Source organism: Bufo bufo, chromosome 11 (genome assembly GCF_905171765.1).
Source record: "Bufo bufo chromosome 11, aBufBuf1.1, whole genome shotgun sequence".
Taxonomy (NCBI): Eukaryota; Metazoa; Chordata; class Amphibia; order Anura; family Bufonidae; genus Bufo; species Bufo bufo.
In genome coordinates this window covers 25818215-25962393 of record NC_053399.1, presented here as the reverse complement: position 1 = coordinate 25962393, position 144179 = coordinate 25818215, and the positions used below count along the sequence as shown (strand labels likewise).

General features: G+C 43.5%; 1 protein-coding gene, 1 long non-coding RNA gene and 1 pseudogene across 3 annotated transcripts; 2 read left to right on the top strand and 1 right to left on the bottom strand.

Moving 5' to 3' along the window:
• Positions 1-210: 210 nt before the first annotated feature.
• LOC120982621 lies at positions 211-370 on the bottom strand (annotated as a pseudogene).
• Positions 371-27864: 27494 nt separating this feature from the next.
• Positions 27865-99319, top strand: JAG2 (jagged canonical Notch ligand 2). 2 transcript variants are annotated; one of them, XM_040411235.1, is made up of 26 exons: positions 27865-28125; positions 28904-29230; positions 55163-55217; positions 61160-61414; positions 62282-62342; positions 70911-71041; positions 71743-71862; positions 72514-72627; positions 73287-73400; positions 74830-74943; positions 76271-76317; positions 77055-77228; positions 85254-85404; positions 85643-85807; positions 85942-86055; positions 86337-86450; positions 86606-86719; positions 88055-88171; positions 90419-90446; positions 91062-91147; positions 92029-92142; positions 92239-92354; positions 93643-93885; positions 94878-95009; positions 96885-97041; positions 97435-99319. In XM_040411235.1, exons 1-26 carry the CDS (start codon positions 27961-27963, stop codon positions 97872-97874), a joined length of 3768 nt encoding a protein of 1255 aa, XP_040267169.1. In that variant the 5' UTR covers positions 27865-27960; the 3' UTR covers positions 97875-99319. The 2 variants fall into 2 exon arrangements, with proteins under 2 accessions (XP_040267169.1, XP_040267170.1); XM_040411236.1 differs by lacking the exon at positions 74830-74943.
• Positions 99320-103367: 4048 nt separating this feature from the next.
• Positions 103368-110057, top strand: LOC120981649. The gene is made up of 3 exons (XR_005774727.1): positions 103368-103520; positions 107372-107381; positions 110046-110057. It is a non-coding gene; the product is annotated as an uncharacterized LOC120981649 (long non-coding RNA).
• The last annotated feature ends 34122 nt before the right edge of the window (positions 110058-144179 follow it).

The following is a 144179-nucleotide window of genomic DNA, read 5'->3' as shown; positions in this document are numbered from 1 at the left end:
AAGCCGAGCAAATAGAGGTGTGTGCGCTAAAAATGTGAGAAAGAAAAGTGCCTGTGCAAATGTGCCATCACTTTGTGGGCCAAGGACAAACCCAGTGAGTTCAGGCACCCCAGAGTCACCACCCCCGGGGCACTGTGCACTTTGGGCTTTCAATACAACCCAGTCTCCTGGCTTCGATCCGTGGTTCTCTGTCCCACTCAACATCCATTGGTTGGGTAACCACTCCTCCCCATAGATGAAGTACAGTGCAGCTGCACTGAAGGACAGGTACTAAACAGTGGTTCTCTGCTCTACATCCCGGGAGTAAACTCTACCGGATGGATAAGAACAGATACTACACTTGATCTTAGCCAAGAGGCCGGGAAACGACAGGCTGTTACTACTCGAGAACATTATGAATTCTGCAACAGGACACACCTCTGCTACATCCATAATATAGTGAAAGCTTCTCAGGCAGGGTGCTGAATCTCCTTAAAGAGTCACGTATGGGGACTTACAGAAAGTACTCCATGGTGTGGAGACTTATTGGAAATGCTCCATAGGAAACAAATATGCAAAGAAGTATCTCCCAAAAAATAAAGAAAATCTCGCTATAAGATCCGAATTTCCAACAAGCCTTGGGATTTGACAAGAGTATATAACCAAGCCAGATATCTATCTGTAGACAGCTGTTTCGGGGTGATTGCCCTTCATCAGTACGAAATAGGACTCTAGCTGGCTCACTGTGATGCCTTGGAAGCAGCTTAGGCAGGGTGCTGAATCTGCTTAAAGAGACCAGTCCTGTATGGAGAGGGGCAAGCACCCCGAAACAGCTGCCTACGCATGGATATCTGTCTTGGGTATATTCCCTGGTCAAAACCCCAAAGCTTGTTGTAAAGTCAGATCTTGACTCATAGGGAGCCACTTCCAATCAGTGGCGTTGCTGAGAAAGTTTTATTTCTTGGAAGATGCCTCTTTGCATATGGTGAGAGCTTCAAATTCAAAGGTAATTATTTTTTAAAACTTTCCCAATTTCGTGTAGCACCAGGACTTCTCTTGTGCTGCACCTTTTCTCAGGAATTCTCTCGGCTATCCAGAGTCCCAATGATACAATCATGAAACTTGATTTTATGAACTTCTATACCTAATGTAGGTCTAAACCTCATCACAGCCCAACTAACTTTTATCACCCTGATATAATGTAATTACCCTCATTCCCTATTCTATGTTTTACACTAAAATGGTGGTTTGGGGTTTGGTTATATCATGGCCCTGAGCATTCTTGTTTTTCTGAACTATTTAGGAACGTAGTGTAATAAGACTGATCTTGGTGCTTGACCCAGATATTCTTCTTTTCTACTTAATCTCATCTAGGACAAGACATACGGTGAGGATGACCTGAGCACATGACAGCAACGAAATATATCAGAAGTATATTCTACAGGGTCTCTCACAGATTAAAGTCACGTGTCTGCACCTCTTGTCTGATATTTTTTCTTGATACGATTTTTAGGATATTTCCAAGGTCTGGATTATGTCCAACCTTGCAACAAATCGGTGTGTGAATTATTAATGTCCATAGCACTGCCTGCAGATCCATTTGACATCCGGCATATGCAGCTTTTAATAATGCAATTTAAATTTACATTTGCTTTTGATATTAATATTATAGGCATGCTGCTTATGGGGGATTCTCCAAATTCTAGAGGTGCACTGAGCACTTTTTATCTCTTTGGTCAAATACATTAGATAATCCTCCCATCATGATGAGAATCCCTGAAAATCTAATGTGTATGAATGCAAACTTGATCCTTTAGGGCAGTGGTCTCCGACCTGTGGCTTATCAGCTGTTGCAAACTACAACTCCAAAAATTCCCTGACAGCCAGAGCCAGGGCATGCTGGGAGTAGTAATTTTGCAATAGTTGGTGAGCTACACTTTCGGGACCTCTGCTCTAGGTGTCTGGCAGCAATTTATTGTGCACATGACTGCCAGATATCTAGAATGTATGTCCAGATTATGCAGGGGCATTGATATAGGGGGTGCAGAGGTGGCAGTTGCACCTGGGCTCTAGTACCAGAATGTGCCTAAAGGCCCCTCTACCACATAAAAACACGCCATTGTAGATGGAGTGACCCATTTTTGTATTTAGCATTGGGTCCCCCAGTTCTTCAAGTTACGTCTATGCAGGCTCGGACTGGCCCACAGGGATACAGAGAAATCCCCCGGTGGGCCCCTGAGCAAGGTGGGCCCCTAGTCTCCCACCCCCTGCACAAGTGGCACATAACACAGTAGATTTAATTACACTGCGTGCAGAATTATTAGGCAAATGAGTATTTTGACCACATCATCCTCTTTATGCATGTTGTCTTACTCCAAGCTGTATAGGCTCGAAATCCTACTACCAATTAAGCATATTAGGTGATGTGCATCTCTGTAATGAGAAGGGGTGTGGTCTAATGACATCAACACCCTATATCAGGTGTGCATAATTATTAGGCAACTTCCTTTCCTTTGGCAAAATGGGTCAAAAGAAGGACTTGACAGGCTCAGAAAAGTCAAAAATAGTGAGATATCTTGCAGAGGGATGCAGCACTCTTAAAATTGCAAAGCTTCTGAAGCGTGATCATCGAACAATCAAGCCTTTCATTCAAAATAGTCAACAGGGTCGCAAGAAGCGTGTGGAAAAACCAAGGCGCAAAATAACTGCCCATGAACTGAGAAAAGTCAAGCGTGCAGCTGCCAAGATGCCACTTGCCACCAGTTTGGCCATATTTCAGAGCTGCAACATCACTGGAGTGCCCAAAAGCACAAGGTGTGCAATACTCAGAGACATGGCAAGGTAAGAAAGGCTGAAAGACGACCACCACTGAACAAGACACACAAGCTGAAATGTCAAGACTGATTTTTCTAAGGTTTTATGGACTGATGAAATGAGAGTGAGTCTTGATGGGCCAGATGGATGGGCCCGTGGCTGGATTGGTAAAGGGCAGAGAGCTCCAGTCCGACTCAGACGCCAGCAAGGTGGAGGTGGAGTACTGGTTTGGGCTGGTATCATCAAAGATGAGCTTGTGGGGCCTTTTCGGGTTGAGGATGGAGTCAAGCTCAACTCCCAGTCCTACTGCCAGTTTCTGGAAGACACCTTCTTCAAGCAGTGGTACAGGAAGAAGTCTGCATCCTTCAAGAAAAACATGATTTTCATGCAGGACAATGCTCCATCACACGCATCCAAGTATTCCACAGCGTGGCTGGCAAGAAAGGGTATAAAAGAAGAAAATCTAATGACATGGCCTCCTTGTTCACCTGATCTGAACCCCATTGAGAACCTGTGGTCCATCATCAAATGTGAGATTTACAAGGAGGGAAAACAGTACACCTCTCTGAACAGTGTCTGGGAGGCTGTGGTTGCTGCTGCACGCAATGTTGATGGTGAACAGATCAAAACACTGACAGAATCCATGGATGGCAGGCTTTTGAGTGTCCTTGCAAAGGAAGGTGGCTATATTGGTCACTGATTTGTTTTTGTTTTGTTTTTGAATGTCAGAAATGTATATTTGTGAATGTTGAGATGTTATATTGGTTTCACTGGTAAAAATAAATAATTGAAATGGGTATATATTTGTTTTTTGTTAAGTTGCCTAATAATTATGCACAGTAATAGTCACCTGCACACACAGATATCCCCCTAAAATAGCTAAAACTAAAAACAAACTAAAAACTACTTCCAAAAATATTCAGCTTTGATATTAATGAGTTTTTTGGGTTCATTGAGAACATGGTTGTTGTTCAATAATAAAATTAATCCTCAAAAATACAACTTGCCTAATAATTCTGCACTCCCTGTATATTTGAATGTATCTGTACAGTGGGACCCCAAAATAAATTTTACTGGTGGGTCCCAGGTACCCCAGTCCGACACTGCGCCTATGTATCTATTTAGTCCCAAAGATCTGGTCTTAGGGCCACTGCTATATGAACCAAGTTGTTGTTTTACGTCCAGGGATCGTCCATTGAATATATCTACGCAGACAAAACTCTATGTGGGAGGTTTATCAAAACCAATGTTTTCATCACTGGTCTTGATATCCCACTTCGCTGTTGGAGGATGGGCATAATTTATGACAAGGTGTTCACCTCGTCAAAAATTAAGCGCGTCCTCTAGCAGTCTGTGTGCCTAGAATAAAATCTACTCCAGCTCATGGCTGGCGTAGTCATCATTTACACCAGGAAACTGACATAAATGATGAGAAATCTTCTGGGGCCGATGCCAAACCTCCCAAAAAGTGCAGTGTAAAAATGGTATTTGCACAAAATATTTTGTGCAAATAGCATTTAAAAAGTACACAAACTTTGGTGTATGGAGTTCATAAATCCCCTCTACATTTATACATACTTTGTCTAGGGCCTGCTTGCTGCGGTAATTGCTTACAGTCCCGGCAATGCTGGGGCTTGTAGTTTTGCAACAGCTGGTGATCCACAGGTTGGAGACCATTGGTGTAAGTGTATTACCAGCAGTGTAACATGGAGCTTCTGGGCCCCAGTGCAAAATCTGTACGCTATCACAGGTAATTACTGGTGTCTCTTAATGTGCACAGTGACCTTTAGCTCCGCTCAGGACCTGTGTAAGACTGCTGCCTCTTCGCCCCCATAGCCAGGCCCCTGTGCATTACTTTCCTTGCCTTGTAAAGGAAACTGTCCGAATGTCTGAGACGGCGGATCATTTACCTGCTGGACATTTAAACAGACATAAATAATAAAACCGCTGTGTGGGCCAAGTCTATCTCAATGACCCCCTTCATACATTTATCTTACCGTTTCCTGCACAGCTCCAGATTTCAGCATATTGCTAGTGAGAGATTTACCTAAATTGTCGGACCATAAATCACCTTTACTTCTACGGCCCTGTAAATGATTGCATATAAACACTGGCTCCCGGTTGCCATATTAGGCTGAACGCTGCTTGTTTTTCTTGTCAAATGACTGCTGTCCAGTCCACTTCATAGGTCTCTACAATTCTGCATAACACATTCCTTTTCATTTGTATTGTAGTTGTTTCAATGTATTTGGGTAATGATCAAACAAGTACATAAACGTATAATCGTTTGATGGTGGTTAAAGTAGAAATCCAGGCTGCAGGTATGCCATAGATACAAGCACAGACTGAAACTGGGCTCCATAAAGGGCTTAAAGGAAATATTGTTGAATATTCAGCCAGAGCTGCAGGCAGCATGTTATAGAGCAGGAGGAGCTGAGCAGATTGATATATTGGTTTGTGGGGAAAGAGTAACACCTGGAATGTATTCATTTTAGTTTCTGCCTGTTTTGGGCATTGGAGTCCAGTGGGAGGTCCTATCCTGTGATCAGTGAGTAAGACCGCCCACTGGACTCCAAAGCCCAGAATGAGCAGAACTTTAAATGAACAGATTACAGGTTAAACTGAATGTTTCCCCACAAAACTGTATATCAATCTGCTCAGCTCTTCCTGCTCTACAACATGCTGCCTGCGGCAAAGACCAAATGTTCAATGCATTAGGTTCCCTTTAAGTGGTTGTAGAGAGGTAAAAAAAAAAAAAAAGCTGCTTTCTTCCAAAGACAGTGTCACTTCTATCCATGGTTTATAATAGGGGGATGTGTACTAGGATAGTACACACAGTGTGATACCTCTAGGCGCAAAGACACGACCTCGATAGATGTATATAAAATCTTTTTTTAATTCATTAACAAGCGACAACGTGTTTCGGAGTCAATGTACTCCTTTCTCAAGTCTAAAAAAACACAATATTTAAAAAATAACATAAAATAAAAAATATAAAATATAAAGTACAACAATAGGGGATAAATGTAAAAAACTATATAGAAGAGTATTTCAATATAATAAAAAATAAAAAACTTTTTTTTGATGGATTAAAAAGTGCTGTCGATAAAGCAAAACGTACAATGAACAATACAAATATGGGGTTCATACGGTGCCTATTGGGTTCACATATGCAAACTGTTGTAATTACTGCACCGTTCACCTGATTTGGATGTAAATCAGTCAGCAGTTAAAGCACATCTAGTTCGTTTCATTTCAAATCCATTGTGGTGGTGTATAGAGCCAAAAATGTTAGAATTGTGTCGATGTCCCAATATTTATGGACCTGACTGTATATTTGCATTGGAGCTGTGCAAACAAAACAATATTTTAAATTAATTATTATATTATTATTAATCAATTCTATTGTATTGCAACTTCCATTCGTATTTTAGATGCATTGGCACATTTATCACTATTGTTATTGTTTATTTATTTATTATGATAACATATTTTAATAATAATTATTATAATAAAATATTTAATCAATTCTATTATATTCTATTAGTATTTTAGATGCAATGGCACATCTATTATTATTATTTATAATTTTAATTGATTTATTATAATTAAATATTTTAATCAATTCTATTGCAAAGTGACTTCTATTTGTATTTCAGATACAGTGGCACATTTATTATTATTATTATTATTATTATTATTATTATTTACCGGTATTTAAAAATGGTAGCAAGGGTGAACATAAGCTTTAAGGAAGTTGGTCAGTAACCCTTTCATTATTTTTTCTTAATCAGAGCCTAATTAAATATAATGAAACTCAGCTACTAAATCCGCTGTACCTCAGGTGACTGTTCCTCTGCTTCCCTGTTTAGACTGGACTCCCTTAACTGGAATGTAAGCTCTTGTCAAATTACCCTCATAACCCATTGCGCGAGAGGAATGCGTACGTATTTTATATGGTGTATTACAGCATAAATAATCAATAGCGCGCAGGGTAGTGCGGTGAATCCCTCACCTCCTGCCGTGTGTTCATAACATGATATCCACATACTTTTAAAGGTTATTTATCAGATCATAAAGAATGGGGCTTGTCTACCATACAGGTATTTAGGGAAAGTATATGCTGGTACCTTCATTCATAATAAGACCAGATGAATCAATGAAAAACAGTAACACGGCATCAGTCAGTGTGGTCTGCTTGTGGGGTCCGAGTCTATCTAAGAAGACACAGAAAGGGTCTACACTGTAGATATAGAAGTATCACACATGGCTGCTGGAGGGCCTTTGGAGAGAGGTTGGATGGTCCCATCCTTGTTGCAACAAGTGACAAGACCCTGTACAGGACTCCCATGAGGGACGGACTGGCCATAGACCCTACAGGCAAATTTCCCGCTGGGTCGATCCCTAGGAGGCCGCCCAAGCCCTCCTCTCTGCCGCTGACCGGGTACATAATGAGCTCTCAGTGGTAATTAATGCTGATTGAGGTACTCATGTACCCAGCCAGTGCACATGATCTCCTGAATTCAACTGTTGTGGCCTTTATCTCGCCCCCTTCTCCATATCTTAATCAGAGACAACTGGAGAAGGAGGAAGGAAAATGGAAGCTATTGATGGGCACCACAGAGGGACGGCATTTGGGGCAATATATGATGCTGCACTGTGGTATATGGTTCTAAAAGGAAGGTATTTTGCACTATAGTATTGCGGCGAATCAATGGATGTCGTATATCTGGACTTCTCCAAAGCATTTGACACTGTACCACATAAAAGGTTAGTATATAAAATGAGAATGCTCGGACTGGGAGAAAACGTCTGTATGTGGGTAAGTAACTGGCTCAATGATAGAAAACAGAGGGTGGTTATTAGTGGTACACACTCAGATTGGGTCACTGTCACTAGTGGAGTACCTCAGGTATCAGTATTGGGCCCTATTCTCTTCAATATATTTACAGGGAGTGCAGAATTATTAGGCAAGTTGTATTTTTGAGGATTAATTTTATTATTGAACAACAACCATGTTCTCAATGAACCCAAAAAACTCATTAATATCAAAGCTGAATATTTTTGGAAGTAGTTTTTAGTTTGTTTTTAGTTTTAGCTATTTTAGGGGGATGTGTGTGTGTGCAGGTGACTATTACTGTGCATAATTATTAGGCAACTTAACAAGAAACAAATATATACCCATTTCAATTATTTATTTTTACCAGTGAAACCAATATAACATCTCAACATTCACAAATATACATTTCTGACATTCAAAAACAAAACAAAAACAAATCAGTGACCAATATAGCCACCTTTCTTTGCAAGGACACTCAAAAGCCTGCCATCCATGGATTCTGTCAGTGTTTTGATCTGTTCACCAGCAACATTGCGTGCAGCAGCAACCACAGCCTCCCAGACACTGTTCAGAGAGGTGTACTGTTTTCCCTCCTTGTAAATCTCACATTTGATGATGGACCACAGGTTCTCAATGGGGTTCAGATCAGGTGAACAAGGAGGCCATGTCATTAGATTTTCTTCTTTTATACCCTTTCTTGCCAGCCACGCTGTGGAGTACTTGGACGCGTGTGATGGAGCATTGTCCTGCATGAAAATCATGTTTTTCTTGAAGGATGCAGACTTCTTCCTGTACCACTGCTTGAAGAAGGTGTCTTCCAGAAACTGGCAGTAGGACTGGGAGTTGAGCTTGACTCCATCCTCAACCCGAAAAGGCCCCACAAGCTCATCTTTGATGATACCAGCCCAAACCAGTACTCCACCTCCACCTTGCTGGCGTCTGAGTCGGACTGGAGCTCTCTGCCCTTTACCAATCCAGCCACGGGCCCATCCATCTGGCCCATCAAGACTCACTCTCATTTCATCAGTCCATAAAACCTTAGAAAAATCAGTCTTGAGATATTTCTTGGCCCAGTCTTGACGTTTCAGCTTGTGTGTCTTGTTCAGTGGTGGTCGTCTTTCAGCCTTTCTTACCTTGGCCATGTCTCTGTGGCCTGACTCCAGTGATGTTGCAGCTCTGAAATATGGCCAAAATGGTGGCAAGTGGCATCTTGGCAGCTGCACGCTTGACTTTTCTCAGTTCATGGGCAGTTATTTTGCGCCTTGGTTTTTCCACACGCTTCTTGCGACCCTGTTGACTATTTTGAATGAAACGCTTGATTGTTCGATGATCACGCTTCAGAAGCTTTGCAATTTTAAGAGTGCTGCATCCCTCTGCAAGATATCTCACTATTTTTGACTTTTCTGAGCCTGTCAAGTCCTTCTTTTGACCCATTTTGCCAGAGGAAAGGAAGTTGCCTAATAATTATGCACACCTGATATAGGGTGTTGATGTCATTAGACCACACCCCTTCTCATTACAGAGATGCACATCACCTAATATGCTTAATTGGTAGTAGGCTTTCGAGCCTATACAGCTTGGAGTAAGACAACATGCATAAAGAGGATGATGTGGTCAAAATACTCATTTGCCTAATAATTCTGCACTCCCTGTATTAATGATCTTGTAGAAGGCTTGCATAGTAAAATATCAATTTTCGCAGATGACACTAAACTGTGTAAAGTAATTTACACTGAAGAGGACAGTATACTGCTACAGAGGGATCTGGATAGACTGGAGGCTTGGGCAGATAAGTGGCAGATGAGGTTTAACACTGACAAATGTAAAGTTATGCACATGGGAAGGAATAATGCAAGTCACCCGCAGACACTAAATGGTAAAACACTCGGTAACACTGACATGGAAAAGGAGTTAGGAATTTTAATAAACAGCAAACTAAGCTGCAAAAACCAGTGTCAGGCATCTGCTGCCAAGGCCAATAAGATAATGGGTTGCATCAGAAGGGGCATAGATGCCCGTGATGAGAACATAGTCCTACCACTTTACAAATCATTAGTCAGACCACACATGGAGTACTGTGTACAGTTCTGGGCTCCTGTAAACAAGGCAGACATAGCAGAGCTGGAGAGGTTCCAGAGGAGGGCAACTAAAGTAATAACTGGAATGGGGCAACTACAGTACCCTGAAAGATTATCAAAATTAGGGTTATTCACTTTAGAAAAAAGACGACTGAGGGGAGATCTAATTACTATGTATAAATATATCAGGGGTCAGTACAGAGATCTCTCCCATCATCTATTTATCCCCAGGACTGTGACTGTGACGAGGGGACATCCTCTGCGTCTGGAGGAAAGAAGGTTTGTACACAAACATAGAAGAGGATTCTTTACGGTAAGAGCAGTGAGACTATGGAACTCTCTGCCTGAGGAGGTGGTGATGGTGAGTACAATAAAGGAATTCAAGAGGGGCCTGGATGTATTTCTGGAGTGTAATAATATTACAGGTTATAGCTACAAGAGAGGGGTTGTTAATCTTTAGTTGAGTCTGATTGCCTGATTGGAGTCGGGAAGGAATTTTTTATTCCTCTAAAGTGGGGAAAATTGGCTTCTACCTCACAGGGTTTTTTGCCTTCCTCTGGATCAACTTGCAGGATGACAGGCCGAACTGGATGGACAAATGTCTTTTTTCGGCCTTATGTACTATGTTACTATGACCTGGCCTACTCTTGCTGTACATCCCTTTCCCCACAACATGGGGCCACTTGTAGGTTTTTTTTCACGCCCACTTTAATTTCCCAGTCCGCCCCTGACTCCCATCTCTCCATGTTAAAGGGAACCTGTCAGCACCAAAATGGCCCCTAGTACCCGTAGTACATTACAGCTGATGGTTTCTAATGATGCTCCGATGGGCATGATCGCTGTAAAACAACTTTTATTCTGCCGCAGGTTACATGCAAATGAAGATCTTGAAGTCACAGGGCAGTGGATTTCACTCTTGAAGTCAAGCTTCCCATTTGATTGATGGGCTTTTAAGTTTTTTCTTCATGCGCGATTCCTCCACCAGAGAGCATTATCATAGTGCGAATATGACGCATGCCCAAGATCTCAAGGAGGAATCGCACATGAAAGAAGGAAAAATCCCAATCAATCAGGGGCAAGAAGGGGACTTCAAGATCCTCAATTGCATACAGCCTGTGGCGGAATAAAAGTTATTTTACAGCGATCATGCCCATCAGACAAATTATTAGAAACCAGATGGCATCAGCTGTAAGGTACTGCAGGTGGTTTAAGGGCCATGTTGGAGCTGACAGGTTCCCTTTAAACACTTCCTTATGCCTTATTATGGTCACATACATGTATAGTAGGCAGGGGAAAACCGCAGGACAGGAAAACCACATAAAACCACAATAAAATCTCGAATCCTGAGGCACACCGCTGTCTATTATGCTAAAACCACATCTATTTTTTATTGTGGTAGTGGTGGGTTTTTGGAGGAGGGAAAGAGAGAGATGATGATGTTTAGCTCGGCTGCGTCTGTATGTTACATATGATGCATGAGCTCACATAATGGAAACCCACTTGTGATGTCACAGCAGCTTTCTTGTCTGAAACAGACTAAAAACTGTGCAGCGCAGTAGCTGACCCCAGGGGTGCACCTAGCCTTTCTGCTGCCTGAGGCGAAAACTGAAACGGAGCCCCCCCAATGCCAATTTCTTAACCTAACCTCCTTTGCCACAATGAAAGCGCTCATTGCCCATGGCCCTTCCGCCCCCCCCCCCCCCTTGCCCCTTCCTGGTGCTGCCTGAGGCGATCGCCTCACCTGGCCTCATTGGTGGTGCCCCCCTGGCTGACCAAGAGGAAAAAAAAACTATCCACTTTGAGCAAACAATATATGGGCTCCTTGATTTTCAGTTGCTAATTGATGATAGTGGAGTGCTAGTCAAAGAACACCTTATCCACAACTCTCTAAAAATACCTCACCAACACCTCCACAAGTACCAATCCTCCAGTAATTGTGAGACAGGGATGGAGAAAATGAACCCACATGTAGCTGCACAGGTTGCAAATATAATGTCCTTAGATAGATAGATAGATAGATAGATAGATAGATAGATAGATAGATAGATAGATAGATAGACAGGGACTTTTTGGGCCTTGTTCTATATCCATTAGGGCTCATGCACACGACAGTATTTTGCGTTCAGTATACTGGCCGGTTTTTTTGTAGTTGAGTATGCGGTACATATATTGAACCATTCATTTCAATGGTTCAGCAAAAAAAAACCTGAAGTGTCTCCATGTGCATTCCGTTTCAGTATTTCCGTATTTCCGTACCGTGAAAAGATAGAACATGTCCTATTCTTGTCCGCAAATCACGGTGCTTGGCTCCATTCAAGTCAATGGGTCCGCAAAAAAAACGGAACACATACGGAAATGCATCCGTATGTCTTCCGTATCCGTTCCGTTTTTGCTGAACCATCTATTGAAAATGTTATGCCCAGCCCAATTTTTTCTATGTAATTACTGCAGCCTGTATATGGCATATGGAAAAACGGAACGGAAAAACGTAAAGGAAACACAACGGAAACCAAAAAGGGAACAACGGATCCGTAAAAAACTGACCGCAAAACACTGAAAAAGCCCTTATGCTTGCACCTCTTTTTTTTATCTTCTTACATTTATGTGTCTGGTGCTGCCATTTTTGTAGATAGATAGATATGAGATAGATAGATAGATAGATAGATAGATAGATAGATAGATAGATAGGAGATAGATACATAGATAGATATGTAACACCCCAGAGTGGTGTTACCACTCCTGCACCCTGCTACTGTCTTTATTGGGCTAACACAACATCATCTTATGTATTTTGTTCAGGTCCTCCACAATGTGCATTCATAATCTTGTTATGTAACTGTTTATTACATGTAATGTGCCTAGTTCACCAGCAGGTGGCAGCGTAAATGGCAGAGCTATTCTTAGAGAGAATGGAACTTACCATTCCATTCTCCACCCTTTGGGCAGAAGTGGTCCAGTCCTGCTTGCTACCAGGAGATGTGGGGCAGTTCTGGTTTGTGCTGGTTGAGACTCCATGTTGGAGCTGCCAGGATTCTAACCTACTTTTTGGCTGAACAAAAGTCAGAGTACAAGAGTGAAGTGCAGCATAAAGAGGAAACAAAGACACCAAGTAAGCCTGTCAGTACAGCAGAGTGAGAGAAAGATATAGCAAAGTTGATTTTGCCTGCCAGTTTAATGCTAAAGCCTGCTGGAACCAAGACAAAGCCTGAAACTGTTTGGAGAAACGATTATTCAAGTAAAGCTGCCATTGAACTTCATCTCAAGGTCTGGACTCAAGTTATTTCTTCAAATCACTCAATTATTCCCCCTATTTATTGCTTCGGAGCCAAAGCCTGGGGTCCAGCCGTATCCACATAAAGAGACATTTAGTCCGCACCACACAACTCGGCATTCCTACTAAACCTGGGGGGAGGCACCTGTTGCAGATAGATAATAGATAGATAGATAGATAGATAGATAGATACATATATATTAGATGGATGGATGGATAGCTAGATATTAGATAGATAGATATTTCCAAAAAATAAGGCAGCACTCCAAATCAGGGTGAAAGGTGATGACCCATTTATTCCCAGGCAACGTTTCAGCCCACTCAATAAGGCCTTTGTCAAGCCTTTTTTTGTTTTTTAGATAGATATTAGATAGACGGATGAGATGGATACATACAGTATATATTAGGTAGATATGAGATTGATGGATACATATACTGTATATTAGATATAAATGGATGGACGTGGGATAGATACATAAATAGATAGATAGATAGATAGATATGAGCCCATATATATGATAGATTCCACTATTCTTGAAATTTATAGACAACAGGCAAGCGTGTCTTGAATCCACTCAATCTTTATAACAATATGTTTGCAATATGATAGAACTCTTAATAGTTTTAACTAAATCAGTGAATGAGTCCTTCAAGAAATTCCTCAGAAAGAACCTGCAGATGCACTAGTTCACCCCGTGTTGGCTCTTATACAGAAAATACCAGTAAACAATCTTAAAGGGGTTGTCTCCTTTGGGCAATCAAGATTTGCAATCAGCTTATAATCAGGGGTGATAATAACTCGATCACGGGGCATCTCCCTGCCGAACCCCCAATAGTCAACTTGTAAAATCGACAGCTGGTGTTCAGTTACCTTGCAGCGCCACCACAGGGGAAATTAAGCATTACACAATACCCTTTGAAATCTGTGGGCCATCTGTGTAAAGTATGGACTGCCAAGGGCCAAGTCCTCCAGAGTGACAGACTCTTCACTAAGGCTAATTGATGATGGCCATAAACTAGGGATCCCTTTACCTAGATGTCCTAATAAAGTATTTAAAAATGGGTCTTTTAAAACCAGACAACCGGTGGCATCGCTGCTACATTTTATAACATCAATAGTATTTTATAAGTCTAATTAAATTACTGAATAAGCAAATGTAGCAATATGCAGTTAATATATAACTAATCAGTATATACTAATCAGTAGCACAATATAAAAAATGGCAGCATTATAATAACTACAGGGAGTGCAGAATTATTAGGCAAGTTGTATTTTTGAGGATTAATTTTATTATTGAACAACAACCATGTTCTCAATGAACCCAAAAAACTCATTAATATCAAAGCTGAATATTTTTGGAAGTAGTTTTTAGTTTGTTTTTAGTTTTAGCTATTTTAGGGGGATATCTGTGTGTGCAGGTGACTATTACTGTGCATAATTATTAGGCAACTTAACAAAAAACAAATATATACCCATTTCAATTATTTATTTTTACCAGTGAAACCAATATAACATCTCAACATTCACAAATATACATTTCTGACATTCAAAAACAAAACAAAAACAAATCAGTGACCAATATAGCCACCTTTCTTTGCAAGGACACTCAAAAGCCTGCCATCCATGGATTCTGTCAGTGTTTTGATCTGTTCACCATGAACATTGCGTGCAGCAGCAACCACAGCCTCCCAGACACTGTTCAGAGAGGTGTACTGTTTTCCCTCCTTGTAAATCTCACATTTGATGATGGACCACAGGTTCTCAATGGGGTTCAGATCAGGTGAACAAGGAGGCCATGTCATTAGATTTTCTTCTTTTATACCCTTTCTTGCCAGCCACGCTGTGGAGTACTTGGACGCGTGTGATGGAGCATTGTCCTGCATGAAAATCATGTTTTTCTTGAAGGATGCAGACTTCTTCCTGTACCACTGCTTGAAGAAGGTGTCTTCCAGAAACTGGCAGTAGGACTGGGAGTTGAGCTTGACTCCATCCTCAACCCGAAAAGGCCCCACAAGCTCATCTTTGATGATACCAGCCCAAACCAGTACTCCACCTCCACATTGCTGGCGTCTGAGTCGGACTGGAGCTCTCTGCCCTTTACCAATCCAGCCACGGGCCCATCCATCTGGCCCATCAAGACTCACTCTCATTTCATCAGTCCATAAAACCTTAGAAAAATCAGTCTTGAGATATTTCTTGGCCCAGTCTTGACGTTTCAGCTTGTGTGTCTTGTTCAGTGGTGGTCGTCTTTCAGCCTTTCTTACCTTGGCCATGTCTCTGAGTATTGCACACCTTGTGCTTTTGGGCACTCCAGTGATGTTGCAGCTCTGAAATATGGCCAAACTGGTGGCAAGTGGCATCTTGGCAGCTGCACGCTTGACTTTTCTCAGTTCATGGGCAGTTATTTTGCGCCTTGGTTTTTCCACACGCTTCTTGCTACCCTGTTGACTATTTTGAATGAAACGCTTGATTGTTCGATGATCACACTTCAGAAGCTTTGCAATTTTAAGAGTGCTGCATCCCTCTGCAAGATATCTCACTATTTTTGACTTTTCTGAGCCTGTCAAGTCCTTCTTTTGACCCATTTTGCCAAAGGAAAGGAAGTTGCCTAATAATTATGCACACCTAATATAGGGTGTTGATGTGATTAGACCACACCCCTTCTCATTACAGAGATGCACATCACCTAATATGCTTAATTGGTAGTAGGCTTTCGAGCCTATACAGCTTGGAGTAAGACAACATGCATAAAGAGGATGATGTGGTCAAAATACTTATTTGCCTAATAATTCTGCACGCAGTGTATATACAATATATGCTCGGTCCTTATAATGGCCACCTGTTTATTTTCCTCCATCTTAGGTAATTTGGTATGACATCTCATATAACTGCATAGTACTACCTGCAAGTTACACAGAACTGTGTGAGAATACACACTGCGATTATATTAATGAATACGATTAGAATATTGCATACAAAGTGCGCGAATATGCCTAGCAGTGCACAGCTGGCATTGTAACATGCCTAGAGCCTAAAGCTCAATTATGTATTCATTATCAAACCCTTCTTCATAAATTTGCATAGAAGATATTTTTAATACAATTCACTCATCTTCATTTACATAACCCAAGTTATTATCTGAGGCCACAGACGATGAGTAGAACACAGCCTCCTCCATTAGGACTGCACGGTTTGGTGCGTATTTCCTGCAAAGAAGATGAAACTATACAATTACAAGGGTTTTTCAGGACCATATAGTGCTGTCCGGGATCAGCTGTAATCTGTGGGTGAACCTGTCAGCAGGTGTTAAGTGTTGCAGCGCCTCCACAGGGGAAATGAAGTATTAAACAGTTTTCACTGAAATCAGAGATGTGCTGGGTCCTCCAGCATGGGAAACCTGGGCCAGGGACTCCCATCTATTAACTCTAGTCAATTCCCTAAGAATGTATCATAAAATGGGCACCCCAGTAAAATACACTTTCCATCTCAATGCAATCACCCTTTACTATGGGTTCTGCAGCGGGATATATGTTGAGGCAGGGTCACATTAATATTGGGTGGCATCTCCCCAATGTCACTCTGGCATACAGATGCTGGATATCCTCCTGTGATATATTTTATTCCAAGTTCTTTCAACCTGGACCCGAGGTGGTTGTTGGCTGCTTTACATGGGAGATCCGTTGCCCAAGCTAGTCCCAGACATTCTTATTGGGGAGATATCTGGCGATTGAGCTGGCCATGAGACCCTGAAGAGCACGTTGATTAGCCTGGACAGTGTGCGGATGGGGCATTATCTTGTTAGAACAGCACATCACATGAGTCAAAAAATGCAGTAGGACTGGTTCCATAGAGGGAACATTCTGAAGGCTAGTCAATGTTCCCTCTATGAATATCAGACAGGAATGCCTATGGTAGCTAATGGCACCTCACACCATGACACCTAATGTCGGTCCTGTGTGTCTCCATACTACCCATGTTGGCAGTAGGTGCTCTGAAGCCCTGCTGCTCATTCTGATGCAGCCATCATTCTTACCAAGGCAGAACCTGCTTTCTTCACTGAACACAATTTTTTGCCACTGATGGCCATTTTTAATGTGACCATGCCTCAATATATACCCTGCTGCTGAACATAAAATAAAGGGTGCATCACCTTGGTTATGTCATAGCACAAATGAGAATAGACAGCCCCAAGGATCTGACTACTAAGTATATTCTACAAACATAGAAGGTGGTCACACTGCTAAATCTAAATGGTGCTTCCCGATGGTCCAAGCCACTACACTATCTCATCCCAAGACAGAAGAATTCCATGCCTATTTGACACTTCCCTATAGGCTGCTGGATAGGGAGAATTCTTAATAGCATGATCTTCTGAAGTATAAAATGTTATCAATGCATGTTATTGATAGTCATTGAAAGCCTAAAGTAGAAGATATTCTTCACTCCACTCTTCAGATGCAGATACAGGATCATGTTTGTCTACATGAAATGTTTACCTTCACTTAGAAGATATGGCTATGGGAACATGGTTCCAGCTTGGAGGTCCACAGAAATGCATTTTGTTGATAATTTGACCTAAAGCAAAGTCTACCATGGTTAATCCTGTAATATCAGTAGGTAGAGATGGACACGGACAGTGAGCCCTAACGAAAACCCCGCCCGCAAGCTCTAAGTAGCAAGTCTGCAACTGGTCGACGTTCCCTAAGGTGCGAGACAAACAACACCAAGGAACAAAAACAAGACACAGAGACAGAGTCATACTAAAATGGGTCAGAACCAGGAGGACAACAAAGTACCAAATCTAGAGACAGAGAGTAGTCAAATAGCAAAGCCAAGATCAGAACCAGATGGGAAACTCAGTACCAATATGTTAGACAGTGGTCAAAAGGACAAGCCGAGGTCAAAATACTAGTAATCCAAAATACGCAACCACTAGGCTAGTGTTCCTAGTAGGCCAGGAAGGGGTTTAAATGGAGCACCGAGTACCAGGATCAGAACCTGATAGGTCCATGACTCAGCGCTCCATTATTCAGAACAGTAGCACACAGTAATAGAGCAGCTGAGCAATAGTCCCAGTGCTAGTTTCCTCCAGCAAACACCCGCTGTAGATAGAGGGGGCGGCTTAGCAGCGAGTCTCTCCTGGCACAGTTGTGCTGAAACTGGAGATCTCGCCACTGGAGCCCGGACAGGTGAGTTTGTGACAATCCATTGTATTTGTATATCCTTGAGAAAAGAAGATAAGAGGCATGATGGAAACCTTTACATATCATAACAGTGCTTATTTTTTTTTTTTTATGAACTTATATATTTTTCTACTATATTCGGCAGCGCTTTACAGACATTAGCATCAAGCTGTCCCCAATGGGGCTCACAATCTAAGGTCCCTATCAGTATGTCTTTGGAGTGTGGGAGGAAACCCATGGGGAGAACATGCTAACTCCATGCAGATGTTGTCTATGGTCGGATTCAAACCTGGGACTCCAGCGCTTCAGGGCACCAGTGCTAACCACTGAGCCACCATGCTGCCTGCACTTTTATATCCGGCAGAGCATCTCAAAACCTGAATCAAACTGATCTGGTGCATTTAATACATCCGGATGGATCCGTTTCAGCGGATCCGGTTGTATTAAATAAAAACGCAACAACCTGGTAACGAAAAAAACGGATCCAGCACCATTGAATTACATTGATTTGCATGCCGAATCCAGTTTGTTGCGTTTTTCAAACTGGACACAAAAATGCTGCTTGCAGTGGTTTTCTGTCCAGCTCCAAAATGCAACTGAACTGATGCATCCAGATCGTTTTTTTTCCCCAATTGACAATGAATGGGGACAAAGCTGATCCGTCTCATTCAGGTTTTGAGATCCTCTGCCGGATCTCAAAATTAAAAAACGTGGATGTGAAAGTAGCCTTCAATAAGGTTCAGGAAAGAAGAGTTCTTGATAAGAAACTAAATAAAAGAAAGGGGCACAATCAGGAATTAGAAGGAAGGAAGCGATGTCTTAAAATATTTTTTTTCTGAAAGGGTAGTAGATACTTGGAAGAAAATTGATGTCAGTGGAAAAAGAGTCTGGGATAATATATATCTATCTTAAGAGGAAAATAAAAAGAAGATAAGGGCAGACCAGATGGACCATGCTGTCTCTTTCTCCTATCAGTCTTCTGGGTTGTGCAAGGACAGTTTTTCACACTCTTGGTATTCTCTCCAGCAGATTCATGAGTGAGATACTTGGGATGCTTTTCTAGAACTGTCTTGAAGGAGTCCTCCTATATGCTGATCATGTTTCCTTCACTCCCCTCACCAGCTCATCCAAAACTATCTTTATTGGGATTAGGTTAGGTGCAGATCAGGTAGGAGTGATCTGGGCCATTGAAGGTCATGGACTCCTTATCTTGAGTTAAAGCCAAAACTTGGTAACTGCCAGTAAGAGACTTCTGAGAGAAATGGCAGAGCGCAATGTTTTTCTGAATACCCACACCCCTTTTTATAGGCCACACCGTTTTGCACCGATGCAGCACCACACTCCATACGTGTTGGACATTCGCTGGGGTTGAGTGTGATGAGCAACCATCCTGGGGAGATGCGGAGTAATTGTACATTAGTCGATGCTTTTCAGGAGGCTTCTGCGGTACCAGGAAGGTTTGGCAAGTTTTTCTGGAGTCTGGGCTGTCTACTCTTTTTCTGGCCGACATTCTGGGAGAGTTAAAGGGACTGTTATGTTTCAATAATCCACTTTGCTCTGGACCTGTCCTGTCCTACTTTATAAAGACAACCTACTGATATGACTGAGCAGTGTTTAATGCTTAGTTTTATCTGCGGTGGCGCCGCAAGGAAATTAAACACTTCCTTGACAGGTTTCCTGAAGTATAATCACTGTGGTCCCAGCAGGAGGACACTGCGATTAGCTGATTGTCAAGGGATGCTACTGGAAAGAAGAGAACATGTTCAATAACATGTATTTGAGGAACACTTATCGTATGCATTTCTTTCTTCAGGGGCATAGGTTAGGGGGGGCATGGACAGCATATATCCCAGGTGCCGACAACGAGCCACTTGTTCTTGGCCACGGTATTTAGGTACAGGACTAGGACAGTAAACTGAATCTTTGCCTTGGGTTATGAAAATCCCAGCTACGGCTAGCTAAAAAGTTCTCTATCTGTCCAAGAAGTGGTGGGATCCCACTGACCATAAGCCCTTAGGCACTGCCTTAATGGATAGTTCACTCCAGACATCAGGACATGCTGATCTTACAAGCTTCCTGCAGAGAGTGACAATTTTATGGAAGACTGCAGCCAGACATATTAGTTGTCAGGGAATACAGGCTGCTGTAGACTGTCGGTGGTTATAGCCGTAGAATTGTGAATCCCTGCAACCGCTAATAACACCGACGTGGCTCACATAAACTATATTCCAAAAAGACCCTGGGCAGTCAGAGTCTCTTCTATCTGTCTTCTACTTCTTAATAACATACATTCAGTTAGTTAGCGAGGAGTAGAGGACATGACAGATAGAAGGTGGCATGACTGCAGGGTCAGACGACGCAGAACTTGTTTGTAGTCTGTAACCATTGTGACACAGTGAGAGGTTTGGTCTGGGAAAACAGGTATTTTCCTCCCAGCATGTGCTGCTGGGCTGATTTACAGCCAGGTGAGGTCAAATACCGGACCGGATTTTAAACGCCGGTCCGAATTTTGGCAGCACCTGGCTGTCCTTAAATAGGCAGCTGGGCTCAGAAGCCATCACTCTGTGTTTGGATCTGGGAGCCTTGTGTCTGGATGAAGGCTTGCTACCTGTTTGGCGTGAAAACAGGTTGGTGCTGCCATCAGCAAGGACTCTTTGAGGCAGAATTGCCGCATGGTGTGAATTACCACCAACACCGCAAGGTGACTTTTTGTTTGATTATGACTGCTTGTTTTGTCGCTTGCCTAAAGTGTGAATAAAACACTGAACTGTTTGATCCAAAGAACTTGTTGTTGCCTCTATACTGCGTCCGCTAATCCTGTCTACCAGAGAGAGTCCCCACACCATGGAGACACACAGGTCAGCCTAGGAGCTGTAGACACAAAATGCAAAGTTGCTTCAGTTTTATTTTAGGTGTGTTTGAGTATTAGAATAGGATATCTTTTCTCTGTCTATAGAATGTAATAAGTGTTAAATTATGAAAAATTAATTGAGCATAAGCTCTTATGGACAGCTCCCTCCCTGCTTTTGCCTTATTTTTGGACGATCCTTTGCTTTTATTATGTAGTCCTAATTAGTCCTAATTTATTATGTAGTCCTAATTTATTATGTAGTCCTAATTGCTTTGCTCTGCTCACATCACATTTTAGGTCCTGATGGAAGCCTCTGACGTATGTCGATCTACAGGTATATGGTAACCCATCCTTCATGGGCACTCGTTATAAAGTATTAAACCACACAGTGTATGTTTTTTAGTGGGATGCCACTATATAGGAAAGTTCTACATCCAGGCTATGCTTTCCTTGATATACCTGCCCAACACATGACAAAGGCACACTTTTGGCATCCATTAAGTCCCCTCTACGTATGTTTGGCATATATGTTATGAGCTTTATATCGAACATAAGCCTTAGGCCCCTTTCATACATCGGACCTGTGCTGTCTGTGGTCTACACCGGCTGCTCAATTACCCATTAAAGGGGTTATCCCATGATTGATGTAAATAATGAAAATCAGACATCGAGTATTACTTGAAATACCTTTCTAATAAAGCTAGTTCCAATTGCTGTGCTAGATTATCTCCAGCCTGGCAGCTCGTGGGGTGTGTCCTTTCTGCTGCAGCTCTCTCCCTGTAACTGCCGCAGCTTCTAACAGAACATATGGCTGGTACAGTTGAAGATTTAAACTGAGCGCGTGCGACCAGCCCAGTGAGACGGACAAAAAAATAAGGAAAAGAACAAACAGCAGGTGGCGCTATACAGATACATTTTATTGAACAGCTTAGTGGCTAAACTACATTTTAAATTACATGCAATTACAAAAGTATTCAGATTCAGGTGCTGGTTTGAAAAATGTCGAATATTTTTCATAGGACAACCCCTTTAACTTTAATGTGTGTATTCACACACCAATGGTTTTCACGGACCATTGGTAGGCGATGCTCTGGAAATTACAGCGGTTTCCCCATCTCAGACAGGGTCGTAAACCCAGTCGGCAAAGTGAAGTAGGGAGCACCGTGCATGTGCGGCTGCCCTCCATTCCTTTCTATGGGGCCGACGAAAATAGCCGAGTGTCGGCTCAGCCCCATTGAAGTGAATGGAAGCTGTGGTCACGCCAGCGAGGTGCGCTCCCATTTATTTCTATGGGGATTCTGAAAATGGCCGAGCGCGCCGTTCAACTATTTTCAGCAGTCCAATAGGAACGTTTGGTGGTGGCCGGACCCTGCGCTGCCAGCCGGCTTTGTTTTAGAAATAGGTGTGGGTCCCGCACCTATCAGACAATGGGGGCATATCCTAGCGATATACCCCCATTATCTGAGATGGGAATACCCCTTTAATTCGCAGCCTAGCAGTGTACATAGAATAACGGATGACACACGGACCAAACACTGACCCCGGTTTCACACCTGAGTGTTCTGAAAGGAGCGCTCTGTATGCGCGATTGTACGGGCGTTTACAAGTGCGCATACAGAGACAAGCGATCACACATTGTCGCGCGTTCCCGAAAGTCTATGTACGGGAACGCGCGACAAACGCCCGAAAAAAAGCTCAAGTACTTGTTTGAGCGTCGGGCGTTTTACAGCGCGATCGTACGCGCTGTAAAACGCCCAGGTGAGAACCATTCCCATAGGGAAGCATTGGTTTCTCCTTGTGCGTTTTACAGCGCGTAGGAACGCGCTGTAAAACGCTCAGGTGTGAACTTAGGGTGATCCTTCACGGATACACCACTGACCAGGTGTCATCACGGACATGTGAACGAGGCCTTGTTCTGCTAGGATTACCCATATATCGGTATATACATGGTCATTACTAGTAACATATAATCATCAGCTTACTCCATTTCGCTTTGGAAACTGTTCCATGCAAGAATTTTTTTTCATTTTGCTATATGTTTTTTTTTTATTATTATTATTATTATTATTATTATTTTTTTTTTTTACACAATGTCATGAGAAAATGTTGCTGAGCATGGCCCAGTGTCCGTCTGATGCACTGTACAGATGACTAAGCAGCGAGGAAATATGTGCGTCTCATCACAATGTCCTGCATTATTTAAGCAGAAGGGGGAGCTCAATGGATTAGAAATCCACTTTGTGTTTCAACATAACATGCATCTCCTATGTAGGTGCCGGGAAAAATATTAACTTATTGTTGTCTGATACGTTTTTTCAGACGTAGAGGTAAATTTTATTACTTGGGCTTCTTAAAAATCCAGTAAACCGTGGTCTATGGGACATATCTTAGTAAATATTATATATTTGTAGCAATTAATTTTCCTGAGCACGAGCTATATATCAACAGAGCAGGGGTCGACGACCTCCGGTACTCCAGCTGTTGTTAAACTACAACTCCCAGCAGGCTCCATTTTCATTTTTACGAAGAGCTGAGCAAGTATGCATGCTGGGAATTGTAGTTTCACCGGAGGTTAGAGACTCTGGTGGCGTATCCTAGGAATATACGACTGTCACACCACTTTCTCCTGCCCGTACATGGACAACCATTATAGTCAACGCTTATGAGCCTTAAAGGGATTGTTTCATCTGAGACATTTGAAATGCCACCAATGTCAGATAAGTGTGGGTCTCATTTCTGGGACCTGCATCTATCGCCAGACCAGGAAAACAGTCGAGCATGCACGGCCGCCCTCCATTTATATCTATGGGACTGCCAAAAATAGCAGAGCGCTGGCTCGCCTATCTCCGGCAGTCCCATAGAAGTGAACGAAGAGGTGGCTACGCTTGCGCTTCATGCTCTCCATTTATTTCTATGGGACTTCCGCAAATGGCCAAGCTCGCTCGCTTGGCTATTTTTGGAACTTCCATGGAAATGAACGGAGAGCATGCAGCGCATGCGCTCTCCTTCACTTTCGGGAGCCCGTTCTGGAGATAGGTGAGGTCCCAGAGGTGGCCACCACTGTCTCAAATGGCTGTGTGCACCCCGCATCATGGATGTAGACCCATTCACTTGAACGGGTCCGCAATCCGGGAGATGCGGTGCGGAACCGAAGCACGGATTGAAAGCACACGGAAGCACGTATTTTTTTTACGGTGTGGACGGATCACAGACCCATTAAAGTTGAATGGGTCTTGACCCGTCCTGGCCGCCGCACGGATGTTGCCCGTGCATTGGGGACTGCAAATTGTGGTCCCCAATGCACGGAACGGCCGCACAACGGCCATGTGCATGAGCCCTTATACAGACAACACATTGATTTAATGGACACTGTGCAATGCTTCATTTCTCCTGTGGTGGCGCTGCAGGAAAACGGAACACGGAACACTTACTGCCAGGTTTCCCTACAGATGGTGATCGCAGAGGGCATCAGCAGGAGGACACTTTGTGATCAGCTTATTGTCAAGGGACACTTCAAGTAGAGAAGCCCGGCATAGTGTAATGTAGATTTATCGATTAGGGAATTGCAAATATAATAATTCCCCAATATAAAGTGAGTGCCCCGAGGGCAGGGAAAAAGACTGCCATGTGGAATAAATGGCAGCCTGCATTATGCTGCATAAATGTTTCTGCTCTCTATGCAAGCTAAGGAGCAAAGAAGAAGTGACCACTAGGGTAGAGTCCGGGGGGCTCATGACCACCAACTGCAAAAAATAAATAAAATGCAATTGCTTGTCAGATAATGGTGCTACCAGTACAGGAGCAGATTCCTCGTAGAAATTTCTGCAACTGCCTCTTAGATCAGAAATCCATGTGCTTGCCGCCAGTACAACCCCATTCAGATGAACGGAAATGATATTCAGTCGTGGAAATTTCTGCAACGGATCTTCTGCGTGTAAAGAGCCCCCTAGAGGGTCCCCTAAAATGGCTTAATTCATGGATGACTATGGCCGGGAAGAGAGAGATTCTATTTTCATGCACTTTTTATGCAAAAATGGCCCCAATGCACCGCCCCGAGGCTGGCGTATAACCTGTGGGCTGGTAATGGTCTACCGCTATGATTTGCTGACGCGTGGAATTTTGAGGCAGCAAAATAGGTAATGTCATTGAGGAGGGTCCGAATTCTGTTTCATCCCATGGCACTTCATAAACATGGCATATTTCTCTCCTTGGGTCTTGAACGGTGAATAATATGCGCTAAATGATATATATATATATAAAATAAAGAAATGGCAGCACCAACCTGTATTTGAAGATGGGCGCTAGCTCCAAGGGGAAAAGCTTACCCGGAATATAAAACTAAAAAGCAGAGCAGCGCTCCAAATGGTGGTGTGTTTATTCACCCATAAGTGACGCGACATTTCGGCTCCAACATGAAGCCTTTCTCAAGCTAAGAAAGAGAAAGGCTTGAGAAAGGTTCATGTTGGAGCCGAAACGTCGCGTCACTTATGGGTGAATAAACACATCCCTTTTTTACCACCATTTGGAGCACTGCTCTGGTTTAAGTGCTGTAAGCCCTCACGGGCAGGGCCCGCTCTCCTTCTGTACCAGTCTGTAACTCGTCTTGTTCATGCTTAGTGCAATTGTCTGTATTATGTAGGTGCACCCCTTACCATATGTACAGCGCTATGAAATGAATGGCGCTTTAATAATAAATAATAATAATAATATGCGCTTATTTTTTTATATAATTTTTTTAATATATAATATGCTTTTTTTTATATACATTTATATATAATATGCTTTTTATATACTTTTTTATATATACTATGCGCTTATTTTTATATATTATAATTATTTTTATATAATTTTTTTATATATACATATATATATATATATATATATATTATGCACTTACTTTAGAATGTAAATTTTTATATAATTTTCTTTATATATATATAAATATACGGTACACTTTCTTTTTTCTAAATTCTGCCAAATAAATATGGTGCAACAGTCAAATTTCTTTAGTTTAACCAAGTGGTAAAACTGCCTGTCCATTCAGTAGGTTTACATTTCTGCATTTTATGTTTTCTAAATTCGCCAAAGTAAATATCGCAAGTGGGGGGAAAATGCCCCTGCGTCTTATTTGGCGCATACTAATGAAGCGCTTCCATTAGGGAAGCGCTCATTAGTACCGGAGGACCGGGAAGCGGTGAAGGCTCTGTACTCTGTACTCACCGCTTCCTGGTCCTTGGCTGTCGGCTGTGCAGGGCTGCGCACAGTGTGAGGCGCTCTGTGACCTCACGCTGTGCGCGCCGGTTCACAGAGCACAGCCGACAGCAGGAGGAAGCGGATTGCGATGGTGAGGAGCGGTGGCATCCAGGAGCAGGAGAGGCAAGTGTTTTTTATTTATTTATTTTATTTGCCCTTATGGCTGGGGGCTGACATGAGGGCTGATGGATGGCTGACATGAGGGCTGATGGATGGCTGACATGAGGGCTGATGGCTGACATGAGGGCTGATGGCTGACATGAGGGCTGATGGCTGACATGAGGGCTGATAGCTGACATGAGGGCTGATGGCTGACATGAGGGCTGATAGCTGACATGAGGGCTGATAGCTGACATGAGGGCTGATGGCTGACATGAGGGCTGATTGATGGATGGCTGACATGAGGGCTGATGGATGGCTGACATGAGGGCTGATGGATGGCTGACATGAGGGCTGATGGCTGACATGAGGGCTGATGGATGGCTGACATGAGGGCTGATGGCTGACATGAGGGCTGATGGATGGCTGACATGAGGGCTGATGGCTGACATGAGGGCTGATGGCTGACATGAGGGCTGATGGCTGACATGAGGGCTGATGGCTGACATGAGGGCTGATTGATGGATGGCTGACATGAGGGCTGATGGATGGCTGACATGAGGGCTGATGGATGGCTGACATGAGGGCTGATGGATGGCTGACATGAGGGCTGATGGATGGCTGACATGAGGGCTGATGGATGGCTGACATGAGGGCTGATGGCTGACATGAGGGCTGATGGATGGCTGACATGAGGGCTGATGGCTGACATTAGGGCTGATGGATGGCTGACATGAGGGCTGATGGCTGACATGAGGGCTGATGGATGGCTGACATGAGGGCTGATGGCTGACATTAGGGCTGATGGATGGCTGACATTAGGGCTGTTGGATGGCTGACATGAGGGCTGGGGGCTGACATGAGGGCTGATGGCTGACATGAGGGCTGATGGATGGCTGACATGAGGGCTGATGGCTGACATGAGGGCTGATGGATGGCTGACATGAGGGCTGATGGCTGACATGAGGGCTGATGGATGGCTGACATGAGGGCTGATGGATGGCTGACATGAGGGCTGATGGCTGACATTAGGGCTGATGGATGGCTGAAGGTTGGGGGGTTCATCTGAGACACTGGGGGTCTGATCTGAGGTCTGATTAACATTGGGGGTCTGATTGCTGGTCTAACCTGAGGAGTAATGGAAAACATTTTTTTCTTATCGTTCTCCTCTAAAACCTATGTGCGTCTTATAGGGCGAAGAATCCCAATATAGCAAATCGATCAAACCAGGCGGAACTATTCACTCCTCTGTGAGGGGGGGGGGGGACGACATCGAATATTTCGGAGCATTGAGCTTCCTAATCCCCCCTTCCCCTCATGTTCTGTATATACGTCTCCATAACAATCGCGGCTCTGGAAGCCCATCCGCTGCCACCAGCAGCAGCACCACCTGCAGCCCGGCCCCGCCCACCGCGCGCCGCCCCCTCATGAATATGTATGACGCAGCGCCGTCGCTAGTGGTTAGGGCGGCTGTCAGTCAGTCGGCTCACTGTGGGGTAGCCGGGACTGGGAGAGCAGGGGAGAGCGATGTGAGGAGTTAGCTGTGGAGCTGCTGACATCCAGCCCATGTCTCTGCGCTGCTAGCCGCCTGATGCCTTCACTCCATGGCTGCCCGCCTGCCGCTGCCTCGTCGTCTACCCTCCTGTCAGTCCTTGCGGCAGCTCTGAGCTCGCTGGCCATGCTGGAGAGAGCGGGGAGCGGCAGCCGCCAGCACCTGACAGCGGTGGGCTTCATCCTGCTAACTTTATGGGTTCAGGTAAGGTGGTCACCAAGTCCCCCCCTTTTCTCTGGATAATGGTATGCTCCCCTGTCACCCACATGGTGCACGACCCCCTAACCCTGCATGGCACCCCTGCACTGCCCATCATTCCTAAACTCATCCCCTCCAGCACCCCAATTACTTAGATTTTTCTCCTTTTTATTTTTATTTTTATATTTTTTTGCACTTGCTATCTCTGCTTGTAGCTTTGGCTGTGATCGGAGTACACTATGGAAAACCCCTTTAAATAAGGGCTGTAGGGCATATATTATAATCCGGGACTATAATTTGCTGTGGTGTAAATATATGTCTTCCCTATAGAAACCTGGGATTAAATCCTATTACCACCGGCCTAGATCGGGGGATGGCGGTATACAGTATATATGGCGTGCATTGTGTAAAGTTTGAAATCGGATGCATGCGATAAATGATGAAATAGTAGTCCGTAGTCTCTTGCCGCATGCATGCAGTCATGGGGGGGGGGGACCTGCTGGCGGCTTTTACGCGCTCCATTCCCCCCTCTCCTGCTGTAAGTGATTCCTCGTGCGGATCGATGTGGGCGCGCTGCGATCCTCTGCTTGCATTACCCACAGGCAATCAATACGTTTTATGACCGGCAGCAATTAATCTGCATTTGTTCTGCTCCATGGGGGCAACATGGAACACGTTACCCCCCCCCCCCCCAAACGTCTTCTTCCCCCCCCCCCCCCCCCCCCTGCAGCTCCCACCAGGGCACCATAATGATGTCTCCCTCCGTTTGATGTGTTATATTTAGGCTTCCCAGTCCACGGGTTATTTCGAGCTGCAGCTGAACTCTCTGAAGAATGTCAACGGAGAATTATTGAACGGGGAATGCTGCGACGACGTGAAGAGCTCCCAGAACCAGGACTGCGGCAAGGATGAGTGTGACACCTATCTCCGAGTGTGCCTCAAGGAGTTTCAGGCCAAGATCACCCCCACTGGGCCGTGCAACTACGGCTCCGGACATACTTCGGTGCTTGGTGGAAATACTATATATATGAACAACAGATTGAGTCTACTGGCTAAAATCGCCGCCGGAGAGAGCGGCCGGATTGTTATCCCTTTCCAGTTTGCATGGCCGGTACGTAACGTCCTATTATTTATTTATTTATTTTTTTACTATTTTTGAGGTTTGGCGGTGTTGTATTCCTAGGCGCCATGCTGTCATTCTCTCCATAGAGGGCAGTATAACCGTTGCATCCCCTCTGATGGTGGCGCTGGTGTCCTGTGGACCCTTGTGGTCTCTGGTGATGATTTTCTTTCTTTTTTTTTCCGGTGCTTTATGGAAGGTTTTGTTTTTTTAACGTGATTGGCGCCATATGTTATGCCTTACCGCCACACAAGGGCAGGCGCCAGTTATTGCCACGTTCCTAGGTAATGCTGAAAAATTTGCATCGAGCCCCGGTTATCCATTAATTCCCCCCTTCCTGTCTTCTAGGCCTATACCATTCATATATGGGAGTGCCGCTGGCTCGTATTGTGCCCTCCCTGGTGCAAAAATCTAATCCCTTTGCCTCCTTTTTGTTGGCAGGCGCTGGTGGCTCTGATTTGCACTTGGAAGGAAGGTGTTGCATGCAATTCACCTGAGTTTGCATGGATACCGAAGCCACCTGGGTGTCTTGTTGTAACACCGGTTTGCAGATTATATGGATTTGCACAGGGCGCAGCAGTCAGCGTGCCTTGTTAGTCAAGGTTACTACTAGCAGAGCACGATAGGACAGCGTCAGGCTCCTTGGTGCAGGAGCCGGGACAGAATTGCATATATAATTATTATTTATTATTATTATTATTTTTCTTTTTGCAGACGTGTGGTGGCTCCTTGTCGTATAGGACCCGCTCTTGTATTATCTTCATTTGCGTTTGTGACGCTGTATTCCTAAATGTTGCTTGTGTATAGACGGATGTAGCAGAGCTGCGCTTTAGGTTGCCCTGTGTGGGATAGCGTGTCCAAGTCTGATGTACAACCGCAAGCAGCAGTGATATCCGTTTGAGAGGACCGTCCAAAATGGCATTGAAAAGTGGTTCTTAAAAGACATGGCCGGTGTGCCCTAGTATAAGATGGAAATGAAAAATGTGTCATGGGTCGGCCTTTACTGTATCATATGCAAACTCGGCTCTGCTACATCCGTCGAGCTCGGATGTACTACTTCTGCATATACAGTCCTCTTGCTGCGTATCTGTGTAGATGAACCTCAGGCTTTGGTTTTAATATTGCATATTTTGTATGTGTGTGTGTGTGTGTGTGTGTGTGTGTGTGTGTGTATATATATATATATATATTACACACTGTAGGTTGTGGCGGGTGCGCAGGGAGTGACACGGGGTGAGGCTGACTGTACAATGGGACAAATGTGTTTACCTGGCAAATGTTAAAGCTGATATTACAGACAGACGGAGAGCACGCTGCCTGGAGAGAGGCTGGCTCGGGGCTGGAGACTCCTCCGGGGAATGCATTGTCACCTTGGGGGTGTGTTGCGCAGTTGGCTGGGATCCAACATGAGGCTCTGAAAGAAAAAAAAAAAGAAATGAAGGGAGGATGGGAGGTTTTGCGACACGAGCACATGACGCGTACGGTTAAACGCGGACTGCGGCTTAATATTAAACAGTCCTGCGTCTGCACCGAGTAGTTGACATTCCAGGCCGGCAGCCTGCATCCTGCAATACTGCAAATTCCTCAAGGAATACTGCTTTGTAATAGTGGATATTGGATGTCGTGTTTGTGTTTATTTTTATTAGTTTTATTTTATAGTACATTTTTATTTACTTTTTATGACTTATTTATATTTATTTTTTATTTCTTTTTTCTTTTTTAGATTAGGTGAATTGAGTTGATTTCTCTCTGAGGCCAAAAAAAAGGAATAATGTAAATTCACAATTGGCTAAAATTCGCTTGTATATTATTATTTTTATTTTTTTACTGTATTTATTGGGCGAGGTCAGAGCGGCGCATACGGCCACAGAATGCCATTCCACGCGGTCATCGTCCCGTTATTGCACATGGAGATGACGGGGCTCTAGCTGTTAGAAACCCAATCCGAGTGTGAGTGTGGGGCGTATCAGTAGTACTGACTCTGCGCGAGATTAAAGTGCATTAAACACACGGTTTTCACCAGTGGCTCGTATAACTGACCCCCCTTTTCCAGTATCGGTCATGCTCGCCCCCCCCCCCCCCCCCCCCCCTTCACATACACTCACCCCTTCCTCTTTGACAGAGACAGGTGCGCTCCGCTGCCAGTCACATACGGTCTCCACACCCCCTTTACAAAAATCCACTGCTCTATCTGTATCCCTCAAGTGTTGATAAATTGTCTGCGTTTCCCACAACGCCACGTACGTGCATGCATCTCGATTGCGGTGTAGACATTTTAGAGAATTAATATTTTGTCGTGTGTGTTTGTATCATTTACCAGTTTAAAGGGGTTCTATGTGATTAGAAAGAAAGGATGTACATTTTCCCCAAAACAGCGCCACTTTTACATATAGGCTGTGACTGGTATTGCAGGTCACTTCCCATTCAATTGTAATACCAGACGCTGCGTGTGGCAAGAGTGGGGCTGGGGAAAAAAGCAGATCCTGGCTGGTAGCGCGGCATTCAAATGAACGAGGAGAGGCTGCAATACCAGTCGCTGCCTGTTGTCAAAGGTGGCACTGTTTCTGGAAACGGCAGACCCATTTTTATCATTTCATACAACCCTCCCTATAAGGTGATATTACTGCTGCGTGTGTGTATAGATCTAGCTTCTAGCCCAGGGATCAGCAGCCTTCGGCACTCCAGCGGCTGTGAAACTACAACTCCCAGCATGCAAACCTACTTGGCAGTTCATCTAGTTCCCGTAGAAGTGACTGGAGCATTCTGGGAGTTGTAGTTTCCGTACAGCTGGAGTGCCAGAGGTTGCTGATCCCTTTTCTAGGCAGTCTGCATGGTCAGGCAGTTCAGAGGACCTGTGAAGCAGAGCGACAACCTTCATGGAAGCTGTAAGGGGTCCATAATGGTTGTCAGAAATAACAAAGCTCTCTTTTAAGGCTTTGCGTTTGCTTGGCAGCTGCTTATCACTTTTCTTTCTTTTTTCCTTCTGTGTACTTTTGCCTCTTGGAGATATGCCATGATAGACTGAAACATGACTTGGGGGGGGGGGGGGGGGGGGGGGCCCTGCAGCTATTGGGGAACCACAAGTCCCAGCGTGCCCTGGGATTACAACAGCTCGAGAGTCATCTGTATTTTGGAAAATTTTAAAAGATTCCGGGAAGGGTGATGTATTAATGACTTCATGGTAAACGTGTGCAGACTGGCCAGCAGTGGGGAGGACTGGATGTGATGTCAGCTGCCAGGGGCTGCATTACAACCGGATGAATTTTGTCTGAACCCCCTGGTGTTAGGGGGGGGGGGGGGGGGGGTACTGTACGACGCTTGAATGTGTATAGGGGCGTCCCATCATTCCCTTAGTGGCAGATGTCTAAGGAAAGAAGAGTTGGGCATGTTGGATTTCAATATGCCTGATCCTTATATTAAGCAAAGGTGTCTGCCAGCTGCTCGCTCCCCTCACACTATTGAGAAAACGTGCATCCTCAGCCGACCGATATCTAAAGTGTATAATGCTTGGTTCACATCTGCATTGGAGCCTCTGTCACAGATTTGGAAAGGCTATCGATGCATTCAGTGCTATTGGTCCCATCAGAACACGGGGGGGGGGGGGGGGGGCGCCACGACAGGTGTGGTGTACCAGCATCATCGGTCATACATTGGATCTGGCACTATAACGGTCCAGTATCGAGTGATGTCTACTAACATTTTGGTTTAATCTGGGCCCGCATGGTGACTATGGCCGTGACCAGAGATCACTGTGGTGGTGCAGCCTCCCAACATAGTGAACATAAATTGGGGTTGCGGTGCAAATTGATCCAGATTTGCAGAAACATACAGCACTGCAACTTGCATATCGCGTTGCGACCAGATTTTACTGTCATTATGTTGTGAGGCTGCAGCACAGCGATTTTTGGTTGACTTAGTCCCCTGTATCTGGTATAAAGACTATGCTTCCCACAGCGAGCCGGCAGGGGATGCTTGAAAATTTTAATTTGGAGACTAGCAGAATTGGGAATGCAGCTGTGAATGACAAATGGCCTTCCAAGACCTCTCTGATTTCAAATCTGCATTGCATGTCAATTTCCGCTCATTTAAAATGCTGCAGGTTTTCGGCATGCTAGTCACAGCGGTATATGCACTTCATGGGCACGTCTTGTAGACCTCATGAAGTACATAGGTTTGACCTACAAAAACAATACACGGGGTGATTATGGGTCAGTAATGGTTAGCCTGTGGCTCAGTAGCTTCTCCATCTATGATCTTGTCGGCTCAATTGACTTGTTATGTTGTAGCATCGCACCTAGAATTCTATACTGGTATTATGTACCATATAATTATGTATATAGCCCGGGAGGTAGCTCTGAGCGGCAGTGGTAGGATCACTATTGTTTACTTTGTTGGCTCCTCTTCTCGGTGACTTATAGCGGAGTTCTAGTCCTTGTTGTGTGGGTGACAATTAGAATAAACCCTGACAAAGTTCGCAAATTTTAGATTTTGGATTCACATAAGTTTGAATAAGGGCTCATGCACACGAAGATACTTTTCTTTGCGTGTCTATTACGTCTTTTTTTTTTTTTGCACCGTGTACGTTCCGAGAATTCATTTCAATGGGTCCGCAAAAAAAATGGCCGTTAATCCACGTCATCCGTATTTTTTGCGGATCCATTTTTTGCAGACCGCAAAATACATACGGTCGTGTGCATGAGGCCTAACTCTTAAAAGGGTTTTCCAAGATTATTTTTATTTACTTTTTGTTTACTGATTACCTATTCCTCTGGATAGGTCATCAGTGTCTGGTCGGTTGGGGTCTGACACCAAGGACCCCCGCTGATCAGCTGTTTGAGGAGGCAGCAGCACTCCTCTGAGCACTGCGGCCTTCTCCCTGCTCACCAAGCACAACGCTTGTATAGTGGCTGTGCTTGGTATCGCAGTCTTAGGTCTCATACACACGACCGTAGTTCGGGTCTGCATCCGAGCCGCAGTTTTGGCGGTTTGGATGCGGACCCATTCACTTCAATGGGGCCGCAAAAGATGCGGACAGCAGTCGGTGTGCTGTCCACATCCGTTGCACCGTTCCGTGGCCCTGCAAAAAATAGCATGTCCTTGTCCTATTCTTGTCCTATTCTTGACCGTTCCGCGAAAAAACGGCAGTCGTGTGCATGAGGCCTTAGCCCCATTCACTTAAATGGGGCTAAGCTGCCCCTAGGCCACGTGACCGATGAACGTGACGTCACTGGCCTAGGAAAAGCAGAGAGAAGGCTGTGGCGCTCACCGGAACACCACTGCCTTCTCAAACAGCTGATCGACGTGGGGCCCGTGTGTCTGACCCGCACCAGAGGATAGGTGATCAGTTAAAAAAAATAAAAAATATTGGAAAACTCTTGTTGGGTTGTCCTTTCAGTTCATATACGCATCGTCTTCCAAAAATTTTGCTGGTTGCCCTTGGAAACAGACAGCAGTCTATCTCCACTTTTGTTGTACCAGTTTTCCTTCTGTTTTCGGCATGGAAATCCCTGTGGATTTCACCTTTTCCTTTGCAAAGGGTGAAGATCTGCACCGCAGGTCTAACGCTGTGGATTTCTTCTTAAAATCCCATGCGCTTTACTGGTACTATACAACGCTGCGTGCGAAAATCAGTGACGGGGTATCAACCATGTGTGAACGTACCTGATCTGTGTACGTAACCTCTGTGCCATATGCTTGTTCGTAATTCACTGGGTTGGCTACTTTCTAAAGGAACCTCCAAAACCTTGTGACCGCTGGCATAGGAGAACTCGAGGCCCCTCATTTGATACCAGAGCACCCTAGCTCAATGTCCACCCTGCAGTGGTCACATGCCTTGTGTATGAGACGAATAGCCTGGACGCAACCTCTTCTGCGCTTGCACTGAAAGCATTCAACGCATGCGCAGATACAACTTTTCTATGCGCTGAATATTTTCAGAGCGTGTGCACGAGAGGGTGCGTCCAGGGTTGCGGTCTTGTGGGTAAATCATGTGAATGCCACCAGAGCGTCATGGGAGACCCTAAGAAATGAGGGGGCTTGGAAATTCCAGTGCTAGTGGTCACAAGGTTATGGTGTATTAAAGATTCTTTTGGAAAGTGGTTTCCACTTTCCGCTATTGGGCTGGGTTCACATGTCGCTATAGTGTTCTGCATGGCCAAAGCTGCGCATGCGTTGACGCTAATTGCTGCAAATCTATGATGCGCCTGTTGGCTCCGCGTACGTCCCTTCATTCTGTTGATTGGTGCCCATATGCCAGATCTTTTTTTAGAATGGGAATAAATCTATAATCTAACTAATGTGGCACACAGCCCTTTGGCACCCCTCAAGTGCCAGGGTCCAGGCATGACTGCTGCCTCCGCACCCCCTATAGATTATTACCTAATAGTATGATCACCATAGTGACCTCTTGACCTTCATCCAGAGAGAGCGGTTCCCACGTCTCGTATTATCCGTCATGTGGTGGCTTTCCCGTAATAACTTCCAAAAAAAACCCCAGATTTCTGTTCTATAGCTGCGGAGCAGGATTTCAAGGCTAAGTGTCACCCTCCGTCATACTCTATCTGCAGCTTAAGACGAGCACGCCGTTCCTTAGCAACAGGCTGGAAGCCACCAATTCTTATGCCCTGTGGACAGACGCTGCAGGAACAAAACACCTGTTCAACTTTCACCTGGGATAAGATTTGTAGGAGTTTTATAAACAAAGTTCAATGGTTGTCCCTCCCCCGCTTTATCAATGACAAATACAAAATCAATACTTTTTTTTTTTTTTTTTTTTTCTTTTGCTCCTCTGGGAAAGCGGAATCTGTCATTTTATTTTTTTCCAAATCGCCATCTGTGAACCGTTATTGAGGATTCCAATTCATTCAGAGGGCATTATTGTATTCAGCATGTATCTGCAGTAAAAATAGCATGGCCAGGCTGGCGTCTTATTTTTTTATTTTTTTTATTGTGTATTTATGTATGTGATAAACTTGTATAAACCTATACTTTACGTGTTTTTGTTTTATTACCAGTATTTTTATTTGATTTACCACATTTTCGTCCATCTGGCAGGTAGGGCAATAAATTTACTACAGTATATTAAAAGGGATTTTACAAAATTTTTATATTAATGCCCTTCTCTCCTCAGCATAGACAATCAATATCTGATGGGCTGCTTCAGACACCCTCATCCTCGCTCAGCCGTTCTGCGGTAGCTCTGGCGCCGGCATTACACCGCTCCATCCATTGCGTAGTAGACTGGGTGGGTTACAGTAGCTTCTCCTATTGACTTGAATTGGAACAGGCGGGCAGCAACCAGCTCCGTCCACTACACAATGGGTGGCACTACAAGGTAACAGCTGATCAGTGCTGGTGCCCACTGTCTGACCCCCTGACGATCAGATATTGAAGGTCTATGGTGAGGATATGCCACCAGTTAAAAAATTCTGGAAACCCTTTTGGTGTTCCACAGTCGTGGTGTGTGTTTTTATTTATTTTTTGTTTTTATTTTATACATCCACATGTTACTGCAAAGTCTATAGCAGGAATCGGCAACCTCTAGAAATCTATCTCTGGTGAAACTACAACTCCCAGCATGCAAACATGCTTGGCTGTTCTTAAAACTCCCATAGAAGTGAATTGTGCATGCTGGGAGTTGTAGTTTAGCAACATCTAGGCTGCAGTGCTGGAGGTTGCCGACCCCTGGTTTATAGTGAATTATGAAGTTCAGCATGATGTTTTATCCTCATTTCAATTCTCTATAGTAATTGACAAAATGCTGGAAAAACAACTATGTAAACTTTACAATAAATGCTAAAATAATAAGAAAACTGTAAAAACTCATTTTTACCACGGCACAATGCATAAAGAAAGCCTAAGGGTAATGCCAGTCAGACCTGGGTGTGGACAGCTGCAGGTGCCCGGCCATGCCTACCCACTTCAGCCAATGTCCATCATATGGCCAGCCGGGCCGTTCAGCCAGATGTGTATAATATTGCAGCCTTTGCTGCATGTACAGCTGGGTTGATTTTTGAGGGTACCGGTGGAATTTTGGAGACGCCCCTTTTCGGTTTTGTAAATTTCTTTGGAAGAGACAAATAAAAATAGAAAAGTCATGTATTAAAAAAATAAAACACTAAAAAAAAGAAATCCTTTATACTACAGAACTTATTTATTGTGAAAATAGATATTATTATAGATTTCCTTTTAATTTAATCATTTATAGTATCTATAAACTGTTTATAGTATGTATAAACAGACTGATCCGTTCAGATAATACAACTGTCTGCATCCGTTCAGAACGGATCCGTTTGCATTATCTGTAACATAGCCAAAACGGATCCGTCATGAACACCATTGAAAGTCAATGGAGGACGGATCAGTTTTCTATTGTGTCAGTGAAAACGGATCTGTCCCCATTGACTTACATTGTGTGCCAGGACGGATCCGTTTGGCTCAGTTTCGTTAGGCGGACACCAAAAGCGTTTTGGTGTCCATCTCCAAAGCGGAACGGAGGCAAACTGATGGATTCTGAGCGGATCCTTTTCCATTCAGAATGCATTAGGGCAAAACTGATCCGTCTTGGAGCGCTTGTGAGAGCCCTGAACGGATCTCACAAACGGAAAGCCAAAACGCCAGTGTGAAAGTAGCCTAACTCTCTTCCATCCGCCGTAGGCTTGTGTCCTTGAAGGCTTGTCACACATTGACACTGAAGAGAAGGGCGTGCCAAATCCTTCTGGTTACTTCCTGAAAGATTGGATTGAAAGGTTGCTAGGCAACTGAGTAGGTGCCGGTGCTAAAAACCAAATGCTTTATAAGATTGAAGTGATGTCCAGATTATGAGCTAAATATAATACCGTGTATTGTGTTCTGCGCTTGCTCATTACATTAATTTTTAGCATATAGCTCCCTTCCCCCTCCAGGTGCCTCCGGGGTAGTATAATACAGGATGGCCAGCTGTAGAGGCAGCCATTTTGTATAAGGTGTTCGTAAATGTAATAAATGCTTAATTTTCAGAACTTTATTTGGTAGAAACCAATTGGTTGCTATGGACAAAAAAAGGTCGTTTTTCATAGCAACCACAGACAGTTTTGATGAATGTAGCACATTATTTTTGGGTGGGAGTGGAGTAGTTGCCAATAGCAACCAAGGAATAGCACGGGTGGGCTCCTGGTGTCCTCAAGCTGGCTTTGGCCTTGGCTGGATTTGTATGTTTTTAGGTTAACTACCCCTAATGATAGGTGACGCTGATGTTTTCCTTCAGGTGGCCATGTTTTCGTGTTGGTCAAGTATTTCTCCACCTGCTTTATTTGTGTTTTTAAGAGGTTCATTAATGTTCAATAGACCTTATTGAAGCTTATGTCAACTTGTTCTTCTAATGTTTTTAGTGTTTTGCTTTGTGGTTTTGCATGAACGGGCGCTCGGAGGTTATTTTCTCACGTGTTACTTGGTACGGCTATAAAGATTCTGGAAATGGGCAGTTTATTTTGTTATTTTTTTTAAATACGGTGTGGCCTGTGAAATCTTAAAGATCTGCACTGGACAACATCTGGATCTGTAGAACGGACAGAACCTTGACAGATCACTGACCCATTAAATTCAGTGGCGATATTTCGGTGGCATGTTCTGTCTTGGTCCAAATTTTTATTATTATTATATATTTTTTCCTCTTAACACATTCATTAAAATGATTGGGTCTGCAGGGAAAATGGACCACACGTGAATGGAAACATAGACTAGTTTCCAGTTGCCCAAAGGGACCTTAGAGCTCCCCAACTATATTATCCTGGAGTATGAGCTATCTCTGTAGGACCACCGATGCCCATTGAAATGATGGTGATGGGGGGGTTTTCAGCAACGTGACCACTTCCCTTTTTTAACGGGGTACCCTGAGTTGTCCTCATGTTTGAACCACTTTTTTTATAGGAGGTCTCTTCTTCCTAAGCATTGATAACTTGTGCCATCTGTGTGGCTCATTGTTTCTTGTGATTTGGTTGCAGTTCAGGTGGACCCTTCCCCCACCAATCTTATGTACTAAGGATATTCCAAACCTCCTAAGGCCTCATGCACACGACAGTATTTTTTCACGGTCCGCAAAACGGGGTTCCGTTGTTCCGTGATCTGTGTCCGTTTTTTTTTTCGTGTGTCTTCCTTGATTTTTGGAGGATCACCAGACAAGAAAAGTGAAAAAAAAAACTAAGTCAAGTTTGCCTTGAAAATGATAGGAAAAAAACGGACACGGGTCACGGACGCGGATGACAATCTTGTGTGCCTCCGTGTTTTTTCACGGACCCATTGACTTGAATGGGTCCGCGAACCGTTGTCTGTCAAAAAAATAGGACAGGTCATATTTTTTTGACGGACTGGAAACATGGATCACGGACGCGGATGACAAACGGTGCATTTTCCGAGTTTTCCACGGACCCATTGAAAGTCAATGGGTCCGCAGAAAATCACGGAGAACGAAACAACGGACACGGATGCACACAACGGTCGTGTGCATGAGGCCTAAAGGGGTAGTTTAGTTTCAAGAGGAAACCGGACAACCCTTGGGATCAGGCGGTGATAAAGAACTGGTAATTGTAGACTATTATGACAAATCTACTGCTGCCGGGCTCTGTTTACTCATCTGCAGTGGCGAGGTCAAGTCGACAACATGTGAATGCTGCAGCCAATCGCTGGCCTCAGTGGTGCACTCGTAGAGGACAATTATTGGCAACAGCAGTCATATGTTGTCAATGTGGCATCGCTGCTGCAGCCAGGTAAATAAAGGCCAGGCAGGAGAACTAGAGGGTGGCAAAGCATCTTTATTGCACATTGATCCTGAAGATTGTCCAGCCGGACAACCCCTTTTAAGAAAGTCCTTTTATCTTGAGCATGGTAGGTTGGATACCAAGCGTCTCTCGGCTTTACACAAACCCTCAATAACATGTAAGGCTAGTTTCTCACTAACGTCACGGACATCCGGCAGGCTGTTCTGGCATGGAATATCAGCAATTGGCCAGAGAAAAATCGCTGCACACAGTAGTATTTGTCCAGCCGATTCTCAGCGTATTTACGGACAGATCTCCTCTGGTCCCCATTATAATAGGTTCGGCAGTCTTTCATGCAGCGGCCGGCAGTGTCGGAGCCAGGGGGCCATTTTCTGCCGGAACAGCCTGCTAGATCTCTGAACACTAGTGTGAAACTTGCCTATATCCACATTGTTAGGCCTCATGCACACGACCGTATGTATTTTGCGGTCCGCAAAAAATGCGGATAATGTCTGTGTGCATTCCGTATTTTACGGAATAGCTGGCCCCTAATAGAACAGTCCTATCATTGTCCGTAATGCGGACAATAATAGGACCTGTTCTACTTTTTTTGTGGAACGGAAATATGGACCTACGAAAACGGAGTGCACACGGAGTAACTTAATTTAAATTATTTTTTTTTGCAAACCCATTGAAATTGGTTCTGTATACGGTCTGCAAAAAAAAACTGACATTGAAAGAAAATACGTTCGTGTGCATGAGGTTTTGGTCTGACTTCACACCAGCATTAGCAATTTCCATTGTTTTGCTCCGTTAGAGGCTCAGAACAACAAAAATAACAGAAGTGATGGATTCGGCACAGAATGGAGCCAACCAGACTGCACTGACTGTAATGGGGTCCATTAGGGTTCCGTTTGGGATGCTGATCATGTTGACTGAATTTGCAACGGAGCCTTCAATGCAAATGTGAACATATGAAGAATTTTATGTTCTCTTACCGCACCCCCATGCCATGTGTGTACATATAATTGTGCAGTGATACTGGACGTCCCCCTGTCCTCCCTTAATTGCGAATCCGCCTAGAAAAAAAGTCGGTGGAACCCACAATGAGCAACCATACTGGTTGTCGGCCAGCTCTCCTTGAAACCGATATGCACTGCACAATATTTGAAATCACTTGACAGAAGAGGATGACTGAAAGACTTGTAATTGTGTGAACCGTAAGCATGTACCGTATACACAAGGCATTTACAATCAACACAGCCGTGTCTCGTGTGACGTGTGCAGCGTTATATATGTGGTGCAGATTTTCGTCTCCACATACCTAAGGCCTGGCATTTCTCATGCGCTCAAGGATACAGCTCGTCCAGTCCCATTTTAACCACTGCTGACTTTGTTTTCCTGTGTAGTAGTGAAAGTGCTACGGATCCGTTCCTAAATGCCAGGATATTTGTAGTTTGTTTGCTTCTAAAAACCCATTTGGAAGGACTTCTACGGTATTTAGCGTTGGTCGCCTATTCAGGGTCCCTATCTGTTACAGCAGAGAGCTGTCGGAGATTTTCGTGCCCTGCAGTGCCTAGTGTCCTACAATAAAGCCTGTTGAGTTCAATAGGACCTGTGTAATTCTTAATTTCCCCTGCGGGTGCGCTGTAGGGGAATTCAACACATGCCACTATCCGTTTCCCCCACTGAATACAGCTGATCAGTAGCAGGTGTTTTCCATATGTATTTTTATTTTATTTTTTATTTGCCTTCAGCCTGCAGTACCCATGGACAAGTCATACATACCTGCTCCCTGCCGCCCCCTTTTCTGGTCCTCCGCTGTCCGTTTCTGCATGGGGTAACGTGCCTCTGCAGCCAATGACTTTCCCCAGTGACATGTGCCTAAGCGGCACTTAACCCAGCAGTAATGTGCTGTTTTGGCACTTACATGAGTTTAAAGAGACAGGGGGCACACCAAATACTAAAAGGAGTGCAAAGGGTGGAAAAGCTACATATGACAAGTCATCTGACCCAAAGAGAGAGTCAAAAAGGGCCACCCCATGAATGCACTTGTCGCCACTGAGGCCATTCTTTGGCTGCAGCAGTGCATGTGACCCCCATCTATCATTTCTGTACACGACTGTAAGTCCAGTGAAGAGAGGCAGGGAGCAGTTGAATGTGGATTTCTCCACAGGTTCTGCTGGCTCCTGTAATGTCTGGCAAGCTTCCAGGGTGGACTGCCTCGTGAACTTGGAATTTTCAGACCTTAATTAAAGTCCTTAAATATCTGGTGTCCATGTGTGACTATGATCTTCATTTTTGTAGCACATACAGTAAGTAGAACTGTGTTGCATTGGTCATGATTTCCAGGAATTACTTCTTGCAGTTTTGCCTATGGATTAATAACATTTGAACATAAATTTGTACCCTGTCAATGACATTTTTATGCAGCAGAGAGTACACAGATAGGAGGATGGAACCAGGTAGCTTTTACTGCTTGACATTTGCTGATTTTGTCTTTTTGGGGTTTTCTGATTTCTTTTACAAAACAATGTGATGCCTCTAAAAGTTAGGCCCACTCCTGGAATGACCCGATTTAACTAAATTCAGCAAAGTCCTGTCCATCTATAGGATAGGAAACCTATTCACGACTTGAAAAAAAAAAAGCTAAAATCTTGATTAAGGGCTCGTTAACATCTGCGTTGGAAGCTCCGTTCTGGCCCTCCATCACAGATTCCGTCAAAAAGTCTGGACAGAAAAGTCATGCATGCAGGACTTTTTTGTCTGGTTTAAAAAACAAACAAACAAAAAAAAAAGCAGGTTCACAAATGGAAACCGAATGTATGGAGTCTGTTCAGCACCGTTCTTCTCGGTTCTGTGCCGGATTCGACACTTCAGTTATTTTTGTTGTTATGCTCCTCTAACCGAGAAGAACAATAGAAACGTATAGCGGTGTAGAGTTGTATTCTGTGTCAGTTTATTTTCTGAATGTAAAGGATTCAATCAGTTGGTGGACATGCCTGAAAATGTTATTGACCAAAAAGTTAAACCTGAAATTTATCCTAGATTGTTCCTGTTGCACAGTCCGCAGTATTGGATATATCAGGGCTGGACAGAGTTTGGGAATCATGTTGTCAACATGCCCAAAAATTGTAATGACTTAAAACTTTTTGAATTCTTTTCATTGATGTCTTATTGCTCGAAGAAATTTACTCTTAGAGCAATGAAAACTTTAACCAATATCAAGTACCGATCTTCTGATGGGTTGCTAACCCTAACTCAACCTCTAATCATAAACTAAATGTCTGAGCCTTTTTTTGAAGACACCCAGTCTTCTCCATGAACTTCTTTCTCCTTCGCAAGTCATTTACGAGGCTGCTCTGCAGTATGTAATCTCGCAAGTAAAGCTCTACACACAGCATGTTGATGGAAAGCAGATCAGCTGCAAGAAAGCTTCAATCCTCATAATTTACATTGTCTGCTTCAAATATGAGGCGCTCGTGTGCTGGCTTCTCTCCCAGACCCTCGGACAGCAGCTGCACCGTACCCACATGTGTTACCATGCAGTTCTTTGGCCAAAGCTTCTGATGACTCAGAAGGGTAAAATATTGCACTGCATACTGACTTCTCAGGAATGGAGCACAATGATCTTTATTGTTGCCGCAGCTTTTTTTTTTTTTTTTGCAACCTCCATATGCAAAATGTGGTATCTTTAGAACAGGGTTATTAAATGTGACGCAAATGGTGCATGTGCTGGGAAGTCTTGCAGTCCTGTGTCGTGTGTATATATTCTTATGAGACCAACTTCCGCACCATTGTTTTAAAAGAGCTCAGAGATCTTCTTTGAAGCCACATTTGTGGTGTGTTGACTGCCATAATTTTCCAGAAGGGGCTTGGGTCCAAGCAATTGGAGCAAGCAAGTAGTACTTTGCATCTTCCCTTTCCCATCCAACAGCAAGGGCGATGCAAGAAACTTTAGGGTGGTAGCCCCCTTCCTCCAGGTTCAGTGGCACCTTCTGCCTAGTCTTGTAGACTGTTTCGATGCTTACCATAGTTGCTTTAATTCTCGATGTCTTGTTTTTCTCCACCCGACGTCGAGAACACCATGCCATCTGGTGGCTTCACTATTTTAGATGTTGCCTATTGGGTTCTAGACCGCTACAATTCTAATGCTTTTAAGGCCCTACGTTAATGGACTCCATTTGACGAATACACTGGGAAAAGCTCCCAACGTACACCTCCAGTAGAGGCCAGTGACAGATGCCTTTATATTGGCAGATATTACCCATGGGCTCCCATTTTAAGCAACCCGTGTATATATAGAGCGTTTTATACTTTTAAGAATGTATACTGGTCTGCTACGGTATCTTACCTTTAATTTTGCTGTGTACTGGCCAAAAGGTTACCTGTGCAGCGTTGGGAGCTTTTTCTTGGTGGACATGCTAAGCAGAGGTCAGAGTGATCTGAAGACTTCAAGTTGCTTGATTTGACTCACTTTTTGATATGTTTGAAAGTTCACTTTTTCTTGTAGCCTCGAATATTACGGTTGGTGTTCTTTACGTGTCTACGGTCTCCTGTTACAACTTTCCTGACCATTGCATGACGTAGGAATGTCATCCATATAACTGAGTGCACAGAAGTGTTTTGCAGCTCGCCGGTGTTTATAGGCCTGGGTTTGGATTGGTGCCGCTCTGGCTTGCACGCGCTAAGACGTAGTTATTTATAGGACATAGCAGTGCAAATCTGATTCGAGATCCTTTCCCATTATACCCTGTATTCTTTATCTAAATGTCACGGCACACATGTTGTTCAGTAATTATTTTTTATTTTATTTTGTTTTGTTTTTTATGCATATGACCCCCTAAACCTTTTGCACAAGGTCTTCATGTTCCTTGGTGATAAGTTGTATCTTGTTCAGAAATTGCGAAACGATTCTTCAGTCGTGGCGTGCCAGCGCTGTAGTCCTATTTTTGCACAGGCAAGTTAATGTGAGGTCAGGTAGGTGAGCCAAACATAATACGTTCACTACTGTATTTCAGAGTTCATGCAGGGATTTCTCTTTTGTGCGAAATAAATATATATATATTTTTTTTTTACCAGCAGCCAATAGATTTAAGGAAATGATGATAAAAGGCATAGGAAAATGTGTGACAGTCTGAGCTTGATGTGTTGCGTGCCATCTTCTGTATGTTTGCAGAATGTATATAACCTCCATACGCTGCACCAGATGTGAGATCGCAAAGGCCTCCTGGGTAACTCTTCCTTTTTGTTTCCGTGATGAAGGACCAACCAACCCTGGTCTATTGTAGAGTGATCTTCTTCAATTAGCTTGCATTTCATCATCCCCATGACATGTTTTTATTAGCAGACCTAAAGCGTATGGGCTTTGGCAGACTAAGGGTCCATTCACACGTCCGTTGTTTCTTTCCTGATCTGTTCCGTTTTTTGCGGAACAGATCTGGACCAGATCTGGACCCATTCATTTTCAATGGGTCCTGAAAAAAAAACGGACAGCTCAATGTCAGATTTTTTTTCAGTACCCATTGAAAATGAATTGGTCCAGATCTGGTCCAGATCTGGTCCAGATCTGTTCTGCAAAAAACGGAACAGATCAGGAAAGCGACAACGGACGTGTGAATGGACCCTAAAAGTGACCCTCTGGTTCAACAAAAAGTTCACATTTAAGGACCGCGCAAAAAAAAAAAAAACTTGCATGGTGACTTCGTTTTCAATTGCAGATCCACCATTTTCCTGGCTCCTCTTCTGCCAACCAGTATGGCCACAACGATATTCCGACTACCTGATGTAGACTCGAGACACTTCCTGTTTGTCCAGCTCAGCACTTGGATTGTCCAACACTGCTAAAAAGTCTTTCGAATGCACAATATGCATCAGGTATTCTGAGAAGCGATGTGGCCATATTGGATATCAGAAGAGAAGCCCTAAAATTAGCGGATGTGCAGCTGAGAAGGAGGACACCAGGTATGGGATCTCTTTGTTTCCCGGGTACTGTATATTCCATTTCTTAAAGGAGCGCTTTAAAGGAGAATAGGAAGACTTTGTGATGACCCTTGTGGAAGATTTCACGGCAGCCATGTCCATTATATTGGCTTACAAAAAGTCTAGGTGTCAAGCTTTCCCAATCTCCCGAATAGTCAAGCTCCCTAGATCAGTGATGATGGAAAATTCATATAGGACAATAAGGACTTGACACTCCTGGAGTTAGACTACCTTTCCCACCATAAAGCTCCTCTCTTCTAGGTGCACGTGTTTATTATTATTATTATTATATTTTTTTTTTATAATTTCCAAAACTTTTTAATTGTAGATCTATTTTATGTATTTTATACCTCCCCTCCGTTTGTCGGATTGATTACCGCTCGCCTAAACCTTAGGCCTCTTTCACTCGACCGTATGGCTTTTTTAGTGTTTTGCGGTCCATTTTTCACAGATCCGTTGTCCCGTTATGTTTCTGTTCCATTTTTCTGTATGGCGTGTACAGTAATTACATAGAAAAAATTGGACTGGGCATAAAATTTTCAATAGATGGTTCCGCAAAAATGGAATGGATACATTTCCGTATGTGTTCCCTTTTTTTTTTATTTTTATTTTTTATTTTTTTTTGCAGACCCGTTGACTTGAATGGAGCCACGGAACGTGATTTGCGGGCAATAATAGAATAAATGTCCCATCTTTTAACTAAACGGAATGCATACGGAGTACATTCCATTGAAATGAATGGTTCCGTATATGGAATGCAAAAAACGGCCCGTAAATGGGGAGGGAGAAATGATTGTGTGTAAGAGGCCTTAGGTAGATGTCTTCTAAAAAGGCAAATCAGCCTTGTTTCATTTATACATTCGTAGGCAAATATACCATTCAGCAGTCTAGGCATGCTAAGTGACGTGCCCCTGGAAGAACCGTAATGCCGAGCGACCTGTATTTACTGGTGAAGTATTTTATGTGAAAAAAAGCTCTTTTATATGTCTTGAAACCTTCTTATGTTCTCAGTGCATTCCTCTTGGAGCTATTCTAACATGTCTGCAATCTGCTGTAAGATGTAACCTTAATCAACCCAAGGAGACGTGTGAAATATTTATGCATGCCGAGCAAGCAGTGACAATAAAACAGTCCTCCAGATAATACCGCCACGAATTGATACGCCGTGTTCTCATAAATATTGATTCAACCCGCGAGATGCACTTTATGTCCTGTGGTGCCGTGCTAGGAGGTGACGGTTCATTTTATGTACTCTTGTCTCGCTGCGCTGCAAAAGTAACTGGGGACGCATGGTGCGAAAATGCAGATGTTTAGGTTTGTAACAATAGGGGATGCGACAAAGGTAGCAGTTGAACTCAACCCCCAACCTTTTAAGAAAACCTCGGTATTATAAATGGTGCCTGGTAGGTAGGGGCCCAGTTACAGATTATGCTTTGGGACCCAAGAGTCTTAAGTTTCTGACTATTGACCTATAGCAAGCGGTTTCTGATGAGGTTGTACAGTCAAGAAAATTTTTTTTTATACACCCTATTAGATAATTCAGAGTTGGGGTTTATGCACGTGTGTGTGTGTGTGTGTGCTCCGTGCCGCAAACAGAAAAATAGTGGTCCGCAATACACGGACATCGGCCAAGTGCACGCCATTGGCGGATGCAGACCTATTCACGACCTGCGAGATACGTTCCCCACCGCAAAAAATAGAACATGTTTCTGTTTCTTTGGCAGTGCGGAAGCGCAGGCCGAATTCCCACGGAAGCACTTTGTAGTGGTTCTGTGGGCTTCCGATCTGTGCACCGCTCGGTATCTTGCGGATTGCGGACCCATTCAACTCAATGGGTCCGCATCCATGATACAGAGTGCACACAGCTGGTATATCGTGGACCCGTTTGCAGGCCGCAATACAGGCACACGCTCTTGAGCCCTTAATTGGGGTGGGTCCTCTGTTCAAGATCTTCATCCCTTGGACAGAGTAGAGACCAGTGACAACGAGAGTCTCTTTCTCTGGAGAACCTGTCATGTCCTGAATTGCACAGACAGCCCATTGATATGATTGGGCACAGTGTAATGCCTAATTTCTCCTGTGGTGGTGCTGCAGCAAAATAGATCACTTACTGCCAGGTTTCCCCAAAGATGACATTTAATGTGTATGTGACTTTCCCCCAAGAGATAATGTATGAGGAGGTAAGGATTGGACATGTTGGATTTTTACTGTCCAATCCATTTTTTGTTGTGAAGATTAGGGTGGTCTACCAGGACCTTTATTGACTTACCCCAGAGTGCATGCTCGGCTGTTTTATGGAGGGTTCGGAAAACCTTTGTCCCAGGGGCTGCCATCTATCTCCAATTTCAGTTTTTGTTTTTTACATTTTATTTAAATGTCTTGAGTATTGGCAGGGGGGGGGGGGGGGGTTGACTATTGGTGGACCACCAAATATAACACATGTTGGCGAGCTGCAGACCCCACTTGTGTCTACTCCCCAGCGACTGCTTACAGATCTGTGAGACTGTATAATTAATAGCTCATTATACATTAACCTGCTCCTAATAAGGTTAGTTAACTCGCTGACCCTGTTTCCCCCCCCCCCTCCCCTTTTAATTTAGGGATGTGTAAATAAGCCGAAAGACTTGAAGTGAAGCAATCAAAGGGACCCTGTGAATGTATGACATGAAAGCGTCATTTTCTTCTAAAGGTTGCCAGGAATAAGCAATGTTATTTGATACTGGTGGGATCCAACTACACTGGAGACTGCAAGCTGTTAGAAACTAGAGCGAGGAAACGCATACCAGTAGGAATGACAATTTAACCTTGAGACGGAGCGCTGTTCTGCCGTGCCTTTTATTCTCCGCTCTGTGATGCTGCTTCCTTGCAGGCGAAAAGAAATTATGCCTGACCTATATGATGGGCTGAAATATCCGCATCAGCAAAATGAGACGTTTCAATGATCCTAATCCTAATGCAAAGAGGGACTAAGATAATGGGACATGGGGGTGCAGGGTGCTTATACGTTGGGATGGATCTCTTGCATCATGTCACTATGTACTTGCCACTACAACTTGACCGGCTATAAAAAGATGATTTACTGATCCTTGGACGGTCAGAAAGGTTGTACTCGTGGAAGGAATATGAATGAATTGCAATAGTTCTGTTATGTAGGGCACCTGTCCTCATTGCCCTCTATGACATGACCTTTTATATAGATTGTAGGGTCTTCGACCCCTTAGGATTTATTTTTTATCTGACCTATATTGGGGTCACAAAAATTTGCAAGTATAGGGGCTGTTTTCACCGGGGGCGGACTGGCCATAGACCCAACAGGGAGAATTCCCAGTGGGCCCACTCGCCCGGTACATAATCTGATCTGGCGCCATCCTGAGAAGGTCTGCTGGGACAGTATATTGTGGTATTTGGTTCTGCTGGGGCAGTATATTGTGCTGCACTGTGGCATTTGGCTCTGCGGGTGTGGTATATTGTGCTGCACTGTGGCATTTGGTTCTGCTGCGGTGGTATATTGTTATGCACTGTGGTATTTGGTTCTGATGGGGCAGTATATTGTGCTGCACTGTGGCATTTGGCTCTGCGGGTGTGGTATATTGTGCTGCACTGTGGCATTTGGTTCTGCTGCGGTGGTATATTGTTATGCACTGTGGTATTTGGTTCTGATGGGGCAGTATATTATGCTGCATTGTGATATTTGATTCTGCTGGGGCAGTATTTTGTGCTGCACTTTGCTATTCTGGTTATGTTGCAGAATCATATACCATAGTGTAGTACAATACACTGCCCCTGCCTACTTCAGTTGGCCCCACCTTCTGTCAGTTTGCGCTCACTTACAGCATAGCACCACTTAAATATTTTTTTTTTTTTCCCAGGGCCACTTTAAATTCCTAGTCTGCTTTTGTTGAAACCATTATAACTCTATAGAAAACCAGTAATTGATTCCAAAACCCAAAATGTCAACCCTAGATAGGAAAAAGTAAAGTTTTTTAAGAAAAATAAGTAGATATCCCAAGACGCACAAAGCAGGTCCTTACATAAAACAGACAGGAATAGATGCTGGAGCAGGGCAGTAGTTTCTTCATGGTCTTGCACAGTGCATGCATGTACCAGAAAAGTAAAATGAAGCTGCAGCTCATCCTGGCACAGACAGGGGGCAGTACAGAATATGTAGTACCTCCAGAGGAGCTAGTAGACAGCCTATAAAAATCTTTTACCAGTAAATGGTCATGTAGATTGGTTGGATCTGAGTCTGAGACATTTTATCTTCAGTCTAGTTTCAGCTTAGGCTACTTTCACACTAGCGTTCGGGGCTCCGCTTGTGAGTTCCGTTTGAAGGGGCTCACAAGCGGCCCCGAACGCATCCGTCCAGCCCTAATGCATTCTGAATGGATGCGGATCCGCTCAGAATGCATCAGTCTGGCACCGTTTGTCCTCCGCTCCGCTCAGCAGGCGGATACCTGAACGCAGCTTGCAGCGTTCGGGTGTCCACCTGGCCGTGCGGAGGCAAGCGGATCCGTCCAGACTTACAATGTAAGTCAATGGGGACGGATCCGTTTGAAGTTGACACAATATGGCTCAATCTTCAAACGGATCCGTCCCCCATTGACTTTCAATGTAAAGTCAAAACGGATCCGTTTGCATTATCATGGTAATGCAAACGGATCCGTTCTGAACGGATCTAAGCGTTTGCATTATAGGTGCGGATCCGTCTGTGCAGATACCAGACGGATCCGCACCTAACGCAGGTGTGAAAGTAGCCTTACAATGGCCCAGGAAAGACCATTGTATCTTGAGGGATCACTGTATTCCATAGAGAATTTGGGCAGTTCAATCCTAGAGCCCGCGAACTAAGACACCTAGAACTTCTTCCTTTTTTTTTTTTTTTTTTTTCTTCTTCCCAACATTTTGGGTTATACTTCTAGTGTCTACTGGTTTGCCAAATCGGTTGTTCAAACTGGCCGTACATGCTCAGTGACACCAGGCAAATGATGAACAATCTTTCTGGGAGTACTTTCTAGAAAAGATCGTCCTTACAAAAGATCTTTCGTCTGGATGTTTGAACATTTTCACTCAATGCCAACTTTCCAGCTAATGACGGTGTGTCATGACGGTCAGCTAAAATGTTTGTTGTTAAAATGTACCTAATGCTTTCTCGGAGGTCTCCTTCCTTACCTTTCCTCTAGACTTAACGCATCCTGAAATGTATGGCGTGATAAGATCTGCTTTAAAAAATATATATATTTTGCGATACTCCGTTGGGAGATTACATGCCATGTGTCTTGTATGTGGGCACACCGTTTTTTCATTTACAAACTTGACAGCATTTCAGACTTTCCGCTGACGGGTGCCCTACGTATAGAGCACAAATGCTTTTACCTTTTAAAAGTGGGCTCCAATGAAGTCAAAAGTGCAACTACTTCTTTTTCAGAAGTGGTCCATTATTTTTCATTCAGCATCTTAGACCTGTACATATTTTGTAACTTGGTGTACACTCTGTCCTTGTAATCTATGAACGTTGTGATTTTGGTCTTTTTAGTGTATTATATTTTCAGCTTCACCAGCTTGCAGACCATTAGGGCACATGGCGCTGAAAGAGGAGGATAATTGCCAAATCAATATGAATTGAAGGATCAGATTCAAGGCTTTGCTCATCTCTAACAAATGTTTCTGAGGGCTGCTTTTAGTTTAGTACATGGCATTGAACTGCTGTGTATGTGATTGAAGACAGTTTGCCAATTCCCTTCTTTCCGTTTCAACATCTTTATTGCCCTTTTAGACAAATAGTTGCACAGGCTTTAAAGATGGAAACTCTCATGTAAATTGAACTTTTACTCAGGAGTGGGAAAAATACCGAAGACCTTAGAAGCCAGATAAACCACTCCATGAGCCAGCTTAATTTTTCTGGTGTCAAAAGGACCCAAACCCAAAATTTGGGTTCCAAGGCAGTCTTCTAGGACTGTCTGCCTTCAGTTGCTGTGATTTATCAAGACTGAGATGTTAAACTCTTTTTCAACAGGGGATACTAAGGATCTGGCTCCGTAAAACACACTTTCATTAATTCTCTTCGACTCTTATGTACTGTTATTTTATTGATACAGATTGTAATTGGTACTGCCCAAGACCTCAGTCATGAAATAAAACTAGACTTGATGTATTTCTGTTTCCCCAAATTTGACTTGGGCAACCAAGGGTAAATATCTGTAGTCTAAATTAAATCAAGTTGGCTGGAAGTAGACACACAAGAGCCTACTTAGGCAACCAAGGGTAAATACAATGTGTTGGGTCAACTTGTTGATGCGAAATGACTGTATACCTATCAATAACATGCTGCATGTTGTAGTTGAAGACCACAGCCTCCTAGTCTCTGTTGTACAGATCATGGCAAAAACCTATGATCATATTGCTCTGTTCTTATGATCATAGGTTTTTGCCATCTCAGTAGAAGTGTGAAATGAGGCAAATGCATATTAAATTGGAGCCAAACTACCACCTTGGTGACCACTTCCAGACAACTTTTTTTTTCTGTGTAGACCAGATCTATTTACCCTTGGTTGCCCAAGTAGGATCATTCAGTTTTTAAGCCACCAGTGAGGTACAAGGCACACATTGAGGAAACCACAAGCATTCAGAGTTAGACCTGGTCACACTTCATTTACTCCACAGAGAGGTTTCAGTCAAGCTTATACTTGAAGGGATTACTGTCAGGTTTGCCCACAATTTTCCTCTTGCCAACTATTTTGTCCCCACTGTACAAAGCTAAAAAATACATTTCAGAAGACTCCATTTCATTGTGTCAACACTTGAGTTACCTGTAAGTAGAGAAGCAACTGCAGGTTTTGAAATATCGACCGGCCCCACAGCCGGCGGAAGATTGGGATATGGTGTCGTGGTGGAAGCACAGCTGCAGCAGACACAGTTGTCAAGTTCTGCTCCTTGCCTTTTTCTCTTGTGAATTTAGAGAATTATCCAGTTGTGATGATGAATATCTGAGCTATCTGGATGTAGACAGACATCAGGGCACATGTTTAACCACACAGTATGGTGTACAGTACAATATGTAGAGAGTACATACATTGTATTATATGCATGTGCAAAATCTGACCTGTCCAAGAAAACCACTGCTGGTGGTACATGTGGTTACATATTTTAGATTTTCATCCATTTTTGTGTGTGTGTGTATATATAATATATATACACACACACACACACACATATATATTTTTTTTTATTATTATTGATGGGGCCTATCCTTGTCATCTTTGGCAGTATTCAAATATGGTCCAAAATTTGTGTCCTTTTTTTATATAGCCATTTCCTAGATGTGTAGTATATAATGTAGCTGTTTTTGCGTTACTTATTGAGCAGGCAATTGAATATTGTGCCTCCTTTTGGATCGTCTTCACAGTTTCCAATAGCACTTTTGGGAGTGTGTGTGTGTGTGTGTGTGTGTGTGTGTGTGTGTGTGTGTGTGTGTTTTATTTTTTTTTTTTTACATTTGTAAGCCAATAATGCAGTGTATTTTCTCGGATGAGCTCCATAAATGTTGCCCATCTGTAGGGAAGGAGCGTTCTACGTACCACAACCTCTTTTGGTGTGTAATTTTTCTTTGGACCCACTTTTTCCCTTGCATGGTCTCTAGGATTATGTATTCACAAGAAATGATCTTCTACTCCCATTTTATACAGGTCTCAAAAATAGTGATAAAGGCTTATTTTTTTATATATTTTTTTTTATTGGTAATTTTAATATGTCTAATGTTTAGAAGACTTGTAGCAGAGGAGCAGCCGTCTTAATCTTTCCTGGAAAGTCTGGTGAAATTTTTGTCTCCTTTCACAATTTGCCTTGTTGAATGTGTTAGGATTCCTTGGAACAGTATTAGTCCCATGTTTTATTTTTCACCCTCTACATTGTTTTTGCAAATGCAGAACTGTCAATCCTCCCACTACAACTTGGATTCATGAATGATGCATTGTTAGATGAGAATTTAACACCTTTGCAGAGGCGGCTTTCAATTGTGTACGTGGTTGGTTCTAAATTGGGCATGGCTTCCCATTCGTAACGTCAAGTTCATGTAGGCTATATATTGGAGATGCTGACGCTTGTCCATGTAGGAATCGGAATTTGCATTAGGGTACTTTCACAAGAGCGTTTTTCTTTTCCGGCATAGAGTACCGTCCTAGGGGCTCTATACCGGAAAAGAACTGATCAGTTTCATCCCCATGCATTCTGAATGGAGAGCAATCCGTTCAGTATGTCTTCAGTTCAGTCATTTTGACTGATCAGGCAAAAGATAAAACCGCAGCATGCTACGGTTTTATCTTCGGCCCAAAAAACTGAAGACTTGCCTGAATGCCGGATCTGGCATTTTTTTTCATAGGAATGTATGTGTTCAAAATACCGGAATGCCGGATCCTTCCTTCCGGTCTGCGCATGTGCAGACCGAAAAAAAGGTGAACGAAATAAATGCTGCATCCGTTTTGCTGGATGACACCGGAAAGACTGATCCGGAATTTCAATGCATTTTTATGACTGATCAGGCGTTTTTTTTTTAGACTGATCAGGATGCTGATCAGTCTTACAAATGCCATCAGTTGGCATACGTTTTGCCGGATCACTCTGCCGCAAGTGTGAAAGTAGCCTTAGAAGACCTTGACTGAAATGCAAGTCACACTTTTAGAGAAGGCTGTAATACAAGTTGCATTGATCTAGGCCTGTCTTTTTTGTGTCTTTGGCTGTCTTTATTCTTCCAGTAAACACCATCTGAAACATGACAAACCCAGCAATTATTACTTATAAGGCTAGAGCCTCATTAGACATTTTGTTGCAGCAACAAGGCTCCCCAAAACACGGCGCATTGTCCTTATAGACTGGCAGCATCAAAGCTGCCAGTTTGACATTCAGATCCTCTGTTTTTGGGCCCTTCCTCTGACTGTAACATTGCTGCAACATGGCCCCCCGAGTACCCCTCACAAAACAGTAAGAGAAATCACTTGTTTTGCAGTTTATAGTGAAAAAGTGCAATGGTAATTAATGGGGTGTTCTGCGTTTAGATATACATTTCTATGCTTTTATTCTATTGTGCTTTATACAGTAGCTTACTATTATGTTTTAGGTTTGTAGGTGAAGCAGACTTACTTGTGGTAGCTTTTTTGTTTGTTTTTTAATATTTGTGACCACCATTTAATAATCCTCATATTTTTCTTCTTTTCAGAGGTCTTTCACATTAATTTTGGAGGCTTGGGACTGGGATAATGACACCAAAGTTGGTAAGTATCTCATCACAATGTATGTGTAACTGTATGATGGGAAAAGGTCTATTTGTCTTTTCGATCTAATTTAGTTTTTTTTTTTAATTCCCTTTTTTTTTTTTTTTTTTCTTCTTCATTCTCTCCCCTTTATCCTTCTTTTTATCTTTTTGTGTTTTCTTACTTTGTCTTTTATATCCTCCCTTTTTTTTTTTTTTTTTTCTTTTTCTTTTTCTGTCTCTTTCCTATGTACATCTCTCATTTTTCATACTGCTTCTTCCTGGCCATCTATCGTAAATCGAATATCTCTTTGCCCAAATATTTGGTACTGTTGGTTTTGATTCTCGTTGTAAAGTGTAATTTTTACAAACCTGGTATTACTGTAATGACAGTACCGGGTGCCAAAGCACCTCTCCCAAGCTTATAGCACAGGCGCCGCTAACAAGATCTCTGGGGACGACACTAATGATTAACTTGTAACAGTGTGTGAAGCTGGCTTGCTGTCATTTCATTTGTAGGTATTTTGAAACCAAGTGGGAAATATATTTTGAAAATGTAGTTGCTATTTGGCTGCGTGGTGTAATCATTATCTATAATGTGGCTGCTTCTTGTTAGACTCCTTATTACAATTGCTGTTATCACTAATAAAAGTCAAAAACCTTTTGGCCTTTCTGCAGCGACTGGCCTTTTGTTTCATTGCTTCGTTGCAGCGACTCATTCATTGGGGTTGCCCTCACCCGGCACTCAGCTCCTGCTGGTTAGCGTTTGGACTGTGATGTGCACAATGTCTCCTTCGCCATGATGTAGACACTGTTATTTGGATTCAAAAAGTTTCACAAACTGTTGCTTGTCAAAGGACTGATGACCTTACACAAGACCTACTTTCATGTGACTGCCTTATGTTACCCTTTTTGCTTTTCCCACAGCTTAAAGGTTTTTTTGTGATTTTGGGGTGGGAGGAGATGGTTATAATGGGACAACCCCCAAGGGGTTGTCCGGTTCTAGACATTAATGACCTATCTTCAGGATAGGCCATTAGATCGATGCAGGTCCAACACTTTGGACCCCTACTGATCAGCTGTTCTCGGCAGCGGCCAGCATAAAACATCGGCGGGAGACTGAACTATCTGGAACCCAAACAATTCCTTTTTTAAATGCCCTTTCTTTCACCGAAATACATTTCAGAACCAATGTGCATACAATATACAGTGTATAACAGCTGCTTGCCCTCTGCAGCCTTGTTCTAGGATAAAAGCTTGTTTAGATGATTGTATATATGAGATCTTACCTTCACAAAATGGGATTGGATACCAGCGGAGGGTAAGGCTGGAATCACACTTGTAGTTTTTGATGCAGTTTTTTGAACCAAAGCCAAAAGTGGTTTACAGTAGCAGGACGAAGACTTAAAAGGTCTTCTTTTTTCTATTTTCTACTCCCTTTGAATCCACTTATGTCTTTTGGTTCTTAAAACTGCATCAAAAACTACAAGTGTGATTCCAGCCTTACCCTGTGTCTGCCCTAATGGTGATCACATTGTAATGTAACGTCTTTCTGTTCCAAATTGCTCTTTGTAACTAAGTCGGCTTGTTGCCCTCCATGGGAATAGTGCACCTGCCAGTGTTTGCTGTGAACAGTCCTCTTGTAGTGTGTGTGTGTGTGTGTGTGTGTGTGTGTGTGTGTGTTTTTTGTTTTGTTTTTTGACTTTTTGTTTTGCCTTTTATCTGTTTTTGAGTGGTTTGTTAGCTAGTCAGCCAGAAGAATAGGGTTTGAGTAACTATGGTTTTTGGGTGTTCTGCACCCCACGTTGTCAAAATGTATTCTGCATTTGTGGCAAGGCAGCGGCCATTTTTATTTACGGAATTGACCTTTCTTTTTCAAAGGTTTTAAAATGACCAGAGCCTCTGTCCATCTAACATGATGCATCTTTCCAACGTTCATCCATGAATGCGTTGGGGCCAACAAGGACACTAAATCCTGTTCTGTTCCGCTGCACATGTTTATTGGGCCAATTAAGATTTAGATTTGTGTTCATTTAAGCAAGAAAAAAATGAAAAAACTTAACAACTAATGTACGGTACTTTAGAACTTTTTGGAATTTTTTCCTACACCATTCTTGGAACTGGAGGTCTACAAGGATATAATTATGGACATTTGTTGAGTACAATGGTTCTGTTTTCACTTTCTGTATTGGCTCCAATACCTAGTTAGGTGGAATAGGACCTTCCTGTGGATAAATACATATCGTTTTAGCTTCTTGGATAGGCGTAGATAAGGAATGTGGTTGTTGTAATCACCATAACTGGCAAGTGCACTGGAACATTGCTGTGGAATGCATAGATGTCTTTGTACCACTGTTGGTTAAATGTATACATTAGCAAATGGTTGACGTGACTGCCTTGTAATATCAGATTTGACTATAGATGAGTCTCCTTCCTCATGAACTTGGTAAATGCCCTCTTTATTTTTGGTATGTTCCTCCTACTTATGAAAGGTTTTCAAGTAGTGCATTGGTTGCCCTCCATAGTGTGACATGAGCAGTGAAAACTTTTATCAGTGTTCCTCAACTCCACTCCTCAGGGCCCAAAGGCCGATCATGATTTTTGAGAATATCCCACAGAATGAATACCTGTGGTAAGTCCTGATGCATTAACACTATCACCTGCTCAATTCTAAGGAAATCCTGAAGACATGACCACCAGGTGGGCCTTGAGGACTGGAGTTGAGGAACACTGCTTTAACAGACCAGACACCTCATAAGGGTTACCTTGGTGTGGGTCATGGCAATAAGAACACCAGAGATGTTGAAATAAATCTGAGCACAGCCTTGAATGAATTTTGAGAGGACTATGCTTAAACAACCAGCTCCTCATTGTGTCATGAAAACCTTTTCCTGGTTGGTTTTTCAGACAGTAGCTCATGAGTTGGAATTGGTTCCAAAGACTCCTTCCTTCATTTAGGATATATGATATGCTTCCAGACTCCCACCGAATGGAATTGATTGGCATATTGTTTGAAATCAGGTCTTGGAGTACAGATGAGATCTATAGGACCTTTTCTCCACCAGTTTTTTCCATGTTCCATGCTTTCAGTAGAGTTTTGTTAAAGGGTTTCTGCCACCTGAAAAATGGGTATTAGGCTGGCTGAGATTAGCGATGTGCTAATGTCAGCTGAACATAACTATATTAGTGCCATCTCACTGCCTAAAGCATTTATTGAGAAAAGCGAACTTTTAAAATATGCTAATTAGCCTCTGGGAGCAGGGGGGGCGTTGCACCTGCTCCCTAGCGGCTCAGTTTGCCCACCTCTTTTTCACGCCCTTCTTCTCTTGATTGACAGGGCCAACACAGCGCTGCTCTCCTCCCGCCGGCCGTGTATGCAGTGTAAATATCGCGCCGTTCAGTATTCGGCACAGGCGCAGTGAGGGAAGGACGCTCGGCGGCGGCTGCTGGCTTCCTCACTTCACCTGCGCCGAATACTAAACTGCGCAAGATTTACACTGCTGGCGGGAGGAGAGCAGTGCTGCGCTAGCCCTGTCAATCAAGAGAAGAAGGGCATGAAAAGAGGTGGGCAAACGGAGCCTCTAGGAGCAGGTGCAACGCCCCCCTGCTCCCAGAGGCTAATTAGCATATTATAAAAGTTTTTTGTTTTTCTCAATAAAGGCTTTAGGCAGTGAGATGGCACTAATATAGTTATGTTCAGCTGACAGCTAATGTCAGCCAGCTTAATACTCATTTTTCAGGTGACAGAAACCCTTTAAGCATTGGTCTGGAGACATTAGACAGCGGTACAAATTTAGTCTGTCTCATCTGAGAGTCACATTTTTAACAAAATTACCGGTCTGCTATGTTATTTTATCAATTAGATTGTCTGTCTGCTCCCGACGTGACTAGAGCCCCAGTGTCTTGGTTAAAAACAAAACACCAAGACGTCAACCTACCAATCCTAACCTGTTTCTCGTATAATGATGTCGCATATAGGTCCTGTTTATTTATGGATCTGAAAATTGGAGATTGTGGTAACGCAGCAAAGTGCAATTTGTCGCGCCTGTAAATTCCCTTCAGATTTTGTTACCATAATAGAGATCAACTGGAATAAAAACAGAGCCCGTTATGTACAGAGTATCTGAGTAACCCTAGCTGCCGGCTATATATAATCTTTAGATATTCCTTTAGCTGCTGCTTTATAGCCTTTTCCTCCTGTATTTATTTCCTCTGGCTGAAAGTGATTGCCTCTTGCTGTCGTCAGAAGGGTAGAGCGTTGAGAGGAATGTAAAGGACGTAGTCGTATCCTGTGTTGTATCATCAGACCAATCGTCTGAGGACATCTCTTCTGAGATCTTCCTTATGTCGGCTGGGTTAGCTAGAATTTTGCAGAAAATGCATAAGGTAGTGTTCACCACAGTCAACTGGGTTATGGCTGACATTCTTTTGAAGAGCCTTCATAGAACCTGTGAAAAGAGGCGTTGGTTCAAGTTGCCCACCCCTTCCACATATGAATGATCTGAACCTGTAAGGACTCCACTTGTCTATGGCTCTTCTAAAATTCTAGAGGGATTAACTAGACCAGGTGTAACTATGAAATTGAGAAGGTATTCCTGTTTCAGAATGCGGGCTGTACTCGCTTGAATATAGCTCATAAAGTTGTCTCCTTTTTGAATGGAAGCCTGGTACGGCTTCTCCAGCCCAAGGCAATGAGCTGTTCTTGCAAGGGAAACGGCTTCTAGCCAAATGTTTGCCCTGCAAAATACATGTAATGCAAGAAATGGTTCAGTTTCATCAGTGGCTCTGTACACCAGCTCATAGAGGATGCAGGTCCTTATTGGTGGACAGCCCCGCCCCCCCCCCCCCTCCTGTGACCTTCCTATGTCCATGAATGAGACAGACCCTATTAGTTGCGTCCTTCAGTACAAGTTCACTTGCATTTGCATGGACTGCTGACATCCTGTTTGTCTTCGTGAGTGCCAAGACATTTTTGGCTCTTGCTGCTGATTATATTGACTTCAGTTAGTGTTGCTCTTTTTATTCTGTATACCCAATTTTTTTGTATTTTTTTTAATCTTATTTTTTTGGGAGCGGGGGGGAAGGGGGGGGAAAGCGGTATGCCAAAGCGGCAACAAAATTATGAATACAGAAAGCAACCTTGATTTTAGAGATTCTGACGGTCTTGATCATGGATGTAGCTGCCCGGGGGGTGTGGGGGGTGTGGGGGGGTGGGGGCATAGGGGAAGTGGGAAACGGAACAGTCTGAGAATGCAGGGATGAGGTATACAGTCTGTATCCTGTTCATGTTGTTGACTAGGAAATGCTGTTAAAAAGCCAGAAAAAGAAATTGAAGTAAATGAATTCTGCACTTTATGTAGTGGACGATCTAAGATGATGAACTAAGGCTTTACCATGTTTCATAATTGTTCAGCAAAAAGTTTATGTAAAGTCTATCCTAAAGGGGTTAGGGATTTTGTATCTCTCTCCCCTTTTCAGGCAGATGCTTGACTCCCATGTCAACCACAAGGGACAGGAGGTCCTGGTGGCCTCCTCACCTTTTTATGACTCAAGCACATTGTCTTCCATGTTTTCTATTGCAAAACTTGATAAGACCACACACCTATGCAGGTTCCTTCAGGAGCCCCATAGCAGCCACATGTACTCCCGCTAGGTATGCCCTTGGGTCGGCTCCATTCACATGAATGGCGTTGACCTGCTATACCAGAGCCGATGCCGATATGGGAGATTATATTCTAATGTTGACTCCTATTTGCAGTGCCTGAGGGCAGGATAGACATGTATGCCAGCTAGATCAGATCTGTGTGTGGTCTTCACCCCAGCCCTCTTCCATTGATAGCTCATCACATGGCATTCGTTGCGGTTCATTTCAGCTTGTGCAGTTTGTTCGATGATCTAATCCAGTTGCCAAGCGTAGGAGCACTCCCTAGTTAACTTTTTTTATTTTTTTTTCCTCTCTCATAGACGAAACTCTCCTGATTGATCGTATTCCCTATGCTGGAGTCATCAACCCTGACGACCAGTGGACACCTTTGGTTCTCAACGGCCACGTTGCCCACTTTGATGTTAAAATTAGAGTCAAATGTGACGAAAATTACTATGGAGTGATGTGTAACAAGCTATGCCGCCCCAGGGATGACTTTGTCGGTCATTACACCTGTGACCACAATGGAAATAAAGCCTGTATGGACGGCTGGATGGGGGAGGACTGCAAGCAAGGTGAGTCGCTAAGCTTTGGTGATATATAATTATTTTTTTTTTTTTTGGGGGGTGGTTTGGGACATGTTAACAATCTGAGAAGAAAGCTAATGTCAAAATAACAGATTAAAGACCCCCTCCCCCCATATACATTAAACTATTGTATGTTGGTCTGGCCGATCATTTAATGTGTATGGGGATCTCCTCCAACAGATGATTTGGGCATGTGGAATTTTAATGCCCGATCATCTTCTTCTTCTTCTTCTTCTTCTCCCGTGAGCTAAGCCACCGCCATAGGTGTTTGGCAGTAGTCTCCTCATCTGAGCGTGTGTCCATCAGGGAGTTTGGAGCGATGGTGTTTCGGCCTGACAGCTATTAAAGGTGTATGGGTGCCTTAAAGTACAGGCCATCAATATCAGATTGGCGGACGCCCAACAGCCCACACCACCACAGATCAGTTGCTTCGTTGCAGCTCAGGTGCAAGAACTCCACAGCTCAGTCCATGGTATAGTGGACAGAGGTGGTAACTGCAATGTTGCGCTCATTCACTTCAATGGGAGCAGCTCTGCAGTGGCCAGCTCCACTCACTTCACCATGGTCAGATCAGTGTAATGCTGGAGCTACAGTAAGAGAGTTGATCGGCGAAGCGTCGGACACCCACTAGTCTGATATTGACAGCCTATCTTGAGGATAGACCATCAATATCAAAATTCCCGAATACACGTTTAAGTATTACTCGCCTGGAAAATCATCTGCCGCACCGGTTCTCTCCAAGCTCTATTGCTGATGATTTGGTCACATCCCCTTGCTTCTACAAGATTGTTATATTAAAGTGGTTCTCCAGGGCATTTGAGGATGCTCCGTCTAATAGATATGTCTTTTTTACAGCAATATGCAAGCAGGGATGTGATTCGCTCCATGGTACATGTTCTGTTCCAGGAGAATGCAAGTAAGTACTAGTCTATCCTTTGCTTTACATTGCATCTCTTGTCATGTAATATATGTTGTACATAATTGAACATTTTGCATCTGCAGTTTTTTAATGTGACTTCTGGTTTGTCGTGGACAAGGTGGTTTTTATTTTTTTGAGCTAAGGGGAATTTCACACTAGCGGCACGGACCTCCGGCAGGCTGTTCTGGTGGGTGAGCGGCCTGTCTGATCTGTCCTGCCGCTAGTGAACGCGTGCCCCCGGACTACCACTCTGGCCCCACTGACTATAATGGGGGAGGGGCGGAGTTCCGGCAGCACACGCCGAGAGGCTGCCGGAATAAAAGTACATACTTGCTGCCGCCGGAACTCCACCCCGCCCCCATTATAGTCAGTGGGGCTGGAGCGGTAGTCTGGGGGTACGCGTGCACTAGCGGCTACCTCTGTTTGATCGGCGGGGATCTGACCCCTTGCACCCCCGGTCAATCAGCTGTCCTGCAATAGCTCCCCTGCCGGAATTGAACAGCTCTATCTGTTGTGTAATGAATGGATCAGGTTACTGCAGCACCACTGCTATTAAAGGGAATGTGAACAAACCTGCATCTCCATCCTCCGCACAACGGACGGAGCAGTATCGGTCCGGCATCGGTGCTGCTGCAGGACAGCTGGATCGGCAGACCTCTGCTGATGAGATATTGATGGCCTAGCCTGAGAATAGGCAGTCATTTGTAAAGGAATGGACAACCCCTTTCAAGGATATCTTTTATTTTTTATTTTTTGGTCAAACGTTTACAGATTCCCTCCTTTCTCTATAGTCACTTGACTCGAGTCCTTGAGATTAAGGAATCAATATATTTTTGAATACTGTTTACAGTGATTGGCCTTCAGGTCAACTTTTGAACGTGCAAGTGCTTGGCCAACATTGTCTTCAGATAGAGAGCTTATCTACAGGCCAGTCCCGTGGAGCCTGGATCCTACAACTGTACACAATATTAGTCAGCATTGCTTTGATCCCACTATTGAATTTGTCCTCTATAACCTGATTAACATCTGGCCCTTTGCAGCCACAAGTGTGTATCGGCCACGGTTATCTTGCCACTCCATTGCAGCAATCTGTTTATGAACTGGGGTCTGAAGAGGGGAGCTGATTACTGTATCTTCTCCATCTTCTTCAAGACTCTAGTGTTTGTAGAACCGCTCATTGCTAGAAGTTTGACACAACTCCAAATCCAAATGTTTCATGGACTGGCCTAAAGCTCTGTTCACACCATTTTCACAGTCTTCGATGTTTGTGTTGCAGAGCGGATATTATGAGACCTTTTTTATATAACAATATTCACATTTGTGTCCTTTATGGTACCTTGTCCTCTGTGTTAGACAACTTTCCGGCATATAGTATTGTCGGCTTTCTCCCTAAGGCTACTTTCACACTCGCGTTTATGACGAATCCGTGCAAAAACTGATCCGTTACAATAATACAACCACATGCATCCGCCATAAACGGATCCGTTTGTATTATCTGTAACATAGCCAAGACAGATCCGTCATGAACTCCATTGTAAAGTCCATTTGAGACTGATCAGTTTTCTATTGTGGCTCAGTTTCGTCAAGCGGACAACAAAGCGCTGCAGGTGTCCGCCTCCAGAGCGGAACGGAGACTGATCAGAGGCAAACGGATGCATTCTGAGCGGATCCTTTTCCATTCAGAATGCATTAGGACAAAACTGATCCCTGAACGGATCTCACAAACGGAAAGCCAAAGCGCGAGTGTGAAAGTAGCCTCATTTAGATTTAAAGGGCCATTCCATCTTCTTGGACTGTAAACCCCACCCTGCTATACCATTTTAAAAATAAATAAATACATACTCGCCTGTTCCCCTGCTGCTCCGTTTTGGCTTTATGGTTCTCTTCAGTAGTCCCTGTCATGTAAACCTCCAGACGGACTGGCTCATATATGCTGCTGCTGCAGTCAACAACTGGCTTCAGCAGTGACATGTCCCCATTGACTGCTAATATGGACTCTATCACAGCCACCCCATGGATTTCTGAAGCATTAGCTTTGCAACACTAGAAGCTTTCCATTAGGAACTGGAGAAAATTGGGTGGTGACCCCCATGGGAGAAAAGGCCTAACAGTATTTTCAACGTATATACAAAGGCCATGAATATTGCACGTTATGCTGTGTGTTTTTTTTTTTTTTTTTTTTTTTTTTTTTTTTTTTTTTTTTTTCTTTTTTTTTATCCTTGTCATACTTTAGATAAGAAAATCCAAAGTACACATTGTCTTTAATCCTCCGAACCCTATTCCGCTCAGTTTCCTTCCCTTGTTTCAGTACCTTCCTTGTATTCAAGGTGCCAGCTGGTTGTAAGGATGCAATGTAAAGAATGACTTTGTACCCCCGTGAAATTCCGTCTCGCAGCCTCTTCCTCTCCGCTGCAAGGTCGACGTATTCTCCATCTAACAATTGCTTGTGGTGCAGACATAGATGTTCGGAGCCTGATAAGGTCACTGGGACTACACTCAAAGCTGTTTGTGTCCATTGCCTCCACGTAATCTATGATTTATGAACGTGCTTTGGCTAAAGTCACTTTTCTTCGCAATGACAACCAATAACAACAGCCATTTTAATTTTCCTATAGGAATAGCGATGCAAACTTATACAAATATTTTGTGACCCATGATTATGCATTATTGTGCAAAATTGCACTCTGCCCCCTCCCCCTCTCATGCATTGCACTGCCGGGGTCACAGTAGATTTTGTAATTCTGGCATTGTATTCGTGAATCAGTGGTTCAGGCCTTAAGGTCGCCATACACATTAGATAGAAATTTATTGATGGTTGAACGTTCGCCAGATGTTTGTTCGTTTCGCAGACACGGCCGTAGTCCTTTGTCCGACTGTCGGATGAAAATATTACACATGGCTGACTTCTTTTCAAACAATAATGGTCCTCTGTTGTCAAAAATGATCCTTCGTTAAATTTTAACAGACGAATGTTAGTTTTGGTTGAAATCGATCTTTTTGATAAACTTTAGACTAATGTGAAACAAATATAAAAATACAGAAAATAAAACGCCTACCACACAAAAGAAATGCATCACATAAAATGTATAATCAAAATGAAGAAAATATATAAAAATAAAATAAAAAAACACTGTAAAAGGTAAAAATTTTTTATTTTTTTTATATATTTTCTTTTTGTTTTATATATTTTATGTTATGCTTTTCTTTTGTGTGGTATGTGGTTTTATTTTCTGTATTTTCTATATTTATTTTATGTATTTATTTCTTCTAAATTTTTATATAATTATTTATTTGTTTATTTGGTGATTTATTACCGTTACGAACAGGGGCTGGGAAATCTCCCAGAACGAAGTAGCCAGTGCACCTAAAAGGTTATGTCTGAGTGTCTTTGGCAGTTTTTTTTTGCTGGGCACTATTAGAATAATGTCTTGTATGGTGGTTTCAATGGGCTCCTATGGTCTACAGCAGGGATCGGCAACCTCCGACACTCCAGCTGTTTTGAAACTACAACTCCCAGCATGCTCCATTCACTTCTTTGGGAGTTCTGAGAACAGCCAAGCAAGTGTGCATGCTGGGAGTCGTAGTTTCACCACAGCTGGAGTGCCAAAGGTTGCTGACCCCTGGTCTACAGTATGTGTCCCTGTACTGTATTAAATTAATAATGTAATACTGAGGGGTAAAATGACTGCTTTACATGATATTGGTCGTGCCGCACTTGCTGCCATAGGTTTGAATTGAGCTAATCAAAATGTGCCGCTTGAGTGGTCATGTTGTATACAGGACAACCCCAACCGTCAGGATCAGCCTATGGCCATGTTACCGGAGCATGTAGCTGACATGGCATAGACCTAAAATTGTTAGTTTAACTCCCTAACCCCGTTGTCAAAAAAATAAATAATTTGTGATGGCCGCAGTGTCAATTGTGACTTTTTTTTTCAAAAAAAGGAAATGGTCGAGGTCATGTTTTTAAAATATCCGTTTTGGTTCAGTATTTGAAAAACGTGGCTGCTTTCTTACAAAAATGCCACCACTGTTCGTGTCTTGTATTACTGCTTGGAAGGTTAGAAGCAATACCAGACACAACCCTTGTACAAGTGTGGCGCTGTGTTTGGAAGAAAATATTGTCGATGAGCGAAGTCTTTGACATTGTACACACATTATGCTTCTATTGAATGTCCTATACCCTGGAATTAACTTGTTCCCGACCACATGGCAGGCCCATCTGGCTTTTGTTTTATTTATTTATTTTTTTAATGTGAAGGATCCGGCACGGAAGTGCGAGATGAGATCAGAAAAAAAAATAATAATTACGTTTTCAGTTTACTTTTGTGCAAATATATATCCCGAGACGTCACTACAACAATAGAATGTTGGAGGACAGTGAGAACAGAACCCCCCCCCCCCCCCCCCCGTATATCTCCTACCGATGGTCTATACTGTGGCATAGGATTCGTGTAAGTCCCTTTGTTTCCGATAAGGAAGTCAAATTAAAGCTGGCCCATCACCTGTAAAATTAGGACACAGCAGACTTCCTGTGCGAGAGGAAGTCCACATTTACTCTTCCTAGATAATGGTAAAACAGCCGGACTTAACACGTAGTGACCCTTTGATTCGTAAACATTGTGTTCCTCTAAAAATAAAAAATGAAGGTTGTGTCACTGAGGAATGCGGGAATCCTGCGCTGCTGTCAGATCAGTTTTTTATTTATTTATGTTTTGCTTTTTCAAAATTCAGTTTTGCATTTTTATACTTATTTGTCTTGTCTTTTTGAGGCTAGGTAAGTAGTTTAGTTTAAAGGGGTTTTCCCACTTTTTAGATATTGATGATGACCTATTCTCTGGACAGGTCATCAGTATTAGACCGGTGGGGTCTGACACCTGACAACCCACCCATCAGCTGTCTGCAGCAGCCGCTGGTGCCGGAAATGTAACCGTGGATGGAGCAGGGAGCAGAAGGCTCCATCCATGGTGTAGTGGTTGTGCCGGCATACTACAGCTTAGGCCACTTTCACACTGGCGTTTTTGTTTTCCGTTTTTGTGAGATCCGTTCAGGGCTCTGACAAGCGGTCCAAAACGGATCAGTTTTGCCCTAATGCATTCTGAATGGAAAAGGATCCGCTCAGGATGCCTGTTTGGCTCCATTCTGCTTTGGAGGTGAAATTGGATCCGTCCCCATTGACTTGCATTGTGTGCCAGGACGAATCCGTTTTCACTGACACAATAGAAAACGGATCCGTCCCCCATTGACTTTCAATGGTGTTAAAGACAGATCCGTTCTGGCTATGTTACAGATAAGTCTACTTTCACACCTGCGTTTAGGTCGGATCCGTCTGGTATGTGCCCAGACGGATCCGCACCTACAATGCAAACGTTTAGATCCGTTCAGAACGGATCCGTTTGCATTACCATGAACAAAAAAAAAATAAAAAATTTTTTATTTTTTTTTGTTCATGATAATGCAAACGGATCCGTTTTGACTTTACATTGAAAGTCAATGGGAGACGGATCCGTTTGAAAATTGAGCCATACTGTGTCAACTTCAAACGGATCCGTCCCCATTGACTTACATTGTAAGTCTGGACGGATCCGTTTGCCTCCGCACGGCCAGGCGGACACCTGAACGCTGCAAGCTGCGTTCAGGTGTCCGCCTGCTGAGCGGAGCGGAGGACAAACGGAGCCAGACTGATGCATTCTGAGCGGATCCGCATCCCTTCAGAATGCATTAGGGCTGGACGGATCCGTTCGGGGCCGCTTGTGAGCCCCTTCAAACGGAACTCACAAGCGGAGCCCCAAACGCTAGTGTGAAAGTAGCCTTATACAAACAGATCCGTTTGAACGGATGCATGCGGTTGTATTATCTGAACAGATCCATCTGTGCAGATCCAAGACGGATCCGCACCAAATGCGAGTGTGAAAGTAGCCAAGCTGCAGTACCCCAGCACAATGGCTGCACCTCCAGCTGTTATGAAACTAAAACCCTCAGCATGCTCAGTTCAGTCCTGCATGCTGGGAGTTGTAGTTTCACCACAGCTAGTGTGATCCCAGCACTACACAATGGTCAGAAACTTTTTTGTTTCCAGTGCCGTCCAATGTTTCCAGCACCTACGGCTTCCGCAAACAGCTGATTGGTGCGGATGCCTTGTGTCCACACCCCTGAGTATAGGTCCTCAGTATCTATAAGGTGGAAAAGCCCTTGAAAAAGGTGCAAGTTTTAGATTTTTGATGACTGTCTCATGCATCTGATTGGAACGTGCAGTAATCGCTGTGTGGAACGGATTCGGTTGCAGAAATTCCTGCAACCAATCGGCCATGTGTGAAGTCGCCCTTATAGGACCCCCCCTTCAAGCGCACTATACTGTACCTCCGATTGTACCTGTTGGGGTACATTCACACGACCGTATAAATGGATCCGCATTTCAATGAGGCTGCAAAAGATGCGGACAGCACACAGTGTGCTGTCCGCATCTGTTCTGTTCCGCGGCCCTGCAAAAAAATATAGAGCTTGTCCTATTCGCGGACAAGAATAGGCATTCTCTATATAGTGCCGGCCATGTGCGGTCCGCAAAATGCAGAACGCACACAGCCGGTCGTGTGAAAAACAACTTTTTTTTTATTCTGTGTCATATGTATGAAAGCATTCACCCTTACGCAGCACACTGAGGGTCCGGGTTATACAATGTCTTCCAAAAATTGCAGCAAGCTCTTGTTATAGTCATTTTTTTCCTTACTATTTACGGATGTCGCAGAGCTACATTTGTAATACTATTGTGTATTATCTATGCTTTTGCATAGGACTGCATGTAAAGGTTGCTGTATTGTATTTGTTATCAGGATGCACAGAACAAGGACCATTTCAGCTCTGCTACATCTGTATGCCATAATCCTTGTGACTAGGAGGATGCACCTTTTTTTTTAATATTAATTTGTCTAACTGCTTTTGATATAAAATAGGTATTTGAATAAATAATGCTCGCATCGAAGCAATTTCGGGGGGGTCTCGTGGACGAGGGAATGTACAATATAAAAGCACAGTGTGAATACATAGCACTCATTGTATGGAAAGGGTTCCCAAAATAACTGCAGTTAAAACTGACAAGACAGCTGTGTCTTTACCCACCCCCAGGCCTTGAAATAACACTTCTACTCTTTAGAAAAACAAATTGGCTTACCTCTCGCCAATCCTGCCCAAAAGCATCCGTGGAAATGTGCTTTATAATGATTCTGGTGCAATGCGGTTTATTTTTTTTATTCCGTTTTTCTAATGTTACATGTAGTTCATAGAGGCACACCATAACTCCATTACCGAGTTGGTTGTAGCCTCTGTGCTTCCAGCAGTTGTAGAATCAAAAGGTCCAGAAAGTCACTAATTGCACAGGTCTTGTTCCAAAGGCAGCCTGCCCGCTTATGGTTTCCTTTTTTTTTTTTTTTTTTTTTTTTTTTTTTTAAAGGTTGATTCACATATGGTGTAATTTTATGCAATGGATTGTCTGCTGCAAAATGCAAAGGTGAAATCTGCGGCAAGTCTCCGCATCCGTAGCCACATCAAAATCTGCATCTAAGGGCATGGACACACGGTCAGGTGTCTGGATGCAGTTTTTGAAGCCATAGTCTGGAGTGGAACATAAAAGGAGTGAAAGTATAATGGACAGAAATATGCAGCTACAATATCCGCACTTAGATTGTGCGATGCAGTGCGGATTGTTAATCGGCAGCATGTCCATTTATGTTGTGGATATCTGCCACGGATTTCCTGTTTAGCGTAAATCTGCGGCAGACGAACAATTTGGAGCAGAGTTTGACCAGATATGCTGTGGAGTTTCCTTGTGCACCTGCTACATGTGGCTATACCCTTAACCCTTTGAGGACCGACCAAGGGACTATTTGTCCCATGCTTTTAATTGCTTGTATCATCTGATTAAGAACTTAAAATACATATTTATTTATTTTTTGAGTCAAAATATTAGTTCTTATCAACAAATAAATCTAGCTTTTATTTATTGTTCAAATGCATTCTTAAAGGGAAAAAAGATATAATTATTTTTATATTGATGGGGGCGTTGCCGTTACACCTAGAGGCTCTGCTCTCTCTGCAACTGCCTGCCCTGCACCTGTCATTCAAAATGTAGATGGCGCGGCAGTTGCAGAGGGAGCAGAGCCTCTAAGTGTAACAGCAACGCAGACACATATGAACATGGGACCAGCACAGATGTCTTCAGCTGCCAAGCGCACATGTAACAGGTCAGCCAGTGTCATAGGTACAAAACTGCTGACAGATGCCCTTTAATGAGGGAACCTTCTTGGTTTTCCTCATTCACCACATGCTTGTTCTGTTGTGGTAAGGTAGCAATTCCCTAAAATATTGTTATTGGACTGGCTCCGTGTAGCTGCAAGAGCCCTGTACAGGTTCACAATAGCTGTGCTATCAGCAAGCTCTGTTTATGGAAGTCTGTCAGCATATTCCAGTCCACCGAGACTGTTGTAAAGCAGCTTCTGTCTACTTTCAAATGTATTTTCTTTTCTTTAATCTTTATTTGTTTTTTAACAATGCAACATTTTTTCTTCTCAGGTGTCACTATGGCTGGCAGGGCGAATATTGCAATAAGTGTCTTTCATACCCCGGCTGTCTCCATGGCAGTTGCCGCTTGCCATGGGAGTGTAACTGCGAAACCAACTGGGGCGGACTTCTCTGTGATAAAGGTAAATATCACTGGTGGATCTTCTTTGCCAGTTCTCTTACTCTATGGCTTCTTCGATGCAACGCTATTGCTTAACTGACCCATCAGTGGTTCCTTGTGTATGTTTTGGTTGCTTTCTACATGTAGAGATCCACGTATCTAATGTCCCTTAGATGCGTAGAGTTTCTAAGCTCTCATTAAATTTTTATACAACCAGTCTGGAAACTTTATTTAAGTTGGCCGTCAATGAAACTGGATATATCTGGAGATCACCATAGGACAGCATTGCTCAAGAAGTTAGGTCAAGGCCAAGCGACACGTTGTTGGCGACGCACAGTTCATCATGATCTTCAGGGTCACGGCAAACTATTTTTTCAGCATCCCTAGCTTGGGGCAGGGGTGGTAATTTAGCACCACCAATTGTCTCTTGTGTTCTCGGCAACTTTTAAAAGATTGTTGCCTTGACCTCTTTCTGGAGAAGCATTGCTGGGTTGTCGTCCACCTCCAGTAGCCTCCAAACTGAAATGCTAAGCATCTGTCAACCTTTCCTCACTTCCCCCATGATCTTTGTGGTTTCTTTTTGTGTGCGACATGGCAACTCGTAGTGATGACCTTAGTTAATCCTGGGGTGAGTGGAGCAAGTCAGAAGAAATTGGTTCCTACAAATCTGTCTCGACAGATCTTAAGATATTTCTATTGATCTTTGTTTTTGTTCTTTTTAAGATCTGAACTATTGTGGAACCCATCATCCGTGTCTAAATGGAGGAACCTGCATGAACACTGAGCCCGACAAATACCAATGTGCCTGCACTGAAGGCTACTCTGGGAAGAACTGTGAAATAGGTAAGTTTTGGATCTTCACCATTATGTTCCAATAAAAAGATAATAACTCTTAATTTGTTTTATTTTATTTTTTTAAGGAAAAACACCTATTAATTTTATTTTATTTTTTATCCTGTTACCCACTGGGTTTTTATAGAGTTATATTCTTTTAGTTTTACTATAGTTTTTAGATAGCATCTCAATGTCGACTAGGTCTACCAGAAATGTCCCATTCATAAAAAATAATTAATATATCCTCTGACCATTTAAGGCTGGAATCAGTTGGATTATCTGGTGTGGAAATTTACATGGTTTTTCTTGGGGAAAAAATAAATCTTCAACACCTACATGGAGTAAATGTCATGTATTTTATCTGCTGCGAAAATATTGTATGTTTTGCGGGATTTCATCCGAACCTTAGACTAGGCTCACAACTGCGTTATGCCATTCTGCTAGTCTTTTCCGGCAGAGGAGCATAGTTGGGGCTTGCCAGAAACCCTATGGATCCCATTATAGAGAATGGAGATCCAGCAGTGTCGGGCTATGCTGGATACAGTAATTCCGGTAGTCTGCTCCTCTAATTGCCATAACACTGATGTGGGCGTAGCCCTAAATCGACCCAGTTTGCAGTCCACCATCCTAACCAAAATTGAAATGTTCTCGTTCTTCTAGCTGAACACGCCTGTGCTTCCAACCCATGTGCAAATGATGGCGCCTGTCATGAAGTCTCCTCTGGGTTTGAGTGTCATTGTCCACCAGGATGGAGCGGTCCGACCTGTGCTATCGGTGAGTTGGACATCTTATTGCTTAAGGATGGAGAATTGTTGTCTGGTTGTCCTGGCCTCGTTTTTGAAGTGGGCGGGGCGATCTCAAGTCTCATCCAATCCGATTCATTGACTGTTGAGAGGAGCGCAGCGTAGTTCAGAAGATTAGCCCCTATTGTGAAAGTCAGTGGCCAACGAGACTAGCTGGCTGTGGACACAGGTGACCCGGTCATAAGCATTCGTACCAGTAATTGTTTTCTATGGTGACCAAATAGTTTCCAGTTCATCAACTTGATTTTATTTTTTTCAAATTTTTATTTATATGGTTAGTGGGATGGAGGGAATAGGAGTGAGTTATAATACAAAACATGCTAATTATTATTTTTTTATTTTATTAATAAAGCGCCATTCATTCCATAGCGCTGTACGTATGATAAGGGGTGCACATACATAATACAGACAATTGCACTAAGCATGAACAAGACGAGTTACATATTGGTACAGAAGGAAAGAGGGCCCTGCCCATGAGGGCTCACAATCTATATGGTATGGGAGAAGGACACAGTCTGTAAAGCGCAGAAGAATATGTCAGCCCTATATAAATGAGTATAATAAATGTTGTTTGGATAAAAAAAATATATATAAATACATAACCTCCTCTTCTTCCTGTCATCCTTTCAGACATTGATGAATGTGCATCTAACCCTTGTGCTAGCGGAGGAATTTGTAAAAACCTTATTAATGGATTTGAGTGCATATGCCCTCCGCAGTGGGTTGGGACCACCTGTCAGCTGGGTAAGTCACTTGGAAACCTAGCCATAATATTTCTCCGCGGCATTCTATAGTGACATTGAGTATGCAAGCAAAATAATGCAGTTGACAACAGAACACAGAGGGATCTCCTCCAACACCAAAATCTATTTTAAAAAGGCGTTCAGTAAAACAACCATCTAAAAAATAAAATTTCCAAAGTCCAATCCTTAATGCAGTTTCTGAGATTTTGACTTTATTAATCTTGCATTTATTTTTACCTAATGAGAATGTTTGTTTTTATTAATGGTGGTGGGTTTTTATCGAACATAAGCCTAACTGGTGATGGGGCTTTTATTTGTGACTTTGTAATAACATTTTTTTACAACCTTTATTTATTCCCTACATGCAGAAAAGGGCAATAATTATGTCTTCATTGTGTGTGGGGGGGAATAAATGAGTACACCAACAAAAAAGAATAACTAAAAGACAAAAATGTTGTTTTTTATTTTATTTTTTTTTTTTTTTTGGATTAGCTATAAATTAACATTTCTATATAACTTATTGTTGAAAAGTAGAGCCGGTCCTGCCTTCCACCCCCTTCATTGTTTTTGGGCAGGGGTGGGGGGGTTTGAAGGGGCTGCTGGTCCTGGTCCTTTGCCTATAGGTTTAGCACCCCCCATCCGAAATTTAAAGGGAAATCTGAATCGCATGATGGCTTTGGTTTCCCAGCTGTTGAGAGTACAGCAGTCCAAGTGCATTGGAGGAAGAGGTGGACTCCTCTTAAAGGGAACCTATCTGCGGGCCGCAGCTAACAGGAGGATCTGAGCAGATTTGTATTTAGTTTTGTTAGATTCAGTATAATTTGGCATGTATTCATTTTAAATCCCTGCTCTTTCTATGCTTAGGAGTCCAGTGGGCGGTCCTACTTAGTGATTGACAACATTCAGTCGCTCCCTACTGGACTCTTAATCTCAGCATAATCATGGAGTTAACATATCAATCTGTTCGGCTCCTCCTGCTCTATAGTTTTTTTGTGTTGGGCTGCGGGGGCCCACCTCCTTCGACTTTAAAATATTTGTCACGATTTGCATAAAATGACAAAGTTGCACACTTTCTGCGAAATTTGTGCATGTAGGAAGATTTAAATCTTTTTTTGGTGTACTGAATTTTTATTTTTTAATTCATAGTTAACCTACCATGGCTGCTCCAGATCATAGTCACCCCAATGAGTGCAAAGTAGAAATCGATAACCCCCTACTTTTTGGGTTGGGTATTAACACGGCATGAAGTTACTAAACGTTGCATATGGCTAATCCGGTAGATGGGCATGATCAATGTGTATGATGTGCATGAAATGTAATTTTTTTGGTTTGCTATTAATATTTCGGTGTATTCTGCTCGGTGCCTGGGAATCTGTGTAATGGTGTGTACTTTTTTTTTTCTTTTTTTCTTTTTGTCTTGTTTCTCACAGATGCTAATGAGTGTGAGGGAAATCCCTGTGTTAATGCTTATTCTTGCAGAGATCTCATTGGTGGATATTACTGTGACTGCATTCCAGGATGGACAGGAAAAAACTGTCACATCAGTTAGTATTGAATGGTTCATTCCAAGCTGCCTCTTCCTATCCATCTTATACAAACCACATTCATCCCCGACCATCTTCACTCTCACACCGCACTGTCTATACGTTGGCTTTGCACTGTCAGGGCACAGAAGAGTTGAGTCCTAAGGTCCTTCTATACACATTACAGTATTGTTAACCGAAGTCGCTGTTTTCGGCGAGCCAGACGGTAGTCTAATGTGTATGAGGAGCTCCCGATTCCACTCCTGGCAGATGATGGAAAGAAGGATCGGGTGCGTTGCATTTCATGCCCAATCCTTTTGTTCTCCTAGGAGATAAGCTGCTGCCAGTCATTCTCCCCTCTCCCCTTTTCAAAACGCATACACCCTTGCCGAACCAAGCATGCATGTGTATGAGGTCTAGGTCTAGCGCCTGCCAAAAGGGAATTTGGCCAACAGCTATTGAAGATGTATGGGCAACCTAATAAGGTTGTCCCATTAAGACAATTTATCCCTTATCCACAGGATAGGTGATTTAGGGATCTGACCACGGGTGCTCCAGCCAATCACGAGAAATGGGACCCATGCTCTCCTATTTGAATGGAGTAGCGGACATGCATGCTTGTCTGCCTCTGCATTCAAAAGGGGAGCACAGGCCCTCTTTCTCTCGATCGGCAGGGGCCACAGTGGTCAGATCACCCCCCCCCCCCCAAATCAGACACTCCTCTGCTATCCTGTTGACTTAATAGAACAGCCCCTTTAAGGGTATGTTCACATGTTGCAAATTGGATGTATGAAATGGATTTTTCAGTTGCAGCAAATATTCTGCCATGTGTGAACATGCCCTAGAATTCCACATAGATTTTCAGATCATTCTATCCTCTTAGAGCATTGCCACCTCAAAAATAATTACCAGTAAGGCCTTATTGTGAACCTAAGCTCATGTGCTGCAGTTGAGTAAGGCCGTAGTCCTTTGAGTCATCCTCTTCTGTCAAGATAGGAAATGAGGTTTGTGTCCACAAACTGAACCACCTTTTCCCATGGTCTTGCAACTCTGCACCGCTCAAGTAAATCGTGTTGAGCTGCAATGCCAGACACGGCCTGTGAACAAGAGTGGAGCCACTTTACTCAGTAGGAGAGCCCAGCAGGGGCTAAATGGCAGCTACTTGTGGTTATCACCTGAAAGTAGCTGAATGGTATTCCTGGCCGTATGACTGAAGAAGACGATCCAAGGACTAGACTGGGTTTTCTTTTATTTATTTTTCGGGTGGAAATGTTTGAAAAATAAATAAATGAATAAGTCATTTTTGCCATGTATTCTATAAAAAAAAAAAAATCTTTCTCCCTTCTAGATGTTAATGACTGTCGTGGTCAGTGCAAGAACGGAGGCATATGCAAGGTGAGTTGTGTTTCCACACAATATACTGTAAATGCCGCTGCCTTCAGGGATTGTGGCTCACACCTCATTGATCCATTATCATAATTGTACAAGGATTAGCCAGTTTTACCAGTAAGACCTGACTCGCATGTATTACAGCAGCAGGTCTAATGACCCTTATGTACTAAGGACCACAGCTAGAACCAGAGATCTCCTCATTTCATTGCTCTGCTAGATTTGTCTCAAGCTGGTAGCTCAGGGGAGTGTTCTTGCTCAGGGGAGTGTTCTTTCTCAGGAGGTGTGTCCTTTATGCTACAGCACTCCCTATCACAGCTCAGGGGCGTGTCATTTCTGCTTCAGCTCTCTGTCACAGCTTCCAATAGTAGATATGACTGGTGGCAGTTGAAGGATGGAACTGAGCACGTGCGACCACCTCAGTGACGTCACTGAGGTGGACAGAGAAAACAGCAGCACCTGGCACTTTACAGATACATTTTAATTTAACTCTAGTTATACAAAATACAAACTTTTAATTACATGCAATTACAAAAGTATTCAGACCCAGGAGCTGGTTTATAACATGTAGAATTTTATTAATTTTTTGTGTGGAAAAACCCTATTCAATTACCACACCATACTTTGAATGTAGAAAGCTGGCTCACTTTTAGGAGACATACAAGCAAGCAGCCATATTGCTTTCCCAGAAACGGACCACTAAGAAATTACTAAACATTACACTTCTTTTCTGGATGCACCAGGATAAAGTAAATGGATATCGCTGCTCCTGTCCTCGTGGATTTATTGGAAAGAACTGTGAGATAGAAGTGAACGAGTGTGCAAGCAATCCATGTCTGAACGGAGGCGTCTGTGATGACCTGGTCAACGGTTTCCACTGCCGATGCCTCCCTGGATTTGCCGGCACCATGTGCGAGGTGAGTGTTTCCAAGGAGTCTGTTGTGTACCGTCCTCCATGGGCAGGTCTAGGAAATCTATCTAGAGGTCTCCAGGGACCAGGACATTACCTATTGATGGAGGCTTCACACGATACTTTATAGCAGCGGTGGGGAACCATTTTGCTGCCAAGGGCCATTTGGATATTTGTAACATCATTCGGGGGCCATACAAAATTCTCAATAAAAATTTTTTACTGCTGTATTTGGTCAAACATATAATTGACTTAGGGATAAGTTACAGAAATTGCACTTCAATTAAAATAATCTAGAGGGCTGTATTTTTGCAGCACAAAATAGCGCCTGCACTATATATATACAGTATATTACATACAATACAGGCGCCATATTGACCACACATAGCAGTCTAATTTTTAAGTTCAGAATGTTACTTATTTGACATTAATGGCAGGAAGCTAAACCCAGGGGGTCCAGAGAGGGGTTCACCCAGCTTTCACTCTCCCTGCCTCTTTCTTCGCAACTGTCCCTGCCTTTGTCCCTTTCTCAGCAAAATATCTGCCCCCACCTCCATCAGCCTGAAATCAGCCTCCTATCAGACCCCCCAGGCCTACATCAGCCTCAGATCAGACTCCCATCAGACCTCTAAGCCTCAGATTAGACCCCAATCAGACCCTTCCTAGCTTCAGATCAGACTCCCATCAGACCCCCAGCCTCAGACCAGACCCGGATCAGACGCCCAGCCTCAGATCAGCCCCCATCAGACCCCCCAGGGTCAGATCAGCCCCTATAAGACCCCCCAGCCTCAGATCAGACCTTCATAATACCCTCCCTAGCCTCAGATCAGCCCCCATCAGACCCTCCCCAGCCTCAGATCAGCCCCCATCAGCCCCCCTAGTCTCAGATCAGACCCCTATCAAACCCCAGCCTCAGATCAGACACCCCCAGCCTCAGATCAGACACCCCCAGCCTCAGATCAGACCCTCCCAAGCCTCAGATCAGACCCCCATCAGACCCTCCCCACCCTCCTTTAGCCTCAGATCAGCCCCAATCAGACATCAGATCAGATACTGTATTTAAGATAAACAAATAAACTTACCTCTCCAGCTCCGTACGGCGCTGCCTCTTGGCAGATTCACTTACCCTCCCTGTTCTTCTTCCTGCCGCACTATATTGTCACCTCACACCGCACAGCGTCAGGTCATAGTGCACGTCTACGTGCACTGCGTCCTGACGCTGGATGTGTCAGGACACAGTGTGGTGCTGAAAGAAGACCAGGGAAGGTGAGGACAGCCAGTGCAGTGCTGTTCTCACCTTCCTGTGCCTCCCGTATGCTAATGACCGCTTCCATAATGGAAGGGGTCATAAGCATTTTCACATTATGTTCTGGCAGGGGGCCGGGGGCCACATGAAATGATACCGTGGGCCGCATACGGCCCTCGGGCCGGAGGTTCCCCACCCCTGCTTTATAGGCATAAGCAGATCTGTGCAGTGGTGTCTGAGTGGCTTTAACCATATGAAGGCGCGACTTTCTCTTCTCAGTTCTCGGTTGTTGTTTTTTTGTTTTTGTAAGTTTTATTAGTAAATTGAATTTCTGGGTCATTAAAATTCCAGAGAGATGTGTAGTTCCTTCGTACCCTGGAGAAATGTCTGAGACAAGTCAGCAGCTCGTAGTTTAATTATGGTCCTGCGCTCTTAGACTTTTACAGAGTATTTTAGCTTTGGAAGGGTTGGGTTGTACGCTTTACAGACATTAGCCCATATTTACTAAAGTGAGCACGCCTAGATTTTTGGGCAACAATCTCCTTAGGTTAATTTCCGCCTATTGTAGGGCCTGTTCAGAGAGAGGGGGGGGGGGGGGGGGGGGGGGGGGGGGTGTCCTTACATTAGTTCTAAACGCCTAAAATAAAGGATGAGGCAAACCTTTCTGGGTGCCGGTGCCCCATAGCATCCACATGGACTGCCTCTTTGGTGCATATGTCATATTGTCTGGATTCATTCTTGAGGCGTCTTGTAAAAGTTGAAGCTACCCTTTAAAGGTGTTGTCTAAGATTTTGATATTGATGGCCTACAATATCATCAGGATATCAGATCGGTGGGGGTCCTACAACAAACACTCCCTCTGATCAACTCCGGTGAGCCAGTGATGTCAAGTCCATCGGTCACATGAGCTAGGCACAGCTCAGTCCCATTGAAGTGAATGGTGATGAGCTGCAATACCAAGCACAGCCACTATGCAATGGATGGCGCTCTTCTTGATAAACTGTGATGAGGTCACTGCCTTCTGAAACAGCTGATTGGCAGGGGCTTCCGGGAGTCAGAACCATGACCGGCCCTGAGGAATATGTCATGAGTATTAAACACTCAGACAACGCCTTTAATAAAGCCTTTCACGGTACATAAGGAGCTGAGTAAATTAGCAAATACCTTTTTACTTTTCTTATTGTGTACTTCTATTGAGCTGCATAATGTTTTCTTCTCCATTTGCACCCAAAGCAAAAGAGAAAATGCTACTTTTAATGTATATGAGACCGCCCGATACACTGCGCTGGTTATCTGTTGCCAGAGAAGAAATTTGTACCAGAAAATCAAATATATAGTGATCATAGAGGGAATGACTTTAACACCTCCTCTGCCTGCCTGGGATATTGGAGACTGTCAAAATTCTTTGACCCCCGTGGCTTCTTATTGCTTTTTGTACTTACTTTTTTATTGTAGAAGATCAAGGAGTCAGGATAGAAACTATATGAATGGCAGGAAGTTTTGTCCCCACTTGACTATCCTCACTACATACTATTAAACTTGAACTGGAAAGGGAAATTTATACTAACAAGAGGAAACATGTGGACACTGCTGATAGGGGAACATCTGAAGGAGAAAGCCATATTCTCCCAGGCTCGGCAGAGATTTGAACGGTCGTCTGGTAGTCAGACATCTAGACGCATCCCCGTCCTTGAGCTCTGCACAATCAGTTTTTCTTCTCTTCTCCAACGCTCAATCTCTAAACCTCCATCAGACGTGCTCGTACACATAAGACATTCCTCTCTTGGCATTATTAAGTCTCCTTGGATCAGTCATCGTGTTGCTGCAAATTTTGATTTGTGTTAATTATATTTTAATTTTTTTTTTCCACCACTCCCAACATGAGAAAATTTTATTTTGTTTTTTCCCTCCCCCTCCTATTTTTGCTTGGTGTGTTTATTTTTGTTTTTTTGCAGGGCTCCAGATGGCGACCATAATGGTTTGACTTTGTAGTCTTATCGCCATTTGCGCCTAGACTTTCCGCTGCTCTGGCTCTTTCACACACGAGTTGAACTGACGTGGGACGCGCTGCTGTCAGTGCGCGCCATGTTCTCCTCAACAGCACAGGGGACGCCGCTGCCCCCAATGGACTGATAGCATGGAGAAGGAGGGGAGGGGCTGTGGCCACTGCGCCACCAATGAATATAGTTTATGCCTGAATACAAACGCAGGCTGCGGGTGTCGGCCATATCCCATACCCGGCACCCAGCCTCTGACTGTGCGCTGCGATCCGCTGCAATTAACCCCTCAGGGATATGTCCGGCACCAGCAGCCTGGGTTTGTATTCAGGCATAAACTATATTCATTGCTTCATTGGTGGCGCAGTGTGCCCCCAACCCCCCTCCAGTATTCTAACTATTATAATCATTGGTGGCAGTGGCCACAGGGTCCTCTCTCCCCTTCTCCTCATTGGTGGCAGTGGCCACAGGGTCCCCTCCCCCCCCCTCCTCCTCTCCTCCTCATTGGTTGCAGTGTAATCCTTGGGCTCCTATCTGTTACCATGGCAGCCAGGATGCTACTGAAGCCCTGGCTGCCATGGTAATCTCCCTGCTGCTGTCTGTACTATGCACAGGGCAGCAGGGAGAGTGTAAGGTCCTATTCACCCTAATGGAGCTCTATTCGGGTGAATAGGACAAGGGATGAAAAGATCCCAGGTTCTAGCCCCTAAGGGAGCTAATAGTTAGTAAATAAAAAGTAAAAAAACTAAAAAAATAATCCAAAATACTAAAAGTTTAAATCTCCTCCTTTCCCAATTTTACATATAAAATAAATAAAAAATAAACCTATTCACATATAGCCGCGCCCGAAAAAGTGCGAACTATTAAAATATAAAAAAATATCTCCTATGTGGTGAATGCCGTAACAAAAAAAATATGCAATTTGCCATTTTTTAGTCACCTTGTCTCGACAGAAATTAGGATCGGACTGTTCTATTATGGTCCAGACGTTCCATAAAATGCAGAATGCACACGGCTTTTTGGGGGTTTAATTTATTTTCGCGTGGTATCGAGTATCGCAATACGTTTTTATGGTATCGAAATCTAATTCAAATTTTGGTATCGTGACAACCTTAGGTGAGACATGTCTGTGTTTTTTTTTTTCTTATTTTTTTTTTTATTATATGTATTTTACATTTGGCGACTAAAAATTTAATTTGGCTCCTAAATTTTTCAGGTTAAGAGCCAATTGCTCCTTGATATTTTTTTTTTAGTTTGGAGCGTTGTTTTGGGTTTTTAGGTTTAAATTTTAAGGCTGCGTACACATAAGATTATTTTATACCTGAGATTACCTGCTGTTCTCTAGAAACGGATTTGCAATACTAGAGGTAGCCTATGGACAAGTATGACGCTGGAAAGTGGAGGAACTTTATCTAGTGCTGACCACCCCTTTAAAGTGACTCTCCAATCAACCCCCTTCACTGATACATATTTCCGTTGGTTTAGTAATCTAACGGCTGTGGGCGTTCCGCATTTTGCGGAGCGGACAGGTCTGATGCTATATAGACTATGCCCTTTCTTGGACATGTGCTATATTTTTTTTGTGGGGCCGCTAAACGGAACTACAGATGCAGAAAGCACACTGTGTGCTGTCCGCATCTTTTGTGGCCCCATTAAAATGAATTGTGCAACGGATGCAGATGCGGACCCATTCATACGGTCATGTGAAAGTAGCCTAATCCAGACTCCAATCACAGCTCTGTCTTTATGGAGCGGAGCAGAAAAGCATTCAAGCAGCAAGGTTTGAGGAAAATAAAAAATGGGAAAGCCTGTCCTACTAGGTCGTGATTTGCATAGCATTTTTGTGGCCGTGCTTGACTGTTTCTTTAAGTTAGAGTATCTAGAATGTGTGCAGGTAGTTGTAGGCAGTAAACTATCTTTTACAGAAGTACAGCATTGATGACCTATCTTCAGGATAGTTTATCAATAGCAGATCAGTGGGTGTCCCACTCCTTGCACAGGGGCGTTGCCCTTACACCTAGAGGCTCTGCTCTCTCTGCAACCGCCGCACCTTCTGCACATTCACAGGACCAGATCCAAGTGCAGAGGACGCGGCAGTTGCAGAGAGAGCCAAGCCTCTAGGTGTAATGACAACGCCCCTGTTGGTCCTAGAGGCTCATTTGCATATAATAATAAAACATTTTTTCCTCAGTAATGCGGGCACCTATGAACATGGGACCAACACCGATGTATTCAGCTGCCAAGCGCACATGTAACAGGTCAGCCAGTGTCATACAAAACTGCTGACAGATGCCCTTTTAACTATTGCTTTAAGGATCCTGGTTGCTCAGTATTATCTGTCATTCGATTATATATTGTGAATCATATTTGTAAATTCATGAATTATGAATTTTTTTCTTGACTAAATTCCTCTTCCTCCCCTGTATAGAGGTGAAGACTGTCCAGTAGGGCTGAAACTATTACTCTATTGAATTGAGTAATTAGACACACAAAAATTTGCATAGAGGATTCATTTTGTCATGTGACCACAGAGCGGGAGTGAAGCGCTTGCTATTACTTACCGCTCTGTGGTCGCCCGCCACGCGCTGCACTTTCTTCCTGACAAATCGTCAGGTCATAGTGCACGTAACACCAGTTTGGCTCGAGCATCGCTATGCTCGGCACATTGCGGAGTTCGGCCGAACACCGCGTGTGCTCGAGCTCGATGCTCGAGTCGGTGTATTTAAATCTAATTTAGATTTTTAGTTATAGACAGCTGTACTCGAGCACACAAGCACTTTGGTGCTAAATCAACACTAGTCAGGATGCAGTGAAGAAGATTGAGGAGCTGTGGAGCGGCGCCCCTACAGGAAAGGTAAGTACTGTCATGGGGTCATGGCTAGGAGGGGCAGTTGGTGGCACTGGGGGGAAAGGGGGTGATGGCACTGGGGGGAACTGATGCACTTGGGCTGATCGCACCGTGGAACGAAGGGTGTTGGGGACTGATGGCAGGGGGTCTGAGTTTTTATAAAGGAAAACAGTCTATTAATACATTTTTTCTTATTAGATTACTCTATTAATCGTACAAAAATAAATGATAGAATACTCTATTTATTATTATTATTAATCTTTACATCAGGGAGGCAGCAGACAGGATCTTCTCGCCTTGTTGATTGCTTGACACCGCTCCTTTTTTTTATTTTTTTTTTATGTCTCCTGGTTGGACTAGGAACGTCGTGAGTTATTTTTAATTTTTTCTGTTTATATGTGCCAATCGAAGCTTTGCTACGTAAAGCGCAGACTGGTTCTTAAATATAGCTCAGGTGTAGCAGTGCTGCATTCGTGTAATTATTATAATTTTTTTTACATACTTTGCACAAATTGCAAATATTTTACCCTAATAATAAATAATATTAAGAGCGCAAGTTAAACAAATTACATTAAACACTTATCTATTGGCGTGAACCGGACTTTAGGGTCAATATTTAAAAAAAAATAAAAAATTTGCAGGCTGAAACTGTTACATTTTAGGTTTCTGACAGAAATTTGCGTCTGGCTTCAATAACCACAGTCAAGACAAGTCGAAGCCATTTATTAGGACTGACTGCCTTAAAAGGCTATAACTGCCTAAAGGTTTACACGGTTTTAACATTTGTTTAAGTTGGGCATTTTTCTCCTAATAGTGACTGCCGAGGAGCTCTCAACCTGTAGACGTGCTCGCTTGTCAAAGGTTTTCTGCTTCTACACTGTCACGTTTCTCTCCCGGAGACGCCGCAGAGAAGATTTGTGCATGAAAGTGACACGCGTGTATACAGTGTCCTGTGTATGAACGGCAGCACTTTGCCTAGTGCTGGATCAGGAGCTGTATTGTTGCCCGCTTTGTGTACGATGAAACGCGATCCAGCGTGGAAGGCGCAGGGTTAACAGCATGCTTGGCGCGACTCGTTTTAGGTCTGGCTTTTTTAAGCATGGGATAATCCAGTTTCCATGTCTACTATGAGAGCCTTATCAGGATTCAGCTCGCCGTGTCTCGTCTCGTCTTCCCTTTTATTCCTCGTGCTTTTCTTCGCTAATCTTGTAATGGAGGTAGAGGGGGAATTGCATAAGTAGCAATTACATAATATAATACGGTTATGGGGAATGCTTGTAGGGACTCTCGGCTTCTTTCTTGTTGCAGTGCGGCAAAACAAAACCAAAAAAACACAACTGGTTATCACGATATTGGGACTTGCTGCGTCTACCTGTATGAATAGTACTAGTCTCCAGTTACTACCAGAGCTCTACAGTCCATGTTACCCTAGTCGTGTTTTCCGCATGTTGGGCGCAGGTGGAGCAGGCTTTGGCATGCATTGACAGCCAACTGCAAGAATACATCCACCGCTGAGGCTACATAACCCTTTTTAGTGTATTCACCTGTAGGTGCTCCTTTTACGCATTATCCATTTGTATTGGTCATTGCAGTAAAAGTACTTATTCCTGTAGGTTGCCCGGACCCACAGCCATGAAGGCGACCATTACTGATGGGAATAATCACGTTATATTTTGTGACTTCTCACAATTTAAGTAGGGAGATCTTCCTGGTTCATGGGTTAAATACTAGAACCCAGTGGCGGCTGAAACTTCTGCATCATTACAGGCCAGCATAAACGCGCCATTATGGGTTTAGCTATGGCCACTGTAGGCATCTCTTACCTGTATAACCTATAATCAAGATATTCGGTACAAATACCTACGATAGATAGTTATAGCCTTCATGTACCGGTAATCATTGCCTTATGTTTTTGTATTTATTTTTTTATTCCCCATCAAGGTGGACATTGATTTCTGCGATCCGAACCCCTGCCAGAATAAAGCCCCCTGCTACAACGTAGGCGGCGATTACTATTGCGCATGCTCAGACGACTACGACGGCAAGAACTGCTCTCATCTTAAAGACCACTGCAAAAGTGGCTTGTGCAAAGGTAAGCGGCGCGCTGTAGAGGAATGATCTTTCGGTCGGGGGGGCTCGTCATGTCTATATTGGTAGGCGCATGCAGAGAGGACAGCACTGTGCAGAATGCATTGTGCAAATGTTAGTAGCTGGCTGCCATTTCAGTGCGTGAAGTGGAGCCGTCCTGAGGGGTTTTGTCAGCAAACTTCTTTATGCAGCTGATCGTGAGCTTCTCGGTGTCCCTAATGCGTCCCTCTTTTTATTTTTAGTTATAGACAGCTGTACAATAGCGATTTCTACTAATGCCACCCAGGAAGATATCCGTTACATCTCCTCTAACGTCTGCGGGCCTCATGGACGCTGCATTAGTCTGCCTGGTGGGAATTTCACCTGTTCCTGCAAGCGAGGCTTCACTGGTGCCTACTGCCATGAAAGTAAGTCGGTTTGGAGAAATATGTTTGTGTCTATTGTTGCATTGTTCTTTTTATTTTATTTTCATTGTGGTATTTTTTATATATATTATAAATACATTTTTTACAGATGAGGCATTTTTTATTCTGTATTTTAGATATAAATGACTGCCTTGGCAATCCGTGTAGAAATGGCGGTACGTGCACCGATGAAATAGACTCTTTCAGATGCTTTTGTCCCAGCGGCTGGGGAGGCGAATTATGCGACATCAGTAAGTTGATCCTTTAATTAAATTTTATTTTTTTTCCTGACCTGTGATGGCTAATCTCCGGTGCTCCAGATGTGGTAAAACTACAACTCCCAAGATGTACACTTGCTTGACTGTTCTCAGAACTCCATAGAAATGAATAGAGCATGCTGGGAGTCGTAGTTTCACCACAGCTGGAGTGCCGGAGGTTAGCCATCACTGCTTATACCAACCACATGTGCATCCTTGTCTGGGTAATTTTGCAGTTTTCCCAATTCTGCTACTTGTTTCCCCCCCCCCCCCAGACTATGACGACTGCAATCCAAATCCTTGCCAGAATGGAGGACGTTGCATAGATCTGGTGAACGATTTCATTTGCCAGTGTGAAAATGGATGGAAAGGCAAAACCTGCCACTCGCGTGAGTAACGGGCTTTCTTTGCATGTGTATACCTCTCGTCTTATAGCCTACTATAAGGTCGGTTGGTTGCACCTGCATCCATATATTGTCAGACCTGAGCCGTCCCTTTTTTGGATCTATTACTTATAGCCATATCTTGCCGTTCTCATCAACAGGTGAATACCAGTGTGACGCGAACACCTGTAGTAATGGCGGGACGTGCTACGATACCGGAGATACTTTCCGCTGCCTCTGCCCATCTGGGTGGGAAGGAGCCACTTGTAACATTGGTGAGCATGGTCAGATACTGTATCCTGTACATTAGGCCTCATACACAGACATTTTTTTGCAGATAGCCCACTGACCCATTCATTTCTAAGGGACCATGCACACATCCAGATTTTTACTGATCCGTGTGCCCATTCCCTAAATGTTAGAACATGTCCTATTCTTGTCCGCATTGTAGTCTGCAACTGCTTCAGAACTACAACCCCCAGTATGGGATTTGGCTTTGCAGCAGCTTTAGTTCCACATGTGGCGACCATTGGCCTATTAAAAATGCAGAAATGGCACCGAAGTCAGTCAAGTGTTACCCCCGTTATGCTTTAAATCTAGGGCATAGTCTAGGATCTTAGTCATTTCTGTATGAGTTTATAAAATGTTGTTTTTATTTTTTCTAACCATGCCCAATTCTTGCTGGAATAAATTCCATTAGAGACCCAAGTGCACAGGAAGAACCATTTGGCCATTGCTGGTATTTAATATTCTGTGATATGCTATGACTGGTGTGATGTACCGTGCAGACCTCTGTATAGTCGTCCTTGCTGGAGTTGGTATCACTTGTGCTGTGCAGTTACTGATGTGATGTCACCTGTTACGTATTTTGTTGTCATATTTTGCGTCTGACAGGTTAGTACGTGGTTCCTTTGGCTGTCAGAGCATGCTGGGAGTTGTAGTTTCACAATAGCTGGAGAGCCCCTGGCTGTGATGGTATTGAGAATGTGACTTGCCCTCACTTAATCCAAAGGAGTGCATTTAGATGGTATTTCACATACCGCGCATGCGCAAGGGCATAGATACCATAGTTCCCCCCCACACCATGGCTGTTCTCGGGCCTGGCTCAGGATCTCTATAAGGATTCTCCTTTCCATGTGAATTCCAAACCAGACAACTGTAAGAATTGTTCAAGCACATGCTGGTATGGGAAGAGGATAGGTCATCTATATCAGATCTGTTGGTGATTATACAACCGGGACCCCCGCCGATCAGCAGTTTCCAAACTATACATTGGCCGGAGCTGAAAGCACAAGGTTTCATGCACTGCGTACAGGCCGCGTGGAGTACGGCAGCCCAGCCCCAGTTCAAGTGAGTGGGAGCTAAGCAGCCACACTGTGGACAGAGTCTCCCACGCCTGCCCCAAGCAGATAAGCGGTGGGTGGTGTCAGGTGAAGGACCCCCACCTATTGATGACCCAAGTCCCAGAAAACCCATTTAGCTTACAATCCTCTATAGACACACGTACAGCAAGTAGAGTTGCGGTTGACATTGGGATGTGAGCGATCCTTTCATCGTTTTTAACAGTATTAAAAGCAATATATAAAATGTCCTTTATCTTGTGTCTACAGCTAAGAACAGCAGCTGTCTCCCCAACCCCTGTGCTAATGGAGGGACGTGCGTGGGCAGCGGAGATTCCTTCTCTTGCATGTGTAAAGAAGGATGGGAGGGACGTACCTGCACACAGAGTAAGCCTTTGCCTCTATTTTTTCGTTCCTTTAGGATATAGGGTGTGTCTCATAACATGTTTTTATCCTTTCATTTATTTGCCAACATATTTGAGTCATTTGGGATGGGAAATTGCTGGAGGCTACGAAAAAGAAGCTTGTGTGTGTGTCTTAAGAATAGGTGAAGACGAGAGATGCAGATGAGCTGTATTCATAGAACACTTTTTTTAAATGTACACAAACTTTTGCCTCTGGTCTAAAGTTTTGCAATTTATTATTTCCCAAGCTCCAATACATTTTTCCTGTTTGTGTAAAATCCTGTGCAGTTCTAAGCTCGTCGGCACAAGCTAATTTTACCCATTCAGTTCCAGCCTATCAACTCTTCTTACTTTCAGCTTTTCCCTTGAAGGGGGCCTGTCTCCTCCCCTGACAAGTCTGTTTTAGTAACATGTCCATGGTGTGTTGTTTTCAGCTCACTTATCTCTGTTTTAGTAACTACTTGCATTCCCTATGTAATGACCATTCTGGCGCATCTATTCTTATGATTCTATGTTGTGCCTTTCCTTTATTATTCCTCCTAGGAGTTATTAATGAATTACTTGCAGTTTGCAATGAAGGTCCAGATGGGTGTTACCAATTGGGGGTTGTCCCTGCACAATCTGATCTAATCACTGTTGTCAGCGTAAGACTGTGCAGGGACACACCCATCTGGACCTTCATTGCAAACTGCTAGCTGCTTCATACCTTCTACCAGTAACAATAGAGGAAGGGCACATCATACTAATAGATGCTCCAGATGGTAATTACATGGGCAATGCCAATAGTTGGGAAGGTTTCAGGTCCTATTTAAGTGTTGCACTGCAATAGTGGTGAATGGCCAATGTTGGGCTTCATCCTAAGGCTCCATTCACACGTCCGCAAAATGTGTCCGCATCCTTTCCGCAATTTTGCTGAAAGGGTGCGGACCCATTCATTCTCTATGGGGATGGAATGTGCTGTCCGCATCCACATTTGCGGATCCGCACTTCCGCATCCGTGCTTCCGTTTCCGCAAAAAAATATAACATGTCCTATTCTTGTCCGCAATTGCGGACAAGAACAGGCATATTCTATTATGTCGGCAATGTGCGGTCCGCAAAATGCGGAACGCACATTGCCGCTTTCCGTGTTTTGCGGATCCGTGACTCCGTGTTTCCGCAAAACACATTGCGGACGTGTGAATGTAGCCTTAAGGTGCATTTACGTGGCCCGAGAATCGTCCAGATTATCTGCAATGACCGTTCCTGACAATCTGGCCGTGTAAATGTGCCGCCAATGTTGTGCTTGTTCATCGGGTGATCCTGTCGTTGATGGAGAGACCACCGATCATGGCTTCTGGGCAGCAGATCGTGCAGTCTAAACATTGATCTGAAGCTCAGAAACCTTGATTCTGTATGAGGATTGCAATAGCGATCCCTTGTCCTCATACTGTGAAGGAGATCTCCTTCACAGTATCTTGTATCACGGTCTCCTTCACTGAACGAGCAGCCGACTGTCGGGAAAGAAAGCTTCCCTCCTGACAATCGGCCCGTGTAAATCATGGCTGCAGGCAATTTCATGCAGGTTTTCCAGCAGATTTCACCCTTTGTTTCTCTGCAACAGAATGTGCATGCTGCCGATCTGAAAGTACGCGGCATGGACTCCTTTCGGTGCAGACATTTTCCAGTACATATGGATGTGGTTTTTGAAGCGCTGTAAACTGCTGCGTATCTGTGGTGTGGAAACCACACTCCAAATCTACTGCACCAGGACCCAGCCTTACTGCGCCACTTACTCACCTCTCCTTTCTTTACATAAACATGATCACATCTTTAAGTTTGCCCACAACAGGCATTCAGAGGTATATTCATTGGATATCCCATCAATTTCTGATCTTCGGTAGTACCCCCCCTTCCCCCAAGCATCCCCTAATCCTCCCATGTTCATAAGTTTCAAAGGCTTCCCACTGTATATGTGCGTGTCAAAAAGCTTATGTCCCCGTGCAGCGTGTTGCTGATGTCTCCTTTTCCTCCTCCTGCGGTGTGGAGAGGACAGGTCCACTTTAAATGCATATACCTATTATCGTCTTATGTAGCGCTCTCCTGCAGAGCTGGGGGTGGGTTGAGGGATTATGTCTGCAGCCATGGAGCAGTCTGGCTTCCTTTTTTCATAAGGCTTTATGTTCAATTAAGTCATCTATGTAATAAATAAAAAAAATAAAGTCTAACCGTATTATGTTTTCTCTCCATAGATACAAATGACTGCAATCCATATCCTTGGTAAGTCTTAGGATTTTTCTGTCTGTTTTCTATGTCCGTTTCAGCATGTATGGTGTACTACATAGCTGGAGCATGGGTAACTCGGCGGTTGCCGTAGTATTGTGTTACGTATTATAGTCCGCTTTCCAAAACGCTATGTTTTAAGAGAATGGGTCAGCCGGCACCCTTGCTGTCGCTGGGAGTCCTGTCCTGGAGATAGGTGGGACCTGCACCTTTCTGACATTGATGGCATATCGCTAGGACGGGAATACCCCTCAAGCCTGCGCGCACACACAAAGCTGTAAATCACCAAGTCACTCCATCCACCGGACTCATAGACCCAAAAACTAGAGATCCATTTCCTCAGATCCTTCTGCTCTAACATACGGCCAGCAGATCGCTTTGAAATATCATGTATCCTAGAGATATGCATCAATGTCTAAGATGGGAATACCCCTTTAAATAGGATCCCCCCCAGTCTCAAAGCATAAGCCCAAGAACCCAAGTTCTACTGAATCTATACAGCTATATATCGCTCTGCTCCGCTCCTCATGCTCTTTAACTTGCTGCAGATTCCAATTTAGGAAGAGATTAAATATTCTTAGTGAATTGCTTCTTCTGTCATTTCCTGTACAGCTACAACGGTGGGATTTGTATCGATGGCATCAACTGGTTTCGTTGTCAATGTGCATCTGGATTTGCTGGACCAGACTGCAGAATCAGTAAGACACGTTCTCCTTGTAATGATTTTTGTAAGGCTTGGTTCACATCACCGTTCAGCCTTTCCGTTCTCCTGCTCCGTTTAGGAGAACGCAAAGGACGGAGAAGGCACATAACTGAGCCAAACGGAGCCGAAGGACCCCGTAGACTATAATGGGGTCCGTTATCTTTCTGCTCAGAAGATTATTTTGGAGCGGAGACAAAAGTTGTGCATGAAGGACTTTTGTCTCTGCTTCAAAATCATCTTCTGAGCGGAAAGATAACGGACCCCATTATATAGTCTATGGGGTCCTAAGGGCTCTGTTTGGCTGTTATGTGCCTTCTCCGTCCTTTCCGTTCTCCTACTCCTAAACGGAGCAGGAGAATGGAAAGGCTGAACGGTGATGTGAATGAAGCCTACATTTTTTTTTTTTATTAATAAAATATTTACTTTTGAGGTGATAAATTGTTATTACGAATAATTCACGGTCTACCTCCTTCAAGGGGTTGTCCAGTATTAGAAAAAAACATGGCTGCTTTCTTCCAGGAAGGGCCTCACACCTGTCCATGGTGAAGTGACCGAGCTGCAGTACCGCTCAACCTATAGAAAGATCTATAGAAGGAAGCGGCCATGTTTTTTTTTTTTTTTTTCCTCCACCCCTGTCCAGGCCCAATCTAGAATTTTATAAAAGCCTCCTGCCATTATTTGTTTTCTATGCAGTGAATGGATCAAATGACAAACCCCACGCAGCTGTTCAGCACATTGCAATTGAAAAAAATGACCAACTCTGCCTGTTGCACCTTGTGCTGTAAACCAAGCCAGATCCGCCATCTTTGATCAGCCCATTATGTAGATAAGCGAGGCCTGCCAAACACGGCTTTATTGTTGTTTTGTCTTTTGTAGACATCGATGAATGCCAGTCGTCCCCTTGTGCGTACGGTGCCACTTGTATAGATGAAATAAATGGCTACAGGTGCACCTGCCCTTCAGGACGAGCTGGTCCACGTTGCCAGGAAGGTAATTAGTGCGTTGCATTCACATAAGGGCTCACGTCTCTTGTAAGCCGTTTGGCAGAAGATCCAACCCGTTTTTTTTTTTTCTCCCTTCTCCTAGTGATTGGCTTTGGAAGATCTTGTTGGCAGAAAGGAATGCAGTACCCCCATGGAAGCAAATGGGACGAGGAATGCAATAGCTGTCACTGTCTGGATGGAGTGATCGACTGTACCAAGGTGAGGATTATAATGCTCATCCTCTTCTAATCCGTTGCATTAGGATTTTCTTGTGAAAACAAACTGAGATTAAGTTCGCCCTGACATTTTTGTAGGGTTTTTGAATTCCGTGCAAAATGGTGTGTCTGAAAGCATGGAAACTGATTGCTTTGCTCTTGGGCATCGTGTATTGGCTTACTGTATAGCATCTATAACACTTCCCAGGTCCATTAACAGCATCTACTGTTGCCTGGAGCAGTAGACAGGAGACTAGTTCCTGAATGGTTAGCACTTTAGCCTTGCAGTACGGGGGTCTTGGGTTTGATCCAACCAAGGCAACGTCCGCATGGAATTCGTATGTTCTCCTATGTGCCTCTTCCTATTGCCTGAGCTTGAGCTTACATAGTGAAATTAGATTGTAAGCCTCATGGGGGACAGGGACTGACGTGCCTGCTGTTCTTGACATACTTGATACATTTTACATACAGTAATTGTAGGGACTTGGAAAAGTAAAACCATTGAGGATGTTTCTTCCACCTAAGATTTGATAAGCTGCTCAATCTTCTTACCCAGGCTAATTTTGCAGACGACTGTTGGGAAGGAAGTGTTCCTTCCCAACAATTTCCTCCTCCTCAGTGAAGGAGGCAGCTGCATTTACATGCAGCAATCTCCTCCACAGTATGGGGAGGGGCGATCACTAATGCCATCACTCGTCACCATACAGACCCGATGTTTGCCAGCAGCAGAGGCTGTTTACATGGCATGATCTGCTGCCAACAAACGACCATCAGCGGCACTTTTAGGCTAGAGTTACACGACGACATTTGTCGCGCGACATATTTTATAATGCTGGTCTACGGTGTCACACTGAGACACAACAGTCGCAAAAAAACAATCCAAGATTGGAGTGTCACAGTCCTAGCATGTCTTGTGTGACACCGTAGATTAGCATTATATAATTGGTCACACGACACGTGTCACAGTGTAGCCCTAGCCTTACACCGCCAGATAATCGCTAATGAGCGTTCCTATGCGTGCTTGTTAGCGATCATCTGACTGAGAATCGGCCCTTTGTAAAGAGCCCTTAAAGTTTGATCAGGCAGAACTGGTTACCATCCCGTGACATCCCCTTAATATGGCCTCTGAGACGGGTGCACTTGGAATAACTTATTCCAGAACCCATAGAGAGCACATCAGGGAGGAGGGGGGGCAAAAAGCTTTTAATATTTACACTAATTATAAAGAATTGATTCAATGCTTTCATGTAATTATTCATTTTCTAATGGTTTAACCCCTACTACTTCTTCAGGTATGGTGTGGCAAAAAGCCATGTCTACTGGAAAAACGCAGCGATAAGAGCCAGTGTCCCCAAGATCAGGAATGTGAGCCGACTATCTCTTCTGTAAAGTGCTTCCGACCACCATGCCATGAATGGGGAGAGTGCAGCGCCCCCGACAGACCTCATATGATTAAATGCCTACCAAATTCAGGCTACCTGGATAAGAACTGTGCCCGGATAACATTAATATTTAATCCAGAAAAAATTCCACAGGTACCAGTTTTAATTCTCATGTAGTATGGAGTCATAAATGTCTGTCTTCAGCAGTATACGCCTGTATTTGCTTTGGCCTTGTGTTCGTAATGCTGACATACTTGAGACTGCTGCCTGGTCTTCCCTAGAAGCACAATCCCACATTAAGGCTAGGTTCACACCTGAGCGTTTTACAGCGTGTTCCTACGCGCTGTAAAACTCTCATCAGACAAAAAACAATGTTTCCCTATGGTCATGGTTCTCACCTGAGCGTTTTACAGCGCGTACGAACGCACTGTAAAACGCCCTACGCCCCAAGAAGTACAGGAGCTTCTTTGGGGCGTATTGTCATGCGTAACACCTGTTTTTCATTGTATGCCTCTGTGGTCAATAGCAAGAACGCGCGTACGACGCGCGTTTCCAAAATACAAAAACGCCTGTAAACAGCGCTTATCGAATACGCTCAGGTGTGAACCCAGCCTAAGTGCTGTATGGTTTAAAGGAACACTCTGGACAAAACGAATACACAGGTTTATGTGTATTGCTGGACCTGAGGATGCAGAGCATAACACAGGGATTCTCCTCGGGGCATTCTTTGAACTCCTGTGCTATGCTCTTCTCCCTAAGGCCGTGCGTTAGTGTGTCACTTCGCCCATACTGTTCCTTTTAAAATGAGCATTAAAGGGGTTGTGCACCTTTTGGGAGCCTAGTTTTCCTGTTTCCCGTCACTGACTCCCCGCTGTGCGCCCAGGGTGCCAACTCTAAACACAAGGAGAGCAGGTCACCGCTGGGGCATCAGATCAGAAGTTGACCTCATGGGAGCGCAGCAGAGGCCAAGGAGAGAAGGAGCCAGCGCCGGGAAGTAGGCTTCCCTTCGCAAGTCTGCCCAAGGAGGGGCAGAACCCACTTTTAAGGCTTCTTTTGAGTCACGTCAAGTACAGATAAAGTATTAGATAAGGATGTAAGATCTCAATTTAGGTTTGTACTGATTGATGTATTTGCACCTGTTTAAGGGGACCACAGTTGAGAATATCTGCTCGGAGATCCGGTATTTGCCTTCCATCAGGACTGTATCCAATGACCAACCACTCGTCGTCTTGTGTGACGAAACGTACTCTGCAGAAAAAGCAGTGGAGGCTACGGTGGTAAGTATAGCTTGCTAAGTGCAGGGCCAGTCTCAGCACAGCATATGCTATGTTTGAGTAGATGGACCACCTAGCGGGGGAGTCCACCTCTTGGGTCATGTTCTATGAGCTACGGTGGAGAATGGAAGGGTTCCCGTGTATTAGTCATTTGAGGTTTAGAGAAGCTGGACCTGCATTGATTAGCTGATCTAAGGGGTTATCTAGTGATGATGAAAAGATGATCATGAGCAGAAGATCCTACCTGTTTGCAATATTCTTCCCTTGATGGGTGAAAATGTATTAGTCGCAGATTCGTTATGTTTATCAATGGGATGCACCGGAAATCTGATCTTTGGGTAGCAGAAAAGGGACTTTACTAACTGAAAAGACTGTGTAAGGCTGACCAATGTGTCATTTAGGTGGTAACTTGTGGTGGTTTCACACAGGTGTGTGGTCTAAGAACAGCTATCTGCGTGACCGACCACGGCTTAGGCTACTTTCACACCTGCGTTCGGTACGGATCCGCACCGATAATGCAAACTCTTGTATCTGTTCAGAACGGATCAGTTTGCATTATTCTTTAAAAAAAATAAAAAAGTCTACGTCAAAACGGATCCGACCTGACTTACATTGAAAGTCAATAGGGGATGGATCAATTGCACCATATTGTGTCAGTGAAAACGGATCTGTCCCCATTGACTTACAGACGTGACTCCAGAGTGGAATGGAGGCGGAACGGAGCCAAACTGATGCATTCTGAACGGATCCTTATCCATTCAGAATGCATTGGGGCTGAACTGATCCGTTTTGGGCCGCTTGTGAGAGCCCTGAAACGGATCTCACAAGCGGACCCAGAAACGCCAGTGTGAAAGTAGCCTTACTACATCCTAGTGACTTTATGATGCCGAGTTCCTGCCTGACTGTGGGTCTACTGTCCATATTCACAGAATCATTTGAGTACAGGGAAAGAACTTGCAGCATCTTAAATCAATATGATTCAATGAGTTTGGCTCCAACAAGCCACAATCGGTCCAAAAAATGCTGCCATCACACCGACTTTTTTTCCGGACCACAAACAGCCATGTGAAAGCAGCCTGATGGCGCTTGCCCACAAAAAAAAAAAATAATAATAATAATAATCTGTATTAACTCATCACAGGATGATCACTGTGGGCTTCATACTTGGGGATCCCAGTTCTAATTATCATCCACGCCCCCAGCGATCATAGATTTAATGGGTCAGGAAAAAATATTTAAATCAGCGTAGCGTTTTTTTTTTTTTTTTTTGTTACTACTGCTAAGATGAAGCGAGGAGGGATTCATAAGTTGTCTTAAAGAGGACCTGACATGGCTGTTTTAGTAAATAATTGTATTCCCCATATAATAATTCTGGAGCATCTATTCTCATGACTTTGTCGTGCCATTCTTTTATTATTCTTGCAAGAAGTTTATGGATAAAAGGTACAGATAGGTGTTACCAGTTGGAGGTGTGTTCTTGCAGTCACTATCCAATTAGTGGTGTCATTGTCAGCCTGTGTAGGGACACTCCCCAACTGGTAACTCCCATCTGTACCTTTATCCATAAACTTATAACGGGAATCTAAGAAGAATGGCGCAACATAGTCATAACAATTCTGCAGCATCCATTCTTATCACATGGGGGGGTGCAAGTAGCTATTAAAACAGACATGTCAGGAAAGGGTCCAGAGTTTTTCCCACCAAAGATATTCCATAGAACACATGAGGGTCTGGGATCTCCACCTATTGGGAGAACAGGGGTCTCTCCATGTCAAGTGGCTGTAGATGTCCACATCTTTCTCCTTTTTAAGCTGCTGAGCCGGACTTGCCATCTTACAAATCGGCTTGGGTTGACCATGGTCGTCTTCTGTTTTACAGGCACTCGTCTCGCAAACGGACAATCAAGACGTCAGTCTCATTCAAAACGCTGCCAATACAATTGTCAGTGCCATCACCAAACGACTGAACAGTACGGTCATGCTAGCGGTCACTGAAGTTAAAGTTGAGACAGTCGTGGTGGATAGGTCCAGTTCAGGTGTGTAGTGTTGGTCTTTATACATGTATAGTGCTATCTATATTGGCCACCAAAACCCCAGACATTTTGCCCTTTACATAACCTAGTCTGACGCCTCTATAACAGAAATGCCCAACCTGCGGCACTCCAAACTACAATTCCCAGCATCCCTGCACAGCCTACAGCTATTAGGGCATGCTGGGAGTTGTAGTTTTGCAACAGCTGGAGGGCCGCAGGTTGAGCATCCCTGCTCTATAACATACAATACCCCACCGCCAATGCTGGCAAAAAGCCAAAACTGGGCCATCACAGACCCGGTAGAAAGATTCCATACCGTCATAGCCATCAGATATAATTACTCTTCCACAGCTCTACGTCTTTTTTTTACCATTATTGTAAATGCTGTCTTTTTAGATTACCTTGTCCCGGTGCTCTGCGTTGTGTTTGGCATCGTCTGGGTGACGTGTATCAGCATCTGTGTCTGGTGGACGCGCAAGCGAAGAAAAGAGCGAGAGAGACGGCGAGAGCCTCGCCCAGCAGAAGAAGAAGTAAATAACCAGCGCCAACCTTTAAATCCAATATGGAACCCAATAAGGGTGCCTTACAGAGACGTTCAGTATGAATGCAAAAATCTCCTTCATATTCAATTAAGAACTTCTGGTGCAGAAGAGGGGGTGAAAGAGGACATGGTGGACAAGGAGGAGGACACGGAGGAGGACGATTGCCTCCCTCAGTCATACACAAAGGCTTACACAAGCGTAGGGGACAGTGACTGCTCGAAAAGCAAACCGCATCGGACAAGTGCCGACAAAGTGGACAACAGATGTGTAAAAAATGTGAACGCACCACACTGAAGGAAGCAGAGTATCTGTACACATGGAGAGGACAGCGTTACCTAAGCTGAGAACGGGACGAGGAGAGACACAGAATTCATCTCCAATAGAATGGCCCTTCCACCATTTCTTGGCGTCATGGGCACATTCCTTGGCAATAATTGCCAGGTCCTTCCCAACCCCCCCGCCCCCTCTGGACAAGTGGTTCAGGACTAAAGTCTGGACTCCCGATTTTCTTTATATAATGTAAAAATGTTAACAGTTTTTTTTGTTTTTTTTCTATTCGTTGCTGTAGTCTTTCTATAAATTATTTGTGACTAATATATATATATATATATATATATATATATATATATATATATAAAAAGATAAAAAAGTTCTTTGATAGTTGCTATTTTTATAAAGTTTGCTTTAAAACCTCTTAAGTCAAGAGGAGACGAAAGGTTCTCTGTATTTTCATTTATCATGTAAGATTTCTTATGCAAGGACTGTACAGTTGTTTACAAGATGTATTTTTATTTTTTTTGGTTTAAGGTTTATAATTTAATGACTACGTCCAGCCCTCCAGGTCGAGGAAAAGAAGTGACTTAAACTTTTTTTTTTTTTCTTAAACCAAACCTCTCCCTCCCTCTCCCCCCCCCCCCCCCTTTCCTGTCTCTGTCCAGTGTTTTTTCAATGTCTGGTAAACAAGATGGCATAAGAAAAAAAAATTCCACTCCCAGCTCTTACATAGGTCTTCATTCTCTTTGCTTCCAGCACTGGTCCCCAACAAATATTTTTGCCTTACATGTCTTTTAACAGGCACAGCATTAATGCGACACAGCGATCTGAGTCGTGTTGTTTTTTTTTTGTTTGTTTTTTTTTATGGTTAATTTTATTGTTTCATGTGTTTTTTTTTTAATTTTAGGATTGCAGTATTGATGTATGTGACAAGTGCCTTGAGATTAAACTTTTTTTTTTTTAGCAACTGTCAAAGACTACCTTCTGCTTCAGATATATTACGGGCAGAGCGCTAGGGTCCTCCTTTATAGAGACATTTATTTTATTTTTTTGTTCTCATTGTAAACATATATGGTTTGTAAATATGTATATAATTGAAGGAATCGCTCTGTATATTTGATTTATTAACACTATTTCAGAATTTTCTTCTGTTCTTGTCATGCCATTCCTTTTTAATTTATGGTTCAGAAGGGAGGTTTTATGTTTTTTTTGTTTTTTTTTAATAAAATATCCAGATTCATTAAGGAAGAGTAAAAACCTAACTTCACTTAAAGCCTTTAAATAAAGCCGAAGTAGAATTGAAAGGGTTTGTACCAAATTAGACAAAATATGGCTGCCTTCCTCTACAAACAGCAAAACACCTGTTTACGAGTTGTCTGGTGTTGCAATTCGGCCCCATTCATTTCAATGCAGCAGAGCTGCAATACTGCACACAGCCAGATGTAAGCGCTGTTTTTATTTTATTTTTTTAAATAGAAGAAAGCAGTCATTTTTTTAATCCTATAAGCCCAGGATCCCACTCCTTTGCCCATGTCTTGCACCCTTAGGCTATTTTCACATTTGCGACAGATAAATCTGGCAGGCTGTCCTGGTCGAGAACAGCCTGCTGGAGTGGACCCTGCTGACTATAATGGGGTCCGACAGAGACCTGGCCGTTATCCAGCAAATATGCTGAGAATCGGCCGGGAAAAAAAACATATAATTTTTTTGTTTTTGTCTGCTCGTAACACCCAGTCGCAGGTGTGAAAGAAGCGTATTGTTTGGCAAGGTCCCTACACTGTTGAGCTGGAAGTCATTGGTTATTTTCTTTCGCACAGTCCTAAATTTTTGGTCAAATATAGGTTGTATGAGATTAGAAAAAAGGGAAACTAAAAAAGAGCCACTCTTCTCCATGGGCCATATCTGGTAATGCAGATCAGCCCCATTCACCTAACGGTCCCTATGACCTTAAGCTGCAATACTAGACACTGGCCATGGACAAGACACTACAAGAAAACAAAACATTTTTCTTCTAATCTTGCCCAACGACCAACATCTTGGCCTCCTTACAGTGTAGCATGGAGGGGGATACGCCCTTGAAGTTGGGCTTTAAGCGACGTTAGGAGTTGGGTCTGTTGTGCCTATGCTGTGACACATAGTTAGACTGGGGTATGTAGGATAAAAGAAGTATATGAGCCCATGTTATCTGGTCCTTGATGGGTATGGGTGGACTTGGCTCAGAATGGGAAGGGGGTGATGTCACAGAGATGGTTGTTGTTTTTTTTTGTTTTTGTGAAGCTGTTAGTTCGTTGTGGTGATGCATTATGTTCTTTCGTTTAATATGACAAGCCTAATGAAGGGAACAATTTTATTTTATTTCTTCATTTTTCGTTTTCTCTAAAGAAATAAAAGGGCAAAAAAGGCAGCAAACGCAATAGTTTGAATTACCTCACGAAAACACGGCTGTTCATACATAAGGCTTCAGCAGTTATTTTTGTATTTTTATTTTTTTTATATAAAGGCTTTCTTATTACATAGTATGTCGAGCTGCTTCTTTGTTTTTTTCTCTCCTCTAACGGTAGCATCCGTGTAAAAGCAACATCCATCCGTACTGACGGATTACCAATGGGAGGTGGGTTGGGGGGGGGGGGGGATCTGAAAGTGTAAACTCTGGCCAATGACCATGAATGCTTGAAAATAATTAATTTTATACAAGAATGCAAGAATTGCTTTAGCAGGATCTCATTCTGTTTAGTGCATTTTGGTTGACATGTTCTTAAAAAAATGTTTCAGAAAAAAAACTATTTATTAAAGCATTTTATAACAATGTTAAAACCTGTCTCTGACTTGTGGTTTATTATTTGGGTGGGGGCTTGTACAGTACACGTGATGGGGGAGGGTAAATATTTTTCATGAAAATTTTGCTGGTCTGCACCAAAGATTAGAATTTTACGCATGCTAGGTGGATGGACATAGGCTAGGGGTAAACTAGCTGCCCATATAAGATAAGAGAACTACCATATTTTTCACCCTATAAGGGGAGGTTTTTGAGGAGGAAAATAAGAAAAAAATATATTTTGAACCAAAAGGTGTGCTTTTGGTGGGCTTTGAACTAATGGTAGCCTGTGGATGGCACTGTTATGGGGGCGGGGATCTGTGGATGGCGTGACACTGCTATGGGGGGGGGGGGGGATCTGTGGATGACAGATAAGGCTACTTTCACACTAGCGTTCGGAGCGGATCCGTCTGATGTTTCATCAGACGGATCCGCTCCGATAATGCAGACGTTCGCATCCGTTCAGAACGGATGCGTCAGCATTAAAACGTAGAAAATTTTCTAAGTGTGAAAGTTGTCTGAGCGGATCCGTTCAGACTTTACATTGAAAGTCAATGGGGAACGGATCCGCTTGAAGATTGAGCCATATTGTGTCATCTTCAAGCGGATCCGTCCCCATTGACTTCCATTGTAAGTCTGGACGGATCCGCTCACCTCCGCACGGCCAGGCGGACACCCGAACGCTGCAAGCAGCGTTCAGGTGTCCGCTCACTGAGCGGAGCGGAGGCTGAACGCTGGCAGGCGGATGTATTCTCAGTGGATCCGCCTCCACTGAGAATGCATTGGGGCCAGACGGATGCGTTCGGGGCCGCTCGTGAGCCCCTTCAAACGGTGCGCACGAGCGGACACCCGAACGCTAGTGTGAAAGTAGCCTAAATAGCATCTTATGCTATTTGACATCCACAGATCCCCCCCCCCCCCCCCCCCCCCATAACAGTGTCAGCCACTGTGAATGACCCCCAATACAGGGGCTGGGGGCTGGCATCTACACTAGTTTTTAAATGGCAGCGGGGGCCCAGTGCAGTCATTGTATTCCATTGCACCAGGCCCCGCTCACTGTATTAATGGTATCTGTAACTGCAGGCAGGCAATGGTTAACTATACATATGTTCGATCCAGCACTGAGCAGCCTGTACATACGATCATAGCAAGCTGGAGGCAGGAGGCTGGGCGGGCGGGCGGGCACTGGCAGCGTAACTTCCTACGTCACGTGCCTGCGCCGCCTGCTTCATTCATAAAGTGGGTTGAGCAGGCACGTGACGTAGGAACTTACGCTGCCAGTGCCCGCCCGCCCAGCATCCAGCTTGCTATGATCGTAAGTACAGGCTGCTCAGTGCTGGATCGAACATATGTATAGTTAACCATTGCCTGCCTGCAGTTACAGATACCATTAGTACAGTGAGCGGGGCCCGGTGTAATAGAATACAGTGACTGCATCGGGCCCTGCTGCCATTATAAAACTAAAGGCCGGCCCCCAGCCCCTCCTCCCTGATACACACGCCGGCCGCGCTGTGCAGCTTGCGGTCGGCGGTGTATCATTGTAAAAATGGCAGCCTTCGCCCCATAAGACGCACTGCCATTGTCCTCCCACTTTTGGGGGGGAAAAGTGTGTCTTATAGGGCGAAAAATACGGTATATTGGTCCCTACAAACAGGGAAATTGCAATGTTGCAGCAGCGGTACATCACATAAGCAATAATACAATACACACAAAAACAAAGAGAAAAATAAATGCCCAGCCACATTGGTCCTTATACCTATGTACTACAGAACTGCACGGACCTCAAAAAATATTTCCATGTACTGTTCCTAGGGTTACTTGTACTAGCAGAGGCAATTTAGTAGCGTGGTCCTGGACTTTTCTACTGATGGCCTAGTCTTAGGATAGATCATCAGTCTGACTGGAAGGTGTTTGACTCTCAGAACCCCTGACAATCAACTTTTGTACAGTAGGTCTTGGGCCAGAATGAAATGTCATCAGAAAATGACCTATTGTTTAAATCAAATTTTTATGTTTAACATTTTTTTTAAAGAATTTTTGATGATTATAAAAAAAAATTATATATTTTTTTTCATGTCAACATCTCTATTTAAACAAAAAACATAAAAATCCTGCAGTTTTCACACTGGCCACTAATCCTATAATAGGCGCCACTTTTTGGTCTGTACAAATCACTTTACTGCAGTTACCAGCTTAGGCTACTTTCACAATCTCGTTTGGTGCGGATCTGTCATGGATCTGCACAAACTCATCCGTTTAGATAATACAACCTTCTGCATCCGTTCAGAACGGATCAGTTTGTATTATCTGTAACATAGCCAGAACGGATCCGTCTTGAACACCATTGAAAGTCAATGGGGGACGGATCAGTTTTCTATTGTCAGTAAAAATGGATCCGTCCCCATTGACTTACATTGTGTGTCAGGATCCGTTTGCCTCCGCATCCTGCAAGCAGCTTTTTGGTGTCTGCCTCCAAAGCTGAACGGAGGCAAACTGATGCATTCTGAGCGGATCCTTTTCCATTCAGAATGCATTAGGGCAAAACTGATCCGTTAGGAATGCTTGCGAGATCCCTGAATGGATCTCACAAACGGAAACAAAAACGCCAGTGTGAAAGTAGCCTTATCTGTACACAAGTGATATCATTACAGACAGGATTAGAATGACAGATAAGACACCATTTATAAATAGGCGATTGTCACATCTTATCTATTCTTTCCTTGTACAATGACTTCTGCACAGGTCACACAGCATGCTCAGAAAACTCTCCCATCGAAGTCAATGAGGCCCCCTCCTGACCATTGTGTCTATGGACCATGGGGCTGCCGTAAAGCAATTTTCTTAAAGGGGTTGTCTCACCTCATATCATAGGTTATTACACAACATAAAATATCACTAATACAAGTAACTTACCAATGTAGTATGTTACCATAATGCCTCCTGTTCTCACTTCTACTAATTTTTCATGTTTTCATAAACTGCTCATCTCTATGGGATACGGCCACCACCGCAATGCTTCTGCATTGGCTGCGCTTGCACTCAAAGTAAGCAAAGCTGGCCCTTCCAGTGGCCAGGATAGTTGGAGCGAGCGCGCATTCTCTTCTGCATGCGCATTAGCTCCTGCCCCAGCCACCTTGTATTGCCCATATCTGAAGCTCACCTCACCAGCAACCTTGTATGTACTATGGATTTTGGATCTAAGGTATGTGCCTTAAAGCTGCTCTATACAGATATCAATATCGCAGCAGAGAATAAATTGTTACAGGTTCGTAGCTTGCTACAATAGCCCAGAACCTGTAATACAGATCACTACTGCAAGCTGTCATCTTTGTACCTGGCCGATCGATCGCATTCTTAGGGTGCATTCACAAGATCCACTTGTGTGCAGGACTTAATTTAGACAGCAGTCATCTCGGTCCATATGCTATACAGACTGCACTTGCATAGCACACACATCAAAGAAACCTATAGCGTGGACCATTCCTGTCTGTTTTCTAAGACTGGCAGTTCTGGGGCCAAAACCGCATGGTTCTGTGTGTTCAGTGGATGGGAGGCAGTAACAGCAGCACTACTCCCATTCACTTCAATGGGAGCAGTGCTGCAGTAAAAACAATTTAGGTTTGCACTTGGTAACATAAAATGATGCACAAAGGGAAATGTTTATTTAGATATATTCCGACTACATTGTCACTCGTTTGATTGAAACTAACAAGGTCAGCCTCTCCCCAGAGTATAGAGGTCAGGAGGATTTACGTTTTCCAAATCCAGCCGGATAATCACATGGATTTGGATTTTCCACATTCATGTTGATCTTCTATCACTGCAATATCAGGGGAATTTTCCATTGCCAGTTTTTCAGCTCTGTATGTTGAATCATGCATGTACAGGCTGTTTTCAGGTCTCTAAAATAATATAATTTTGTAGTGGTCATGTCACTATGTGTGATCCTCCTGATTTACCTGTGCAGCATTTTACATTGTGATCTGATGTTCAAGATCCCCCCCAAAACATATGGGGTTTACCAACATTTCCATGTAGTAATGACGAATTAACAAGGATCCTGTCCAGGGGGCAGATAGACCCTAATTTCCTGGTGGGCTGAAGACTAGGGGAGCAGCCAAACCCTCCTCACTGTCGCTGGCCGGGTACATAATGATTTGATGCTCTCAATGTGAATTAATGATGGGAGCATTAGATACTGGGCAGGTAGCCCGCAGGTGCCCTCTTGAATTCAATTGTATGGCTGTCCTCAAGACGGTGATCCAGTTGTATACTGCAGTGGGGCATGGGAGCCCATGACTCCCTGCGCTACGGTTAAAGGCAGCGTACAAATGATGAGGGACACACAGGCATCTCAGGCTGGAAAAGACCCATGGCCTGCACCAGTGACTCTGTTTAATTATTCTGTCCTTGGCAATTTGGGGAGCATTTTACTCATTTTGGGCTAAAATAAATAAAAAAAATTCAATTTGTTATTAAAAATATTCAGCTGTTTTTGAGCTAGAGTTTTAAAAGAAAAAAAAATCACTTCTCAGTCCTGTCAACTGACTGCTCATGTGAAGCCTTGTTTCTGATCTCCTCACAAACACTCATTTATGCCATATTATTATCAGTTAAAAAAAAGTTGAGCTATAATGAATATTTGAGGTCAGGAGATCAGTGATGAGGCTTCACATGAGCTGTCAGCTGGCAGGACTGAGAAATGATACTCTGCAAACAGACTTTTTTTTTTTTTTAACCCCCTGTAACTAAAAAAAAAAATTTATAGTTGGTTTCAGCTGTTTTTATCTCAAAATGAGTAAAATGCAATCATGAAAAAAAATTCCCCCGAAGGTGTCTATAGCCTTTAAAGGAATAATATAATGTGATAAAATATTCCTAGAGCTGAATGAGCAAAACACAGGTTAAGGCCTCATGCAAGCGGCCGTTACGTTCATTGGGGACTGCAATTTGCGGTCACCAATGCACGGGCAACATCCGCTTGGCGGCCAGGAAGGATAGAGACCAATTCAACTTCAATGGGCCCGAGATCTGTCCGCACCGTAAAAAAAAAATAGAAAAAAAATTTGCGGTGCGGAGGCACGGAGAGAAACACCACGGAAGCACTCTGTAGTGCTTCCATGGGGTTCTGTGCCTCCGTCAAGTGAATGAGTGCTCATCTGTGATGCGGGGAGCACATGGCCGGTGCCCGCATATTGCAGACCCGCTGTTTGCGGGCTGCAATACGGCCCACGGCTGGGCAACTGCCTGGTGCATGAGGCCTAACTTGTATGCGAACCACTTTTTAAAAAATCTAAAATGCTGCATTATGTCTTTATAGGGTAATACCATAGAGAAGTTGTATGGACTTGCATCGATCGGTTGTAGTAAAGAGTACACTGGATTCGGCAACTGTGTCACTGTGAGCCTGCATTTCCATAGACGCACTGGATATGTTGGATGTCGGCTTCTGACTCCGCTTTTATACACTGAATTATAAATGAAGGGATATGATCTTATCGTTTTCTTACTAAAGTATCTGTGCACACACGCAGTTAGGCAGGACCTACTGAAATATGTGCCCAGGCTAACTGAAAGCCTAGATTAGCTGCTTATGGTATATGTAATTTACGATGTGTGGTGTCACCATGAAAATGACTGGTGAAGGGCTATCAGTACAGTGTCCATTTTAGGACATGGTCAGATATCATAGTCAAGTATCAGGGTCAGGTGTCACACTGGCTGACTTTGATATTCTGACTAGGCAGCGGCGCAATGACTTAGGTTCATTGTAGTTTTAATATGCTCAATCACATAGATGAAGAAAATCCTTCAGGTTGCTGCCTTGTAACATACACTATGTTCCTGAGAGCCCATCAACATCATTTAAAATAATCCTATATGAAGGAAGCTGTCATTTTGTAATGTATTTCTTTTACCTTTATTTACCCTATCTTCTTTTCTAGGCTGTAGTCACATGACCGTGTCCATGCAGCTCTTTCTTATTTCCTGTTATGTCCATGGGCAGGGCAGTGATAGGGGAGTGTCTATGTAACTGGGTGGGAGGAGCTATAAACTAGCTGGGTGATGTTAGGGCTAGTGCTGGAGAGGTGCATCATGGGTTTAGTTAAATATAGCAAAAGGAAGTGTTACATACAGGATGGAAACAAAACCAGAGGGATTGGTTTATGTGGTGAAAACGGGTCAGGAGAGCCTAAATAATTAAAATGGGGAAGATGTACATGATCATATCTGTTAGAAACCATAGTCATCTCGGAAAACCCCTATAAGTCAAAAGAAAAGTTCCTCACAGTGGTATATATGTATACCTTTATTTTTGTGTTCTGAGTAGGACACAGTCATAGCATATGTCGGGTGCCCGGGGCCCTATGGATTGGATATGTTTGATGTGTGTCCTGGCACATGCATCAAAGATATTAAAAAATAGATGGGAACAGAATTGGTTTTCCTGGGAAATAAAAATTTAAAAAAAATGGACCAAAAAAATAATGCCTCCCCAATCACACCACTGCTATTCTGATGCTAGTCCAGTTACCTTTGCCAATCGCTTCTGTTCCCATGGAAATGCTGGTAAAGACTCACTCAGCTAATCACTGCAGTAGCGATGACCCTCCTCAGCCAGTGATTGGCTGTTCAGACCTTTCCAGTCAGTGTCGAGCCAGGAACAGGAAGTGAAGATCTTCAGGGACCAGACCAGGGTCAGAGCGGCAGCGGTGGAGGAACATTGAGGGCGATTTAGGTTTCATTTTTAAACATTTGTGGTCCGTTTTTTTTAAATATAAAATACACATTACATATTCCCTGGAAAACCAATTTTACACAAATTGCCTCAAAATACGTTCATTGGTTGACCACCTTTTCCAGTTAATCAATGTTAAATTCTCCTCCCTTAGCTTTTGTGACATGGAAGCTAAATAAGTCCTGCCTTTCTGGGGATCACCATTTCCATCGATGAGGGTTCCAGGAAAGGGATCTCCACCAATCTTAACTAGAATACACCATCTAGTACATGCACATTTTCCAGAGATCAGAGATGTGGATTCTCTTGAAGAACCTTATACTTGTTATAACATGTCACCCAGCCATGGCCGAATATTGGATAGTTGTGAAGCAACGAGTACTCTTCATCTCGTGAATAATTCATTCTAATTCATTTTGGTATATTAAAATTGACTGTAAAATTGCTATGCATCATTTTGCAGTCTTCACACTGCCGGTATAAAGCCTACGAGCAAAAATTCCATCTGTTATGAAGGGGAAGTGAAGATGATAAAATTGATTGAAGTTGGTGAAATGCATCAATTATTCAAGAGCTAACTAGCCAAGGTTATATCATTTTGTCTTTGACCTGTAAGGGACATATCTTTCTCCTAGGTAGGTGAGATTGACAAAAAACTAAAAGTTTAAACACACTTTGCCTAATTCTTCATTTTCGGAACAGCCAGGAAGTTTGGACAAGACAACATTTTACAAGTGACGGGTGTGGCTATCATAAAGCAGGGACTGGTACAAACAGTGGGACGACAGCCGGATAACTAGTGCTTAATTAAAAGGAGCATTAAAGTGAATTATTTTGAGAATTCTGGTTAATAAATTGTAAGATTCACCAGAATTTGCAATTTATTCAGGCTTTGGAGTCCAGTGGGCGTTCCTATCAGTGATTGACAGCTATATCTGTATTCACACTCAAACATGGAAGGCTGTCAATCATGTAGTAGGACTGCCTAACATGCTGCCCGCAGATTGGACTGCATTTTCAGGAAGTCCCTTTAAAGCGGTGTTCCCCAACTCCAGCCCTCGGGGCCCACCTTCCGGTCATATTTTCAGGATTTCCTTAGTATTGAGCAGGTGATACAATTAGTGTTGATGCATCAGGACTTACCTCAGGCATTCTTTGTGTGGGATATTCTCAAATCATGACCGGTAGGTGGGTCCTGTAGACTGGAGTTGGGGAACACTGCTTTAAAGGGTTTGTATGGGACTAGGTCAGCCATGTTTTTAAAGCAAGTCCAAACAAAAAGTAGCCAGTCTATGGATTCTTTGTCTGTTGAGTTCCTCCAAGTAGAAAACCACAATTTTCCAACCATATTTAAAGTTATAAATACAGTATCAAGACACGCTACACCAGGCATCCTCAAACTGCGGCCCTCCAGCTGTTGTAAAACTACAACTCCCACAATGCCCTGCTGTAGGCTGATACCTGTAGGCTGTTCGGGCATGCTGGGAGTTGTAGTTTTGCAACAGCTGGAGGGCCGCAGTTTGAGGATGCCTGCGCTACACATTAGTCTAAGGTTGTCATTATTACTCACATTATACTGCGGGTATATGATGGAAGTATTCCCTGACAGACATAAAATGGCATTGTACTAAAAGTGTATACCATGTGACATAAGTGGTTTTTTTGCTTTTTTTTTTTTTTTTAGGTGTCTCCTGTACAGTACTGTAAAGCTAACTGCTGCATTTTCATATTCATAAAAAAAAGGTATACCACCATATGCCAGCAACTACGACACTGATGGAGGCCAAACAGATAGTCATTTGGCCTCTATCAGCTGGATAGGGGTCTATGGCGCCGTTGGGTTCTGGGTGCATAAGCCAAACGTGTTTACTAAACACAATGTGAGGAAATATATACAACAATAGGCAAAATTGACCAAGCCCAGATGGTCATTGTCCGTGTGTATATGAAAAAATAAATAAACTGCTTAATTAAAGGCGCTTGAGGCTGAGGCCTAGCCCCTTGGTGCAACTTCCTTTCCTTAGGCAATGGACAGGGCCAGGCCTCATATTCACACGCCTGTTGCACCACAGTTTTGACAGTTAGTGTCCAGTGAAACTTTAGCAATTTTTACTATGTACAATATGCATTAGTATTTAAAGAGGTTCTGGCAGCAGTTTTGAACATGCAAAACTGCTGTCAGCCCTTTTATTACTTGTATCTCTTTGTATATGAAACTTTGTTCTGCCTTGTGCCGCTCCTACATGTGCCCCTTCACTCTGACATACTCTTTGCATTGAGCCCCTTCATAGCCTTTCCTCTGAGGGACAGCTGTAGCGGTCTCCTGGTTGTGAAGTACTCACTGCAGAGAACATTTCAGAGTGAGGGACACTTGAGGGAGCAGGGCCTGGCACCAATAAATGTTTAGGCTGCTCTCCATGTCCCCTACGTAGCTCTGTCAGCAGGTTTATGAGTCAAAACTGCTAACATACTCCCTTTAAAAGGGTTGTTTGAGCTAGAAAACCCATTTTCAAAAACACTAATCAGCCGTAGTGGTTACAGGAAAAAATATTATTTCATGACAACGGCACCTGTCAAGGGGTTGGGATATATTAAGCATCAATTGAACGGCTAGTTCTTGAAGGTAATGTATTGGAAGCAGGAAAGATGGGTATGTGAAAGTGACTATAAAATGAGCCATATTGTGAAGGCTAGACAACTGGGTTAGAGCATCTCCAAAGCCGTAGGTGTTGAAAGGTGTTCATGATGTGCAGTGGTTAGTAGGTACCAAAAATGGTCCTAGTAAGGACAACTGCTAAACAGTTGACAAAGTCATGGGTGCACAGGGCCCATTTATGTAAGTGAGGAGTGAAGTTTAACCAGTCTTGTCGAATCCCAAAGATGGGTTACAATAGAACAAATTGATGAAAACATTAATGCTGGCTATAATAGGTGCTGGAACACACAGGGCATCGCATCTTGGGGTGTATGGGGCTATGTAGCCGCAAACTGGTTAGAGTGCCCATACTGACCTATATCCACCACTGAAAAGCTTACAATGGGCACATCAGCCTCAGAACTGGACAGTGGAGCAGTGGAAGGGGGTGGCCTGCTCTCATGAATTACATTTTCCTTCTCATGTGGATGGTCGGGTGGCAAACAAAGATCTGTTAAAGAGTTCAAGATGTTGTTGTGGACTTTAGATTCCCAAGACCTCACTCTGATCGAGTATCCGTGGGATGTGCTGGAAGAACAAGTCCAACCCATGGAGCCTAACAATATAGAGGACTTAAAGGACCTGCTGTTAGAATCTTGCTGACAGATCCCACAGGACTCCTTGAGAGGTCTCGTGAAGTCCAGATTTAGGATGCCTGCCATTAACATGCCAATAGAAATAGACTTTTAGACCTACAAATTTAACAAAACTGACCAAAATGAACCCCAATATGAGCAGTTAGGTAGTGTCCAATTACGAGCAATATCAATATCATTTTTGCATCACATTGTCTCATTTTAAGCCACGCGTCATGCTGGATGAGTCAAAAAGCATCTAAAATACTTAATAAATGTCCAAATCACATACCCTCAATTCTCTTCAGTGCGGCTGAGCTGTGATACCAGACACAAACTGTGGACATACACAGTACAGACCAAAAGTTTGGACACACCTTCTCATTCAAAGAGTTTTCTTTATTTTCATGACTATGAAAATTGTAGATTCACACTGAATGCATCAAAACTATGAATTAACACATGTGGAATTATATACATAACAAACAAGTGTGAAACAACTGAAAATATGTCATATTCTAGGTTCTTCAAAGTAGCCACCTTTTGCCTTGATTACTGCTTTGCACACTCTTGGCATTCTCTTGATGAGCTTCAAGAGGTAGTCCCCTGAAATGGTTTTCACTTCACAGGTGTGCCCTGTCAGGTTTAATAAGTGGGATTTCTTGCCTTATAAATGGGGTTGGGACCATCAGTTGCGTTGAGGAGAAGTCAGGTGGATACACAGCTGATAGTCCTACTGAATAGACTGTTAGAATTTGTATTATGGCAAGAAAAAAGCAGCTAACAGTCTATTCAGTAGGACTATCAGCTGTGTATCCACCTGACTTCTCCTCAACGCAACTGATGGTCCCAACCCCATTTATAAGGCAAGAAATCCCACTTATTAAACCTGACAGGGCACACCTGTGAAGTGAAAACCATTTCAGGGGACTACCTCTTGAAGCTCATCAAGAGAATGCCAAGAGTGTGCAAAGCAGTAATCAAAGCAAAAGGTGGCTACTTTGAAGAACCTAGAATATGACATATTTTCAGTTGTTTCACACTTGTTTGTTATGTATATAATTCCACATGTGTTAATTCACAGTTTTGATGCCTTCATAGTCATGAAAATAAAGAAAACTCTTTGAATGAGAAGGTGTGTCCAAACTTTTGGTCTGTACTGTATGTGGTATTGTTTCGAGGAGAAAGTAGAATTTTTTTTTCTAATCCTGGACAAAATGTAAATTTTTTGAGTTTTATGGGTCCTGTGATCACCAAATACAATTGGACATCATCCACGCTGACACTAGCACTAGAGCATCAAGACACCACTCTCCCACACTAAATACTGTGACATGCATGAGAAATGCATACCTATTCAGAGTTTTCTGCTTTGCGTGAAGCTGATGAAGCTTAGACGTCACTGGAATTTCCAAAGTACGTCCTCCATGCTCTGGTATTCATTGTACAGCTAGATGATGTTAAATGCTGAAATACTTGGCTGGGCCGAGAGCACAATTAAAGCCATGCTAATAAACTTTGAGATCTGTAAAAAGGTGCATTTATACCAAAACATGGGTGTTCAAAGGGGGCTTGATTTATTTATTTTCTAAATGTACTTTCAAATTAGGTAGGGGACAGTGCATCCCTGAACTCCATCCACACCACTGTTCCTACCTACTAGGATGATCCATCCTAAATAGTGGCCCGCAACTGGGCAACAGTCCCTGGCCTAAGTGCACGGGACCTAAACTAAGTAAAGGGGTAGTCAGACGAACCAGTTCAAAACCTGAGAGTCACGTCACAGAACCAGAGGAAAGAAAAACACACGGTCAAATACCAAGCAAGGTCAAAACCAGGAGATAAAGTCAGGCAAAGTCAGCAGAGACAGGCAAGGTCACAAACAGGTAGCAGGTCAGAGATTCAGAATCCAGAGAGCATAGAACAAAACTTGTGAGACAGGAAAACTAATCACAGGCAACTGTGCCCTGCCTGTTTATATACCCCGCGGACAGGAAGCACATGGCGCAAGTGCCAAGCCTGATTGGCCTGGTGTCCCTGCTCCCCGATAGGCCAATAAGCCCTACTGCCAGCCGAGCTGGTTGCCACGGTAATCGAGTGACGCTGGTAGCGCCGCATTAGAGCGGCCAGACTCGCTGCAGAAGCCCAGACGGGTAAGTACATGACACATACTTTACAGCTTTCATATAGTGCGAGGGTAGACGATGCTGGTGAGGTACTGTAGTGATTCAGAAAATACTAAAGATCGATCATGATAAAGATGTCCTGTTCTCACTTTAAGCTGGCCATACACCTCAGGGTGTGTATTGGCCAAACCCATTGATTTTGGCGAGTTTGGCCAACCATCTAATGTACATAGTGGTCTCCCAACGCTCCACTGATAACTGGTGTCGGAGGAGACGAGGATCGATCACATTGGATTCAATTGCCTGATTCTTCTGTAAGTGGGGAGATAAGCTGCTGCTGGAGGAGCATGCTTGGCCGAGATTGTTGCCAATTTGTTGTACCTCAAGGCGTCCAGAACGACAACCTTCACAGATCAACCATAGAAGACAAGTCATGTAGAATATCGAAAACTGAATAAGTGGTCAGAAGCCCTCTGTTCTGCCAACAGTCTTAGTAATATTACTTCACCTATAAAATATTAATGGTCCTGGTAATATACCATAAATGTCTATAGCGAAAACTTTAATGAAGGTACATAGGGTACAGATACATGATAGATAGACAGATAGCTAGATAGATGATATATATATATATATATCTCGATAGATAGGTAGATATATCGATAGGTGGATATTAGAGAGATAGGTAGATATGAGAGAGATAGATAGATAGATAGATAGATATAAAAACTGTGTCAGTGTGAAATATACCATATATGAAGTATATATATTCTCCAATGCACAAACTTCTACTATAACATGGGGTCAGTGTCTTCAGCCGAAATATCCTTCTGCTTAAGAGCAGCTGCCTCATAAACCTCAGCCCCCTCCTGCTAGAGACAGGTGGGCTTCTTGAAACAGAATGGTGTTAAGTAGATGGAAAGAAATACCTTGGAGAGAGCAGATGAGAGATGGGGGGACTGGTCTCTCAGTTACACAGCACATTAATTGTTAATTATAAAGCTATCCATCTTTCAATGATTCCACGATTACTTGTTGTAATGTAATTGGTTTAGCTCATTCTTATTGGACCCGACGCCATGGCCGATACAACTACATTCTCAGTGGTCCAGGAAGAACATGCCACAGACCCAAGCTCCAGATTAAGAGCCCTCTTTATTCCATATACAGCAGATACACAGACAGTGAAGGCGGCGTTTCGGCCATAAAGTTGCCTTTCTCCAGCCAATGCTTAGAGGGACAGTGTAATCATTTCCTTAGTGTTAATATATTTAATATATTGAGCTTATTATTAGTCTATTAGTAAATATTAGTAAGTAATATTTTATTTTAGATATTTTTTGTCCTTCCCTGCAGATTGCCATTTGCTGGAAGTCATTAACTAGAGAAAAGTGAAGTAGATGTAGGAAAGGTAGAGCAAACTCAACAATGGAACTTGTAACGTGGTGAGAGAAATCTCAATATCTACAGTCAGGTCCATAAATATTGGGACATCAACACAATTCTAACATTTTTGGCTCTATACACCACCACAATGGATTTGACATTAACTGAACAAGATGTGCTTTAACTGCAGACTGTCAGCTTTAATTTGAGGGTATTTACATCCAAACTTAGGTGAACGGTGTAGGAATTACAACAGTTTGCATATGTGCCTCACACTTGTTAACAGACCAAAAGTAATGGGACAATTGGCTTCTCAGCTGTTCCATGGGCAGATGTGTGTTATTCCCTCATTATCCCAATTACAATGAGCAGATAAAAGGTCCAGAGTTCATTTCAAGTCTGCTATTTGCATTTGGAATCTGTTGCTGTCAACTCTCAAGATGAGATCCAAAGAGCTGTCACTATCAGTGAAGCAAGCCATCATTAGGCTGAAAAAAATAAATAAACCCATCAGAGAGATAGCGAAAACATTAGGTGTGGCCAAAACAACTGTTTAGAACATTCTTAAAAAGAAAGATTGCACCGGTGAGCTCAGCAACACCAAAAGACCCGGAAGACCACGGAAAACAACTGTGGTGGATGACCGAAGAATTCTTTCCTTGGTGAAGAAAACACCCTTCACAACAGTTGGCCAGATCAAGAACACTCTCCAGGAGGTAGGTGTATGTGTGTCAAAGTCAACAATCAAGAGAAGACTTCACCAGAGTGAATACAGAGGGTTCAACACAAGATGTAAACCATTGGTGAGCCTCAAAAACAGGAAGGCCAGATTAGAGTTTGCCAAACGACATCTAAAAAAGACTTCACAGTTCTGGAACAACATCCTATGGACGGATGAGACCAAGATCAACTTGTACCAGAGTGATGGGAAGAGAAGGAAAGGAACTGCTCATGATCCTAAGCATACCACCTCATCAGTGAAGCATGGTGGTGGTAGTGTCATGGCGTGGGCATGTATGGCTGCCAATGGAACTGGTTCTCTTGCATTTATTGATGATGTGACTGCTGACAAAAGCAGCAGGATGAATTCTGAAGTGTTTCGGGCAATATTATATGCTCATATTCAACCAAATGCTTCTGAACTCATTGGACGGCGCTTCACAGTGCAGATGGACAATGACCCAAAGCATACTGCAAAAGCAACCAAAGAGTTTTTTAAGGGAAAGAAGTGGAATGTTATGCAATGGCCAAGTCAATCACCTGACCTGAATCTGATTGAGCATGCATTTCACTTGCTGAAGACAAAACTGCAGGGAAAATGCCCCAAGAACAAGCAGGAACTGAAGACAGTTGCAGTAGAGGCCTGGCAGAGCATCACCAGGGATGAAACCCAGCGTCTGGTGATGTCTATGCGTTCCAGACTTCAGGCTGTAATGGACTGCAAAGGATTTGCAACCAAGTATTAAAAAGTAAAAGTTTGATTTATGATTATTATGTCCCATTACTTTTGGTCCCTTAACAAGTGGGAGGCACATATGCAAACTGCTTTAATTCCTACACTGTTCACCTGATTTGGATTTAAATACCCTGAAATTAAAGCTGACAGTCTGAAGTTAAAGCACATCTAGTTTGTTTCATTTCAAATCCATTGTGGTGGTGTATAAAGCCAAAAATGTTAGAATTGTGTCGATGTCCCAATATTTATGGACCTGACTGTATATAAGATTACAATAGGGCAGCAGGGTGCTCAGTGGTTAGCACTGGTGCCTTGCAACGGTGGGGTCCTAGGTTCGAATCCGACCAAGGACTACATCTGCATGGAGTTTGTATGTTCTCCCCGTGTTTGCGTGGGTTTCCTCCGGGTACTCCGGTTTCCTCCCACACTCCAAAGACATACTGATAGGGACCTTAGATTGTGAGCCCCATTGGGGACAGTTGGATGCTAATGTCTGTAAAGTACATAAAATAAATAAAATAAAAATGCCTGGAGTAAAGCTGGCCATGCGCTTCAATGGGAGCAGCACAGCAGTTATCCACTACACTACACAATGGACAGAGCTGTGTCCACGCTCCGGAGCTACTGGGGAACAGCTGGACCCCTGCCAATCTGATATTGATGGCTTATCCTGAGAATAGGCCATTGATATCCAAATCCTTAACCCCTTTAAGGATATCACGTCCCTCCAGAGCAGTGTGCCTATAAAAGGGATGCACTGAGGCTCTGGAACCAGGAGCAAACTGTCCAGACACAGATCAAGTAGGGCACATTGGGAGATTTGAGCTCTGAGGCCTGTTAAAGCAGCTCTGAATATATAGGCTGTAAGGGTGCATTCACACAACTGTAATTCTAGGTTCCGCAAATTTCAACACCGTGTGCTGTCCACAGCCGTTGTTCCGTTCTGCTGCCCATTATAGTGCCCGCCATGTGCCGTTCGAAAAAAAGCGGAACGCCCGGTATCTGTGTTTTGCGGATCTGCAATGCACCCTAAACAAGATAAGTGATGCAATGTATTTTACTAAACTTTTTTTTATGAAGAAGTGCTTTCTTTCCAGGAACATCCTTCCTGACATTGGAAACAATGCCATATGGTAACACAGGCTACAACTACCTGGTGATAAGACCCTCTTCCTTTTCATTCTCACTACCCCAACCATGCTATTGGAGGAATACTGTGAATTGCAACTTGCCTATGGCACCATGTTTGTATCTTATTGACCACCTGCTGACCGCATACCTTGTGTATGAGTTGCTTCAGACTAAAACAGTAATAAATTATAAAATATATATTTCATGCAATATATAATAAATAATATAAAATAATATATATACTATAATATACTGTAATCATATGATAGTGTGGGTCATGAAGATAAACAGAGCACCAGTACCAATGCCATACTATTTACTGCTCCTTAATCCATCCATCCACTCTTTTCCTCTGTGGAAGTACAGTATCATGTGATCCCTCCTTTTGCATCCTATATAACCTTACAGGAGCCAAGGTTAGAACCAGAACATTACAAACTTCGGCTGAACTTCTGGCTGAGGTTCAGTACGTGACATAATTTCCGTAACACCCTCAGAGTGATTGCTTGTTCTCAAGTCTCCCCTATACAAGCACATTTCATGTTCTCTTTCTCACAGGAAAATAATAGACAATAGATGCTTAGGTGGGCATTAACAGAAGGATTCGTTGAAACAAGCTGGCGGCTGCCCGGACAGCACCCAGCTGATCTTATACAAAAACATTTCTATGTAGGTTTGGAGGGAAAAGTACAGAGCATTTTTTTCTCATTAGAAGACAAACTACCAATTGTTTTAGCTTTTAAACGTGGTGCCGAAATGTTATATCATACAGTGCACAACAGTACAGTCTGGTGGTGTGCATCTCTGTTTTTTATACTTAAAGGGATTGTCCAGAGTGGCAAAATCTTTGGTAATGTGGTCATAATGGTGTTGAAATATAAAATAATTGATATTCATCTGCATTGATCCCCCGCCACTGCCATTCCAATGCTTATTGGGTCCCTAATGGTCTTCACTGACTGGTCTAGACTCTACACACTGGAAATGGCAGGAGATTTATCCCCCGCCTCTACTATTCCAAAGCTTAATGGGTCCCCAATGGTCTCAACTCATAGGAAGTGAAAGAAGACAGATCCCCCACCACTACCATTTTAACATTTCCTGGTCAGGGCTCGACACAAAGAATACGGCAGGAGACGGATCTCCCATTACTACCATTCCAATGCTTACTGGGTCCTCAATGGTCTCCACTACCTGGTCTGGGCTGAACACAGGAAATGGCAGGAGATGGATCCCATGCTACTACCATCCCAACGCTTACTGGATACCCTATGGCCTCCACTCGCTGGCCTAGGCTCAACACACAGGAAATGGAAGGAGATGGATCTCCCACCGCCGCTACCATTCTAATGCTTCCTGGGTCCCCAATGTTCTCCACTACCTGGTCTGGGGTCAACACACAGGAAATGCAGGAGATGACTGCTCAGCCATCATTGGCTGCAATGGTGACTTCCTTCAGCCAGTGATTGGCTGAGAGGTTGTCTCCTGCCCTTTAAGTCCAGACCAAGATGTTGGGACCTGGTAAGCATTGGAATGGCAGTGGTGGGGAGGTTACTCATTCTCTTATTCTCTTTCAGCAATCTCAGGACTAAAAAGTTGGCTCTGCTGGAAACCCTTACCACCAGCAATTACGTTATTAATGATTTCTTCCGATTTGGCTGTATTTCGGGGACAATTTTTATGTCCAAAATTTACTGACCTAATGACTTGTTCTTGTCATAGTTTTTTTTTGGGTCATAATGTACCACTTTTCAGTTCAACTTAATTGCTAAAGTACACGGCTCATCTGAAATATATATCTTCATTGGATACGGCCTTCCCAAGAAAAATGGAAAGAATATAGCAAAAGGTAGACTTACTTAGCAGTCTTCAAGACCATCAAAGAAGCTTACTTAAGGTGGATTAACACTGCCCGATCGGGCAGATTATTGGGATCGACCATTCCTGAGAATGTTATTTCCCGACAATCTGCCATCTAAATTTGCCACTGATTACCCGATCAACGAGCGATACTACCAAAGAGATGAACCTGTCACTAAGGTGAAGGTGTGAGTTGTTGTTAAACCATTAGGATGCTAATACAACATTCCATATGGATAATAGATGTAGAAGAATCCTCACCGCCACTTCAATAATAAAAAAAGCTAATTTACCGTATATATTTCCACCTCAATGACCAGTAAAGCAAATTAAGAAATGACCAGGTCAATGAGTTTCACTTAGATGGAAAAAAACACCACTAAAAGTTGGTGGAAGGTCTTATATGTCCCTAGATGTTCAAATAAATTTTCAGGTTTCTGAATTATATTCTACCAATAATACCATAATCTGTGATATATCAACATATAGGGATTCTTCGCTATGTACAATCCCTACTTGTTAAAAGGGTTCCTTGACAATAAGCAGATCACAAATTGTTCCTTTATTGGGACCTCCAATGATCAGCCCTAATCTGTAGAGAAACCTGGTAGTAAGTGTTTAATTTCACTGCAGTGCCACCTCAGGGGAAATTAACTAACTATTACACAGGGCAGAGTCAAATAAATAAATTGTCTGTGTAATGAAGGATGGGACAAGTCCTCCAGAGCAAGAGACGCTCTTTATAACTGTTCTACATTCTGGCCAAGAGTCCAGAATCCTGAACAGGGGACCCCCCCTCTATTAATTCCATAATAGGGTTATGAAAATGGAATTTCTACAATGGACAACCTCCATAGGTCAATAACACAATTTTATTCCATTACAACTACATCTGCCTGTAGGTAGGGAATCCCTTTTGAAGTACCTCGGTCACCTCCGGTACATTTAGTACTTGCAATCGGAGTTAATCAAACTTCCAGGAAATGACTCAGATGATATTGTAAACAAAAATGACGACAAATCGGGTTTAATAAAATAAACACACCTTATAGGATGGAAATTTGGTGAAAGTCAGTTGAGGGGAGCTTTAGAATTGTATTATAAGGTCATAATCCCACTGCAGGTGACCTTTAAACTTCTTCAAGTCAACATTATCAATATTGCACGATGACATTTTGCGATAGCAGAACTGCATTGTTACATGGCTGAGGGAGGGCTAGGACCAGGTCTGAGAATAAGTTTGCAGCCTGGGATTGTCTGCTTAAATAATATCTCTCCAATCGGACGCACTTCCCTCCTGAAAAACAAAATGACAGGAAACACATGTCCTGTAATTGGCAATCAGTCTACTACATTCCTCAAGAATCTTCCAAAAACACTTTCATGCTTGCATTCCTTATAAACAAAACCACGAAGGTTCACAATTAGCCTTAGCGACTGGACATAAGGGATAAGAATTTCCTCTTTTGTTACTCAGGAGCTTTGGCAGCTCAATGCAAAAACGAGGGACCAGGAGCACGATTGTACAATTCTTGAGAAAGCAACAGGATATTCATCGAAGCGTTCCCGCTATGTGTCAATGGCACTTTTCACATGCCTCTAAATATAGTCCTAGAATGCTTCAAAAATTGACACGCCCAACGGTAGAGACTTTCTGGCATCTGGAAATAATGCATATGGACATTAGTCCACACTTCTTCAAACCCAGTGCCCATGGCTGAAACTTTCTTCTAGTCAGGGATGTAGCTATAGGGGGTGCAGAGGTAGCAGTCACACCCAGGCCTTGTTGCCTGGTCTTAGAAGCTCTTCTGCCACATAGTAATTTATAGTTGGGGGCCCTGTTACAGATTTGCATTAGAGGCCAGGAACTTCAAGTTACTTCACTGCTTCTAGATTATTGCGACAATATACCTTCGGGTAACTACAACTGTGAAGAGACAACCTCATATTTGCAATATTTTTGTGCCCCCTTCCACCACTTTGCCCTTGTGAAAAATCAGGAAAATGGCAGGTAAATTTGTATTAGACGACCCAAATATTTTTTGGTCTCCATTATTGGACTCAAGCCCCTTCAGGACCAGCCCAGTTTTGGCAACAACAATTTCAATTTCTCCTCCTCATCAAGATCGATAGCTTTATTATGTTTCCATTGAAACAGCTGTATGGAAAAAATATAATAATTTGCCATTGTTGTTTGGAGGTCTTTTTTGCCATGTTCACAATGCTTTAAAAATTACATGACAATTTTATTCTGCGGGTCAGTATAATTATGACTATACCAACTGTGATATCTAAGGCTACTTTCACACTCGCATTTTGGCTTTCCGTTTGTGAGATCCGTTCAGGGCTCTCACAAGCGGTCCAAAACGGATCAGTTTTGCCCTAATGCATTCTGAATGGAAAAGGATCCACTCAGAATGCATCAGTTTGCCTCCGTTCAGTTACCATTCCGCTCTGGAGGCGGACACCAAAACGCTGCCTGCAGCGTTTTTCTGTCCGTCATGTGGTGTGGAGCCAAATGGATCCGTCCTGAGACACAATGTAAGTCAATGGGGACGGATCCGTTTTCTCTGACACACTAGAAAACGGATCCGTCCCCCGTTGACTTTCAATGGTGTTCAAGATGGATCCGTGATGGCTATAGAAGACATAATACAACTGGATCCGTTCATGACGGATGCATGCGGTTGTATTATTGTAACGGAAGCGTTTTTGCAGATCCATGACGGATCGCAAAAAACGCTAGTGTGAAAGTAGCCCAAGTTAGAACCTGCAGCTGCATCCTCCACTTCCCTCTCCTTCTGTATTATATCTACTGCAATAACCTAGATTTTTTTTTTCATGGTGGGGGAGGATGCTTCTAAACAGAACCTACAAGCTGGAAAAAAGGGAACACAAACTGCTACAAGGTGAAGAAGATGCCACAATGCCACATGTACTGCTAATGTAATTTACTGGGTAAATTGCAACACTAGAGGATCTATAGATGATTAGACCTTGGACCATCCAAAGGAAATTATTCTGAGTACCTTATCTTTAGCTACAGTGCCTTGCAAAAGTATTAACCCCCCCCCCCCCTTGACTTTTCCCCGTGTTTTGTTACATTACAGCCTTAAATTCAATGTTTTGTTAATCTGAATTTTATGTGATGGATCAGAACACAATCGTCTCGTCAAGTCGGTGAAGTGAAATGAGAAAAATATATAAATAAAACTATTGTTTAGAAATAGAAAACAGAAAATTGCCAACCAATTACCTTCAGAAGTCACATAATTAGCGAAATGATGTCACCTGTGTGCAATCTAAGTGTCACATGATCTGTCATTACATATACACACCTTTTTTGAAAGGCCCCAGAGGCTGCAACACCTAAGCAAGAGACATTACTAACCAAACACTGCCATGAAGACCAAGGAACTCTCCAAACAAGTAAGGGACAATGTTGTTGAGAAGTACAAGTCAGGGTTAGGTGATAAAAAAATATCCAAATCTTTAATGATCCCCAAGAGCACCATCAAATCTATCATAACCAAATGGAAAGAACATGGCACAACAGCAAACCTGCCAAGAAACAGCCGCCCACCAAAACTCACAGACCAGGCAAGGAGGGCATTAATCAGATGGCAGCACAGAGACCTAAGGTAACCCTGGAGGAGCTGCAGAGTTCCACAGCAGACACTGGAGTATCTGTACATAGGACAACAATAAGCTGCACGCTCCATAGAATTGGGCTTTATGGCAGAGTGGCCAGAAGAAAGCCATTACTTTCAGCAAAAAACAAAAAGGCACGTTGTCAGTTTGCGAAAAGACATGTGGGAGACTCCCAAAATGTATGGAGGAAGGTGCTCTGGTCTGATGAGACAAATTGAACTTTTAGGCCATCAAAGAAAACGCTATGTCTGGCGCAAACCCAACACATCACATCATCCAAAGAACACCATCCCCACAGTAAAACATGGTGGTGGCAGCATCATGCTGTGGGGATGTTTTTTAGCAGCCGAGACTGAGAAACTGGTCAGAGTTGAGGGAAAGGTGGATGGTGCTAAATACAGGGATATTCTTGAGCAAAACCCGTACCACTCTGTGCGTGATTTGAGGCTGGGACGGAGGCTCACCTTCCAGCAGGACAATGACCCCAAACACACTGCTAAATCAACACTTGAGTGGTTTAAGGGGAAACATGTAAATGTGTTGGAATGGCCGAGTCACAGCCCAGATCTCAATCCAATAGAAAATCTGTGGTCAGACTTAGAGATTGCTGTTCATCACAAGCGCAAACCATCCAACCTGAAGGAGCTGGAGCAGTTCTGCAAGGAGGAATGGGCAAAAATCCCAGTGGTAAGATGTGACAAGCTCAGAGACTTATCCAAAGCGACTTGAGGCTGTGATTGCCACAAAAGGTGGCTCTACAAAAAGTACTGACTTTAGGGGAGTGAATAGTTGAATAGTTCTGCACATTGACTTTTTCTGTTATTTTGTCCTATTTGTTGTTTGCTTCACAATAAAAAAAAAACAAAAAAAAAACATCTTCAAAGTTGTGGGCATGTTCTGTAAATTAAATTAAATTATGCAAATCCTCAAACAATCCATGTTAATTCCAGGTTGTGAGGCACCAAAACATGAAAAAAAGTCAAAGGGGTGAATACTTTTGCAAGGCACTGTACATTGACACTGATCCTCTGGTGGGACAGTCTGACCCTAATTTGCTATATTTTAATGGACTGTCTCAAAGTCAACTTCTTTTTGCATGGAAACCAGCCCCGTGATTAGCTGACTACAGTAGAAAACCCTTTTGGCAGCCGCTGCAAAAGAGGTGTGAAAATTTAAATGATCTTAACAGGGCATCTCACCATTCTGACTTACATGGGAGGGGTATCACATGTAAAGGAACTCCCTCTGTGATGTGCATTTACCTGATTAGGGGTTGCCTTAAAGGGTTTGTCCAGAATTTTACAAGCGATGGTCTATCAATATCTGATTGGCAGGGGTCCAACACCCTGCATCCCTGCCGATCAGCTGTTTCAGAGCAGCTCGGGTGCTTCAATATCCAGTTCCATCCATACACAATAGACAGAGTTTTGTTGTTCTGGTGCTGGCACTACAGCATTACTGTCACCACCAGTTCTGTGAGAAGATCTCGCAGACGTTCTTCTCTACCTCTTGTATGATGTTCTTTGTTTTGGTTTCACTTTCTCATCTCCTTTCCTTCTGCCAGGTGTCACTTATTTCGACTAATCGTCTTCCTTTATAATCCCTCCCATACTGCCTCACTTTGCGGTTTATACTACTTCCTGGATGAGGTGTTCACTGCTGGATGCTGCTTCTGCTGTTTGTTCAGATAAGTCATTTACTTTATTGTGTTTCCTTGCTGGCTTGATTCTAGGTGACCCTGACTCGGTCCGTATTAAGTGCAGGGAGCCGGTGGTCGTGTCCCCTCACTATTATAGGGTTTTCAGGTGTCACACAATATTAGGTACGCGGGCATGCAATCGTCTACCATACAGATCCTTGCATGGGCATAGCAGTCAGGGAGAGCTCTTAGGGTTTTATAGGGCTCACCTATAAGCTCCTTAGTTTGGGATCAAGCCAGTCGCTCGTTTATTTATATGTTCCAGCTATCTGCTAACTTCACCCGTACAATAACATATGGTCAGCAGGGGTGCGGGTTGTCGGACCCCATGCTGATCAGATATTAATAGCCTACTCTAAATTTTCTTATCATTTGAGTTCATCAGTAGTTAAAAAAAAAAAAAAGGAATAGGTTGTGTGGGGGATGTAGTAAAAGAACACGTCTAAGAAAGATCTGGTGCATAAGATGACCCATTTCCCTGAAAAGGTTTGCACCTCTCGGTATAACACCAGTATACAATGTTCTTGCTTAAAAAATTCTTAGCCCTTTGTTAGAAAAGGTGGTGTAGAAGTTTCAAATCTAAAGCTTTAAATTCATTAAATTCTTTCCTTACGTTTTGTCCTAACATGTCTCAGGAAGGTCTTTGAATTTAGTCTTCTTGCTCTTCAATTTTTTTTTTATTAAGTAATGTGTTGGAAAAGCACTTTGTCCCTTCTGCAGAAGCCAAAGTGGTTCTCGCTCAGAGTCCCAACATGACTGGACAACTCCCCAATCAATATCCTCTACATACTGCACCTTAGGACAATAATTATTTTCACAAAGCGGAAATCATAGCTCTCGACAGGAACATTAGTGAAGGTATGAATGGGGAAACAAAAACGCATGTCTCTATATTCAGGTGTTGTAGAAAGTCAACACAATTTCCATAGCCATATCTACATATATTTAAAGCGACCCTCTGGTTCAAGTAAAAAAATTCAAATGAACTGGGGAATGAATAGAACACTGGTGACCTCCTTTTCATCTTTGCAGCTTCAGATCCTCCAATTCCCAGGCGTAAAGGAGTTGGCCACATTCTGGTTACTGTTAATTAATATGTTTTTTGATGGCTATATGGCACTTACCAATATAGCCTTTGTTGATATTTTGCACCATTTTCTATATTTTATGCCCCCCTGTGTCTTTTGTGCTATTCACAAGTAAGTTCTGTCCAAAAAATGGCTGCTGATTGAGGGTTATGTGACCAGATACATCACCCATTCCAATACACTGCACCTGCCATCTGCACTTACACTGTTGGGGTTTAGTGCAGGTGCAGTGTGTTTATATGGAGGAGTCTGAGTGATGTATCTGGTTACGTGACTCTCCATCAGTGGCCATCTTATGGACATGACCTCTATGTGGACAGCACAGAAGCTTTGCCCAACAAGGGGACATGGCTTATGAAATATAGCAAATGGCAATGAGTATTAAGAAAGGCTATATTAGTAAGTGTCATAAAAAAATCATCTTACATACACATTAGTCAAAAATAGACAGAAAGTGACCAAGTTGGCTACACATGCTTCTCAGAAAACCTGGTGCTTTAGGATGGTAGTCCAAGACACTTTCTGTTTGTCCCGATTGGCCAGCACTGCTCACATCCAAAGGCAGCAGCAAGTGTCTTGGACCAGCAAATGGATAGTGCTCAACAGGTAGTCTGAGAAGCTCTTTGGCCATCTTGGATGGCAGAAGAGGAGCTTGGAAATCAGTGGATGTGTAGCTGAAATGCTAAAAAGGAGAGCATGTACAGTGGATATAAAAAGTCTACACACCCCTGTTAAAATGTCAGGTTTTTGTGATGTAAAAAAATGAGACAAAGATAAATCATTTCAGAACCTTTTTCACCTTTAATGTGACCTATAAACTGTACAACTCAATTGAAAAACAAACTGAAATCTTTTAGGTAGAGGGAAGAAAAAATATAAAAATAAAATTGTTGCATAAGTGTGCACACCCTTAAACTAATACTTTGTTGAAGCTCCTTTTGATTTTATTACAGCACTCAGTCTTTTTGGGGATGAGTCTATCAACATGGAACATTTTGACTTGGCAAGATTTGCCCGCTCTTCTTTGCAAAAACACTCCAAATCTGTCAGATTGCGAGAGGATCTCCTGTGCACAGCCTCTTCAGATCACCCCACAGATTTTCAATCAGATTCAGGTCTGGGCTCTGGCTGGGCCATTCCAAACCGTCTTCTTCTGGTGAAGCCATTCCTTGGATGATTTGGATGTATGCTTTGGGTCGTTGTCATGCTGAAAGATGAAGTTCGTCTTCATGTTCAGCTTTCTAGCAGAAGCCTGAAGGTTTTGTGCCAATATTGACTGGTATTTGGAACTGTTCATAATTCCCTCTAGCTTAACTAAGGCCCCAGTTCCAGCTGAAGAAAAACAGCCCCAAAGCATGATGCTGCCACCACCATGCTTCACTGTGGTTCTTTTGGTGATGTGCAGTGTTGTTTTTGGGCCAAACATATCTTTTGGAATTATGGACAAAAAGTTCAACCTTGGTTTCATCAGACCATAACACCTTTTCCCACGTGCTTTTGGGAGACTTCAGATGTGTTTTTGCAAAATGTAGCCTGGCTTGGATGTTTTTCTTCGTAAGAAAAGGCTTTCGTCTTGCCACTCTACCCCATAGCCCAGACATATGAAGAATACAGGAGATTGTTGTCACATGTACCACACAGCCAGTATTTGCCAGATATTCCTGCATCTCCTTTAATGTTGCTGTAGGCCTCTTGGTCCCTCCCAGACCAGTTTTCTTCTCGTCTTTTCATTAATTTTGGAGGGACGTCTAGTTCTTGGTAATGTCACTGTTCTGCCATATTTTCTCCACTTGATGATGACTGTACCCTTCTTCTGACTGATACCTTTTAACAATGAGATCCCTCTGATGCTTTGGAAGCTATCTGTGGACCATGGCTTTTGCTGTGGGATGCGACAAAGAAAATTTCAGGAAAGACCAACTAGAGCAGCTGAACTTTACTTGGGGTTAATCAGAGGCACTTTAAATGATGGCAGGTGTATTTTGACTCCTATTTAACATGATTTTGAATGTGATTGCTTAATTCTGAACACAACTACATCCCCAGTTATGCAACCACATTATTTTAGCTTTTTTTGTTTTCTTCCCTCCACCTAAAAGATTTCAGTTTGTTTATCAATTGAGTGGTACAGTTTATAGGTCACATTAAAGGTGGAAAAAGTTCTGAAAGGATTTATCTTTGTCAAATTTTTTTACAGCACAGAAACCTGACATTTTAACAGGGGTGTGTAGACTTTTTATATCCACTGTATATGTTCTGTTCGTTTCCTCAGTTAATGTGATTTTGAACTGAAGGGTCGCTTTGATATCTTAAGAACATTTCTACAGCAGTGGTACATCCTATAGTTTTGTGGTTCCCCTAAGTGTCATACAGGTGGTATGGTGCCCATTCCACTGATTAACTTTAGTATGATAATAGATGGACGTACTAATTGAATACTGTTTACTGCCTAACTAAAGTACGTTAAAAAACACTTTATTTTATTTTATTATATCAAAAAGTTGTCTCCAGATTTAGGCTGATAGGGTGAACTGGAACTTTGTACAGACCAATAATATGCTGGTTCCTAAGTGCACCCTACCACAAGAACTCCTTATGTGTATAGGAGTGTGAGTTATAAAGGGTATCTCCTATTGCAGTCCTAAAAATATTTCTGCACTAAACCCTCAGGGCTGTGGACCCATTGGACAGTGCTGTATAGGACAGGAAAGTAGAAGGAGTATTCCCTGTTGGGGCTCAGCAAAGGGACGAGAGTCAGTCTGCACGTGTAATCTATACTGCAGTCTAATGCTCGACGCGTTTCCCTTCCGACTACTATCGGTAATTCATCAGGAGCATTGATCAGAATGTTTGGCAAACACTGTGTACTGCGACCCTGATGGTGGGTGCGCAATAATCTCGCCAAACACTCTTTGATCTACTGACTAAAGACGCTGCACTCCTCTGATAACGTGCGTGCAGCAAACAACGAGCCTCCCGGCACTGTAGTGGCCGTAGCGCGTGCGAAGTATGCGCTGATTAAATGGAGATATCTCCTCCCCTCTCCCTGCCAGGCCTCTGACAGGCATCCAATGGGCGTTCGATCGCTAACCGGCCGCGCCTCCTACTGTCGTCATCACTAACTACTGACAGGCAGCCAATCAACGCGCAGACATTCTCGTCGGCAACGCCCCCTCCTGTCCTAATTCTTCGCTATGGCAGTGGGGAGTGTGTATGTTCGTGACGAATGCTAGGGTCACAATCTGGACGGGGACATGAAGCCTATAGGATTAGAGATGGCCCGAACTATCCGATGGCGAACAGTTCCCGGCGAACATAGCTTGTTCGCGTTCGCCTCTGCCGGGCGAACACATGCGATGTTCGGTCCGCCCCCTATACATCATCATTGAGCAAACTTTGACCCTGTACCTCACAGTCAGCAGACACATTCCAGCCAATCAGCAGCATACCCTCCCTCCCAGACCCTCCCACCTCCTGCACAGCATCCATTTTAGATTCATTCTGAAGCTGCAGTCTTAGTGAGAGGAGGGAGACTGTAACTGCTGCTGATTTAATTGGGAAATCGATAGCTAGGCTAGTGAATTCAGTGTCCACTCCAGTCCTGAAAGACTCATCTGATCTCTGCTGTAAGGACAGCGTCCTGACAGCACCCCAAAAAGCCCTTTTTAGGGCTGCAACATTAGTCTGCTTTTTTTTTTTCCTTTATATACATATTGCAGTTGCCTGGCCTGCCTGTGTGTGAGGAGCTGCAGGCCCACAGACTGTAGTGTGCCCACTGCCAGTGCTCACCCCTGTCATTCCGTGTGGCACAGGACTTTGCTTAAAAAAAGGCACTTAATTTTTACACTTTAATCTAAGGTTAGTTGCCTGCCAGTGTGTGTCAGGCTGACTTCCACTGACTGTAGTGTGCCCACTGCCAGTGCCCACCACTCATACCGGCTGGCACAGGACTTTGCTTAAAAAAGGCATTTAATTTTTACACTTTAATGTAATTTCAGCTGCTTGCCTGCTGCTAGTGTGTGTCAGGCCGACTTCAACTGACTGTAGTGTGCCCACTGCCAGTGCCCACCCCTGTCATACCGAGTGGCACAGGACTTTGCTTAAAAAATAGGCACTTAATTTTTACACTTTAATCTAAGGTTAGTTGCCTGCCAGTGTGTGTCAGGCTGACTTCCACTGACTGTAGTGTGCCCACTGCCAGTGCCCACCACTCATACCGGCTGGCACAGGACTTTGCATAAAAAAGGCATTTAATTTTTACACTTTAGTGTAATTTCAGCTGCTTGCCTGCTGCTAGTGTGTGTCAGGCCGACTTCAACTGACTGTAGTGTGCCCACTGCCAGTGCCAACCACTGATACCGGGTGGCACAGTAGCTTGCCGATAAATAAGGCATTTAATTTTTAGACAGTAGTCTAAATTCAGTTGCTTGCCTGCTGCCAGTGTGTGTCAGGCCCGCTTCCACTGACTGTAGTGTGCCCACTGCCAGTGCCAACCACTGATACCGGGTGGCACAGTAGCTTGCCGATAAATAAGGCATTTAATTTTTAGACAGTAGTCTAAATTCAGTTGCTTGCCTGCTGCCAGTGTGTGTCAGGCCCTCTTCCACTGACTGTAGTGTGCCCACTGCCAGTGCCAACCACTCATACCGGGTGGCCCAGCAGCTTGCCGATAAATAAGGCATTTAATTTTTACACTTTAGTGTAATTTCAGTTGCTTGCCTGCTGCCAGTGTGTGTCAGGCCCGCTTCTACTGACTGTAGTGTGCCCACTGCCAGTGCCAACCACTGATACCGGGTGGCACAGTAGCTTGCCGATAAATAAGGCATTTAATTTTTAGACAGTAGTCTAAATTCAGTTGCTTGCCTGCTGCCAGTGTGTGTCAGGCCCTCTTCCACTGACTGTAGTGTGCCCACTGCCAGTGCCAACCACTCATACCGGGTGGCACAGTAGCTTGCCGATAAATAAGGCATTTAATTTTTACACTTTAGTGTAATTTCAGTTGCTTGCCTGCTGCCAGTGTGTGTCAGGCCCGCTTCTACTGACTGTAGTGTGCCCACTGCCAGTGCCAACCACTGATACCATCTCCCCGTTCGAAAAATCTATTCAATAAATGGCACCCAGATTGGGGACGTTAGAGGGATTAAACTGATGAGAATAGTACTACAGAAAATACCACTCATATCGGGTGTGACAGTAAATTGCACGGCGCAGACGCAGTCACCGTGGATAAAAACAAAGGGGAGGGAGCCAGCGTTTTTTTAACCATCTCCCCGTTCGAAAAATCAATTCAATTGACCTTTCGGGGACCCTTGGTGTTGTACGTGGCTGGGTGGAGGAAGAAACCTTCAATGACATCACCGGGACGTGGCTAGCTTGGTATCCAACCTTGTGCAAATGGGGAGTTTGCGGTTGTGCAAATGAACTGTTTGCGGTGCATTAAAAGGGGAGTTTGGTCTGTCAATGTCTGTGATGCGGGCGTAACCCTTACACTACCTGATCGATACAACATCATACCTGATCGTATACACACACTGGATGTTTTAAAGCACGTTATTCAAAACAATTTAGGAATGTTAGTTGATTTATGCCCTTTATGGATTAAAACCCGACTCTGCGTCCACTACGTAATTTTCCATGGGAGTTTTGCCATAGATCCCCCTCCGGCATGCCACAGTCCAGGTGTTAGACCCCTTGAAACAACTTTCTCATCACTATTGTGGCCAGAAAGAGTCCCTGTGGGTTTTAAAATTCGCCTGTCTATTGAAGTCTATGGCGGTTCGCCCGGTTCGCCAGTTCGCGAACATTTGCGGAAGTTCTCGTTCGCTGTTCGCGAACTGAAAATTTTATGTTCGCGACATCACTATATAGGATATCTCCAAATTCGGGTAAACCTAGTGTCTATAAATCGGAACGATTGAAACTTAACCTGCTATAAATAGTGGCCGAAAGTTAAGCAGAAATGTCAATCACTGACATTTCTGCTAGAGACATGATGGATCCAATTGGATCCTGTCTCATAGATGGTCTCTATGTCTGGCAGGTGGAGGGAGATCACAGCCAGGGGGAACACCATAACTATTCAATAGGAAAACAGAGGATATATAAGGTACAATGACCATGGAGGGGCCACGCTGTTTATTCAATAAAATATGCGAATGAAATAGCATCATTAAGGCCCTTTGGTTTCACAGTGTTCAGTGTAAAAATCCACTGCGCTTCTTTTCTAAGGAGGAGTGTATCAATATCTCCTCCCCTGAGAGGTGGTCGCACATGTTCAATCCCCTGAAATTTGAAACAGTCTGTTGTCATGGGGTGATTAATTGCCACATGTTGCGCAATAGGGGTATCACCAAAGCTTCTGATCTTCAATAAGTGCTCCCCTATGCGTCTCCTGAATTCGCGCTTTGTTTTCCCTACATATTGTAGTCCACAAATGCAGGTCGCGAGGTACACCACCCCTACTGTCTTACAATTAATAAAGGATTTGATGTTGTATCTGTGTCCTGTGGTTGAGCTAGTAAAGTGTGCACCCTTCAAAATAGCTTTGCAGGCTATGCAATTCCCACATTTGTATGTGCCATTCGGTATATTCGCCCCTAACCAGGTCTCATTGGTGGGGGAATTAAAAGCACTATGGACCACCTTATCCTTTATATTCCCCCCACGACGGTATGTTATCATAGGATATCCTCCTACTAGATGCCCAACATCCGGGTTCGTTTTTAGAATCTCCCAGTGTTCAGTCAACAATGCACGTATCTCCTTGTGTGTCGTGTCATAGGTCCCTATGATACGTAGTTGAGCATCCTCAGATGCCCTATTTTTGGGGTGCAGGAGATTTTCCCTATCACATGCAGCTGCACACTGATAAGCCTCCTTCAAGACAGGTTTTGGGTACCCCTTCTCCACAAACCGTTTCTGTAGGTCATCCGCTGATGCCTTAAAATCAGACCACTGAGAACAGTTCCGTCTCATTCTAAGGTATTGCCCCTTAGGAATGCCTCTTTTAAGTGGGTTTGGATGTCCACTTTCCCTCCTCAAGAGTGCATTAGTGGCCATGGGTTTGTGGAACACTTTTGTTTTAAGATATCCAGAGGGGTCAATCTCAATCGAGAGGTCCAGAAAGGTCAGATGTTTTTCATCGATCACAGATGTGAAATATAGGCCCAGAGTATTGATATTCAGTCTAGATACAAAGTCAGAGAATTTTTTCTTTGTACCTCTCCATAAGATTAAAATATCGTCAATGAACCTCATCCATAGTAAAATGGATGAGGTCCATTCTTCCATCTCATCACTAAAAACCGTCTCTCTCTCCCACCAGCCCAGGTAAAGGTTGGCGAAGGTTGGGGCACAGGGACTGCCCATCGCCACCCCCCTGAGCTGGCGGTAGAGGGAACGGTCAAACATGAAAACGTTGTGGTGCAGAATAAATTTGAGCAAGGTAACCACAAGCTCGTTATGCTCACGGAAATGAGACCCTCTCTCCAGTAGAAATGTCTGTACCGCCTCACAGCCTTGATGTGGGATGGAGCTGTACAAAGCTTCTACATCCAGGCTGGCAAGGAGGGTATCACTATCACATCTGATGTCATTTTGTCTCCTCAACACGTCCATAGAATCCCTAACAAAAGACGGCAGGCTGAACACAAAAGGCCTAAGGATTTTGTCTACATATATGCTGATTCTCTCTGTAAGACTTCCAATTCCCGACACTATCGGCCTTCCCTTTAAGGGATCAGTCCCCTTATGTATTTTGGGTAAACTGTAGAAGGCCGGTAGTGTCGGGTGCAAGGGTAACAAATATGCAAGTTCGCCAGCACTTATCAGTCTGCGCCCCTTCGCTCTACTCAGAATCTGGTTCAGTTCGTTCTTATATGTCTCCAGAGGGTTATGGTCTAACTTGATGTAGCATGTTCTATCATTAAGGATTTTCTTACACATCTGTGTGTATGTGTGGACATCAAGGACTACTGTGTTTCCCCCCTTGTCTGAAGGCTTGATCACAATACTTGAATCTCTCTGTAATTCCACTAGTGCTAGTTTTCCTGTTCCTAAGGTAAGGACTCTGGACATGTAGGGACCGTATTTTCACGGTAACCACAGTGAGGAATACATCAAGAGGAGAATAGACTCCCACTGGAAGATATTTTTTTGACGCTGGTTTCAGGTCAGTAAAGGGTCCTTCACCCAAACCTCTTTCACCATCTGCTAGGGGACCAGCCAGTAGTCTCACATCTGGAAGTTCATCTTGATCAATACCCAACTTCTCATATTGTTCCCTGTCCTGGGTGCAGAAGAACTTCTTCCACTTCAATTTCCTGATAAATAGATTAATATCCTTCACCCATGTGAAGGGGTTAAACCTACATTTAGGCACAAACGACAGGATACGTTTGGAGAGGTTGATAATCTGAGATATATCTACAGATGTCGACTCCCTTAGTTGCCTCTCCTGTTTCTGAGTGGATACTCGCTCGTCGCTTGGGTCGGTTCTAGTGACCCCAAAGCTGTCCCTAAAAAACCTCCTCGATGCACTCTCTCACTGTTACCAAGTCCCCGGCCACGGGCTCTATCTGTACCTCTACCTCTGCCTCTACCTCTACTTCGATTCCTATAATTTGTTCCAGATCCTGTCTCAGGATCAGTTTCGTACTCCGAGGATGAGAGGTCTGTCTCACTTTCCGTGGGGTTTCTGGCCACTTTCTGACCTGCAAATTCAAGAATTTTACCCTCTCTGAAGTCTTTGCTATCTCTCACAAACTAATGTTTTCTCTCCTTTAGATACCCTTTGAATCTCTCCACTGATTGTTGTAGCAATGTTTCTTTTTTAACAAAATCTGGTAGAGGTAAGAATTTCTTTGCAACTTCAATCACTTCTTTCAATTCTGTTGTATTTTTTGTAAGCAATTCTCTCTCCTCTTCCAGAAGAAATTTCATCAGCCGTAGGGATGAATCAACAGATTCCTTCTCCCACTTGTTCATCAGTGTCTCAGACCTCAGTCTGATGTTTGGTAGGACTGGATTTCTCAGTCCTCTTGGGACAATTTTATTCTTGAGATATATTTCTAGAGTTTGTACCTCCCACCAAGATCTGACTTGATTTTTATACACCCTAGTCAGGTTTTTAAAAGCAGCATTTATATTGGGTGTAAAGGTCTGGGTTGGAAGTTCCTGTTCCGAAAAGACTTCTTTGGGATTCCCCAACCACGTATCCGAGGTAATGTCCCCTGAGAGGAAACCCGCCATCACATATAGAAATTATTAGAACTGATTAACTTTAGTATGATAATAGATGGACGTACTAATTGAATACTACCAAAGATTTCTAATAAAAGCACTACTACATTTGCTATGGGTCTCGTGGAGACAGGTTGGTCTCATACACCTTCTACATGGATGATGTAATCCAATTCTCTTCCTCTTTGTAGGTGCCAAAAAGTAATCATGGCCCATGGGCACACCTCCCTTCAATGGATGGTTAAAAATGCTAAATAAGCTCTAGGCCCTTCTATTCAGTAAGGAAGGAAGTCCATTTTTTAAAGGGGTCTTACCAGTTAGAACATGGAGAAACTTCAACCTCACCATTGATCAATATCAAAGCAAAAAATATATCTCAATTCCCATTTCATTAGTTTCCTGCACCAAGTATAATATCAAAATCAACACTAAAGGAGTCGGTAATGTTGCTAAACCAGAGATTGCTGTAGACAAGGACCATACTCACTTAAAACAAACTCTCTTGCAGTGCCTAAGCAACACATGGGGATCCCATCCCCAGTGAGACCCACCTTACAGATTGAGAAACACTTTACTAGGATGTATGGTGGCATAAACCAGTACCAAAAAGAAAGATCGTGTTCATTTCTGTCCTGCTTCCCTGTATATTCCCAAGACTAGTGTCTCCTATAATTAAGCCTAAATTAATTGTGTCTGGATTCAATTAGTCATACCCATTATGTCATTGACCTGATTTGGATATAAAAAGTACTTTGCAGGTGCCTGTAGGCATGACATGCTCTGTAAGATTCTGATCAGCCAGTATAATTACACCAGACACACAACTAGCACCACGGATGGCCCAAATGAAGATAGCTAGAGAAATACAACATGTATATAAATATTGAATGGACTACTGCATGGACTTTCATACGGCCCTCACCCAAAGGATCAAATTGTACCCTACAAAGAATAATAAGCCTGTTGTGCCTAATGGAAACTCAAAACCCTGGACATGATGATCCAAAGGATTTAGCATATCATGTGTATTGCTGAACTGATTTTATCTCCACCCAACAAGTAGGTTGCATCACAAGGGGGTTGTACAAGGTTAAGAGAACATGGCTGCTTTCTTCCAAAAGCAGTGCCATGCCTGTTGGTACTGCAATCTGCCTCATTCACTTCCATGATGCGGAGCGGCAATACCAGACAACCATGAACAGGTGTGGTGCAGTTTCTAAAAGCAGCCATGTTTTTCTAATCCTTCGCAATCCCTTCAAAGTGTTGTCCAGTCATTTACAAGTACTGGCCTATCCTCAGGAGATTCCATCACTATCTTATCGACTGGTGGGGTGTTGTTCCCCCCCCTCCCCTGCAATACATCTGTTGATGGAAGTCCTCGCTTGAGGAACATTGCTACATCCATTGTGCAGTGGATGGTGCTGGTTACTGCAAAGTCGCCCCTGTTAACTTGCAGTAACCAGCTGTGACCACTGCGTGATGGACGGAGTTATTGCAGGGCAGCTGATTGGCAGTGGTGCGAGGTGACGGACCCCCGGCAATCAAATAGTGATGACCTATCCTAGACAACCCCTTTGAGTCAAGTGTGGCTTTGAACAGTAATGTTTTTTTCCCTTCTGCACAGAGATTTTGGTATATGGAGTGCAAAGTGATTCCGTTTAGACCATAGAGGCCCAAGGACCCAAAGGTCCCTTTGCCAAATAAGACGACGCTAGTATTAGAAAAGGCAGGTAAGGTGGGGGCCCCATTACAGATTTTACAAATTTTAGCCTAAAGTTACATCTCTGGTTTTCTACTTATAAAACAAAACAGAAAATTGCAGGGTGCATGTGAAAACATCATGTACCTTCTGCAGCCCTCCCCTTGCACACCTACAGCATTGTGAGAAACATATACCCATTACACTTTACATATGAATGCATATTGCTCAGCGTATCGGCCATAGGAACTTCCTGACTTTAGCAGGTGCCTATCCGCCAGGTTCCCCCTGGAGACTGGGCAGCAGAAAAGTCCCAGAAAGTCTCAGTACCAAGGGTAAATAAAAATGCACCCTATCCCCTATTATATCAAAGCAATGTGCGAATGACCACCATGTCTTACAATGGTGAAGAAATCCAGCTGGACTGTTCTTTAAAGCGGTCTTTCTCCTAGATACCGTGCAGTTTGCATTGCTGCCGGCTGTAGTAATTAGGTCACCACTAAGGTGTCATTTTTCAAAAGCAAACAAAGAAGTTATCTAACCCCGATACTGTACTTCTTATGTTACTTGTCATGGCACTTAAAGAGAAACTCCACCGGATATTCACATCCCTGATAACAGTCCATATTCCAAAATTACATGGTAAAAAAAAAAAAGAGAAAAGGTAAGTGCTCTTTTTTTTTTATCTTGGTATTCCACTATGCCATAGGATACGGTACAGTGTATATTTCACTGGGCTTACTGTTGGCTCTTGCTAAGTAGGCCACTTTTCAACTTGCAAGATTAGCGGAAGGAAAGTGACAACATTTCCAGTGCATAAAAGTAGTTGGATTCTACGAGTACTATTTTTCCTTATGGATGACCCCTCGTAGAGCTGAGTCTCTGATGCTTCCAGATGTTAGTAGATATCCTATAAGTAAATGCTCAACCTTTTAAACAGGCCTTGAAGTATACCGGATAATAGCTAAACCAGTACCTAATCGGCAAACCGCTGTTTCAGGATGATTGCCCCTCATCAGTGCAGAGCAGAGAGAACTGGCTTAATTGGGTGAGAGGCCTTCTTCAGGATTTGGGGGGTGCTATTTCTCCCTATGGGAGCACCTAGTAGTTGTGAGGAGCAAACTGCTCCTCTAGTTTCTGGGAAAAAGATATGGAAATTAGCTCTCTTTCCAAAAAGAAAGCTGAGCCTCTGATGGCACCAGATGTTAGGTAGCTAACCTATCAGTCAATGCTTGACCTTCTAAACAGGCCTTGAAGATTCTGGAAAGGTTGATCATTTGCAGTGACCCCCTGAGGAGCTAATGTAGAGGGTGGGAGTGGTAGTGGCCGTGATGAAGTGTTGTGTCACGGTGTACTCCCTCAGGCCGTTACTTCCTGGGGATAGATGCAGTGGAATTATAGTATTGAATAAGGATGAGCAAATTTAATATTTTGAAATTCGTTTTCGCTTCGTGTTGTGGTAGTTACTGAATTGCGTTATGAATTCCGTTACCACGGACCATAACGCAATTCCATGACGGAATGCATAACGGAATGCCTTTAGAGGCATTCCATTATTCATTCCGTCATAATAGAAGTCTCCGGGCTGCATAACGGATCCGTCCCATTTCAGTTATGCAGGAGAGGACTCCAGGATAACGGAAACGGGACGGATTGTTTAGTTTTCCTACAGTGCCTCCTCAGGGGAAAAGAAGAATTACATTCTACTCATTGAAGTCAATGGGCCATCTTGGAGCTCACGGACAGGAAGGGTCCCCCAACTTTTTGTTGCCAGCTTATCGATTGAGGTTATTAATGAGTACCCCTTCCAGTCGCCATAAGCAAGTGTTTAGTTCTCCTGTAGTGCCTCCTCAGGGGAAAAGAAGAATTACATGCTACTCCTTGAAATCAATGGGCCATCTTGAAGCTCACGGACAAGAAAGGTCCTCCAGCTCTTTGTTGCCAGCTTATTGATAGAGGTTATTAATGAGTACCCCCTCCAGTCTCATATATTGTATGTCTAGGGGCATCATTACTTATTGCCATGACATATAACCCTGGAAAGGCTAAAGTCAGATAAATACAGTGTATGAATAAGAGGGTGACGGTGGCAGATATAAATAGAGAGCAAGATTATAAGCGATTAATAAGATGATGACTTTAGGATTTTTCTCCTGTGGACAGGAAATGATGAACTGACAAATACAGTTACTGCGCGATGCAGGGAAAATGGGCTTAAGTGATTTACAGCACCATTTGTGGTCAATAGACTGCAAAGAACAGAGCTGGAAAATCAACTCTGTGCATTTGCAGGGTAAGCAGACCTTTCAGCTGTAAATACATTATTCTTGATTTATATAAGAAAGAAGCAAGGTTGATTTACGTTAATACAATATTCAGGAACATGGATGGAGGATAAATCTTACAAGTTTTAGAACATCGTGAAAAGAACACATGATATAGCCTGGCTTTGTAGAATAGGCGCGTAAGCCTTGAATGTCTCATGCTGTAAACAGAAGAGCAAGGGCCCTACAGCAAAGATTATCTTTCTAGGTTTTGCAACCTTAGACAAAGGGGCCCCTTCCACCTTCTATACCTTGCCACAGGACCAAATCTGCACCCCTTTAGAGAGGGGTATCCTGCACAGATTCCTGCCATCTTAATAGCAAAAGGAGATGGGACCAATCAGGACAGGGTCCCCTGGTACATTGAATGGCAGTTGTGGTGGTCAACTGAATGTTTTATAGGGGAGAATATAACATATTGGACCTCACTATATGGACTGGTTATAACGCACCGCTTTATAGGCAAAACCTTGGGGACAGCTATATAGATTATTAAAGGGAACCTGTCTGTAGCATTTGCCCACATAAAGTGCCACCACTGCCTTACAGGTTGTATAGCTTTCTAAACATTTCCCTGTCTGTGAAAATACATACCTGCATTATGAAAAGGATGAACTATGATCACCTCAAACTGTAAAAATGAGCCTCTTCGAAATAGTAACGGGGCTAATCCCTAAACGCACCTATTCTGGATTGACCGACGTCCCTGAGGCAGGGTTACATCATAACAAACCATTCAAAATCCTGCGCATGCACCACTACCTTCTAGTTCTCAGGCATGCGCAGTGAGGTTGCGTGTTCATTGGCTTCCCCAGCTTAACTGTCTACTTGCATTGACTTCACAGTGAAGCCAATGCAAGTACACCTAGCCTCACTGTGCATGCGTGAGAACCAGAAAGCAATGGCGCATGCACAGGATTTTAATGGCTTAAGATGATGGAACCCTACCACAGGGGTGTCAATCAAGCCAGAATGGACATTTTTACAGACGGGCCACCATGATTATTCAGTCAACCGGCTACATTTCTGTGACCCCAAGAGACCAAAGTAAATTTTTTATATAATGCAGCTACTGGTTATAGATATAGTGACTAGCGTTGGACCAAAGTCTATTGGGCCCACCAGAGGAAATTATTCTGAGGGCCCACCCTCTGGGCATACAGGACCTTAAGGGTCCTTTTTTAATAGAGGACCACTATTGTCAGTGTTTGGGCCAACCATCGGATCCTCTGGTACTCTGGTGGGCCAGTCTGACCCTGACAGCTGCCGGTTTAAAATACCATGCCCTGCATGTCACACGATGCACCACGAGTCATGTAACCTGCATGACGCCATCTGCATCTGATTGGCTGGCACTCCTGAACTCAGCGCTCTGGCCGCTTGTTGACAGTCACGGCCGCCGGTGTCCGGATCTAACACTTTGTTTTTGACGAATACAGTTTTGCATATGCTTTTTATAAGTAAAGATACAGTAGCATTAACATTTTATGGATCCAATTTTTAGATAACTATAGACTTAGCAACTATCCGGTCAGGATCTCGAAAATGGTATGTTAGTCAGTACTTACAGGTGACAATTACCTGCTATTTATTTTCCTCAATCTTGTTCTTTGGTGGCTTTGTAGCTCTGCTCCATTAGGACAGAGCTGTGATCTGTGACTACAATTTTAGCTACACTGACTACAGGGAGTCTAAGGTAGTCTGAGACACACTCCCTGTCTCATCATTGGTTCAGGTTGCTTCTCTCGACCTCCCCATGCAGCTCCACTATCACAGGCACAGCAGGATATCAGTGCTTGGAGAGATGATTCATATTACAGCAAGGGCAGAAAGGTTATAAAGTACAGATTACTATGTTTCCAGTGATAAAAATATGATGATCAGGTGACTGACACACATTTAATTAAGGCAATTGCAGTACCTCAGACCTGGGAGTATCGGCAAAGTTTGGTTTGATATGTAATGTTTGTAATGCTATTGTTATGTACTGCACACTTAGTAAGTTCCAGCATGAGCCAGGCATGACCAGAGTAAACTATCTTGGCCCAGCCCTCTCTGGAGCTTAAAGGGAACCTGTCACCAGGATTTTGTGCATAGAGCTGTGGACATGGGCTGCTAGATGGCCGCTAGCACATCTGCAATACCCAGTCCCCATAGCTCTTTGCGCTTTTATTGTGTTAAAAAACAGTTTTGATCCATATGCAAATGACCTGATATGAGTCCTGTATCCGGAGAGGAGTCCAGCGGAAAGGAGCCCAGCACCGCCCCACGTCCTCCGAATCTCCTCCTTGCTGGCTGAAGTCACAGAGCTGGAGCGCCGAAATCTCGCGATGAGCGAGCTAGCACATGCGCAGTGTCGGCATCATGTTCATTCCCTGTACTGGCATCAGCACAGGGAACGAACTACGCATGCGCTAGCTCGCGCATCGCGAGATTTCGGCACTCCAGCTCTGTGACGTCAGCCAGCAAGGAGGAGATTCGGAGGACGCGGGGCGGTGCTGGGCTCCTTTCCGCTTGACTCATCTCCGGCTACAGGACTCATATCAGGTCATTTGCATATTGATCAAAACTGTTTTTTAACACAATAAAAGCACAGAGAGCTATGGGGACTGGGTATTGCAGTTGAGCTAGTGGCCATCTAGCAGCCCATGTCCCCAGCTCTATGCACAAAATCCTGTGGACAGGTTCCCTTTAAAGGTGTGGGCTGGCTCCACCCCCTAGTTCCAGAATAGCTGTAGAGAAGGAAGAGGTAGGGAGCAGCCTCCATGTGCTCCTCTCCTCCAGACTGCAGAACCAAGCCTTGGAGTTCCATAACTTCCATCCAGGAGTTGAAAGAGCCAGAAGGAGGATGATTTGCATGGCAATAGCGAGAGAGAAGAGAGAGAGTCAGCAAGCTAACCCAGCTTAAAGCATTCCAGACCCTGCTGCTGCAAAAGGGAAACAAGTTAAGACAACCTATGCACCCCAGAATAGTGGACACTACAGCCACGGTTGCAGATTGTGGTTGCTAGCCAGAGCTATAACAAGGACTTTAGCAAGAGAAGGAGAAACTAGAGGGCCATTGCTGCAATCAACCCCCAAGATCATGCTTGGACATCTGGGAGGAATATGTACCGTGTGCAGATAACTGCTGGATGTACTACAACTTCTATTATTCAATCTGACCTGGTATCTGACTCTCCTGATGCTGGCCACAGCATTTCCACCATAAGCCCTGCCTTTCACCCACACAGACATTTAACATCAAGGGCACCCCCAAACTACTATTAGGCAGGAGCCCTAGCTACAGGGAGTACCCCGAGGGAATATAGGGTGTCCCTCCTTCACTTCACCGACCCTAGGAAGCGATGGCCGGAGGGAGTACACCGTGACACATCATAAGGCCACTACCACTCCCAACCTCTGCTCCAACTCTTCAGAGGCTCACTGCATAATGAGCTGTAGTCTGGAGGGTCGCCTTAAATGGCACAGCCTTTTGGACACAATTTCTTTCTGTGTATGAAGTGGACTTGAATGAAAACTTAGAGGTATTCTGCTATTTCCCATCTACAGGATAGAGGATAACTATTAGATTGGTCGGGGTCCTATTGCTCGGTCCTCCTTCGATCACAAGAACTGAGACCCTGTACCCCTTGGAGCCTCCCGAAATGAAAGGCTGCTCCTAGCACTGCATTCATTCCTATAGGAGTTCCAGAGGTAGCCGAGTACAGCAATCAGCTATTTCCAGAACTCCCATAGAGATGAATGAAGCAGCAGTTCGCACATCTGACCTCCCACTCCGTTCATTTCGTAGGGGAGTCTCATGATCGTGGGGGTCCAAGTGGATGAACCCCCATGGATCTAATAGTGGATAGGGGCTAACTTCTAACAACCTGAATACCCCTTTAATTCCCGTAGCCGCATTTTCCTGGTACAATTGTACTGAGGTACATAGTGTTAGTTATGTTACCGTAACTAGCCATTCCTTTAAAAGAATCATTGTGTCCTCGCACAAGCATGCTACATCTTGTACCAAAGTCTCAGCCTAGAAAACACTGTAATAACCATTAATAGTTGAGCCATTGCAAAGCAGTGACTAAATGCCTTCATTATAACCTCTGCATGCAGGTAACTACATGCCACGCGCTGCATAAAACCAGTAGGCTATAACGTCAAGCTTTGTGCGAGAGAAAGCCAGATTCCGATTACTTAGAAACCGCAAGATAATTGGAGCTTTGAAGTTTTCTCAGGACTTCATTTATTTCCTTTCCAAGCCAGTTATTCAAGAGGAGGCAGTATACATGGAAGTAATGCAGTGTTTACTATTTCTGGAAGATGATGGTACATCACATGGGTCAATAATAAAAGGGTCACTGGAAAGACAAGGCAGTGAAGATCAGTTATGCCAAAGAAACCTTGTGCTACTTTCATAACCCGATATAAAGGCGATTGGAAAGGCCTGTGTACAATTAGGGAGCAATTATGTAGCGCTACAATATTGACAAACCATTATATGGGTACTTTTAGGAGGAAGAATGGGTTAAAAAATAGAAGCATTACTCATCTCACCCATCCCCTCACTGATGTTTACCGATCCCCGCTGGTCTCCACTTCCTGATCCCGAATCAACACACAGAAGCCGCCTGGAGATGCTTGCTCCGACACCGCTGGTGGAGGCGGGCAACACTGCAACTGGTGATTAGCTGAGCAGGCATCACCTGCCATTTCTTGTGCGTTGAACTGGGACCACCAAGTAGAGACCGGAGTGCAGCCAGCAAGCATCGGAATGGGAAATCAGTGAGTAATCATTCTGCTCCATATATGAAACACTTAAAGCGACCCTCCGGTTCAAGAAAAAATTAAAAATAACATTAACTGTGGAATGAACAGAACACTTACATGGTGATCTCTTTTTCATCTTTTCAGCTGCAGATCTGCTGAATTCCAGGCTTCTTTCCTGCCATCCAAGATGGCCACACTGCTTTTCAGACTACTCGAGGCACATTGGGCATTTGGTAGCCACTTTGAAAGACACTTCATTTGTCCAGGCCTGCTCTTGGATTGGCCAGCACTGTTCATGTAAGCAGTGCTGGCCAATCCGAGGGCATCAGGAGAAGCGGTGTAGCCATTTTGGGTGACAGACTAGGAGCCTGGGAATTGGTGGATTTGTGGCTAAAGATGTTAAGGAGGTCACCCGGTAAGTGTTCTAATCTGTTTTCTAGTTAACTTGTATTTTTCTTCTTGAGCTAGGGTATGGTTTGAATGCTTCTGGAGCTCCCCTTGAAGCATGAAAAGAAAATTTTACAATGCTCTCTGAATCAGACTACTGCTCCCAATCAGATTTTATAGGACACTAAAGAGCCAGGGTGAAGGCGTCAACAAGCCACTATTTATTGGTACAGATACAGGGTTAGGACAGCAAGTAAAATCTCTGTCCTGGGTCACAGGTAAAGGACTAGCTGCCCTTAAATATTTGCAACAAAAAAATGCTACTTTTTACTACCAAGAGGTTGAAAGACAACTAAAATTGTCAAAGAAAAAGAACTCCGGCAACTTCAAGGCAAAAGCCTGGAAGGTAAATAGAAGAATTCAGGTTTTTTCAGTGACCTTCATCCTGTCATCATGTACTTCTAAATCCAGACACAACCTTGGTAGTTTCGTTACCACAACATTGCAGCTGCTCTTACCAACTTGTGGACTTCTGTAAAAAATTAAGTCAAGGGTTACTTCTTGGAGTAAATCATCTGGGTAAGTAGAAGGATGGGTATGCTGAGGGTTAGACCCTAAAATAGAGTCTCTTGGCACATTGCACTAACTTCTCTACACATTAGTAGCAACAAAATGTTGATCCATAGACCATTGC

Bases quoted from the DNA above. Each gene is read 5' to 3' on its own strand.
- JAG2 (XM_040411235.1), top strand. From the start codon at position 27,961: ATGCCTTCACTCCATGGCTGCCCGCCTGCCGCTGCCTCGTCGTCTACC. The intron at 71,042-71,742 runs GTAAATATCACT...GTTCTTTTTAAG, and splicing joins CGGACTTCTCTGTGATAAAG to ATCTGAACTATTGTGGAACC. The intron at 85,808-85,941 runs GTAAGTCGGTTT...TCTGTATTTTAG, and splicing joins TGGTGCCTACTGCCATGAAA to ATATAAATGACTGCCTTGGC.